The sequence below is a fragment of the Lithobates pipiens genome, unplaced genomic scaffold, assembly GCF_037356315.1.
Source record: "Lithobates pipiens isolate NorthernLeopardFrog02 unplaced genomic scaffold, aLitPip1_a1.2 Scaffold_19, whole genome shotgun sequence".
Classification (NCBI taxonomy): Eukaryota; Metazoa; Chordata; class Amphibia; order Anura; family Ranidae; genus Lithobates; species Lithobates pipiens.
In genome coordinates this window covers 2,361,536-2,505,714 of record NW_027507764.1, presented here as the reverse complement: position 1 = coordinate 2,505,714, position 144,179 = coordinate 2,361,536, and the positions used below count along the sequence as shown (strand labels likewise).

The window sequence follows — 144,179 nt, the reverse complement described above, 5'->3', positions numbered from 1 at the left end:
GCTAATGGAAAATTAAAAAAAAAAAAAAAATGCTGAAATACAAATGATGCAACAGTTTTCAGCAAATAAAAGAAAACACGGCAAAGCCCAAAAACGCAGCATTCAAACGCGCAAAGTTGCGCAAAAAAAGTGCCAAAATCGCGCATACAAATGCCGGAAAAGCGATCAAAGACACGAATAGAGCCGCGATCGTCAGCCGTCCTCTGCGTTTTGCTGAATCTCTCTAATGGAAGTTATTCCAGTATTCTGCAGGCTATTACAGTATATGGTTCTCTTACAGCTTGCGGAGAAATTATCTCAGCGCTGGCAGTTTTTAGGCTTTGCTGCCACCATCAGGGTCTCTGTGGTATTGCGCTGAACTTTTCTTGTAGTTTCCAATCACAGCAGACAATGAATCTCACATCCGCACAGACTGTGATTGCAGGAAGATAATGACGCTGTACAGAACATTCGCGCGCCGTTTTCTGTCTGTGCGCACGTTTACACACGTACTGGCGATGACCCGCATACAGCCGCCTCCTGGAATTGCTTCCTATGGGCGGCTGTACAGAGAAGGCGGGGCTCCCGGGGATAGGGTTGCCACTTTTTCTTCAAGCCAAATCCGAACACTTTAGCGGCACACTGCAAAATTATTATTTTTAATTTTTTTTAACATACACTGTAGGATTGTAGCAGACCTGAGACACCTTTGGGGGTTCCAAAGAGAATGGTAATGTGGCGTGCATAGTGCCCCCCTCACCCTTCTATCAGGCCCTGTTCTGAGCCACATTCCTGTCCGAATATTGTGTCTGGGTTTCAGGCAGACTGAAACCCGGACAAATGATTCAAAACCCGGACTGTCCGGGTGAATGCCAGACAGGTGGCAACCCTATCCGGGGAGGATTTTACTCAGATTTAATTAGTCTTTGCATGCCGTCCCAGTCCTGTTTTATGCGGATTTATAAAGAAACCTACACTCACCGGCCACTTTATTAGGTACACTTGTTCTGTGGCTCGGTAACACAAATTACTAATCAGCCAATCACAGGGCAGCAACTCAGTGCATTTCGGCCTCTAGACGTGGTGAAGATGACTTGCAAGCCAAGCATCAGAATGGGGAAGAAAGGGAATCTCAGTGGCTTTGAACATGGCATGGGTTGTTGGTGGCAGACGGGCCGGTCTGAGTATTTTTGGGATTTTCACACACAACCATCTCTCGGGATTACAGAGAATGGTGGGGAAAAGAGAAAATATCCAGTGAGCGGCAGTTGTGTGGAGGAAAATGCCTTGTTGAGGTCAGAGGAGAATGGGCAGACTGGTTCCAGATGATAGAAAGACAACAGTAACTCCAATAACCTCTCGTTACATCCAAGGTATGCAGAATACCATCTCTGAACGCACAACACATCCAATCTTGAAACAGATGGGCTACAGCAGCAGAAGAATACACCGGGTGCCCCTCCTGTCAGCTTAGAACAGGAAACTGAGGCTACAATTGGCACAGAATCACCGACATCGGACAATAGAAGATTGGAAAAACGTTGCCTGGCCTGATGAGTCTGGCTTTCACTTCCGACATTCAGATGGTGGGGTCAGAATTTGGCGCATGGATCCATCCTGCCTTATATCACCGGTTCAGGCTGGTGGTGGGGGTGTAATGGTGTGGGGGATGGGGTATCACCGGTTCAGGCTGGTGGTGGGGGTGTAATGGTGTGGGGGATGGGGTATCACCGGTTCAGGCTGGTGGTGGGGGTGTAATGGTGTGGGGGATGGGATATCACCGGTTCAGGCTGGTGGTGGGGGTGTAATGGTGTGGGGGATGGGGTATCACCGGTTCAGGCTGGTGGTGGGGGTGTAATGGTGTGGGGGATGGGATATCACCGGTTCAGGCTGGAGGTGGGGGTGTAATGGTGTGGGGGATGGGGTATCACCGGTTCAGGCTGGGGGTGGGGGTGTAATGGTGTGGGGGATGGGATATCCCCGGTTCAGGCTGGTGGTGGGGGAGTAATGGTGTGGGGGATGGGATATCACCGGTTCAGGCTGGTGGTGGGGGTGTAATGGTGTGGGGGATGGGGTATCACCGGTTCAGGCTGGTGGTGGGGGTGTAATGGTGTGGGGGATGGGGTATCACCGGTTCAGGCTGGTGGTGGGGGTGTAATGGTGTGGGGGATGGGGTATCACCGGTTCAGGCTGGTGGTGGGGGTGTAATGGTGTGGGGGATGGGATATCCCCGGTTAAGGCTGGTGGTGGGGGAGTAATGGTGTGGGGGATGGGATATCACCGGTTCAGGCTGGTGGTGGGGGTGTAATGGTGTGGGGGACGGGGTATCACCGGTTCAGGCTGGTGGTGGGGGTGTAATGGTGTGGGGGATGGGGTATCACCGGTTCAGGCTGGTGGTGGGGGTGTAATGGTGTGGGGGATGGGGTATCACCGGTTCAGGCTGGTGGTGGGGGGTGTAATGGTGTGGGGGATGGGGTATCACCGGTTCAGGCTGGTGGTGGGGGTGTAATGGTGTGGGGGATGGGGTATCACCGGTTCAGGCTGGTGGTGGGGGTGTAATGGTGTGGGGGATGGGGTATCACCGGTTCAGGCTGGTGGTGGGGGGTGTAATGGTGCGGGGGATGGGGTATCACCGGTTCAGGCTGGTGGTGGGGGTGTAATGGTGTGGGGGAGGGGGTATCACCGGTTCAGGCTGGTGGTGGGAGTGTAATGGTGCGGGGGATGGGGTATCACCGGTTCAGGCTGGTGGTGGGGGTGTAATGGTGCGGGGGATGGGGTATCACCGGTTCAGGCTGGTGGTGGGGGTGTAATGGTGCGGGGGATGGGGTATCACCGGTTCAGGCTGGTGGTGGGGGTGTAATGGTGTGAGGGATGGGGTATCACCGGTTCAGGCTGGTGGTGGGGGTGTAATGGTGTGAGGGATGGGATATCACCGGTTCAGGCTGGTGGTGGGGGTGTAATGGTGTGGGGGATGGGGTATCACCGGTTCAGGCTGGTGGTGGGGGTGTAATGGTGTGGGGGATGGGGTATCACCGGTTCAGGCTGGTGGTGGGGGAGTAATGGTGTGGGGGATGGGATATCACCGGTTCAGGCTGGTGGTGGGGGTGTAATGGTGTGGGGGACGGGGTATCACCGGTTCAGGCTGGTGGTGGGGGTGTAATGGTGTGGGGGATGGGGTATCACCGGTTCAGGCTGGTGGTGGGGGTGTAATGGTGTGGGGGATGGGGTATCACCGGTTCAGGCTGGTGGTGGGGGGTGTAATGGTGTGGGGGATGGGGTATCACCGGTTCAGGCTGGTGGTGGGGGTGTAATGGTGTGGGGGATGGGGTATCACCGGTTCAGGCTGGTGGTGGGGGTGTAATGGTGTGGGGGATGGGGTATCACCGGTTCAGGCTGGTGGTGGGGGGTGTAATGGTGCGGGGGATGGGGTATCACCGGTTCAGGCTGGTGGTGGGGGTGTAATGGTGTGGGGGAGGGGGTATCACCGGTTCAGGCTGGTGGTGGGAGTGTAATGGTGCGGGGGATGGGGTATCACCGGTTCAGGCTGGTGGTGGGGGTGTAATGGTGCGGGGGATGGGGTATCACCGGTTCAGGCTGGTGGTGGGGGTGTAATGGTGCGGGGGATGGGGTATCACCGGTTCAGGCTGGTGGTGGGGGTGTAATGGTGTGAGGGATGGGGTATCACCGGTTCAGGCTGGTGGTGGGGGTGTAATGGTGTGAGGGATGGGGTATCACCGGTTCAGGCTGGTGGTGGGGGTGTAATGGTGCGGGTGTATATATATATATATATGTATGTGTGTATATATATATATATATATATATATATATATATATATATATTGTGTGTGTGTATATATTTATCTATATATCTATATATATATATATATACATATATATATATATATATATATATATATATATATATATATATATATATATATATATATATGTATATATATATATATATACATATATATATATATATATTGTGTGTGTGTGTATATGTATATATATATATATATATATATATATATATTTATATATTTATGTATTTATTTATTTTTTCTGCTGTAAAACATTCAATAAAAAAATCATATATATATATTTTTTAGTAGAGACCCTTGAGAATAAAATGGTGGTTGTTGTAATATTTTATGTCACAATGTATTTGCGCAGCAGTCGCTCAAATGCAATTTTTTGGGAAAAAATTACACTTTAATGAATAAAAAAAAAAAACTAAATTTAGCCCAATTTTTTTTTTTTGTATAATGTGAAAGATTTTACGCCGTGAGAATTGCGATCTTTTTATTCTAAGCAAAAAAAAAAAAAAAAAAATCGTGATTCTCCTTTTGGCCAGAATCGTGCAGCTCTTCCTGACATGTATATAATTTTGCGGTCTGTGCTGGGTCTGATTTATTGCTGTTTTTCAATAAAAATTCTTATTGATTTAATTGTCCTTTTAGCGCGCCCGGTCGCCGCACATCGCGGAGGCGATGTTCCTGGAGATATATATATATAGCTTATGAATCTCATCAAAGATTTGCAGACACTGATCAGGTCGTGAGGCCGCTGCGTGTAATTAGAATTCTTGTGCGCTGCCAGCTCTCCGTGCGTCCATTAAAATGATCCGCGGTTTTTATATCACGCGGCATTTGGCGACTTCTGGAACGATTCCGCCCTGTGATATCATGGAGTGTATTGGCTATGAATGATCACACTGCAGGATTGTCATGGAGGTGTTAAAAAAAAAAATAGCAGGTAAAGCGCGCCAGAATAGTATACAAGAACCGCTTTAGCGCGCCGCTCTCACACTTTATCATTCTTTAACCCCTTCAATAACAGACACTCCCCCTCCCCCTTCCTTGCCCAGGCCAGTTTTCAGCTCTCAGCGCTGTCACCTGTGACAATGACAATTGCGCGGTCATGTGACATTTGTATCAAATAGAACTTTCTTTTGTGGTCTTTAATCACTGCTGGGCTTTTTATTCTTTGCAAAATAAGACCGAAAATTAAAAAAAAATATATTTTTGTAACCAAGTCATTTTTCTCCTTCACTAATGGGCACTGATAGGTGGCACTGATGGGCACTGATGAGGAGGCACTAATATGCCACACTGATGAGCACTGATAGGCATTACTGATAGTCGTCACTGATAGGCATCACTAATGGGCACTGATAGGTGGCACTGATGGGCACTGATAGGCGTCACTGATAGGTGACACTGATGGGCACTGATAGGCGCCACTGATAGGTGACACTGATGGGCACTGATAGGCGTCACTGATGGGTACTGAAAGGTGTAATTGATGGACACTGATAGGCAGCACTGATAGGCGTCGTTGATGAGCACTGATAAGTGGCACAGATAGGTGACACTGATGGGCACTGATAGGTGTCACTGATGGGCACTGATAGGTGTCATTGATGGACACTGATAGGTGGCACTGATAGGCATCTTTGAGCATTGATAGGCGTCACTGATAGGTGTCACTGGTTGGGCACTGATAGACGCCACTGATGGGCACAGATAGGTGTCACTGATGGGCACTAATAGGTGTCATTGATGGGCACTGATAGGTGGCACTGATGGGCACTGATAGACGGTACTGATGGGCACTAATATGTGGCACTGATGGGCACTGATATACGTCACTGGTGAGCACTGATAGGCGTCACTGATGGTCACTGATAGGTGGCACTGATGGGCACTGATAGGCCTCACCGATGGGCACTGATAGGCGTCATTGATGGGCACTGATCAGCGTCACTGATAGGTGGCACTGATAGGCGTCACTGATGGGCACTGATAGGCACTGATAGGTGTCACTAATGAGCACTGATAGATGTCACTGATGGGCACTGATAGGTGTCATTGATGGACACTGATAGGTGGCACTGATGGCATCACCGATGGACACTGATAGGCGTCATTGATGGGCACTGATAGGTGGCACTGATAGGCGTCACTGATGGGTACTGATAGGCGGCACTGATGGGCACTTATAGGTGGCACTGATAGGCAGCCCTTATAAGCAATGATAGGCTGCACTGATGAGCGGGCACTGAAAGGCAGCACTGACTTGCATCAATAATGGGCACAGATTGTCATCACTAATTGGCAGTGATTGGCAGCACTGATGGGCACAGATAGGCAGCACTGATGGGCACTGATAGGCGACACTGATGGGCACAAATAGGTGGCACTGATGGGCGGCACTGATGGGCACTGAAAGGCAGCACTGATGATCAGTGCCCTGATTACCTGTATAGGTATCCCCTGCGAGGAGATTCCGCAGATCGGCTCTCCTCTCCTCTCCTCACTCTCTGTCAGTGTGAGGCGAGGAGAGCTGATTACCGGACCTTCCTTATTTACATGTGATCAGCTGTGATTGGACAATGGACACAGCTGTCCACATGGGTAAAGAGCCAGGTCATCGGCTCTTTACTGAGATCGGGGTCCTGCTGTGTCCCAGGGACATGGCGCACCCCCCCTCCCCCCCCCCTGAGTTGATACTGGGGTGACGTCATATGATGTCTTCCCTGAACAATGGAGCGTCCCTCCCGATGTCACTTATCTATATGGCGGGAGGGAGGTAGTTAAGGTAAATCCAAAGCAGAAACCTTTTTTTTTTTCATTTTGGATGTAGTAGATGGGGGGGTCTCCAAACTTATCAGTATGAGGGTCACACGGTATAGTTTACAAATATCCACTGGCTGAAAAGAAATTAAAAAAAACATTTTTTTTTTTAAAAATGAATACATGAAATTCATGTAGCGCCCTGATGGTTAGGTGGGGTTGGTAGCAAATTTACCTGCCAAGTGATAGTCGCCTCGGCCAATTATTAGGAAGGTCAATTGATTCCACCCTAATTCTGGACATGCTGCACTTCTCTCTTCTGTCACTAGGTGGCCGGGTATCTGGTTGCATTAGATAAGACAAAGGGCATTGCAAGGACAGATCAGGAATAGATGGGGTGTCCCAGCCAATGGGCAGGGTTTTTCTTGGGTCCCTTGGCCTGCTGGAAGAGTCTATTAATTCGGGATGGGTCAGGTGATCGGGGGGGTTCTGTGCCACCTGGACGGCTGTTGTGCTGCCCCGGGCTGCTAGGCCAGAGCTTGAGGCCTATCCCGGGGACATCTGACTGCTAGGCTGCCTGAGGGCCTATCCAGAAGCAGGAGAGCAGCGCAGGGTTGGGATTTCGGCTTGCAGTCCAACCAGAAGTGCCGGCTGGAGAACCTGACGTGGTCGGAGGTAGAGGGGAAGCTGTCGCCACTAAGGGACCCTCCACCTTATTACCAGGGACCACCGTGAGTAGCTGAAGCAAGTACCGGAGCCGTGTTCTCACCAACCGGCCATGGTGGAGAATCGGGAAACTTCAGCAGGTGTCAAGCCAGGGACCCAACCAGCGGAGGTGAGGCTTGCAGAGAAATATTGTGTGCCAAGCCAGGGACCGAGCAGGCCAGTGGGGTGAAGCTTGAGAAGCATCTGGAGTGCCAAGCTAGGGAGCCAGCGGAGAGGTGGGGGTGACGCTTGAGAAAGATACCACCATGAAGATTGGAGGAGCTCAGGAGATCCATTGGCAGTGGATAAGCGGGTCTAAGTGATAGACTTGGAGCTCAGACAGTGAAGATCTAAAAAGGAGATTGTGGGGGAAGTGAAAAGAGTTTGTTACCACCTTTGTTAGAAACTGCTCAAGATCGTTGCCCTAGGAGAAAGCGTGTCTACTCATGAAGATGTGGTGTCCGGGCCGGGTGCCTTTCCCTGCATGGATGTCTACCTATAGAAGTCTCGGAGTCTGCCAATTAACATTGCAGCTACTACAGGGTGTCCTGACCCTAACCCTCTCTCCCATAGTTCTGTTTAAGAGAAAATAAATCTCTTTGCATTCAAGAAGTGTCTGGCACCCATGAATCTACCTTGCATTGCACCCACCATGCCCCGTAACTCACTCTATGTCAGCTGTCCCCAACTCTGGAGGTCATCATTGGGCCTGGAGAGGCCCAGAACTTGGCTACATTCATATGAAGGAGAAAACCCCAACTTACACCCAGAAGTACCCCCTTACATCCAGGAGTACCCCCCCCCCCCGCACCCACTCCAAATCCACCTCCTAGCACAAATCCGCCCCCTAAATTTCCTCCGCAAACAAAAAATGTCTCATCCAGCACAATTTACCCTTCACTATATCACCTCATCTAGCACAAATCCTCTTCCCCCACCCCCCTCCCAACACATATCCCCCTATATCACCACGCCTAGCAATTCTTACCCCCCGTCACCCTCCCAAATTGCCCCTCCCAACACCAACCCCCTCCCCCTCAATCTCCTTGCAGCGCCCTCCACCTCACATGAAACCACAGTGCCCAGGGCAGCCGCCTCTTTTACCCACGCCTTGTCCCGGCCCTAAAGGGGCGTGCTTGGTCAGCAACAATATCTAGGTAGGTGGTGCCAGGGTCAATTTTTGTCAACCAAAATAATTTCCTAGACAAATTGGAACGAATTTAGTCGAAAAAAAAATGTGACAAAACAATTCAGATGACTTAAACGGCATTCTAGTCAAAAAGACTATGACTAAAACTAAATCGAAATTTGACATCAAAATTAACAATGGATGGTAGGTGTCCAGTCACATCCAGATGACTGGCAGGAGCCAAGGTTTCCCAGTAGACATGTGCAATTTGTTTAGTTCTGAATTCCTTTTTTAACTAATTTTGACAAATTAGTTCATTGCGAAATTTCCAAATTTCAGAATTTTTCAATTTCCGAAATTTGGAATTTCCAAATTTTCAAATTTCTAAATTTTCAAATTTCCGAAAAATGTGGAAATTCGTAATTTTGGAAGGCAGCACCCAGGGCCGGTGTCCCATCATATAAGGTCCCCCATCAGATAGTGTCCGCTGTGTACTGCGCATGCGCAGTACACAACAACACAGATTCCGAAAATAGGATGAACGGCGCCTGCGCCGTGAGTCCAGGTTCTATCCCCACCATCCAAGCCCTCTAATTTTCCGAACCCTATGTCCATTTGGATGGGGGGGGGCTACCACCTCCACTTACGGCGCAGGCGCCGCTCAGCTTCAGAGATTTTCCGAAGCTTCTTCTGCCCCGTACTGCGCATGCGGACACTATATGATGACAGGACACTATCTGCCAGAACACCGGCCACAGACCGAGCAGGGGCCGGCCAGCATGGTCCCCGGCTTCAGTTGGCACCCTCCAGCCTCCCCATCACTCGCCAAGCTGACCCACGACCCTTAAGCTCGCGCCGGTGTCCAACACCCGCTCCTCACCGGCCTACGGTGCCGGCCGGCCCCTGCTCGGTCTGTGGTGCCGCCTTCTGAAATTTTGAATTTCGAATTTCAGAAATTTCAAAATTTCAGAAATTGAAAGTTTCGGAAATTCAAAATATCGGAAATTCGAAATATTGGGAATTCAGAAATTTGAAAATTCATAAATCCGAAAAAAATTTAAAAATTTGGAAGTTTGAAAATCCAAAAATAACAATGAAAATCTGAAAATTCTAAAGAATAAAAATTTAAAAACCCAAAAATCTGAAATAAAAACTAATAATAAATATTAAATTATAGGTATTGGAATTTCCTTTCAAATTTGTCTGTTAGTTAACATAACGAGTATGAATTTATTCATTATTTATTTATTCAAAGTTACGAATGATCTGAAATAACAAATGCGTAGCTAAACTAATGGAACAGAATGATCTAATAATATTAAATAATAAAAATAATAATAATAAAAAACCTTTTTATTATTATTATTTATTATTAATTTGTTCCATTCCATTTGCTTAGATGGGGCATTCGTTATTTCGGATAATTTGAATATTCGGAAATTTGGAAATTTGAAAATTCAGAATTTGAAAATGTGAAAATTCGGAATTTGAAAATCCGAAAACTCGGAATTTAAAAATTTGAAAATTCAGAAGATCCGAAAATTCGAAAATCTGAATTTTCAGTTTTCCGAATTTTGAATTTCTGAAATTTCGAATGTTCGCAAAAAGCAAAAAAAATAATAAAGTGAAAACGAACAGCAGAACATTGCCTAAAGCATCACACTGTCTCCCCCGGCTTGTCTTTTTCCCGTACTGCATCCGGGTAATATCTCTTCCACACGATGAAACGTTATTCATTAGACCAGGCCACCTTCTTCCATTGCTCCGTGCTCCAGTTCTGAGGCTCAGGTGCCCATTGTAGAGGCCTTAGGCGTTGGACACGGGTCAGCATGGACACCCTGACCGCTCTGCGGCTACACAGCCCCCATACACAACAACCTGCGATGCCCATTTTTTTTAGCTTTCAACACCTCAACTTCGCGGACAACATGTTCACTTGCTGTCTAATATATCCTGCTAACTTGCAGATGTCATTGTAACGAGATTAAAGACAATTTTATTCACTTTACCTATCTGTGATCATAAAGTTGTGGCGGATCGCTGTACATAACAGGTAGTTATTTAGTAGCAGAGGTATCAAGGGAAGACGGCAACACAGCTGTTCTTTTATTGAAGCTTTTATTCCGAAGAACAGAAAATACAGAAACACTTTAAGGCTCTTCAATTCCACTTTGGAAACAGTAGAGTAGAATTAAGAGCAGACACAAGTTCATAGCTAAGCCTCGTACACGCGATCGGATTTTCCACAGACAAAACCTCGGACTTTTGTCTGAAGGCGTGCGCCTGGATTTTGTCTTGGATAGAAAACGGCAAGGAATTGTCGGCCAACAAACACAAATTTAAGGACGTACTATGTGGTTTTTTCAGCTCTTTAGCGCCACCCTTTGGGTTGCTTCTGCTAATTTTCTGTTAGAAGAAGTTTGGCGATTGTTGATTCGTGCTTTTCTTTTCGTGTTTTTCATTTAGCGCGTTTCAGTTTTCCCTTTTCATTTTGCGCTTTTAAGTTCGTTTCTGAACGGCCGTTCGTCAACCAGCCGTGTTGCGGAATCGGAAGAGATAATGTGTTATTTATTATTGGCCTTGGAGTTATTGCTTTGACCCGAGTCCAGTTCAGGAACAGGAGGAGTTCTTGGACCAAAAATTGGTTGCTTTAATGGTGACCAATTATGTCATATGCCTTTGCTGCGGGAGCTCCAGGAGAATAATGCGGAGGATTTTCAGAATTATGTCCGGATGATGGACCCCCTGCTTTCACCAACTCTTAGCATTGCTGACTCTCTATATTAAGAAGCAGGACACATGCATGAGGCTTTTATTTTATTTTTTGGTTGAACAATAATGATTTGATTTGTTATATTTTCTATATTTTTGGATGCATAGAATGCGCTTTTTGGTTAAGTTCTATTGGCGGATAGCGTGCCTAATTTTATTTGTTTTCTATTTTTAATGCACAATAGAAAAATTGTGGAGAATAAAACTTGGCTGTGTGTTTTACTTCAAATGACAGTTTGGGAGTAGGAAGTTACATTTAAAAAAAAATACAATGTAATTGTAATACAATGTAATAAATACAATTGTTAATTAACAAGGGACACCAACATGATTGTATCTTTGATCTTAAAAACTGCGGGATAATGGTGTTGTGGTAACTTGCACCAAAAAAATATATAAAATAAATAATAATAATATTATTTTTGATATCACTAGAAACAAAAAGCCTTTGAAAACGGAAAATTTATGTCAAATACTTACCGTAATTTTCCTTTCCTGATGGACTCCATGGCAGCCTACGTGTGGGTTTAGTCCCGCCTCCATTACCCTATAGGACGACACTCCCATAAATCTTTGCTCCCTGCCACAGGCCGTGTTCGGTAACTATCCTACTCCAGCTATTTGGGAGGGAACTCCTGCTGCCATGGAGTCCATCAGGAAAGGAAAATTACGGTAAGTATTTGACATAAATTTTCCGTTTTCCTGACAGACTCCATGGCAGCCTACGTGTGGGAAATAACTCGCCAAGACACACCCGGGTGGGCAAAAATGCTGCTTAACAAAGATTTATTTGACACCGTCAACTGACAAAACTTTAACTCCAAAATCAACTGAGGATAGAGCCGCCGGCTCAACACAATAATGAGACATAAAGGTGTGAATGGAAGACCACGAGGCCACCCTGCATATCACGTCAGGGGCCACATGGCGAGAAGCTGCCCATGAGGTAGAAAGACTTCTGGTCGAATGTGCCGTCACCGCCTGAGGAGGAGCCAAGCCCTTTTCTCTGTACGCCCACTGGATTGCTTGAACTATCCATGCTGCAATTGCCCTGACTGATGCTCTAGTGCCCTTGTTCTTCCCACAGAACAGAACGAACAGGAAGTCCGACTGCCGGAACGGAGCTGTAGCTTCCAAGTAGAGCTTTAATGAGCGTCCAACGTCAAGAGGATGAATTTCCGAGGAATCCGAGGATCTGAATAAGGGTAGAGAGATTTCCTGATTTTCATGAAGAACCAAAGTGACCTTAGGGTTTGACCCCAACATTGGAACTAGGACCACTCTGTCCGGAAAAAAAGTTAGAAAAGGCTCCTTGACTCCTAGAGCTTGAATCTCTGATACTCGTTTCGCCGAGGTGACCGCCACCAGGAACGCGGTTTTCAAGGTGAGTTCTCTGATGGAAAGAGCCTCACTGAGAAGAGAAAAGAAGTCCAGAACTAGAGGCAGATCCCAATTAGGGAATCTGGGTTTTCTTTGGGGTCTCAATCTTACTGCGCCCTTGAAGAACATGCTTGGCCCACTGAACCCCTGTAAAAGCGGAAATAGCCGAGATTTGAACCCAAAGGGAGCTAACTGATAAGGGTAAGTCCAAGCCTGATTGCAGGAACCCCAACACGTCTTGAACTGTGGGTGAAACATATGAACTGGTTCTGGAGGACACATAAGAAACGAACTTGGCCCAGATTCGTTCATACACCTTATTAGTGCTTCTTCTCCTTGCACTTAGGAGAGTGGGAATGGCTTCTTTAGGACACCCTAGTGCTTCCAGCCTTCCCCTCTCAAGAACCAGACCTTCAACCGAAGGTGAGCCGGACATGGATGGAGAACCGACCCTTGGGAGAGAAGGTCCCGTCTGGATGGAAGAGGAACCGGGTCCCGAAAGCTGAGAAGGGATCGGAGAGGAAACCAGGGCCTGTTGGGCCAGTACGGGATTATTGCCAATACTTCTACTCCTTCCCATCTGAGTCTCTTCAGGAATTGGAAGATGATTGGCGTTGGAGGGAAGGCATATGCCTTGTGGAATCGCCACTGCTCTGTTAGGGCATCTATCCCGTAGGCCTGCGGATCCTTGAACCTTGAATAGAACCTTGTTAGCTTCCTGTTGAAATGAGAGGCGAATAGGTCCACTTCTGGAGACATCCCCAGGGATAGAACCCACTGAAACACCTCTTCGTGAAGGGTCCACTCGTTGTTGTCCAAGTGGACTCGTGATAGAAAGTCCGCTTGGACATTGAGGACTCCGGGTACATAGGCTGCTGTTAGGTTGGCCAGGTTCCTCTGGGCCCAACGCATTATTGGATCCACTTCCTTCAGCAAAGACCAACTTCTGGTGCCCCCTTGCTTCCTCACGTATGCGACCGCAGTTGTATTGTCCAGCCTGAGGACTACGGATGCACCCACTATCAGATGTGGAAACGCCAACAGCGCTAGGAAGGCTGCTCGTAGTTCCAACACATTCGACACTATTCCCCGAGAGGGAAAGTCCCAAATGCCCTGAGCCACTTCCGAAAGACAATGTGCCCCCCAGCCCTTGTTGCTGGCATCTGACGTTACTGAGATCCATTTGATTGGCAGAAGAGAATGACAATTCAGTAGATTCTCCCGATGAAGCCACCAAAGGAGGGAACCTCTCATGGTCTGAGTAACTTCGATGGACTGGGCCTTTTCTCCCGACCATTGACGAAGAAACCCCATCTAAAAGGGGCGCATCCTCCATTGTGCCCACTTCACCATCGGTATAGTAGACACCATGGTGCCTATGATCTTTAGGCAATGAAGAGCACTGAGACGAGATGAGGAGAGAGCCAGGTGGATCCTGTCCCGTACTACTGCAATCTTCTCCTCGGGCAGAGAGATGGTACCTTTTGTCGTATTGAACAGGAACCAACTGGCTTTTCTCTCCTTAATGGCTTTGACCAAGGGAGGGAGCAGGGTAAAGTCAAAACCCGAACCAGACTCTTCTCCTCAGACTCACTCTCTGAAAGGACAGCAGACGGGTGGCTAGGCAACGAGGAATCCCAAGTGTCCTGGGCGTGAGCATCCCTCCCCGGAGACCTTGGAGACTCTATGGGAGACAACTGGGGGGCTTCAAACTTCTTAAGACTGTCTTTGACCAATCTTTCCACCATAGACCTTAGCTGTTGGTCAGAGTCACTCCTTTCACCCGTCGCTTTAATATAACAGGCATCACAAAGGGACTTGTCAGCAGGAACCTGCGTCTTGCACCCCCAGTATACACCTTCAGCTCCGTGACTTGGGCGAGCTGTTGAAGGGCGGGAAGATTCCTGGCTATGGAGACTGGTTCTCGCAGGAGAATCATGTCGTCTGGACCTGGAAGAGGAATGCCGGCGGTGGGACTTAGACGAGTCACTTCCTCGGTGAGAACTACGTCTAGTAGACCTAGAGGGCTGAACAGGTAGAAAAAACCAGCAGTGTTAGTGGAACATTCCCTAATGTTCCACTGCTTCCCCCCCCCCCCCCCCGGCAGGTAACCCCAAAAAAAGTACCTTCTCCGAGAGGGCTGGCCACTAGCAGGCAGTGAGGCATCCAAAGGATCCATCAGGGCTGGAGAAAAAACAGCCTAATTTAAATACAGAAAACAGCTAAGGAGGCAGAGATAAACTGATCCCATAAAAGACACATACCTAACACTGAAGAACCAGGGCTCAGGAATGGCGCTGCAGGCTTCACAAAAATCCCAGAAACACTACAAGCTGTTTTCCGTTTTTAAAATTGCCGCCATAATGACGTCACGATTTTCGTCACTAAAAAGCTAGTGCGCATGCGCGAACCAAGCCTCGTCCTCGCGCCGGTCTCTCGCGCATGCGCAGAATGACCGAGCGGCGAACGAGGAAGTAACTGGGCGGCTGGAACGCACGGAAACCAGCCGCCCAACAAGCCAGATACACCGCACGGCGCTGTATGGGGAAAACGAAAAGGGGCACTGCGCAAGAAGGACAATCAGACAGAAAAGACAAATAAAGGCTGCCATGGAAAAAAGAAACAGCTCACCACTCCTGTAGACGGACACCAGCCGAGGTAGGTCCCCAAACACATGCCGGACTTCTGGGAGGAGGAGGGGGGGGCGAATAGTCACCTGCTAGTAGCAAGGCTCACGACTAACACGCGGTTTCACCTGTCAGTGACCAGGCACACACCTCTTCAGCGTCTCTTCCATATGCCCCTTTTCCATACTCCGCTAGTAGCTAGAGCTTATCGGAAATTTGCGACTTCCAAGTCGCTCGGCCGGTCCGTATCGCAGAAAAAAATGCAAGTCTTCAGGGTAAAAAGACACATGCTAGGTCCTATGGAGGAGGACAAAAAAAGAACACGGCCTGCGGCAGGGAGCAAAGATTTATGGGAGTGTCGTTCCTATAGGGTAATGGAGGCGGGACTAAACCCCACACGTAGGCTGCCATGGAGTCTGTCAGGAAAATGAGTTTGCAATAACTCCACCCGTATCACCTGCAGAGCAGCTTCAGTATTATCCCATTATAGAAGAAGAGAATTGTGCGCTGCGTTTCCAGATAAAATATTGGGTTGCATCGAGTAAATAGATACCAAACATGTCCAGCTAAACATTGTGCACGTGAGTCCCACCACCGTCCACTTGCGTACTGGAATGCTTTCATTTTTTATTATTAATTTTATACAATATTTTTGTTACATTTTTTTTTGCTAATAAGCCCCCATGTGATAGCATGGGCAGGTGACAGGTACTCATTACGGAGACTTTGAGGGTCTAATAGACTCACAGTTTTCTCCCCTGCCCTCCAATGCAGTTATTGAAGCACGGATCATGCTTGAATAGCTGCATCCTCTGCTAGCTGAGGAATGACAGCTATGATCCCTGTAGTGACGTCATTAGTCCCAGGAGGGATCAGGGATTGGATGCTCCCTGAGATCCTTCTTTCCCTGGGCAAGCTGTTTTCCTTTGGTCCTGGGCAGTGCTGGGACAAGAACATCCAGTGTCCAGAGGGCAGAGATGGCAAATTGCGCCCCCTCCATTATGTGCAGGCTTATGAGAAGGAAGGGGAGAGAGAGAGCACAGCCTGCACCTCCTCCCAGCTCTCTCCTTCTCCCATTGCCACTTCCAACCAGGCAGGTACTGGCCATCGGGACTACCGGGAGTTTCCCCGGTGGGCCGATGGCTCAGTGGGCCGGTTTTAGTGACAGCCAGTGGCATCGCTAAGGTGGGACTTTTGGAGCTATAGCCCTGCATCTGGGGCCCAGAGTCAGACCAGGAGTCCCCAACTACAGGGTCCCGGCCCATTACCGGGCCATGGGCTCTCTGCAGCTGTGGGGCGGGCAGCATTGGATAGCCGGAGAGTGGGCCGGCAGCTCTCACTGCCTGCCCTCTCTCTAGTGACCCTGATGTAAGCAGGTGCTTTCTGGGGACCCTGATGTAAGGGGGAGGCTCTCTGGGGACCCTGATGTAAGGGGGAGGCTCTCTGGGGACCCTGATGTAAGAGGGGCTCTCTGGGGACCCTGATGTAAGGTGGGGCTCTCTGGGGACCCTGATGTAAGGCGGAGGCTCTCTGGGGACTCTGATGTAAGAGGGGATCTCTAGGGACTCTGATGTAAGGGGAAGACTATATGGGGACCTTGATGTAAGTGGGGGACTGTCTGGGGACACTGATGTAAGGAGGGGCTCTCTAGGGACTCTGATGTAAGGGTGAGGCTTTTTTTGCACAATTGCGTACAGTTTATATACTGTTTTTGTGAGTTTTTGCAAAATTAAAGTGGGTCGGTCTGGATGAAATCCAGGGTCAAATTTTTGTCCCAGTCCAGCCCTGCTTCCAACGCTGGGCTGACAGATGTGGTGATGCCGCTGCCACTACTCCTGTCAGCCTTATCGTAGAAGGAACTTGCTGCGCCCCATCCCTACAATACATGCTGCGCCCAGGGCAGCCGACCCTTCTGCCCACCCCTTGTCCTGGGCCATGGTCATGGGCTCTCCAGAGGAACAGCAGATCCTGGGAACCACTAAGGGTGCCGCCAAGCAGTGGGGAGGGGGGCAGGGTTTACTTTGGGACCCCCACTTCACCAGAAAACTATTTTCCGCCTCTTAAAGCGGGTGCCAGGCTCACGGATGCAGCACCGGCTGGGAGCTTGATTTAACCCCTTGTCTACCATGCCGTTTATACTCATACCTTGGTAGAAAAGTGGTTAAGCCATCAGCTAGCCCCGGATAAACCTCATCACCCCTCCACCACCCGGGTTCTGGGTGTAGCGGGATCTCCGGGCAGCCAGAACTGAATCCTGAATTCTCATAAACCCAATTCTTCCATTTTTAATGGAAAGCCTCAGAGCGACGTTCCGAGCTGCGATCCGTCTTCCATGATTCACCTTTTCGTTCCATCTGCTAGTCTTCCCTTTGTATTATGGCAGTTAATCAGAAAGGCTCTGGCCTCTCAGATGCTTCGGCGCCTCCCTGCTGGTAGGTGACCCCAATTGTCACCTCAGCATGATGTGACCCCCCCCCCCCTCCCAGCAGGCTTTGAAGATAAGGTAAGAAGCTGGCATGACAAAAGATGGCGGGGGGGGCTGGCAGTTCATAGAACGTATAACCAAGCTCAGCCACGGTAATTGCCGACTGGCGGAGGCTCTGAAGAGGTGCCCGCGCCGCCTTGCGTGACCTGCGGGAGGTGGTACCTCCTTCTCAGAACAACGAGCGGGAGAATGAGAATCAGAAGACGGCAATAAAAGGATCAAAGTCACAGCGGCATGGCGACCAGACTGTCAGAGATCCCTCATCACCACCTCTCAGACAAGCACACAAAAGCAGAGCGAGTGGACAAAAGAACGCGAAAAAACCTTCATATTAAGTGCACCGGAATTCCAAAAAATATATCATCCTATAAGAAACTTCTAGAAGTGTTAACTGTGTTTAAAAAGTACCCATGGGGATGCATTAATAAAAATAAAATAAAAAATTTGTCCTGTAAAACTGCATTTACATTCATTGTGTGTGAATAGGGCAAAATCGAATTCCTATTGTATTCACCGCTCCAAAAGCGCTGCAAAGAAGCTGCTTGCAGGACTTTTTTTGACGCCCTGCCAGCGCAGCGCCTCAGTGTGAAAGCACTCTGGCTTTTACCTTGGGATTGCAGTTGCGGCTTCTTTCAAGCGCTTTACAGGCGCTTTTTTTTAACGCTAAAGAGCCTGAAAAATGCCTGAAAAACGCCCCAGTGTGAAAGAGGTCTTAGCATTAAAAAAAGCGACTGTAAAGCGCTTGAAAGAAGCCGAAACTGCAATCCTAATGTAAAATCCCAAGTGCTTTCACACTGAGGCACTGCACTGGCAGGGTGTCAAAAAAAGTCCTGCAAGCAGCTTCTTTGCAGCGCTTTTGGAGCGGTGAATACACGGTGCCTAAAGCTCCCCCTTCCCATTGAAATCAATGGGAAGTGCCTGCAAAACGCCTGAAAATCGCTTTTGTTAGCAGCGTTTTGCGGGCGCTTTTAACCCTTTATTTGGCCACTAGGCGGAGGTTAAATGCGCCCCAATAGCGCTTGAAAAACGCTGGTAAAGCGCTGCTAGTTTAAGCGACACTTTACGAGCGTTTTTTGGGCGCTGACATTGTGAAAGGGCTCTTAGACCCCTTTCTAACCAAGGGCATTTTGCAGGCGCAATAGCGTTAGAAAGCGGTGATGGCGCGGTGTGTTTACCACTCCTCCACCGCTGCTCCCCATTGAAATCAATGGGGCAGCGCTGTAATACCGCCGGCAAAACACCGCTATTGCGGCGTATTGCCGGTGGTGTTAACCCATTCTCAGCCGTTAGCGGGGCGCTTTTACCCCCCCGCTAGCAGCCGAGAAAGGGTTAAAACCCCCGTCAATATGCGCCCCAAATCCAACGGTAAAACGCTGCTAAAAATAACGCCGTTTTACCGCCAACGCTATGGGCGGCGTGGTGTGAATGGGGTCTTAAAGCACTCGGGGCTTTCACATTGGGACTGCAGATGAGGCTTCTTTCAAGCGCTTCTTTTTTTTTTTAACGCTAAAGCGCCTGAAAAAACGCCTGAAAAACGCCCCAGTGTGAAAGGGGTCTAAGTCATAGTTACATAGTTAGTCAGTTTGAAAAAAGACACAAGTCCATCTAGTTCAACCACAGTTCAGCCAGTCCTACAGCTCTGACAATCATACGGAACAGCGGGGGGGGGGGGGGCATTAAAGGTACCAGTGGGTGTAGGCTCAGCGCTCGAAGAGGACCGGCCACTTTACCCTGATTGGGCGAAATTAGACATTCCTTTGGTAATAAAGTTTGCCGTTTTGAAATGCTTGGAAGGGGTTCCTCTTGGCACAATATCTGACTTCCCGGCACAGCCAGTGCCGTTTCCTGGAAAGCATCGGCGGCCGCTGATTTATTCCTCCAGCCCGGAGTGACTCTTTAATGGAGGCCTTGTCTATATGTAAATATCATTCCGATACAATATGTTTCCCCCCCTCACAGGGCAATGTATATATCTCGGATCGATTCCACAAACTTTCATGAATATTTTACTCTCCGACACCTAATAAATCCGGCAGCTTTATGTCTTTTTTTTTTTTTTACTCGCGATCGGGGAATTGCGTCCGCAGCAGAGCGCTGCGTTATTTATACCGCGGCCGATCAATGCGCATCAGGTGAAAATGTAAGGAAAGCCTTGATCTTCTCTGCCAGGACTGGCGGAACGCTCTGCGATGGGCCGCGCCGGGCAAAATCATTCAGCCTTTGTCAGCCAATCATCGATCTTATCTGAAGGTGACGGAAAAAAAAAAAAGAAGATAAAGGCGAGGAGTATGTTTGGTCTTTTCTATTTGGTGACATTGTATCCAAATAAAGAATGGATTGTGCCTCTCCCAGAATCCGATAGTCCCAGATTGGAATCATTTAAAGCAGGGCTGTCAAACTCAATTTCATTGCAAGCTACAGCGGCATTATGGATTCCCCCCAAGGGCCAGTTGTATCTGTAAGACTAGATGTCTAGTGCACCCCACCCCCCCCTTACATCAGAAGTCAAGAACCCCTCTGTCATCAAGAGTCCTCCCACCTTCTCTTACATCACAGTGAATCCCCCCTCCCCTTACCTTGTGCTGCTGCTGGGAAGAAGCTGGAGGCAGAAAGTTCAGGGTCTGGAGGAGAACCAGAGTCAGGGCCAGTTGTATCTGTAAGACTAGATATCTAGAGCACCCCACCCCCCCTTACATCAGAAGTCAAGAACCCCTCTGTCATCAAGAGTCCTCCCACCTTCTCTTACATCACAGTGAATCCCCCCTCCCCTTACCTTGTGCTGCTGCTGGGAAGAAGCTGGAGGCAGAGCTAGGAAGCAGAAAGTTCAGGGTCTGGAGGAGAACCAGAGTCAGGGCCAGTTGTATCTGTAAGACTAGATATCTAGAGCACCTCACCCCCCATACATCAGAAGTCAAGAAACCCTCCGTCATGAAGAGTCCTCCCGCCTTCTCTTACATCACAGTGAATCCCCTCTCCCCTTACCTTGTGCTGCTGCTGAGGGGCAGAGCTAAGAAGCAGGAAGTTCAGGGTCTGGAGGAGAACCAGAGTCAGGGCCAGTTGAATCTGTAAGACTAGATATCTAGAGCACCCCCTCCCCCCTTACATCAGAAGTCAAGAACCCCTCCGTCATCAGGAGTCCTCCCACCTTCTCTTACATCACAGTGAATCCCCCCTCCCCTTACCTTGTGCTGCTGCTGGGAAGAAGCTGGAGGCAGAGCTAGGAAGCAGAAAGTTCAGGGTCTGGAGGAGAACCAGAGTCAGGGCCAGTTGTATCTGTAAGACTAGATGTCTAGAGCCCCTGTTTCGTCACATATGGCGACCCATCACAGTTGGCTACCCGCTGGACTGCACATGCGTGACGTATGCGTTCCACCCCTGAGTCCAAGTTCAAGCCCCACCATCCAAGTGGACATAGAGCTTGCTTATATTTATATCGAGCGAACCGAGGCTGTGTCCGAAACGTGGCGAACGAAGCGAGCCCGCGAGGGGCCCTCTGTTGGAACGCATATGGCGGCATCATGGCGTAGTGCGTGCGCACTGCAGCGGGTAGCAAAATGTGATGGGTAGCTGAATGTGATGTGACACCCTCCCCCAACAACGTAGTACAGGAAGCCACCCCTTGACCTCTGATGTCATAACATCAGAAAACTGCCGAAAATAATGTAGACAACAGATAGATAAATGACTCTGCCTTGTAAAGCATCACACATATCAAAGACTTAAAAGTGGATGTGTCCATTACTTGAAACATACAGCGCCTTGAAAAAGTATTCATACCCCTTGACATTCCCCACATGTTGTCATGTTACAACCAAAAAACGTAAATGTATTTTATTGGGATTTTATGTGATGGACCAACACAAAGTGATACATAATTGTGAAGTGGAAGGAAAATGATAAATGATACAAATAAATATGTGAAAAGTGTGGGGGGGGGGGGGCATTTGTATGGCGCCCCCCGGAGTCAATACTTTGTAGAACCCCCTTTCTCTACAAGTCTTTTTGGGGGTGTCTCTACCAGCTTTGCCCATCTAGAGAGGACATTTCTGCCCATTCTTCTTCTTTGTAGAATATCTCAAGCTCTGTCAGATTGGATGGAGAGCGTCTGTGATCAGCAATTTTCAAGTCTTGCCACAGATTCTCAATGGGATTTAAGGGGGGGGGGGTATCTGTACTGCCCTGGCATTTTTGGGCCTCAAGAAATGGGATGGTCCGTCAGTACATCAGGATCGATCGATTTTCAGATATCTATCCCATAGTTTAGTAAATTTACAAAGAAAGTTTATTTATTTGCAAAATTTTATAACAGAAACAAAAAAAAAATGTTTTACATTTTTTTATTTTTTGGTTTATTTAGCAAAACCCCCCCCCCCCCCCCCCCAGTGGTGATTAACCACTTAAGGACCGCATCCTGCACATATACGTCGGCAGAATGGCACGGCTGGGCACAATCACATACCTGTACGTTGCTTTTTAAGTGCTCAGCCGTGGGTCGGGCGCTCCCGACTCGGTCCTGAGCTCCGTGACCGCGGCCGCGGGACCAGTGGACCCGATCGCCGCTGGTGTCCCACGATCGGTTCACAGAGCTGAAGAACGAGGAGAGGTCTGTGTAAAAAAAAACCCTCTCCCCCGTGCTTCCCTGTGTGGCTGTCACCGATCGTCAGTTCCCTTTTATAGGGAAAGACGATCGGTGACGTCACATGCAAGGCCACGCCCCCCACAATAAAAAAAAAAAAAACATAACGTCATACATAACCCCTACACTGCCCCCTAGGGGTTAACTCCTTCACTGCCAGTGTCATTTACACAGGAATCAGTGCATTTAAATAGCACTGATTGCTGTATAAATGACAATGGTCCCAAAAATGTGTCAAAAATGTCCGATGTGTCCGCCATAATGTCGCAGTCACAATAAAAATCGCTGTTCGTCGCCATTACTAGTAAAAAAAATATATATATTAATAAAAATACTATAAAACTATCCCCTATTTTGTAAACGCTATAACTTTTGCACAAACCAATCAATAATCGCTAGTTGCGATTTTTTTTTACCAAAAATATGTAGAAGAATACGTATCGGCCTAAACTGAGGAAAAAAAAAATGTTTTTTATATATTTTTTGGGGGGATATTTATTATAACAAAAAGTAAAAAATATTGAATTATTTTTTTTCAAAATTGTCGCTCTATTTTTGTTAATAGCGCAAAAAAATAAAAACCGCAGAGGTGATCAAATACCACCAAAAGAAAGCTCTATTTGTGGGGAAAAAAAGGACGCCAATTTTGTTTGGGAGCCACGTCGCCACGACCCGCGCAATTGTCAGTCAAAGCAAGCGGCGCAGTGCCGAATCGCAAAAAGGGGCCTGGTCCTCTGGCTGCAAATTGGTGCGGGGGGCGTAAGAGCCGGTTCACACAGGGGCGACTCAGATCCGACTTCAGGTCGCCTTAAGACGCGCTTCATGTAAAAATCAATGTAAGTGAATGAGAGCCGTCTTAATGCACACTACAGCAGTCGCTCCGACTTCAGAAAAGGTTCCTGTACTACTTCAATCCGACTTGTAGACGACCGGCACCCATTGATTTCAAAGGAGGTCGCCTCCAAGTTGGATCTCTGTCTATACGGAGGCGACTCTGACAGAATTATCAGCTCTCAAGAGGGAACTCCATGCCAAATTTATTTTAAAAATTTGGCGTGGGTTCCCCCTCCGAGAGCATACCAGGCCCTTAGGTCTGGTATGGATTTTAAGGGGAACCCCCTACGGCGAAAAAATGGCATGGGGGTCCCCCCCAGATCTATACCAGACCCTTATCCGAGCACGCTACCCGGCCGGCCAGGGAGGGGGGTGGGGAAGAGCGAGCGCCCCCCCCCCCCCGAGCCGTACCAGGCCGCGCGTGCCCTCAACATGGGGGTGCCTTGGGGAAGGGGGGGCCCCGTGGCCCCCCCACCCCAAAGCACCCTGTCCCCATATTGATGAGGACAAGGGCCTCTTCCCAACAACCCTGGCCATTTTTTTTTTTATTTGCCGTGGAGTTCCCCCTTTAGAGCTCATTCTCTGATTGGCCACGGCAAAAGTCGCCTGGTATGGGGCGACTTAAAGTCATGTTGTAAGTCGCCCCAAGTCGTGTTCAAGTCGTGTCCAAGTCGTGTTCAAGTCGTGTACAAGTTGCCTCCAAAAGTCGTGTTGAAAGTCGTGTTGCCCCTGTGTGAACGGACCCTAACTGGTTAACCACTTGAGATCCGCGCTATAGCCAAATGACGGCTACAGCGCGGATCTCCTTTTCCGGGACTACGTCTATTGACGTCGTCCCGTGTACGAGCGGCCTGCGCGCCCCCTGTGACCGGCGAGTCCATGAGACTCGCCTGATCACCGATCCGTGCAAGGGGTCGATCCCGACCCCTTATCACGTGATCAGCTGTCAGCCAATGACAGCTGATAATGTGATATAACGGAGCCGGTAATCGGCTAGTATTCCTCCTCGCGCTGACAGCGCGAGGAGAAAAAAAAAAAGCCGATCACCGGCGGCCGTGATCGGGACATCAGTCCCGATCACGGCCAGCAATGCAAGCGCCCACCTGCCCCCTGCCAGTGCCCACCTGCCCCCTGCAGTGCCACCCTAATAAAAAGTAAGTGCCCCCATCAGTGCCACCCAGCAGTGCCCACAGTGCCACCCAGCAGTGCCACCCACAGTGCCACCCACAGTGCCCACAATCTGCCTCAAAGGTGCTGCACCCCAGTGCCACCCATCAGTGCCCAGCAGTGCCGCCCATCAGTGCCCAGCAGTGCCGCCCATCAGTGCCCAGCAGTGCCATCTATCAGTGCCCATCAGTCCCATCTATCAGTGGTACCTATCAGTGCCCATCCGTGCCACCCATCCGTGCCATCTTATCTGTGCCCATCTTTGCCCATCAGTGCCGCCTTATCTGTGCCCATCGGTGCCGCCTTATCTGTGCCTATTAGTGCCGCCTTAACTATGCCTATCAGTGCCCACCAGTGCAGCCTATCAGTGCCCACCAATGCAGCCTATCAGTGCCCACCAATGCAGCCTATCAGTGCCCACCAGTGCAGCCTATCAGTGCCCACCAGTGCAGCCTATCAGTGCCGCCTCATCAGCGCACTTCAATGAAGGAGAAAAATGACCCGTTTGCAAAATTTTATAACAAACTATTAAAACATGATTTATTTATTTTTTGCATCTTTTTTTGTTTGTTTAGCAAAAAATAAAACTCCGAGCTGTAACTAAATACCACCAAAAGAAAGCTCTATGTGTGGGAAAAAAATGATAAAAATTTCATTTGGGTACAGTGTTGTATGACGGCGTAATTGTCATTCAAAGTGCATCAGCGCTGAAAGCTGAAAATTGGTCTGGGACTGAGGGGGGTTTAAGTGCCCAGTAAGCAAGTGGTTAAATACCACCAAAAGAAAGATCTATTTGTGTTAAAAAAATGATAAAAAGGTCATTTGGGTACAGTGTAGCACGACCGCGCAATTGTCATTCAAAGTGTGACGGCGCTGAAAGCTGAAAAATGGCCTGGGCAGGATGGGGGTGTGCCTGGTATGGAAGGGGTTAACAAACTCTTTTAATGGTAGATGTAGCAATCCAAAAGGGATGAGACAAGTTCATTGGGGGGGGGGGAGGGGAGTTACATCCCCTTTAATTCCGAGAACGCACTCGCCGTCCCGTGAACTGTTCAACACATACAAACTACAAATAACGGCTTATTGGCGAGTAATTCTATTGCGGTGCGCCGGCACCGGATTATCTGATCACACCGTCGTTATCGGCTTGCCGGTAAAAATTTATGTCAGCGGCAGATAAAAAGAAAGCAGATGCACCGGTCTGCCATAGATCACCAGCTGTCAGCGCCGCGGCAACAATGCGAGGAGTTATAACCGCGGGAAGATGGAGAGCGCAGCGCCGCGCTTTGATATAGCGCCATTCCCTGCAACCCCACCCCCCCCCCCCCCTCCTTGTCCAGGTAGCCTTGCATTATTCATACATGAAATTTAAGGACACCATTATGGTAACCACGGCAACAGGTTCTTTAAAAAAAAAAAAAAAGCCTGATTACGGCGTTGGACACGCAACATGTTTCTAAATAGAACAGTCGTAACTTAAAAAAAAGAACAAAAAATAAATAAAAAATAGATCCCAGCGCTACAAATAACGGGCAGCCAGTCGGATGAGAGAATAATGCGACGGCCAGCGTGCAGTTAGCTAAAACATTTAACCGTTTCAATATCGGACGTTATTACCCCCCCCCATCTTCCTGCCCAGGCCGATTTTCAGCTGAATGGCAATTTGCGCGGTCATGGAACTCTGTAACCAAACAAAATTGTTACCATTATTTTGAGACTATCGAGCTATCTTTTGGTGGAATTTAATCACCACTGGGGTGTTTTATTTTTTTTTACAAGATAAATTAAAAAAGACCCAACATTTATTGGATCGGGCTGCTGTCTTTTCTGTGCGGCCTTGCGGTCATTTCAGCATGGAGACTTGGATAAAAAGAAATGAGCGATCGGTGTCCAGAGAACTGTAACTTCTAAAGTTTGGTTCATAGATGGTTATTAAAAAAGTAGCAACATGTACATCAAGCCAATGCGTTTCGGGGGGGACTCCCCCCTCTTTCAGGTCTTTTTGCTGCGTACTATTGAATGGGAGTTATTCTCATGAATGGTTGTGAGAGATATGAGATTTCAGAAGCAAGAATGCAAGGCAACATTCTGCCATCTCTTATCTAACACAACCATTCATGGGAATCGTTCCCATCCAATAGTATGCAACTACAGCCCTGAAGAAGAGGGGGGTTGTTCTCAGAAATCCCCAGCCTCCTTAAGGGATCCTAGTCCCCAGATATGCTTCCAGCTTCTCCCAGAACCATCTACAAGGCCACCAATTGCCCCCCAACCTCCTGCAGTGCAAAAATTCCCCAGTCTCATGGAGAGACCTACATCCTCCTTCAGAGATCTCAGTCCCCGCAGTTGCCCCCAACTTCCCCCAGAAACCTCATCCCATACAAGGCCACCAAGTGCTCCCCCCAACCTCCTATAAAGCCTCTTCACCAACAAGGCCACCATGTCTGTAACGGAGTCCCCTAAAGGCGGCATCCTGCCTCCTTGTTTCTGAAATCTCATATCTAATACGATTATTCATGGGAATCATTCCCATCCAATAGTATGCAGCTACAGTCCTGAGGAAGGAGGAGGTTTTTCCATCAGCCTCCTTCAGGAATCCTAGCCCCCAGATATACTTCCAGCTTTCCCCAGAAACCTCATCCTCTACAAGGCCACCAATTGCCCCCCCCCCCCCCCCAACATCCTGGAGTGCAAAACTCCCCAGTCTCATGCAGAGACCCACAGCCTCCTTCAGAAATCTCAGTCCCCACAGTTGTCCCCAACTTGCCACAGAATCCTCACCCCATACAAGGCCACCAAGTGCTCCCCCCCCCCCACCTCCTGTAAAGCCTTTTCACCAACAAGTCTGTAACAGAGTCCCCTAAAGTTGGGATCCTGCCTCCTTGTTTCTGAAATCTCATATCTAACACAACCATTCATGGGAATCATTCCCATCCAATAGTATGCAGCAACAGCCCTGATGAAGGTGAAGGTTTTTCCATCAGTCTCCTTCAGGAATCCTAGCCCCCAGATATGCTTCCAGCTTCCCCCAGAAACCTCATCCTCTACAAGGCCACCAATTGCCCCCCCCCCAACCTCCTGGAGTGCAAAAACTCTCCAGTCTCATGGAGAGACCCACAGCCTCCTTCAGAGATATCAGTCCCCACAGTTGTCCACAACTTGCCCCAGAAACCTCACCCCATACAAGGCCACCGTGTCTGTATCAGAGATTCCCCTAAAGGCGGGATCCTGCCTCCTTGTTTCTGAAATCTCATATCTAACAAAACTATCCATGGGAAAAAATTCCCATCCAATGGTATGCAGCAACAGCCCCGATGAAGGTGAAGGTTTTTCCATCAGTCTCCTTCAGGAATCCTAGCCCCCAGATATGCTTCCAGCTTCCCACAGAAACCTCATCCTCTACAAGGCCACCAATCACCCTCCAACCTCCTGCAGTGCAAAAACTCCCCAGTCTCATGGAGAGACCCACAGCCTCCTTCAGAAATCTCAGTCCCCACAGTTGTCCCCAACTTGCCCCAGAAACCTCATCCCATACAAGGCCACCAAGTGCTCCCCCCAACCTCCTGTAAAGCCTCTTCACCAACAAGGCCACCATGTCTGTAACGGAGTCCCCTAAAGGCTGCATCCTGCCTCCTTGTTTCTGAAATATCATATCTAACACAACCATTCATGGGAATCGTTCCCATCCAATAGTATGCAGCTACAGTCCTTAAGAAGGAGGAGGTTTTTCCATCAGTCTCCTTCAGGAATCCTAGCCCCCAGATATGCTTCCAGCTTCCCCCAGAAATCTCATCCTCTACAAGGCCACCAATTGCCCCCCCCCCCCAACATCCTGCAGTGCAAAAACTCCCCAGTCTCATGGAGAGACCTACATCCTCCTTCAGAAATATCAGTCCCCACAGTTGTCCACAACTTGCCCCAGAAACCTCATCCCATACAAGGCCACCATGTCTGTAACGGAGTCCCCTAAAGGCGGCATCCTGCCTCCTTGTTTCTGAAATCTCATATCTAACACAACCATTCATGGGAATCGTTCCCATACAATAGTACGCAGCTACAGTCCTTAAGAAGGAGGAGGTTTTTCCATCAGCCTCCTTCGGGAATCCTAGCCCCCAGATATACTTCCAGCTTCCCCCAGAAACCTCATCCTCTACAAGGCCACCAATTGCCCCCAGCCTCCTGCAGTGCAAAACTCCCCAGTCTCATGGAGAAACCCACAGCCTCCTTCAGAGACAAAGGAAAAGGTCTGGTGTCCCCAGTGACACACTTCCATCCCTGTAATATATAACAAACAACAAAGGATTCGCCCTGGGACTTTAAATGAAGTGGGTACTGTTTCCGCCAGTAAACATAACAGTAGTAAATATAATATATGGTTTATTCAAGTACAATTGTTTACATGGATAAATAACATCAACGGTTGCCAATATAAAATATATAAACAAGGAGTATTGGTACATAAATATAGAAGTAGTACATGGTACACGGGCATCATACTACCCGACTAGTTTCGTGAGATCCAGCTCGCTCTTCAGGGGTGGATGTGTGTAACAATGTACCTAGGATGAACAAAAATATATATGTTTGGCAATATAGCACAGTATTAGTTATAACAGCGCAGGGTAGGAGGGATTGTAGGCCCCCCCATACTTACCACTGAGCTTGGCCATGGCTCCAGGTGTGCAGCCTCGAGACGGCAGCAGCGTATGCCTCCCCTGGGAGCTGAGGGGGCAGGATCAAATGGGACCCCATCCAGGGCCAAACGGGGAGCAGGCATGGCAAAGGTGTAGTGATGTATCCCTAGGGTCCTCATTGGTCGATGAAACGTATAGGCTGTGAACATAAGTATGTTTGTCAGGCATCTGAAGTAGTAGAGTAAAATCAATAGATATTGGTATAAAGATATGTATGCATGTATGCATGAATGAGAGGCCTGAGCCAAAAGTTGTAGGGCCATGAAGATGGTTAGAAACCTAGGACAACAGAGGGGTACTACCAGGTGACAAAGAGAGGGGGGGAAAGAGGTGAACTACAATTGTGTGGGTGGTGATGTATCCCTAAGAACCTCATTAGTCCATAAAGCGTATAAGCTATAAACAAATATGTTTATCAGGCATCTAAAGTAGTAAAGTAAAATCAATGAGTATAGGCATAAAGATATGTATAGCCAAGTAAAGCCTGAATCAAGGATGGTAGGGACATGGAGATGGTGGAAACCATAGGGTAGCAAGGGGGTACTGGCAGGTGACAAGGTAAGAAAAGAAAAAAAGAAAGATGGACTCGTGTGGAAAAATCATCAGTCCATCAGAAATCTCATCAATCAAATCATCAATCAAATCATCAATCATCAGAAATCTCAGTCCCCACAGTTGTCCCCAACTTGCCCCAGAAACCTCACCCCATACAAGGCCCCCCAACCTCCTATAAAGCCTTGTCCCCTACAAGGCCACCATGTCTGTAACGGAGTCCCCTAAAGGCGGCATTCTGCCTCCTTGTTTCTGAAATCTCATATCTAACACAACCATTCATGGGAATCGAATAGTACGCATCAACAGCTCTGGAGAAGGGGGTTTTTCCCCCCGCCGAAAGTCGTTGGCTTTATGTAAATGCTGCTACTTTTTAATGTACATCTATGAACCTGTAGAATCTGCAATTCTCTGGACACTGAGCACTCATTCCTTTTACTTAGACACACAGCACCACTGCTATATCAGGAAGGCAGATGGGGAACTATACCTCACCCCATACAAGGCCACCAAGTTCCCCCTCAACCTCCTGTAAAGCCTCTTCACCAACAAGGCCACTATGTCTGTAGCAGGGTCCCCTAAAGGTTGTTTCTGAAATCTCATCTCTAATGCCGCGTACACACGACCGGACTTTTCAACAACAATTCCGGCAGACCATTCGATCGTGTGTGGGCTGCAGCGGACTTTTGATTTGCAAAAATCCGACAGACTTTAGAAATGTAACATGTTTCACAATTTTCTCTGCCGGACCCAGTTCGTACCGAGAAATCCGCTCGTGTGTATGCTGGTCCGACGGACAAAAACCGACGTGAGGGCAGCTATTGGCTACTGGCTATGAACTTCCTTATTCTAGTCCGGTCGTACGTCATAACATTCAAATCCGTCCGACTTTGGTGTGATTTTGTGTGGCCAAGTCCGTTCATTCGGAAAGTCCGTCAGAACTCTGTCAGAACTCCGTCGAAAGTCTGTCGGACCTAGTCCCTCGAAAAGTCCAGTCGTGTGCACGCGGCATAACACAACTCCAAAGACATGCTGCTAGGTTAATTGGATCCTGTCTCAATTGGCCCTAGTATGTATATGAATGTGAGTTAGGGACCTTCGAGTGTAAGCTCCTTGAGGGTAGGGACTGATATGAATGTACAATGTATTTATAAATCGCTGCATAAATTGAATGCGCTATATAAGAACCATAAATAATAATAATAAATAAACTATTCATGGGAATCGTTCCCATCCAATAGTACGCAGCAACAGCCCTGAAGAAGGGGGGTTTCCCCACCGAAACACATTGGTTTTATGTAAATGCCGCTACTTTTTAATGTACATCTATGACACATACTGTAGAAGCTGCAATTCTCTGGACACTGAGCACTCCTTCCTTTTACCAATGCCCCGTACACACTATCAGTTTTTCTGCTGAGTTTTTCCATCAGGTTTACCAAAACCATGTAGTACAAGGGCCTGCCTGATTGCATGCAATTGGAAACTCCTAAGGTTTGACCTCATATTATATGGTTTTGGTAAATCTGAAGGAAAAACTCAGCAGAAAAACTGATAGTGTGTGTGGGGCTTTAGACACACGGCACCACTGCTATATCAGGAAGGCAGAGGGGGATCTATAAAGACGGGGACTGGTAGTGCCAATGTCTACCCGACTAAATATTTATTAGAGTTGGGCTTTACCAAACCAAAACAAAAGTTGAATCACCGTGCTACACACTGAACCCATGCAGTTTCTACTGGGTCTGAAGAGGATGCATCTGTAAATAAATCATCAGTGGATCCTGGTATAAATAGTAGCAAAACCAAAAAGAATAAAAAATGGCACAAAACCCTTCATGCTATATAATGGCGGGTGAAAACTATTGTACGGCCATATCCATAAGCTTAAATCTGTAGAGTATACTGGTAACGGACAGGAAATACGAACGGGCTAACGTGATCAGGATCCAAGTTTGTATAAGGCCAACACGGTGGTTTATGTGTAGCTGGATCACCCCAGTTATTTGGGGGGGCCCCTCTGCAGTATCCTGAATCCTCCAATCTGCTTCCTCAGTCAGCGAGTGACTTGAGGAACTTTCGGTAGGTTGGAGTGGCCACTTTCACAGATGTCACCAAGTCCAAGGCATCCATCTGGTGGGATCTTTGTGGGATCTTTGTGTTTCGGACCCTTTAATGAGACACCATGGGGTCTCTGCTCCTAGGGGGTTTATCTGTCTGGAGTCACCTGAGCTCAGTGAGGTTGTTGAACTGTCAGGTGGCCAATCAGACCATTTCAATTGGGCTTTAACGTTGCTGACCAAGAACGTGTGCTTTGTAAAATGAGGAGTCTAAGGCAGTGTTCCTCAACTCCAGTCCTCAAGGCGCCCCAACAGGTCATGTTTTGAGGATTTCCCTTAGGTGAAATGGCTGTGGTAATGACTAAGGCAGTGAAACAGATCAAATCACCTGTGTAAAATAACGGAGAGCCTGAAAACATGACCTTGAGGACGGGAGTTGAGAATCACTGGTCTAAGGAGAGGTTCTAAGGAGGGATTACAAAAGGGAGAGACCTCAAGGTGGCCACCACCAAGGTTGGGATCTTCACTAGAAGTTCAAACACCAGGAAGCAGGTGGGGCAGCGGCTACCACATTTCCAGCTAAAGTTTTCCGAGTTTTCAGAGTGGTCTGAAGTTATGCTTATTACTTTACCAATAATTATATCGGTAAAGGTGTCCCTGTAGGGTGCCGCATCCAAATTGACTAGACAGAAGTGGACTTTTGAGACACTAACATAATTTGTAGAGAAAACGTATTTTATTAACTGGTTCCCAACCGGCGCACGCCGATGTACGTCGGCAGAATGGCACGGGCAGGCAAATGGGCGTACCTGTACATCCCTTTAAATTTGCCGCCCTGCCATCGCGAGCGTGCCGGTCGGGACCCCCGTGAGTCCGGTCGCGGGTCTCATGGACTCGATCGCCACGGGCATACCCGCGATCGTCTCACGGGGCGGCTGAACGGAGAGATGCCTTTGTAAACAGCATCTCCCCGTTCTGCCTAGCAACTAGTGACGCTGATCTCTGCTCCATGTGATTGGAGCAGAGATCAGTGTTCACTAAATGAAAGCCCAGCCCCCCACAGTTAGTAACACGCCCCTAGGAACACTTAACCCCTACACTGTCACCCACTGGTTAACCCCTTCACTGCCAGTGTCATTTACACAGGAATCACTGCATTTATATAGCACCGATCGCTGTATAAATGACAATGGTCCCAAAAATGTGTCAAAAATGTCCGATGTGTCCGCCATAATGTCGCAGTCACAATAAAAATCGCTGATCGCCGCCATTACTAGTAAAAAAAAATTATTAATAAAAATGCCATAAAACTATCCCCTATTTTGTAAACGGTATAACTTTTGCGCAAACCAATCAATAATCGCTTATTGCGATTTTTTCTACCAAAAATATGTAGAAGAATACGTATCGGCCTAAACTGAGGGGAAAAAAAAGTTTTTTTTTTAATATATTTTTGGGTGATATTATTATAACAAAAAGTAAAAAATAATGCGTTTTTTTCAAAATTGTCGCTCTATTTTTGTTTATAGCGCAAAAAATAAAAACCGCAGAGGTGATCAAATACCACCAAAAGAAAGCTCTATTTGTGGGGAAAAAAGGACGTCAATTTTGTTTGGGAGCCATGTCGCACGACCGTGCAATTGTCAGTTAAAGCGACGCAGCGCCGAATCGCAAAAAGTGGTCTTGTCTTTGACCAGCAAAATGGTCCGGGGCTGAAGTGGTTAAACACAATAAGCGCAGCAAAAACAAAATATATTGGAATGGTTACACTTACTATGTGCCAAAATCACCACAATGATTGACTGTAAAGTTCTTGTAATTTATCCGACGCGTTTAAGAGTATCTGTGTCTCCTTCTTCAGGGGTGTTTATGAGAAGGTCATATCATACATCTATAATGTAGTAATAACAGAAAGTCAGATACAGAGTATACAAAGATGTACAAAGAACGATATTATTTATAGTATGTATAGTACGATAACAAAGAATATTGTGTAGACTCACATATTTTGTGGAGATATCGTAGGTGAAATTTTCCAACACAACCATGTAGGATATAATGGGGCAGATTGAAGGTAACATAGATTCACATTAGAGGTGACGTGTAAAATGTATGTAGCGGATGACATTGTGGACAAAATGTCACATGCATGTAAATTTAGTTTTTGCCTCAGAACAATAAAGGTTCTGAGGGTTGATTATGTAGGTTGGCCTTAACACCAGTCTGTCCGGGCTGTGTTTGGAAGCTCTGAAACGCATCGGGTGCATTACGAGAACTTTACAGTGAATCATTGTGATGATTTTCTACTTAGTACACAGTAATTGTAACCATTTCAATACATTTGGTTTTTACTGCGCTTTTTGTGTTTAAAAAAATAAGTTTTCGCTACAAATTATGTTAGCGCTTTAAAAGTCCACTTAGGGGATCCCTCATTCTGTCCATTACTTTATGAATGTGCATAATCTTGGGTGGCCAGGTAAATGAGGGCTGTGAGTGTATCCCCCACAACCCTTCCTGTAGTATATGAAGCCAAACGCCATTAAACATGGGGGTGGAAAAATACCCTTGCTTCAATTTTAATAGACAAGGCTTCATTCTGCCCCAAAAAAAGAAGGTATGGATAATAGTTAAATGATGGGAACTTATGGTGGAATCTGGATGCCCACTTTATAATAAAGGGATGACTGGATACCCACCCCCTTGGTGGCCCTGAAGGGCATGAGGTTTCTGGGGGAAGATGGTGGCAACTGTGGGAACAGGAAATCTCTGAAGGAGTCTTGGGGCTCTCCAAGAGGCTGAGGCTTTGCAACAGCACTGTAAGAGGTTGGGGAAAATTGGTGGCCTTGTAGGGGATGAGATTTCCAGAGGAACGATGGAGGGTATTCTTGGGGCTGGGATTCCTGAAGGAGGTCGGGGGTTGCTCCAGGAAGTTGGGTGCTTTGCAGGGGTACTGCAGAAGGTGGTGGTGGGGGGGGGGGGAAGCAGTTGGTGGCCATGTAGGGGATGAGGTTTTTGGAGGAAGCTGGAGACAACTGTGGGAGCTGTAAACTCTGAAAAAGGCTGGGGACTTTGCAAGTAGATTGCAGGGGTTTGGAGGGTGGTACTTGGTGGCCTTGTAGGGGATGAGGTTTCTGGGAGAATCTGTGGGAAACTGTGTGGGCTGGGATCTCTGAAGGAGGCTGGGGGTTTCTCCAGGAGACTGGGGGCTTTGCAGGAGCATTTTGGGGGGTTGGGGGCACTTGGTGGCATTGTAGGGAATGCGATTTCTGGAGGAAGGTGGGGGCTGGGATCTCTGAGGGAGGCTGGGGTCTTTCCATGGGGCTGGGGGCTTTGCAGAAGCACTGCAGGAGGGTGGGGGGGGGGGGGGTGCACTTAGTTACCTTGTAGGGGATGAGATTGGTGAAGGAAGCTGAGGGGAACTGTGGGAACTTGGATCGCTGAAGGAGGCTGTGTGTGTGTGGGGGGGGGGGGGGGACACGGCCTTGTAAGGGAGGAGGTTTCTGAAGGAAGCTAGGAGCAACTGGTATCTGGGATCTCTGAAGGAGGCTAGGGGTCTCTCTGGGAGCTGGGAGCTTTGTAAGGGAGGAGGTTTCTGAAGGAAGCTAGGGGCACCTTTAGTATCTGGGATCTCTGAAAGAGGCTGGGGGTCTCTCCGGGAGGCTGGGGGCTTTGTGAGGCCACATCCGGAGACTAAAGGGCACTGAAGGAAGTTTGGAGGGAGGGGGCACTGTAGGATGCCGTTGATGGCTGGAGGCACTGTGGGAGGCTGGAGGCTCTGCAAGAGGCTGGGTGGCACTGTGGGTAGTTGGGTGGCACTTTGATACAATGTTAAAGTCTGGAGCACTATGGGGGGAAGCTAGAGGGCACTGCATAAGGTTGGGGCAGGATGTTAGGGACACTATGGGAGGTTGAGGGGCACTGTTGGGGATGAAAGTTCTCAGGGGGCCTGGGGGCATTGCAGGCCACTATGTGGGGGTGAGTGGCTGAGTGGAACTATGGGAGGTTGGAGGGCACTGTTGGGGCTAAAAGCTTTCGGTTGGGGAACATTGGTGGCCTTGTAGGGGATGAGATTTCCGGGGAACGATGGAGGGCAGTCTTGGGGCTGAGTTTCCTGAAGGAGGTGGGGGGTTGCTCCAGGAAGTTGGGTGCTTTGCAGGGGTACTGCAGAAGTTGGTGGCCATGTAGGGGATGAGGTTTTTGGAGGAAGCTGGAGACAACTGTGGGAGCTGTAATCTCTGAAAAAGGCTGGGGACTTTGCAAGAAGATTGCAGGGGTTTGGAGTGTGGTACTTGGTGGCCTTGTAGGGGATGAGGTTTCTGGGAGAATCTGTGGGAAACTGTGGGCTGGGGTCTCTGAAGGAGGCTGGGGGTTTCTCCAGGAGACTGGGGGCTTGCAGGAGCACTTCGGGAGGTTGGGGGTGCTTGGTGGCATTGTAGGGAATGTGATTTCTGGAGGAAGGTGGGGGCTGGGATCTCTGAGGGAGGCTGGGGTCTTTCCATGAGGCTGGGGACTTTGCAGGAGCACTGCAGGAGGTTGGGGGGGGGGGCATTTGGTTACCTTGTAGGGGATGAGATTGGGGAAGGAAGCTGAGGGGAACTGTGGGAACTTGGATCGCTGAAGGAGGCTGGGGGGAGGGGGGGACTCGTCCTTGTAAGGGAGGAGGTTTCTGAAGGAAGCTAGGAGCAACTGTAGTATCTAGGATCTCTGAAGGAGGCTGGGGGTCTCTACAGGAGGCTGGGGGCTTTGTGGGGCCACAGCAGGAGACTAAAGGACACTGAAGGAAGTTTGGATGGAGGGGGCACTGAAGGATGCCGTTGATGGCTGGAGGCACTGTGGGAGGCAGGAGGCTCTGCAAGAGGCTGGGTGGCACTGTGGGAGGTTGGGTGGCACTGTGGGCAGTTGGGTGGCACTGTTATACAATGTTAAAGTCTGGGGCTCTATGGGGGGAAGCTAGAGGGCACTGCATAAGGTTGGGGCGGGATGTTAGGGACACTATGGGAGGTTGAGGAGCACTGTTGGGGCTGAAAGTTCTCTGGAGGCCTGGGGGCATTGCAGGCCACTATGTGAGGTTGGGTGGCACGGTAGAAGGTAACAAGCTAGGGGATATTGCAGAAGGCTGGGTGGCACTGTGGGAGGTTGGAGGGCACTTTTGGGGCTAAAGGCTTTCAGGGGGCCTGGGGACATTGCAGGCCACTATGTGGGGGTGAGGGGTATGGTGGAAGGTTAGGGAATCTGCAGGCCTAGGAGGAGGAAGGCCGCGGACTGGCAGCAAGCTAGAGCCCAGTGGTTGAGAACCCCTGGATTAGGCAACCAACACGTTTTGATGGTTCTAAAGGCCCTGCCCCCACTTCATCAGGGGTACAGGAGAACAAATACTAATCTAATTAGAAATAAAATAAAAACATCAATTTTGAATAAAATATAAAGTATCTCCCTTTGACCCTGAGAAACGTTTAGCTTATTTTTATTTCTCGCCGTATTCTCTATTCGTAATTTTCCATTCGGCGTCGGTCAGAAACTCGCTAAATTCTCCTCTAAAGAAACTTTTTTTTTTTTTTTTGTTTCCCCTCCAAACTCCACTGAATAAATTCCCACCCCGATCTGTGAAGTTGATGCCGGCCGCGGCGCTCTGAATCTGCAGATACAAATCTTTATTAATCAGGAAATAATTACAAGGGAGCACGAATTCCATTAGATGTAAAATTGATTGCACTCGCTAATTTGTCAGGGTAAGCTGTACGCGAAAAAAAAAAAAGAAGAAGACATCGGTATTAACACCGCGCCGCGCGTCTCGTAGCCGCATAGATTTCCAGTGATTCCATGCAGAACAATATTCATTTTCACGCATTGTATGCAAATCCAAATCCGTCTGGCGCGCCGCATTCCTAATACACTTCAGAGAGAACTCCTAATAAACTTTCATAGAGTTTAGGGGGGCGATCGTTGGGCGTGAGCCGTTGCTTCCCATCCTCCTTCAATATCATTGTGGAAGCAGAATGCAAAGTTTCCATCAATCTCAGGTCTACAAGCACTGCTTCCTCCTCCTCTATCTGACCAGACACACCATCACCTTGTATACAGATTACTGCTTCCTCCTTCACCACCCTATTACAGGAAGTGCCTGAACAAGGACCTCCATGGACAAGGACCAGATTACTGATCCATCACTGCTTCCTCCTTCACCACCCTATTACAGGAAGTGCCTGAACAAGGACCTCCATGGACAAGGACCAGATTATTGATCCATCACTGCTTCCTCCTTCACCACCCTATTACAGGAAGTGCCTGAACAAGGACCTCCATGGACAAGGACCTCCATGGACAAGGACCTCCATGGACAAGGACCAGATTACTGATCCATCACTGCTTCCTCCTTCACCACCCTATTACAGGAAGTGCCTGAACAAGGACCTCCATGGACAAGGACCTCCATGGACAAGGACCTCCATGGACAAGGACCAGATTACTGATCCATCACTGCTTCCTCCTTCATCACCCTATTACAGGAAGTGCCTGAACAAGGACCTCCATGGACAAGGACCTCCATGGACAAGGACCAGATTACTGATCCATCACTGCTTCCTCCTTCACCACCCTATTACAGGAAGTGCCTGAACAAGGACCTCCATGGACAAGGACCAGATTACTGATCCATCACTGCTTCCTCCTTCACCACCCTATTACAGGAAGTGCCTGAACAAGGACCTCCATGGACAAGGACCTCCATGGACAAGGACCAGATTACTGATCCATCACTGCTTCCTCCTTCACCACCCTATTACAGGAAGTGCCTGAACAAGGACCTCCATGGACAAGGACCTCCATGGACAAGGACCAGATTACTGATCCATCACTGCTTCCTCCTTCACCACCCTATTACAGGAAGTGCCTGAACAAGGACCTCCATGGACAAGGACCAGATTACTGATCCATCACTGCTTCCTCCTTCACCACCCTATTACAGGAAGTGCCTGAACAAGGACCTCCATGGACAAGGACCTCCATGGACAAGGACCTCCATGGCCTCCATGGCGGGACCACCAGGGATTGTTTTATTGCAAGCTCCAGATTTTAAAATATTGGAAGTGACATGAACATAGTAAAGATGATCGGAGATATAGGGGGCTAGGTTCACATCTGTAGTAGTAGTAGTGAGCGGTCCTCTGGTCATACAGCATCTCTTAGACATGGGAATCCTGCGACCCTCCACCAGCAACCACCTACAAAAGGGGCCCGGAGAGACTCGTCTGTTGCAATTAAAGCCATACAGGCCCTGTATCTGACTTTCTGTTATTACTACATTATAGATGTATGATTGACCTTCTTATAAACACCCCCCGAAGAAGGAGACATAGATACTCTGAAATGCGTCGGGTGAATTACGAGAACTTTACAGTCAATCATTGTGGTGATTTTGTACTTAGTATACAGTAATTGTAACCATTCCAATATATTTGTTTTTTTTACTGCGCTTATTGTGTTTAATAAAATACGTTTTCGCTACAAATTATGTTAGCGCTTTAAAAGTCCACTTAGGGGATCCCTCATTCTGTCCATTACTTTACGAATGCGCATAATCTTGGGTGGCCAGGTAAATGAGGGGCTGTGAGTGTATCCCCCACAACCCTTCCTGTAGTATATGAAGCCAAACGCCATTAAACATGGGGGTGGAAAAATACCCTTGCTTCAATTTTAATAGACAAGGCTTCATTCTGCCCCAAAAAAAGAAGGTATGGATAATAGTAAAATGATGAGAACTTATGGTGGAATCTGGATGCCCACTTTATAATAAAGGGATGACTGGATACCCACCCCCTTGGTGGCCCTGAAGGGCATGAGGTTTCTGAGGAAAGATGGTGGCAACTGTGGGAACAGAAATCTCTGAAGGAGTCTTGGGGCTCTCCAAGAGGCTGAGGCTTTGCAACAGCACTGTAAGAGGTTGGGAAAAATTGGTGGCCTTGTAGGGGTACTGCTTCCTCCTCCTCTATCTGACTGGACACACCATCACCTTATATACAGATTACTGATCCATCACTGCTTCCTCCTTCACCACCCTATTACAGGAAGTGCCTGAACAAGGACCTCCATAGACAAGGACCTCTATGGACAAGGACCTCCATAGACAAGGACCTCCATAGACAAGGACCTCCATGGACAAGGACCTCCATGGACAAGGACCTCCATGGACAAGGACCTCCATGGACAAGGACCTCCATGGACAAGGACCTCCATGGACAAGGACCTCCATGGACAAGGACCTTTATGGACAAGGACCTCCATGGACAAGGACCTCCATGGACAAGGACCTCCATGGCGGGACCACCAGGGATTGTTTTATTGCAAGCTCCAGTTTTTAAAATATTGGAAGTGACATGAACATAGTAAAGATGATCGGAGATATAGGGGGCTAGGTTCACATCTGTAGTAGTAGTAGTGAGCGGTCCTCTGGTCATAGAGCATCTCTTAGATATGGAAAACCTGCGACCCTCCACCAGCAACCACCTACAAAAGGGGGCCTGGAGAGACTCATCCGTTGCAATTAAAGCCATGCAGGCCCTGCCAGGGGCATTGTGGGTAAACAGCGTCAAGAGTGCAAAACATCAGCTGGCGGTGACAGGACGCGAAGGCGCGGCGCGCCGGGATGGATGGCGACCATTGTAATTCAGCGGCAAGCTGTAGGAAGCCGGTAATAGGTGAAGTGAGATAAGGCCACGGGCAGAATTGATAATCTCTATTACCCGTTGCAGTGATGGTGTCCACTTTATAAATGATGCAATACTAAAAACGTCTGCGGGCTTAATGCAGCCCATTGCTCAGGGAGGGGAGACCGTAATGGCGCTCTCAGCGCTCTCATCATCAGCTGCCTTTGTTTAAACAACCGTCATCATTTCAGCCTGACACCCTCCTAAAGTTATATCGGCGTCTCTCCCTTCCGTGTCCTTACCAGTTTGTTTTATTCCTGGCAGGGGGGCAGCGTTGTTAAGACGGCGGGCCGCCGTGAATGGGCAGCAAGCTGTGACGCGCTACAATGAAACACCAACTGTCTGTGACACCGAATAAGCAAATGCGGTCTAAATACAAGAAGTGTGGGTGATCGTACTGGGATCTTTGGATTGTATTTATAAAAACAATTGCATGGACATGCATCCCGTACAAAGTTGGGAAAGATCGAATGTCATGAGGCGATTGTCTCTTTAGGTCAAATGCCATTCATTCATACAGGATAGAGTCAGGAAAATACCACATCATGGCCACTAGATAGAGCTGATAATCACATCAAAGGCTCCCCATTACACCAGAGGTCCCTCGTCACATCAGAGATCCACCATCACATAAGAATACCCCCTACACTTCAGAGGGCCTCCTATCACATCAGAGGTCCCCTATCACATGAAAATACCCCCGAACACTTCAGAGGTCCATTTCCGTCACATCAGAGATCCCAAATTTTATCTCATCCATCAATCACATCAGAGGTCCCCCCATCACATCAGAGGTCTCCCATCATATGGGAATACTACCTACATATCAGAGGTCCTCACATCACATCAGAGGTCCTCCCATCACATGGGAATACTACCTACATATCAGAGGTCCTCCCATCACATCAGAGGTCCTCCCATCACATCAGAGGTCTCCCATCATATGGGAATACTACCTACATATCAGAGGTCCTCACATCACATCAGAGGTCCTCCCATCACATGGGAATACTACCTACATATCAGAGGTCCTCCCATCACATCAGAGGTCCTCCCATCACATCAGAGGTCCTCCCATCACATGGGAATACTACCTACATATCAGAGGTTCGACCATCACATCAGAGGTCTCCCATCATATGGGAATACTACCTACATATCAGAGGTCCTCCCATCACATGGGAATACTACCTACATATCAGAGGTCCTCCCATCACATAAGAGGTCCTCCCATCACATCAGAGGTACCCAATCACATCAGAGGTCCTCCCATCACATCAGAGGTCCTCCCATCACATCAGAGATCCTCCCATCACATCAGAGGTACACAATCACATCAGAGGTCTTCCCTTCACATCATAGATTTCCATCACATTAAAGATCCTCCATCACATCAGAGGTCCTCCCATCACATCAGAGGTCCCCCATCACATCAGAGATCCTCCCATCACATCAGAGGTCCTCCCATCACATCAAAGGTCATCCATCACATCAGAGGTCCTCCCATCACATCAGAGGTCCCCCATCACATCAGAAGTCCTCCCATCACATCAGAGGTCCCCCCATCACATCAGAGGTCATCCATCACATCAGAGGTCATCCATCACATCAGAAGTCCTCCCATTACATCAGAGACCCCATCACATCAGAAGTCCTCCCATCACATCAGAGGTCCTCCCATCACATCAAAGGTCATCCATCACATCAGAGGTCTCTCCATTACATCAGAAGTCCTCCCATCACATCAGAGGTCCTCCCATCACATCAAAGGTCATCCATCACATCAGAGGTCCCCCCATCACATCAGAGGTCATCCATCACATCAGAGGTCATCCATCACATCAGAAGTCCTCCCATTACATCAGAGACCCCATCACATCAGAAGTCCTCCCATCACATCAGAGGTCCTCCCATCACATCAAAGGTCATCCATCACATCAGAGGTCCCCCATCACATCAGAGGTCATCCATCACATCAGAGGTCATCCATCACATCAGAGGTCATCCATCACATCAGAGGTCCCCCCATCACATCAGAGGTCCCCCCATCACATCAGAGGTCCTCCCATCACATCAGAGGTACCCAATCACATCAGAGATCCTCCCTTCACATCAGAGATCCTCCCTTCACATCATAGATCCCCATCACATCAAAGGTCCTACGTCACATCAGAGGTCCTCTAATCACATTAGAGGTACCCAATCACATCAGAGGTCCTTCCATCACATCAAAGATCCTCCCATCACATCAAAGGTCCCCCATCACATCAGAGGTCCCCCATCACATCATAGATCCCCATCACATCAAAGATCCTTCCATCACATCAAAGATCCTCCCATCACATCAAAGGTCTCCCATCACATGGGAATACTACCTACATATCAGAGGTCCTCCCATCACATAAGAGGTCCTCTTATCACATCAGAGGTACCCAATCACATCAGAGGTCCTCCCATCACATCAGAGACCATCCCCTCACATCAGAGGTCCTCCCATCACATCAGAGGTCTCCCATCATATGGGAATACTACCTACATATCAGAGGTCCTCACATCAGAGGTCCTCCCATCACATCAGAGGTCCTCCCATCACATGGGAATACTACCTACATATCAGAGGTCCTCCCATCACATCAGAGGTCCTCCCATCACATCAGAGGTCCTCCCATCACATGGGAATACTACCTACATATCAGAGGTCCTCCCATCACATCAGAGGTCCTCCCATCACATCAGAGGTCCTCCCATCACATGGGAATACTACCTACATATCAGAGGTTCGACCATCACATCAGAGGTCTCCCATCATATAGGAATACTACCTACATATCAGAGGTCCTCCCATCACATAAGAGGTCCTCCTATCACATCAGAGGTACCCAATCACATCAGAGGTCCTCCCATCACATCAGAGGTCTCCCATCATATGGGAATACTACCTACATATCAGAGGTCCTCCCATCACATAAGAGGTCCTCCTATCACATCAGAGGTACCCAATCACATCAGAGGTCCTCCCATCACATCAGAGGTCTCCCATCATATGGGAATACTACCTACATATCAGAGGTCCTCCCATCACATCAGAGGTCCTCCCATCACATCAGAGGTCCTCCCTTCACATGGGAATACTACCTACATATCAGAGGTCCTCCCATCACATCAGAGGTCCTCCCATCACATGGGAATACTACCTACATATCAGAGGTCCTCCCATCACATGGAAATACTACCTACATATCAGAGGTTCTCCCATCACATCAGAGGTCTCCCATCATATGGGAATACTACCTACATATCAGAGGTCCTCCCATCACATCAGAGGTACCCAATCACATCAGAGGTCCTCCCATCACATCAGAGGTCCTCCCATCACATCAGAGATCCTCCCATCACATCAGAGGTCCTCCCATCACATCAGAGGTCCTCCCATCACATCAGAGATCCTCCCATCACATCAGAGGTCTTCCCTTCACATCATAGATTTCCATCACATTAAAGATCCTCCATCACATCAGAGGTCCTCCCATCACATCAGAGGTCCCCCATCACATCAGAAGTCCTCCCATCACATCAGAGGTCCTCCCATCACATCAAAGGTCATCCATCACATCAGAGGTCCTCCCATCACATCAGAGGTCCCCCATCACATCAGAAGTCCTCCCATCACATCAGAGGTCCCCCCATCACATCAGAGGTCATCCATCACATCAGAGGTCATCCATCACATCAGAAGTCCTCCCATTACATCAGAGACCCCATCACATCAGAAGTCCTCCCATCACATCAGAGGTCCTCCCATCACATCAAAGGTCATCCATCACATCAGAGGTCTCTCCATTACATCAGAAGTCCTCCCATCACATCAGAGGTCCTCCCATCACATCAAAGGTCATCCATCACATCAGAGGTCCCCCCATCACATCAGAGGTCATCCATCACATCAGAGGTCATCCATCACATCAGAAGTCCTCCCATTACATCAGAGACCCCATCACATCAGAAGTCCTCCCATCACATCAGAGGTCCTCCCATCACATCAAAGGTCATCCATCACATCAGAGGTCCCCCCATCACATCAGAGGTCATCCATCACATCAGAGGTCATCCATCACATCAGAGGTCATCCATCACATCAGAGGTCCCCCCATCACATCAGAGGTCCCCCCATCACATCAGAGGTCCTCCCATCACATCAGAGGTACCCAATCACATCAGAGATCCTCCCTTCACATCAGAGATCCTCCCTTCACATCATAGATCCCCATCACATCAAAGGTCCTACGTCACATCAGAGGTCCTCTAATCACATTAGAGGTACCCAATCACATCAAAGATCCTTCCATCACATCAAAGATCCTCCCATCACATCAAAGGTCCCCCATCACATCAGAGGTCCTCTAATCACATTAGAGGTACCCAATCACATCAAAGATCCTTCCATCACATCAAAGATCCTCCCATCACATCAAAGATCCTCCCATCACATCAAAGGTCTCCCATCACATCAAAGGTCCCCTATCACATGGGAATACTACCTACATATCAGAGGTCCTCCCATCACATAAGAGGTCCTCTTATCACATCAGAGGTACCCAATCACATCAGAGGTCCTCCCATCACATCAGAGACCATCCCCTCACATCAGAGGTCCTCCCATCACATCAGAGGTCTCCCATCATATGGGAATACTACCTACATATCAGAGGTCCTCACATCAGAGGTCCTCCCATCACATCAGAGGTCCTCCCATCACATGGGAATACTACCTACATATCAGAGGTCCTCCCATCCCATCAGAGGTCCTCCCATCACATCAGAGGTCCTCCCATCACATGGGAATACTACCTACATATCAGAGGTCCTCCCATCACATCAGAGGTCCTCCCATCACATGGGAATACTACCTACATATCAGAGGTCCTCCCATCACATCAGAGGTCCTCTTATCACATCAGAGGTACCCAATCACATCAGAGGTCCTCCCATCACATCAGAGACCATCCCCTCACATCAGAGGTCCTCCCATCACATCAGAGGTCTCCCATCATATGGGAATACTACCTACATATCAGAGGTCCTCACATCAGAGGTCCTCCCATCACATCAGAGGTCCTCCCATCACATGGGAATACTACCTACATATCAGAGGTCCTCCCATCACATCAGAGGTCCTCCCATCACATCAGAGGTCCTCCCATCACATGGGAATACTACCTACATATCAGAGGTCCTCCCATCACATCAGAGGTCCTCCCATCACATCAGAGGTCCTCCCATCACATGGGAATACTACCTACATATCAGAGGTTCGACCATCACATCAGAGGTCTCCCATCATATAGGAATACTACCTACATATCAGAGGTCCTCCCATCACATAAGAGGTCCTCCTATCACATCAGAGGTACCCAATCACATCAGAGGTCCTCCCATCACATCAGAGGTCTCCCATCATATGGGAATACTACCTACATATCAGAGGTCCTCCCATCACATAAGAGGTCCTCCTATCACATCAGAGGTACCCAATCACATCAGAGGTCCTCCCATCACATCAGAGGTCTCCCATCATATGGGAATACTACCTACATATCAGAGGTCCTCCCATCACATCAGAGGTCCTCCCATCACATCAGAGGTCCTCCCTTCACATGGGAATACTACCTACATATCAGAGGTCCTCCCATCACATCAGAGGTCCTCCCATCACATGGGAATACTACCTACATATCAGAGGTCCTCCCATCACATGGAAATACTACCTACATATCAGAGGTTCTCCCATCACATCAGAGGTCTCCCATCATATGGGAATACTACCTACATATCAGAGGTCCTCCCATCACATCAGAGGTACCCAATCACATCAGAGGTCCTCCCATCACATCAGAGGTCCTCCCATCACATCAGAGATCCTCCCATCACATCAGAGGTCCTCCCATCACATCAGAGGTCCTCCCATCACATCAGAGATCCTCCCATCACATCAGAGGTCTTCCCTTCACATCATAGATTTCCATCACATTAAAGATCCTCCATCACATCAGAGGTCCTCCCATCACATCAGAGGTCCCCCATCACATCAGAAGTCCTCCCATCACATCAGAGGTCCTCCCATCACATCAAAGGTCATCCATCACATCAGAGGTCCTCCCATCACATCAGAGGTCCCCCATCACATCAGAAGTCCTCCCATCACATCAGAGGTCCCCCCATCACATCAGAGGTCATCCATCACATCAGAGGTCATCCATCACATCAGAAGTCCTCCCATTACATCAGAGACCCCATCACATCAGAAGTCCTCCCATCACATCAGAGGTCCTCCCATCACATCAAAGGTCATCCATCACATCAGAGGTCTCTCCATTACATCAGAAGTCCTCCCATCACATCAGAGGTCCTCCCATCACATCAAAGGTCATCCATCACATCAGAGGTCCCCCCATCACATCAGAGGTCATCCATCACATCAGAGGTCATCCATCACATCAGAAGTCCTCCCATTACATCAGAGACCCCATCACATCAGAAGTCCTCCCATCACATCAGAGGTCCTCCCATCACATCAAAGGTCATCCATCACATCAGAGGTCCCCCCATCACATCAGAGGTCATCCATCACATCAGAGGTCATCCATCACATCAGAGGTCATCCATCACATCAGAGGTCCCCCCATCACATCAGAGGTCCCCCCATCACATCAGAGGTCCTCCCATCACATCAGAGGTACCCAATCACATCAGAGATCCTCCCTTCACATCAGAGATCCTCCCTTCACATCATAGATCCCCATCACATCAAAGGTCCTACGTCACATCAGAGGTCCTCTAATCACATTAGAGGTACCCAATCACATCAAAGATCCTTCCATCACATCAAAGATCCTCCCATCACATCAAAGGTCCCCCATCACATCAGAGGTCCTCTAATCACATTAGAGGTACCCAATCACATCAAAGATCCTTCCATCACATCAAAGATCCTCCCATCACATCAAAGATCCTCCCATCACATCAAAGGTCTCCCATCACATCAAAGGTCCCCTATCACATGGGAATACTACCTACATATCAGAGGTCCTCCCATCACATAAGAGGTCCTCTTATCACATCAGAGGTACCCAATCACATCAGAGGTCCTCCCATCACATCAGAGACCATCCCCTCACATCAGAGGTCCTCCCATCACATCAGAGGTCTCCCATCATATGGGAATACTACCTACATATCAGAGGTCCTCACATCAGAGGTCCTCCCATCACATCAGAGGTCCTCCCATCACATGGGAATACTACCTACATATCAGAGGTCCTCCCATCCCATCAGAGGTCCTCCCATCACATCAGAGGTCCTCCCATCACATGGGAATACTACCTACATATCAGAGGTCCTCCCATCACATCAGAGGTCCTCCCATCACATCAGAGGTCCTCCCATCACATGGGAATACTACCTACATATCAGAGGTTCGACCATCACATCAGAGGTCTCCCATCATATAGGAATACTACCTACATATCAGAGGTCCTCCCATCACATAAGAGGTCCTCCTATCACATCAGAGGTACCCAATCACATCAGAGGTCCTCCCATCACATCAGAGGTCTCCCATCATATGGGAATACTACCTACATATCAGAGGTCCTCCCATCACATCAGAGGTCCTCCCATCACATCAGAGGTCCTCCCTTCACATGGGAATACTACCTACATATCAGAGGTCCTCCCATCACATCAGAGGTCCTCCCATCACATGGGAATACTACCTACATATCAGAGGTCCTCCCATCACATGGGAATACTACCTACATATCAGAGGTCCTCCCATCACATAAGAGGTCCTCCCATCACATCAGAGGTACCCAATCACATCAGAGGTCCTCCCATCACATAAGAGGTCCTCCCATCACATCAGAGGTACCCAATCACATCAGAGGTCCTCCCATCACATCAGAGGTCCTCCCATCACATCAGAGATCCTCCCATCACATCAGAGGTACACAATCACATCAGAGGTCTTCCCTTCACATCATAGATTTCCATCACATTAAAGATCCTCCATCACATCAGAGGTCCTCCCATCACATCAGAGGTCCCCCATCACATCAGAAGTCCTCCCATCACATCAGAGGTCCTCCCATCACATCAAAGGTCATCCATCACATCAGAGGTCCTCCCATCACATCAGAGGTCCCCCATCACATCAGAAGTCCTCCCATCACATCAGAGGTCCCCCCATCACATCAGAGGTCATCCATCACATCAGAGGTCATCCATCACATCAGAAGTCCTCCCATTACATCAGAGACCCCATCACATCAGAAGTCCTCCCATCACATCAGAGGTCCTCCCATCACATCAAAGGTCATCCATCACATCAGAGGTCTCTCCATTACATCAGAAGTCCTCCCATCACATCAGAGGTCCTCCCATCACATCAAAGGTCATCCATCACATCAGAGGTCCCCCCATCACATCAGAGGTCATCCATCACATCAGAGGTCATCCATCACATCAGAAGTCCTCCCATTACATCAGAGACCCCATCACATCAGAAGTCCTCCCATCACATCAGAGGTCCTCCCATCACATCAAAGGTCATCCATCACATCAGAGGTCTCTCCATTACATCAGAAGTCCTCCCATCACATCAGAGGTCCTCCCATCACATCAAAGGTCATCCATCACATCAGAGGTCCCCCCATCACATCAGAGGTCATCCATCACATCAGAGGTCATCCATCACATCAGAAGTCCTCCCATTACATCAGAGACCCCATCACATCAGAAGTCCTCCCATCACATCAGAGGTCCTCCCATCACATCAAAGGTCATCCATCACATCAGAGGTCCCCCCATCACATCAGAGGTCATCCATCACATCAGAGGTCATCCATCACATCAGAGGTCCCCCCATCACATCAGAGGTCCCCCCATCACATCAGAGGTCCCCCATCACATCAGAGGTCCTCCCATCACATCAGAGGTACCCAATCACATCAGAGATCCTCCCTTCACATCAGAGATCCTCCCTTCACATCATAGATCCCCATCACATCAAAGGTCCTCCCATCACATCATAGATCCCCATCACATCAAAGGTCCTACGTCACATCAGAGGTCCTCTAATCACATTAGAGGTACCCAATCACATCAGAGGTCCTTCCATCACATCAAAGATCCTCCCATCACATCAAAGGTCTCCCATCACATCAGAGGTCCCCCATCACATCATAGATCCCCATCACATCAAAGGTCCTACGTCACATCAGAGGTCCTCTAATCACATTAGAGGTACCCAATCACATCAAAGATCCTTCCATCACATCAAAGATCCTTCCATCACATCAAAGATCCTCCCATCACATCAAAGGTCCCCTATCACATGGGAATACTACCTACATATCAGAGGTCCTCCCATCACATAAGAGGTCCTCTTATCACATCAGAGGTCCTCCCATCACATCAGAGGTCTCCCATCATATGGGAATACTACCTACATATCAGAGGTCCTCCCATCACATCAGAGGTCCTCCCATCACATCAGAGGTCCTCCCATCACATGGGAATACTACCTACATATCAGAGGTCCTCCCATCACATCAGAGGTCTCCCATCATATGGGAATACTACCTACATATCAGAGGTCCTCCCATCACATAAGAGGTCCTCCCATCACATCAGAGGTACCCAATCACATCAGAGGTCCTCCCATCACATCAGAGGTCTCCCATCATATGGGAATACTACCTACATATCAGAGGTCCTCCCATCACATCAGAGGTCCTCCCATCACATCAGAGGTCCTCCCATCACATGGGAATACTACCTACATATCAGAGGTCCTCCCATCACATAAGAGGTCCTCCTATCACATCAGAGGTACCCAATCACATCAGAGGTCCTCCCATCACATCAGAGGTCTCCCATCATATGGGAATACTACCTACATATCAGAGGTCCTCCCATCACATCAGAGGTCCTCCCATCACATCAGAGGTCCTCCCATCACATCAGAGGTCCTCCCATCACATCAGAGGTCCTCCCTTCACATGGGAATACTACCTACATATCAGAGGTCCTCCCATCACATCAGAGGTCCTCCCATCACATGGGAATACTACCTACATATCAGAGGTCCTCCCATCACATCAGAGGTCCTCCCATCACATCAGAGGTCCTCCCATCACATGGGAATACTACCTACATATCAGAGGTCCTCCCATCACATCAGAGGTCCTCCCATCACATCAGAGGTCCTCCCATCACATGGGAATACTACCTACATATCAGAGGTCCTCCCATCACATAAGAGGTCCTCCTATCACATCAGAGGTACCCAATCACATCAGAGGTCCTCCCATCACATCAGAGGTCTCCCATCATATGGGAATACTACCTACATATCAGAGGTCCTCCCATCACATCAGAGGTCCTCCCATCACATCAGAGGTCCTCCCTTCACATGGGAATACTACCTACATATCAGAGGTCCTCCCATCACATCAGAGGTCCTCCCATCACATGGGAATACTACCTACATATCAGAGGTCCTCCCATCACATAGGAATACTACCTACATATCAGAGGTTCTCCCATCACATAAGAGGTCCTCCCATCACATCAGAGGTCATCCATCACATCAGAGGTCTCCCATCATATGGGAATACTACCTACATATCAGAGGTCCTCCCATCACATAAGAGGTCCTCCCATCACATCAGAGGTACCCAATCACATCAGAGGTCCTCCCATCACATCAGAGGTCCTCCCATCACATCAGAGATCCTCCCATCACATCAGAGGTCCTCCCATCACATCAGAGGTACACAATCACATCAGAGGTCTTCCCTTCACATCATAGATTTCCATCACATTAAAGATCCTCCATCACATCAGAGGTCCTCCCATCACATCAGAGGTCCCCCATCACATCAGAAGTCCTCCCATCACATCAGAGGTCCTCCCATCACATCAAAGGTCATCCATCACATCAGAGGTCCCCCCATCACATCAGAGGTCATCCATCACATCAGAGGTCATCCATCACATCAGAAGTCCTCCCATTACATCAGAGACCCCATCACATCAGAAGTCCTCCCATCACATCAGAGGTCCTCCCATCACATCAAAGGTCATCCATCACATCAGAGGTCTCTCCATTACATCAGAAGTCCTCCCATCACATCAGAGGTCCTCCCATCACATCAAAGGTCATCCATCACATCAGAGGTCCCCCCATCACATCAGAGGTCATCCATCACATCAGAGGTCATCCATCACATCAGAAGTCCTCCCATTACATCAGAGACCCCATCACATCAGAAGTCCTCCCATCACATCAGAGGTCCTCCCATCACATCAAAGGTCATCCATCACATCAGAGGTCCCCCCATCACATCAGAGGTCATCCATCACATCAGAGGTCATCCATCACATCAGAGGTCCCCCCATCACATCAGAGGTCCCCCCATCACATCAGAGGTCCCCCCATCACATCAGAGGTCCTCCCATCACATCAGAGGTACCCAATCACATCAGAGATCCTCCCTTCACATCAGAGATCCTCCCTTCACATCATAGATCCCCATCACATCAAAGGTCCTACGTCACATCAGAGGTCCTCTAATCACATTAGAGGTACCCAATCACATCAGAGGTCCTTCCATCACATCAAAGATCCTCCCATCACATCAGAGGTCCCCCATCACATCATAGATCCCCATCACATCAAAGGTCCTACGTCACATCAGAGGTCCTCTAATCACATTAGAGGTACCCAATCACATCAAAGATCCTTCCATCACATCAAAGATCCTCCCATCACATCAAAGGTCTCCCATCACATCAAAGGTCCCCTATCACATGGGAATACTACCTACATATCAGAGGTCCTCCCATCACATAAGAGGTCCTCTTATCACATCAGAGGTACCCAATCACATCAGAGGTCCTCCCATCACATCAGAGACCATCCCCTCACATCAGAGGTCCTCCCATCACATCAGAGGTCTCCCATCATATGGGAATACTACCTACATATCAGAGGTCCTCACATCAGAGGTCCTCCCATCACATCAGAGGTCCTCCCATCACATGGGAATACTACCTACATATCAGAGGTCCTCCCATCACATCAGAGGTCCTCCCATCACATCAGAGGTCCTCCCATCACATGGGAATACTACCTACATATCAGAGGTCCTCCCATCACATCAGAGGTCCTCCCATCACATCAGAGGTCCTCCCATCACATGGGAATACTACCTACATATCAGAGGTCCTCCCATCACATAAGAGGTCCTCTTATCACATCAGAGGTACCCAATCACATCAGAGGTCCTCCCATCACATCAGAGACCATCCCCTCACATCAGAGGTCCTCCCATCACATCAGAGGTCTCCCATCATATGGGAATACTACCTACATATCAGAGGTCCTCCCATCACATCAGAGGTCCTCCCATCACATCAGAGGTCCTCCCATCACATGGGAATACTACCTACATATCAGAGGTCCTCCCATCACATCAGAGGTCTCCCATCATATGGGAATACTACCTACATATCAGAGGTCCTCCCATCACATAAGAGGTCCTCCCATCACATCAGAGGTACCCAATCACATCAGAGGTCCTCCCATCACATCAGAGGTCTCCCATCATATGGGAATACTACCTACATATCAGAGGTCCTCCCATCACATCAGAGGTCCTCCCATCACATCAGAGGTCCTCCCATCACATGGGAATACTACCTACATATCAGAGGTCCTCCCATCACATAAGAGGTCCTCCTATCACATCAGAGGTACCCAATCACATCAGAGGTCCTCCCATCACATCAGAGGTCTCCCATCATATGGGAATACTACCTACATATCAGAGGTCCTCCCATCACATCAGAGGTCCTCCCATCACATCAGAGGTCCTCCCTTCACATGGGAATACTACCTACATATCAGAGGTCCTCCCATCACATCAGAGGTCCTCCCATCACATGGGAATACTACCTACATATCAGAGGTCCTCCCATCACATGGGAATACTACCTACATATCAGAGGTTCTCCCATCACATAAGAGGTCCTCCCATCACATCAGAGGTCATCCATCACATCAGAGGTCTCCCATCATATGGGAATACTACCTACATATCAGAGGTCCTCCCATCACATAAGAGGTCCTCCCATCACATCAGAGGTACCCAATCACATCAGAGGTCCTCCCATCACATCAGAGGTCCTCCCATCACATCAGAGATCCTCCCATCACATCAGAGGTCCTCCCATCACATCAGAGGTACACAATCACATCAGAGGTCTTCCCTTCACATCATAGATTTCCATCACATTAAAGATCCTCCATCACATCAGAGGTCCTCCCATCACATCAGAGGTCCCCCATCACATCAGAAGTCCTCCCATCACATCAGAGGTCCTCCCATCACATCAAAGGTCATCCATCACATCAGAGGTCCCCCCATCACATCAGAGGTCATCCATCACATCAGAGGTCATCCATCACATCAGAAGTCCTCCCATTACATCAGAGACCCCATCACATCAGAAGTCCTCCCATCACATCAGAGGTCCTCCCATCACATCAAAGGTCATCCATCACATCAGAGGTCTCTCCATTACATCAGAAGTCCTCCCATCACATCAGAGGTCCTCCCATCACATCAAAGGTCATCCATCACATCAGAGGTCCCCCCATCACATCAGAGGTCATCCATCACATCAGAGGTCATCCATCACATCAGAAGTCCTCCCATTACATCAGAGACCCCATCACATCAGAAGTCCTCCCATCACATCAGAGGTCCTCCCATCACATCAAAGGTCATCCATCACATCAGAGGTCCCCCCATCACATCAGAGGTCATCCATCACATCAGAGGTCATCCATCACATCAGAGGTCCCCCCATCACATCAGAGGTCCTCCCATCACATCAGAGGTACCCAATCACATCAGAGATCCTCCCTTCACATCAGAGATCCTCCCTTCACATCATAGATCCCCATCACATCAAAGGTCCTACGTCACATCAGAGGTCCTTCCATCACATCAAAGATCCTCCCATCACATCAAAGGTCCCCCATCACATCAGAGGTCCCCCATCACATCATAGATCCCCATCACATCAAAGGTCCTACGTCACATCAGAGGTCCTCTAATCACATTAGAGGTACCCAATCACATCAAAGATCCTTCCATCACATCAAAGATCCTCCCATCACATCAAAGGTCTCCCATCACATCAAAGGTCCCCTATCACATGGGAATACTACCTACATATCAGAGGTCCTCCCATCACATAAGAGGTCCTCTTATCACATCAGAGGTACCCAATCACATCAGAGGTCCTCCCATCACATCAGAGACCATCCCCTCACATCAGAGGTCCTCCCATCACATCAGAGGTCTCCCATCATATGGGAATACTACCTACATATCAGAGGTCCTCACATCAGAGGTCCTCCCATCACATCAGAGGTCCTCCCATCACATGGGAATACTACCTACATATCAGAGGTCCTCCCATCACATCAGAGGTCCTCCCATCACATCAGAGGTCCTCCCATCACATGGGAATACTACCTACATATCAGAGGTCCTCCCATCACATCAGAGGTCCTCCCATCACATCAGAGGTCCTCCCATCACATGGGAATACTACCTACATATCAGAGGTTCGACCATCACATCAGAGGTCTCCCATCATATAGGAATACTACCTACATATCAGAGGTCCTCCCATCACATCAGAGGTCCTCCCTTCACATGGGAATACTACCTACATATCAGAGGTCCTCCCATCACATCAGAGGTCCTCCCATCACATGGGAATACTACCTACATATCAGAGGTCCTCCCATCACATGGGAATACTACCTACATATCAGAGGTTCTCCCATCACATAAGAGGTCCTCCCATCACATCAGAGGTCATCCATCACATCAGAGGTCTCCCATCATATGGGAATACTACCTACATATCAGAGGTCCTCCCATCACATAAGAGGTCCTCCCATCACATCAGAGGTACCCAATCACATCAGAGGTCCTCCCATCACATCAGAGGTCCTCCCATCACATCAGAGATCCTCCCATCACATCAGAGGTCCTCCCATCACATCAGAGGTACACAATCACATCAGAGGTCTTCCCTTCACATCATAGATTTCCATCACATTAAAGATCCTCCATCACATCAGAGGTCCTCCCATCACATCAGAGGTCCCCCATCACATCAGAAGTCCTCCCATCACATCAGAGGTCCTCCCATCACATCAAAGGTCATCCATCACATCAGAGGTCCCCCCATCACATCAGAGGTCATCCATCACATCAGAGGTCATCCATCACATCAGAAGTCCTCCCATTACATCAGAGACCCCATCACATCAGAAGTCCTCCCATCACATCAGAGGTCCTCCCATCACATCAAAGGTCATCCATCACATCAGAGGTCTCTCCATTACATCAGAAGTCCTCCCATCACATCAGAGGTCCTCCCATCACATCAAAGGTCATCCATCACATCAGAGGTCCCCCCATCACATCAGAGGTCATCCATCACATCAGAGGTCATCCATCACATCAGAAGTCCTCCCATTACATCAGAGACCCCATCACATCAGAAGTCCTCCCATCACATCAGAGGTCCTCCCATCACATCAAAGGTCATCCATCACATCAGAGGTCCCCCCATCACATCAGAGGTCATCCATCACATCAGAGGTCATCCATCACATCAGAGATCCCCCCATCACATCAGAGGTCCCCCCATCACATCAGAGGTCCCCCCATCACATCAGAGGTCCTCCCATCACATCAGAGGTACCCAATCACATCAGAGATCCTCCCTTCACATCAGAGATCCTCCCTTCACATCATAGATCCCCATCACATCAAAGGTCCTACGTCACATCAGAGGTCCTCTAATCACATTAGAGGTACCCAATCACATCAGAGGTCCTTCCATCACATCAAAGATCCTCCCATCACATCAAAGGTCCCCCATCACATCAGAGGTCCCCCTTCACATCATAGATCCCCATCACATCAAAGGTCCTACGTCACATCAGAGGTCCTCTAATCACATTAGAGGTACCCAATCACATCAAAGATCCTTCCATCACATCAAAGATCCTCCCATCACATCAAAGGTCTCCCATCACATCAAAGGTCCCCCATCACATGGGAATACAGCCCCCTTCACAGGTGCCCCTATCCATCAGAAGGCCCGATACATGAATCCTCCCATTACATTCAGATTTCCCTATCACATCAGAGTCCCCCTTATCAAATCAGAGATTCCCCATCATGTCAGTCACCCCTTTACATCAGAGTCTCCCCTTCACATCAGAGGTCCTCCCATCACATCAAAGCTCCCCCCCCCCCATATATTAGAGCCCCCCATCCCATCAGAGCCTGCCAATTACATTACAGCTCCCCTATCACAGAGCCCCATCTTCACTTCAGAAGCCCCACTTTTTTGTTACAGCAGCACAGCAGAGGGTGGGAGGTGAAGAAGGTCTGGAGTTGGTGGAGCTCCATCCTCCTTGATCTTGGGGATGGCCCTGCATGCCGCCTTCCCTGGATCAGACTCACGTGAGCAAGAAAACCTCCAGCACCATAGCAATGACTGATGCTGTGTATCCTGGCCCTGGCACATCATTGGTTGTTATGGTGCTGGCAGCCAGCTCCCCCTCCACCATGGCAATTCATGAACCCTGGTTCAGGGCAAGCTGGGTCCTATGCTCCCCACACCCCCAAATAAAGAAACACTGCTACATGCAGGTAAGTATTTTACATTTTGCATGCATATAAAACAGAACAATGTGTCTAATGTCAGAGCCATACCACCGGTTATTTTATATGAGACCATCAACGCCCAGAGGGTGGATTCGGTGGCTTAATTCGGGTTTCTTTCCCACCAGAAGGGCCCTCAGAACCCCCATCTTACCAGCAAGGATACTATACAGCCTGCCATCCCAGCTGAAAGACCAGAACGATGGCAGAGTGCCCCCTACTGGACAATGATAAGAACAGGTATCGTTAGTAGAGTGCCCCCTACTGGACAATGATAAGAACAGGTATCGTTAGTAGAGTGCCCCCTACTGGACAATGATAAGAACAGGTATCGTTAGTAGAGTGCCCCCTACTGGACAATGATAAGAACAGGTATCGTTAGTAGAGTGCCCCCTACTGGACAATGATAAGAACAAGATACACTTGATCTTAACCAAAAGGTCAAGAGAGAATTCACAAATTCCTTTACCACGGACCACCAACGCCCAGAGGGTGGAGTTGAACCACTCTGCCGCTAGGCAGCTACAGGTTTGAAGCCTGCACCCCAGACCACTGAGGATCATCTGGGCAATGAAACCTTCCATCCCATGTTGTATATAAAGCCAGAGCTAATAAGAAGATTCAACTTAGGGAGATTTTTAACCACTTTTTTTATATTTTTTATTTTTTTTTATTTTTTTTTATTTTTTTTTTTATTTTTTTTTAAAGTTCTAATATTAGGATTGTGATTGGCATGGAGCTCAATGAATAATCCAACTACAAGGCAATATATGCAGGATAAGAGGCAGCAGTGAGCACAGACAGTGCCGGCCCAGCTGCATGCTGTGTTGGTTAAAAGCATTCTGGGTATTGGCAGATTCAAATATTTTTTGAATATTTAAAGTGAAAGTAAAGGAGGAAACAAAGTTTTAATTGTTTTATTAAGAAAACATGTAACTCACCTCTGAGGATTAATATATAATATGTTGGGAACCTTCAGAGATGAAGATTTTGTGCAGTCATGGAAAACAGAAATGAATAAAGTCTCAGAGAGCCGACATTTATCCGTCACTCAGAGGAGAACACTGATTGGTGGGAAATGCCTCAAAACCTGAAAGACAGATCCGGAGCGTGTACAGATGAAGTGCCCACAGCCTAGAGATCCAATCAGGATGGCAACGGGAAGACTGTGTGGCCAGAGGATGAGCCCCACTTCTTGCTACGGGGGCCCATATACCATAATCAGAAAAAAAGAACCCTTGTTGCGTCGTTGCCTAGATTCATTCTGGAGAGCATGTCCTCCATGTGGTGGGGGAGAACCTGTTCTCTTTAACCTGTTGCTGCTTGGTATTGGCTGGTCCCCTTAGGGGAGACGCTATGAGTACGGGATCTTCCTTTGAGCGCCATTACAGCAGTAACCAACCAGCAACACCCAGTAGCCCATTCCGTGCATTACTCAGGCCTCATGACAATGGATCCCAACATCAGCCTTACTCATCATCAGCTTCACCCAACATCAGACTCACCCATCATCATCTTCACCCAACATCAGCCTCACCCAACATCAGTCTCACCCATCATCAGCTTCACCCAACATCAGACTCACCCATCATCATCTTCACCCAACATCAGTCTCACCCATCATCAGCTTCACCCAACATCAGACTCACCCATCATCATCTTCACCCAACATCAGCCTCACCCAACATCAGTCTCACCCATCATCAGCTTCACCCAACATCAGTTTCAACCAACATCAGCCTCACCCAATATCTGCTTTAACCTAAATCAGCCTCACCCAACAGCAGCTTCACCCAACATCAGCCTCACCCAATATCCGCTCAACCAAAATCAGCCTCACCCAACATCAGCCTCACCCAACATCAGCCTCACCCAATATCCGCTCAACCAAAATCAGCCTCACCCAACATCAGTCTCACCCAACATCAGCCTCACCCAACATCAGTCTCACCCAACATCAGTCTCACCCAACATCAGTCTCACCCAACATCAGTCTCACCCAACATCAGTCTCACCCAACATCAGCTTCACACAACATCAGCCTCACCCAATATCCGCTCACCCAACATCAGTCTCACCCAACATCAGCCTCACCCAACATCAGTCTCACCCAACTTCAGCCTCACCCAATATCTGCTTTAACCTAAATCAGCCTCACTCAACAGCAGCTTCACCCAACATCAGCCTCACCCAATATCCGCTCACCCAACATCAGTCTGACCCAATATCTATCTGCTTCAATCAAAATCATCCTCACCCAACATCAGTCTCACCCAATATCCGCTCACCCAACATCAGTCTCACCCAATATCCGCTCACCCAAAATCAGCCTCACCCAACATCAGTCTCACCCAACATCAGCCTCACCCAACATCAGCTTCACACAACATCAGCCTCACCCAATATCCACTCACCCAAAATCAGCCTCACCCAACATCAGCCTCACCCAACATCAGCTTCACACAACATCAGCCTCACCCAATATCCGCTCACCCAACATCAGTCTCACCCAACATCAGTCTCACCCAACTTCAGCCTCACCCAATATCTGCTTTAACCTAAATCAGCCTCACCCAACAGCAGCTTCACCCAACATCAGCCTCACCCAATATCCGCTCACCCAACATCAGTCTAAAACAATATCTATCTGCTTCAATCAAAATCATCCTCACCCAACATCAGTCTCACCCAATATCCGCTCACCCAACATCAGTCTCACCCAATATCCGCTCACCCAACATCAGTCTCACCCAATATCCGCTCACCCAAAATCAGCCTCACCCAACATCAGTCTCACCCAACATCAGCCTCACCCAACATCAGCTTCACACAACATCAGCCTCACCCAATATCCGCTCACCCAACATCAGTCTCACCCAACATCAGTCTCACCCAAAATCAGCCTCACCCAACATTAGTCTCACCCAACATCAGCCTCACCCAACATCAGCTTCACACAACATCAGCCTCACCCAATATCCGCTCACCCAAAATCAGCCTCACCCAACATCAGTCTCACCCAACATCAGCCTCACCCAATATCTGCTTTAACCTAAATCAGCCTCACCCAACAGCAGCTTCACCCAACATCAGCCTCACCCAATATCCGCTCACCCAACATCAGTCTCACCCAACATCAGCCTCACCCAATATCTGCTTCAATCAAAATCATCCTCACCCAACATCAGCTTCACACAACATCAGCCTCACACAACATCAGCCTCACCCAACACTAGCTTCACCGACATGAGTCTCACCCAATACCAGCTTCACCCAACATCAGCCTCACCCAAAATTACTCTCACCTATCATCAGCCTCACCCAACATCAGCCTCACCCAACATCAGCTTCACACAACATCAGCCTCACCCAACACTAGCTTCACCGACATGAGTCTCACCCAATACCGGCTTCACCCAACATCAGCCTCACCCAAAATTACTCTCACCTATCATCAGCCTCACCCAACATCAGTCTCACCCAACACAAGCTTTTTTTCCATTCTTGAGGTTAGGAGAAGGAAGAGTAGACACAATGTCAGCCTCTAACACTGTACTGAAACACATTGGATTTGCATATTTACATCTTTTCAGTAATCCCAGTGGTGTTGGCACATTCCTTAAGTTGCAAAGAGATAACAATAGCGATGAGAGTCGAGGAGCAGCCCAAACCCTTCAGGCTTTGCCAGAGTCATGCACCCCATGTTACAGAGGTGTGAATAGTCCCATCAGTATTACACCACTCCTTCCCTGTTTCCCCTATAAGGAAACCCCAACAAAAACTAGGTCCTCAAAGACTACATCTTCAAATGGCCTGGGCTTTTCACAGCTTCCCATGACCAATTCCCACCAGACTATTTATACCAGCCTTTCTCAACCTTTTTGGCCCAGAAGAACCCAAAAAATAATTTGCCAAAAAGTAATTCATTGTGGTCCAATTGTAAAAATGCCCCTCATATTGGTGGTTAGTAGACATGTGCATTACGTTTCGTTCCGATTCGAAATTCGGACGAATTTTCATTATTCGGACATTTGGATGCATCCCAATTACCGAATTACAATGCTAACGAATTCAACCGAATTAGGCCGAAATTCGACTCAATACCGGATTCGAAATGATTTCAACATGATTCGACATTATTTCAACCGCATTCGAAAATATTTTGTGACCCGACTTTAGGGCCATGTATCTCGGGGTCACTTGGTGCTAGAAACTCCAAATTTGGAAATGTTGTAGTGCTAGTACTATTGTGTTTGCATACCAAATTTGGGGTTTCTAGCTATAAGTGACCCCGAGATATGTGGCCCCAAAATCGGATCGCAAAATGTCATTCTCTGCTCCAGAAAAGTGCTTGACATTTTGTGACCCGAATTTGGAGTTTCTAGCACCAAGTGACCCCGAGATACCCCGAGATACATGGCCCTAAATTTCCCAGTTTCAGGTCTTTTGCAGACTCCAACAGGTTTTCATCCAGAATGGTCCTGTATTTGGCTGCATCCATCTTCCCCTCAATTTTAACCATCTTCCCTGTCCCTGCTGAAGAAAAGCAGGCCCAAACCATGATGCTGCCACCACCATGTGTGACAGTGGGGATGGTGTGTTGAGGGTGATGAGCTGTGTTGCTTTTACGCCAAACATATCGTTTTGCATTGTGGGCAAAAAGTTGGATTTTGGTTTCATCTGACCAGAGCACCTTCTTCCACATGTTTGGTGTGTCTCCCAGGTGGCTTGTGGCAAACTTTAGACGAGACTTTTTATGGATATCTTTGAGAAATGGCTTTCTTCTTGCCACTCTTCCATAAAGGGCAGATTTGTGCAGTGTACGACTGATTGTTGTCCTATGGACAGACTCTCCCACCTCAGCTGTAGTTCTTTGCAGTTCATCCAGAGTGATCATGGGCCTCTTGGCTGCATCTCTGATCAGTCATCTCCTTGTCTGAGCTGAAAGTTTAGAGGGACGGCCAGGTCTTGGTAGATTTGCAGTGGTCTGATACTCCTTCCATTTCAAAATGATCGCTTGCACAGTGCTCCTTGGGATGTTTAAAGCTTGGGAAATCTTTTTGTATCCAAATCCGGCTTTAAACTTCTCCACAACAGTATTACGGACCTGCCTGGTGTGTTCCTTGGTCTTCATGATGCTCTCTGCGCTTTCAACAGAACCCTGAGACTATCACAGAGCAGGTGCATTTATACAGAGACTTGATTACACACAGGTGGATTCTATTTATCACCATCAGTCATTTAGGACAACATTGGATCATTCCGAGATCCTCGCTGAACTTCTGGAGTGAGTTTGCTGCACTGAAAGTAAAAGGGGCCGAATAATTTTGCACGCCCCACTTTTCAGTTTTTTATTTGCTAAAAAAGTTTAAAATATCCAATAGATTTCATTCCACTTCACAATTGTGTCCCACTTGTTGGTGATTCTTCACAAAAAATTAAAATTTTATATCTTTATGTTTAAAGCCTGAAATGTGGCAAAAGGTTGAAAAGTTCAAGGGGGCCGAATACTTTCGCAAGACACTGTGTATATATATATATATAAAAGTGAACCAGCGTAAAAAAAATAAAAAAATAAAGAAAAAGTCAAGTTGAGAGGTGCGCCTGTTCAACCTATGCAAATGCATTTATGTTGCTTGACATTTACTAAGATTTTGCTGCCGCTTGTGCATGCGCAGTGCATAAATTCACCTCGCTCAGTTCTAAGTGTACTTGCAGGCTTGCTCAGAGAAAGTTACATTCTCATTCTATTTTGGGCATATTTGTTACTTGGGCAGTTATTACTATACTTCCTCACATCACCCCCATAATATTGGCACTTCCAGCTTCTTTAGATTTAGAGATAAAGATGGCACGCCCCACGTCTACTGTGGCGCACCGATCGCCGCCTCCCGTGCGCCGCGAATACTTAAATGAAAGGGGAATTGCGCCGTGCTACACGCACAAATGTTGTGAATACAAAAATTGCTGTTGCACATGGGCGTGCGGCACAACCTGTTCGTAAATCAGCCCCAATGTATCTAAGATCAGATCCATATCACAGCAGACCACCAACGCCCAGAGGGTGGAATTTGGCCACTCTGCCACTGGGCAGCTATGGGTTTGTAGCCTGCACCCCAGACCACTGAGGATCATCCGGGGCAGTGATACCTTCCAGTCCATGTTGTATATAAAGCCTAAGCTGATTGGACAATTCAGCTTAGGTTTTTTTTTTTCCCCTAAACATAAAAAGAAAATTCTAATATTAGGATTGTGATTGGCAGGGAGCTCAACGAATAATCCAATCACAACGCAGGATGAGATGCCGCAGTAAGCAGAGACCGTGCTGGCCCAGCTGCGTGCTGTGCTGTGAAAAGCATTGTGGGTATTGACAAATGAGAACATATTTAAATATTTAAAGGGCAACTAAGAAAAAAAAACAAAAAACGGTTCAATTGTTTTATGTAAAAAAAAAGTTGATCTCGCATTTGAGGATTAATATATAAACACTTCCGGAATTTATCAGAGATGAAGATTTTGTACAACCGTGAAAAACAGAAATAAATAAAAACTCTCGGACACTTTGTACAGATTTACTGTATTATATCTAATATAACATATTATACATATTGAAAAAGTATTCATACCCCTTGAAATTCCCCCACATGTTGTCATGTTACACCCAAAAACGCAAATGTATTTTATTGGGATTTTATGTGATGGACCAACACAAAGTAATAATAATTGTGAAGTGGAAGAAAAATTATAAATTATACAATAAATATGTGAAAAGTGTGGGGGGGGGGGGAGGGGGGGCATTTGTATGGCGCCCCCTTTTCTCTGATACCCCTAACTAAAATCTAGTGGAACCAACTGCCTTCAGAAGTCCCCTAATTAGTAAATAGAGTCCACAAGTGTCGGCCCGTTTATAAGGGCCCACGGGCGTCGCCCCCTCTCTCCAGCAGCCACCCCCTCTATGACCAATGGATAGATTCATGCATAGTAAGTGCCGGTCCAGACGGCGAGCGGGCGGGGGTCACAGTGGCGGCATTTGATGGGCACAGGGGCTGCATTTGATGGCACAGTGGCAGCATGTGATGGGCACAGTGGCTGCATTTGATGGCACAGTGGCAACATGTGATGGGCACAGTGGCTGCAATTTTTGGACACAGTGGCTGCATGTGATGGGCACAGTGGCAGCGTTTGATGGGCACAGTGGCAGCATGTGATGGGCACAGTGGCTGCAATTTTTGGGCACAGTGGCTGCATGTGATGGGCACAGTGGCAGCGTTTGATGGGCACAGTGGCAGCATGTGATGGGCACAGTGGCTGCATGTGATGGCACAGTGGCTGCAATTTTTGGGCACAGTGGCAGCGTTTGATGGGCACAGTGGCTGCAATTTTTGGGCACAGTGGCTGTGTTTGATGGGCACAGTGAAGCTGCAATTGATGTTTTCTTTTTTCAGAGTTTTTCAGTTTGTTTGCACCACCCAAACATTTTGAGCAGCAGCCGCCACTGGAGTCCACCCATGTGTAATTTAATCTCAGTATAAATACAGCTGTTCTGTGAAGCCCTCAGAGGTTTGTTGGAGAACCTTAGTGAACAAACAGCATCATGAATGCCAAGGAACACACCAGACAGGTCAGGGATGAAGTTGTGGAGAAGTATAAAGCAGGGTTAGGGTATAAAAAAAAAAACTCCCAAGCTTTGAACATCTCACGGAGCTCTGTTCAATCCATCATCGGAAAATGGAAAGAGTATGGGCACAACTGCAAACCTACCAAGACATGGCCGTCCACCTAAACTGACCGGGCCGGGCAAGGAGAGCTTTCATCAGAGAAGAGCCAAGAGGTCCATGGTGACTCTGGAGGAGCTGCAGAGATCCACAGCTCAGGGGGGAGAATCTGTCCACAGGACAATTATTAGTCGTCTCTCCACAAATCTGCCCTTTATGGAAGAGTGACAAGAAGAAAGACATTGGAGGAAGAAAGTCATAAGAAGTCCTGTTTGTAGTTTGTGAGAAGCCATGTGGGGGAGGGGGCAGCAAACATGTGGAAGAAGGTGATCTGGTCAGAGGAGACCAAAATTCTACTTTATGGCCTAAAACTAAAACGCTATGTGTGGGGGAAACTAACACTGCCCATCCCCCTGAACACACCATCCCCACCGTGAGACATGGTGGAGGCAGCATCATGTGGTGGGGATGGTTTTCTTCAGCAGGGACAGGGAAGCTGGTCAGAGTTGATGGGAAGATGGATGGAGACAAATACAGGACAATCTTAGAAGAAAACCTGTTAGTCTGCAAAAGACTTGGGACCGGGGCGGAGGTTCCCCTTCCAGCAGGACAACGACCCGAAACATCCAGCCAGAGCTACAATGGAATGGTTTACATCAAAGCATATTCATGTGTTAGAATGGCCCAGTCACAGTCCAGACCTAAATCCCATTGAGAATCTGTGGCAAGACTTGAAAATCGCTGATCACAGACGCTCTCCATCCAATCTGACAGAGCTTGAGATATTTTACAAAGAAGAAGAATGGGCAGAAATGTTCTCTCTAGATGTGCAAAGCTGGTAGAGACACCCCCAAAAAGACTTGTAGAGAAAGGGGGTTCTACAAAGTATTGACTCCGGGGGGCGCCATACAAATGCCCCTCCCCCACACTTTACACATATTTATTTGTAAAACATTTTGAAAACCATTTATGAAAGGTCACGCAGATGCTGTCAATATGGGAGAAGAGAAGATATGCCCATACAATATAAAAATATAATGATACGAAGCCGTGCTTTTTTATAAATAAAGTTTTTTCATATTCTTACTTCTGCTATATGTCCTTTCCCAGCCCGTGCCGATATAGTCCCATTTTAAGAGGGTCTCTACATTTCATTCCTATAGGGATGATGCCGCTATCTAACACCTTACCATACCACACTAAACAATATCCTTCTTCTCCAAAAATCCTCCAAACACATCCACTACTTCATGGCCCTCTAATCTATTTTCATGAAATTGTTTCTTATTGTGTTCTTCTGCCTCCTTCTAACATCATCCTTCATCTCCTGAACTTCTCATTTCCCCCTCACTTCTGCTTCATAAGACCAGTGCACATTAATGGTGGTCATGTACATTGCTGTGTCCACTACAAATCCCAGAGTTCATTATCCACAGCTCCTAGTCCTTAGACCATAGTCCATCATCCCTAGTATTTAGACCATAGATCATAGTCCCTAGTCCTTAGACCATCATCCCTAGTATTTAGACCATAGATCATAGTCCCTAGTCCTTAGACCATCATCCCTAGTATTTAGACCATAGATCATAGTCCCTAGTCCTTAGACCATCATCCCTAGTATTTAGACCATAGATCATAGTCCCTAGTCCTTAGACCATCATCCCTAGTATTTAGACCATAGATCATAGTCCCTAGTCCTTAGACCATCATCCCTAGTATTTAGACCATAGATCATAGTCCCTAGTCCTTAGACCATCATCCCTAGTATTTAGACCATAGATCATAGTCCCTAGTCCTTAGACCATCATCCCTAGTATTTAGACCATAGATCATAGTCCCTAGTCCTTAGACCATCATCCCTAGTATTTAGACCATAGATCATAGTCCCTAGTCCTTAGACCATCATCCCTAGTATTTAGACCATAGATCATAGTCCTTAGTCCTTAGAACAGCCTTTCTCAACCTTTTCAACACAGAGGAACCCTTGAAATAGTTCTCCAGTCTCGAGGAACCCCTCCTAAAAATTAGACATCTACAACTCATGATACATTAGTGTGATGGTCGGTGGGAAGAACGGTCCTTATACTTATGGTCATTGGGAAGAATTACCTCCTTACAGATAGCTAAAAAGATCAATGGTTTTGGTGGGAACTTATCTGAGAGGCAGAAATTGCCCAATGCCGAAGGAACCCCTAGCAACCTCTGGAGGAACCCTAGGGTTTCACAGAACCCTGGTTGAGAATCACTGCCTTAGACCATAGTCCCTAGTTCTTAAATCATAGTTCTGAGAGCATAGTCCTTGGTTCTTCGTCCCTAGTGCTGGCACCCAGCTCCACCCCACCAGGGCTGGACTGGGACAGAAATTTGGCCCTGGACTTCATCCAGACCGGCCCACTTACATTTTGAGTGTCCCATCAGCACTCCCTTACATCAGAGTGTCCCATCACCAGCCCCCTTACATCAGAGTGTCCCATTACCAGCCCCCTTACATCAGAGTGTCCCATCACCAGCCCCCTTACATCAGAGTGTCCCATTACCAGCCCCCTTACATCGGAGTGTCCCATCACCAGCCCCCTTACATCAGAGTGTCCCATCACCAGCCCCCTTACATCAGAGTATCCCATCAGCACCCCCTTACATCAGAGTGTCCCATCACCAGCCCCCTTACATCAGAGTGTCCCATCACCACCTCCTTACATCAGAGTGTCCCATCACCAGCCCCCTTACATCAGAGTGTCTCATCAGCAGCCCCCTTACATCAGAGTGTCCCATCAGCAGCCCCCTTACATCAGAGTGTCCCATCAGCAGCTCCCTTACATCAGAGTGTCCCATCAGCAGCCCCCTTACATCAGAGTGTCCCATCAGCAGCCCCCTTACATCAGAGTGTCCCATCAGCAGCCACCTTACAACAGAGTGTCCCATTACCAGCCCCCTTACATCAGAGTGTCCCATTACCAGCCCCCTTACATCAGAGTGTCCCATCACCAGCCCCCTTACATCAGAGTGTCCCATCACCAGCCCCCTTACATCAGAGTGTCCCATCACCAGCCCCCTTACATCAGAGTGTCCCATCAGCAGCCCCCTTACATCAGAGAGTCCCATCAGCAGCCCCCTTACATCAGAGTGTCCCATCAGCAGCCCCCTTACATCAGAGTGTCCCATCAGCAGCCCCCTTACATCAGAGTGTCCCATCAGCAGCCCCCTTACATCAGAGTGTCCCATCAGCAGTGCCCGTACATCAGAGTGGCCCACTGAGCCATCGGCCCACCGGGAAGCTCCCGGTAGTCCCGATGGCCAGTACATGCCTGCACCCCACCATGGCAATCCATGACGCTGATCCAGAGTAATCTGGGTCCTGTGCTCCCGACACCTCGGGGGAAACCAGACAGTATCCTGGACAAGAGGCACTGCTATTGGTAAAGTAGGTATTTGGCATTTTGGATGCATATAAAAGAACACAACGTATCTAAGACCAATATCACACCAGACCACCAACGCCCAGAGGGTGGAATTGGGTCACTCTGCCGCTAGGCAGCTACAGGTTTGAAGCCTGCACCCTAGAACCACTGAGGATCATCTGGGCAATGCCTTCATCCATCCCACGTTTTATATAAAGCCTGAGCTGATTGGACGATTCAGGTTAGGGAGGTTTTTTTATCCTAAATATAAAAAGAAAATTCTAATATTGGGACTGTGATTGACACGGAGCTCAATGAATAATCCAATCACAACACAGTATATGTAGGATAAGATGAAGCAGTAAGCACAGTGCTGGCCCAGCTGCATGCTATGCTGTTAAAAGCATTGTGGGTATTGGCAAAGGGGAACATATTTACATATTTAAAGGGCAACTAAGAAAAAAACGGTTCAATTGTTTTATGGAAAAAAGTTGAACTCACATTTGAGGATTAATATATAAACACTTCCGGAATTTATCAGAGATGAAGATTTTGTACAACCATGAAAAACAAAAATGCCTAGTTCTTAGATCATAGTCCTTAGAGCACAGTCCCTAGTTCTTAGACCATAGTCCTTCGAGCACAGTCCCTAGTCCTTAGACCATAGTCCCTAGTTCTTATACCATAGTTCTTAGAGCACAGTCACTAGTCCTTTGATCATAGTCCCTAGTCCTTAGACCATAGTCCCTAGTTCTTATACCATAGTCCTTAGAGTACAGTCACTAGTCCTTAGACCAGTGGTGGCCAACCAGTGGCCCGGGGGCCACATGTGGCCCGCAGAGCCCTTTGATGTGGCCCGCGGCGTCCTGCTCTGGAATGGCGGGTTAACAAGCCCAGATCACAGGTTGCCGACCCGTCATACCACAGCACATGTGTTGTGAATGAAGCGGGTGGTAGAGGAAGAAAACGGCTGCAGAGCAGAGCCCATAAGCCAATGCTTCCTGTACAGCGCCGGCTTTTGCCATAGGCAGAGTCTATGGCAAAGTTCAGTTAACCCACAGCACTACCCTGCACCCGCGGTGTGGGTAATCATCAGTGTGAAAGCAGTTTAGGCCCTTTTCACAAGATCGGCCTACCCAATCGGTCCCTCTACTCACCTCTACAGAGTGGCAGATGTAAACAGACTTTTGTCCATTTACTCCCGCCTGCCTCCAATTCCGGTCCTAAAAATCTGATAGAAAATAGAAAAGAGTTCGCCCCCTTCCATCTGGGTGGATCGGATCGGAGGGCCTATAGAGTAGCTGTGACCTGTCATCCGCCCGCTCCGCTCGTTGTAGCCCGCGACTGGTTACCAAGTTGCTTAAGTGGCCCTCGCTCTTAAAAAGGTTGGGCACCCCTGTTCTAAGGACTAGGTACCATGGCCTTTGGTATAAGGACTAGGGACTATAGTCTAAAGACTAGGGGCTATGGTCTAAGAACTAGCGACTGTGGTCTAAGGACTGTGGTCTAAGAACTTGGGACTGTGGTCTAAGGACTATGGTCTAAGAACTAGGGACTGCGGTCTAAGGACTATGGTCTAAGAACTAGGGACCAGGGACTGTGGTCTAAGGACTATGGTCTAAGAACTAGGGACCAGGGACTGTGGTCTAAGGACTATGGTCTAAGAATTAGGGAGTAGGGACTTTGGTCTAAGGACTTTGGTCTAAGAACTAGGGACTATGGTCTAAGGACTAGTGACTGTGCTCTAAGGACTATGATCTAAGAACTAGGCATTTCTGTTTTTCATGATTGTACAAAATCTTCATCTCTCATAAATTCCAGAAGTGTTTATATATTAATCCTCAAATGCGAGTTCAACTTTTTTACATAAAACAATTGAACCGTTTTTCTTCTTAGTTGCCCTTTAAATATTTAAATATGTTCCCATTTGCCAATACCCACAATGCTTTTAACAGCATAGCATGCAGCTGGGCCAGCACTGTGCTTACTGCTTCATCTTATCCTACATATACTGTGTTGTGATTGAATTATTCATTGAGCTCCGTGTCAATCACAGTCCCAATATTAGAATTTTCTTTTTATATTTAGGATAAAAAAACCTCCCTAAGCTGAATCGTCCAATCAGCTCAGGCTTTATATAAAACGTGGGATGGATGGAGACATTGCCCAGATGATCCTCAGTGGTCTGGGGTGCAGGCTTCAAACCTGTAGCTGCCTAGCGGCAGAGTGGTTCAATTCCACCCTCTGGGCGTTGGTAGTCTGGTGTGATATTGGTCTTAGATACGTTGTGTTCTTTTATATGCATCCAAAATGCCAAATACCTACTTTACCAATAGCAGTGCCTCTTGTCCAGGATGCTGTCTGGTTTCCTCCGAGGTGTTGGGAGCACAAGACCCAGATTGCTCTGGATCAGCGTCATGGATTGCCATCGTGGGGTGCAGGCATGTATTGGCCATCGGGACTACCGGGAGTGTCCCGGTGGGCCGATGGCTCAGTGGGCCACTCTGATGTACGGGTGCTGTAAGGGGGCTGCTGATGGGACACTCTGATGTAAGGGGGCTGGTAATGGGACACTCTGATGTAAGGGGGCTGGTGATGGGACACTCTGATGTAAGGGGGCTGGTGATGGGACACTCTGATGTAAGGGGGCTGGTAATGGGACACTCTGATGTAAGGGGGCTGGTGATGGGACACTCTGATGTAAGGGGGCTGGTGATGGGACACTCTGATGTAAGGGGGCTGGTGATGGGACACTCTGATGTAAGGGGGCTGGTGATGGGACACTCTGATGTAAGGGGGCTGGTGATGGGACACTCTGATGTAAGGGGGCTGGTGATGGGACACTCTGATGTAAGGGGGCTGGTGATGGGACACTCTGATGTAAGGGGGCTGGTGATGGGACACTCTGATGTAAGGGGGCTGGTGATGGGACACTCTGATGTAAGGGGGCTGGTGATGGGACACTCTGATGTAAGGGGGCTGGTGATGGGACACTCTGATGTAAGGGGGGTGGTGATGGGACACTCTGATGTGAGGGGGTGCTGATGGGACACTCTGATGTAAGGGGGCTGCTGATGGGACACTCTGATGTAAGGGGGCTGGTAATGGGACACTCTGATGTAAGGGGGCTGCTGATGGGACACTCTGATGTAAGGGGGCTGCTGATGGCACACTCTGATGTAAGGGGGCTGGTGATGGGACACTCTGATGTAAGGGGGCTGGTGATGGGACACTCTGATGTAAGGGGGCTGGTGATGGGACACTGTGATGTAAGGGGGCTGGTGATGGGACACTGTGATGTAAGGGGGCTGTTGATGGGACACTCTGATGTAAGGGGGCTGGTGATGGGACACTCTGATGTAAGGGGGCTGGTGATGGGACACTCTGATGTAAGGAGGCTGCTGATGGGACACTCTGATGTAAGGGGGCTGGTGATGGGACACTCTGATGTAAGGGGGCTGGTAATGGGACACTCTGATGTAAGGGGGCTGCTGATGGGACACTCTGATGTAAGGGGGCTGGTGATGGGACACTCTGATGTAAGGGGGCTGGTGATGGGACACTCTGATGTAAGGAGGCTGCTGATGGGACACTCTGTTGTAAGGGGGCTGCTGATGGGACACTCTGATGTAAGGGGGCTGGTGATGGGACACTCTGTTGTAAGGGGGCTGGTGATGGGACACTCTGATGTAAGGGGGCTGGTGATGGGACACTCTGATGTAAGGGGGCTGGTGATGGGACACTCTGATGTAAGGAGGCTGCTGATGGGACACTCTGTTGTAAGGGGGCTGCTGATGGGGACTATGGTCTAAGAACTAGGCATTTCTGTTTTTCATGATTTTACAAAATCTTCATCTCTGATAAATTCCAGAAGTGTTTATATATTAATCCTCAAATGCGAGTTCAACTTTTTTACATAAAACAATTGAACCGTTTTCCTTCTTAGTTGCCCTTTAAATATTTAAATATGTTCCCATTTGCCAATACCCACAATGCTTTTCACAACACAGCATGCAGCTGGGCCAGCACTGTGCTTACTGCTTCATCTTATCCTGCATATACTGCATTGTGATTGGATTATTCATTGAGCTCCGTGTCAATCACAATCCTAATATTAGAATTTTCTTTTTATATTTAGGATTAAAAAAAAAACCTGAATCGTCCAATCAGCTCAGGCTTTATATAAAACGTGGGATGGATGAAGACATTGCCCAGATGATCCTCAGTGGTCTGGAGTGCAGGCTTCAAACCTGTAGCTGCCTAGCGGCAGAGTGGTTCAATTCCACCCTCTGGGCGTTGGTGGTCTGGTGTGATATTGGTCTTAGGTACATTGCATTCTTTTATATGCATCCAAAATGCCAAATACCTACTTTACCAATAGCAGTGCCTCTTGTCCAGGATACTGTCTGGTTTCCCCCGAGGTGTCGGGAGCACAGGACCCAGATTGCTCTGGATCAGCGTCATGGTGGGGTTGCCATGGTGGGGTGGAGCTGGGTGCCAGCACTAGGGACTAAGAACCAAGGACTATGCTCTCAGAACTATGATTTTAGAACTAGGGACTATGGTCTAAGGACTAGGGACTATGATCTATGGCAGGGGTGCCCAACCAGCGGCCCAGGGGCCACATGTGGCCCGCAACCTCCTGCTCTGGGATAAAATAGAAAGAATACTGTTATTAAAGGTCAGTTTATTACTGAAATCGCAGTGTATATATGGGCATATCTGTTCTGCAGTGGTTACTGGGCTGCTTTCAAACTGATCCGCAGGTGCAGCGCAGTTTACCTGCACTGAGCCATAGACTTCTATTATTACCTGCGGGTTCGGTGAGCTTTCTGAAAGTGCACCAAACCTGCAGAATATAATAGAAGTCTATTGCAAACTGCAGGAAAGCCAAAAGGTACACGGCGTTGCACACGTGGTGCCGGTAAACCGCAGTGCATAAGTGTGAAAGCAGCCTTGGACCCCTTTCACACGGTCAGTCCGACCAATTGGACCCTCCATTCACCTCTAAGTAGTGGCAGACATAAACCGACTTGTGTTCTACCTCCAATACAATCCGTCAAAAAGTATCGTGGGCTGCATCTGTGTCCGCTCTGCGGATGCAGAGTGGACACGGATATGCCATCCACCCGCTCCGCTCATTGTGGCCCACGACTGGTTACCAAGTCGCTTAAGTGGCCCTTGCTCTTCAAAAGGTAGGGCAACCCTGCCTTAGACCATAGTCCCTAGTTCTTAGACCACAGTCTGTAGTTCTTAGACCACAGTCCCAAGTTCTTAGACCATAGTCCTTAGACCACAGTCCCAAGTTCTTAGACCATAGTCCTTAGACCACAGTCCCAAGTTCTTAGACCATAGTCCCTAGTCCTTAGACCACAGTCCCTAGTTCTTAGACCATAGTTCTTAGACCACAGTCCCTAGTTCTTAGACCATAGTCCCTAGTTCTTAGAGCACAATCCCAAGTTCTTAGACCATAGTCCTTAGACCACAGTCCCAAGTTCTTAGACCATAGTCCCTAGTCCTTAGACCACAGTCCCTAGTTCTTAGACCATAGTCCTTAGACCACAGTCCCTAGTTCTTAGACCATAGCCCCTAGTCTTTAGACTATAGTCCCTAGTCCTTATACCATAGTCCATGGTACCTAGTCCTTGTACCAGGGGTGCCCAACCTTTTTAAGAGCGAGGGCCACTTAAGCAACTTGGTAACCAGTCGCGGGCTACAACGAGCAGAGCGGGCGGATGACAGGTCACAGCTACTCTATAGGCCCTCCGATCCGATCCACCCAGATGGAAGGGGGCGAACTCCCTTCTATTTTTTATCAGATTTTTTAGGACCGGAATTGGAGGCAGGCGGGAGTAAACGGACAAAAGTCTGTTTACATCTGCCGCTCTGTAGAGGTGAATTGAGGGTCCGATTGGGTAGGGCCGATCGGGTGGAAGGGGCCTAAACTGCTTTCACACTGATGATTACCCACACCGCGGGTGCAAGGTAGTGCTGCGGGTTAACTGAACTTTGCCATAGACTCTGCCTGTGGCGAAAGCTGGTGCTGTACAGGAAGCATTGGCTTATGGGCTTTGCTCTGCAGCCATTTTCTTCCTCTACCACCCGCTTCATTCACAACACCTGTGCTGCTGTATGACGAGTCGGCAACCTGTGATCTGGGCTATTTAACCCGCCATTCCAGAGCAGGAGGTCGCGGGGCACATCAAAGGGCTCCGTGGGCCACATGTGGCCCCCGGGCCACCCCTGCCTTAGACCATAGTCTCTAGTCCTTAGACCATAGTCCATAGTTCTTAGACAATATCCCCTAGTTCCTTAGACCATAGTCCTTAGACCATAATCCACAATCCCTAATTTCTGGCCATAGTACCTAGACCTTTCACCATGGTCCCTAGTCACAGTTACATAGTTACATAGTTAGTCAGGTTGAATAAAGACACAAGTCCATCCAGGTCAACCACAAAAAAATAAAATAATAATAATATCATACAATCCCATATACCCAATTCTATACCCATAGTGGATCCAGAGGAAGGCGAAAAACCCCAGCAGAGCCATCATCCAATTTGCTAAAGCAGGGGAAAAAATTCCTTCTTGATCCCCCGAGAGGCAATCGGATTTTCCCCGGATCAACTTTACCTATAAATGTCAGTACCCAGTTATATTCTGTACACTTGGGGAAATAATCCAGGCCTTTCTTAAAGCAATCCACTGAGCTGGCCAGAACCACCTCTGCAGGGAGTCTATTCCACATTTTCACAGCTCTTACTGTGAAGAAACCTTTCCATATTTGGAGTCCTTAGACCATACTTCTTAGACTATAGTCCATAGTCCCTATTTTTTCAACCGTAGTCCATAGTCCCTAGTCCTTAGACAATAGTGTTAAGTTCTTAGACCATAGACCCTAGTCCTTAGACCAAAGTCTATAGTCCACATCCCATAGTCAATCCCAATAGTGATCAAGAGAGGTTGTCTACGTTCCTACATACAGTGGGGTCATAGGGAATGAACGCAGCCACCCTCCAACAGGAAGTCCAATCACAAAAAGAATTTGGAGATTTTGAAGGAGGCTGATAGCAATAGAAGGTGAGAATACAGTTTGGAATAGAATTTTATTTGGAACTTTATTCACATTGACATAAACAGGAGTCAGAGAACAGGAATAGTTTCTTGTTGGGGGGCTGGGACCACTTCATCGCTTTGTGATTCCAAGTCGTTAGTAAATGGAGGTGTCTGCACCGTGCGTGCTCCTCGGTGAATGTCCTCTCTCCGTCACATTAATTTATTCACGCCGCACAAAGACGGGCAAATATTTTTCTGCCGCCCAATAATTGCATTGGCTGTTTACTCTTCCTGCGTTCACAGAATGTCCTGAAAGTTATTAATTATCTCCGGCTCCGGCTTATTAGCACGTGTCAGTAAAGCAGCCTGCCGTTTATGTAAATCAGATCTGGAAACAGATGAAGCTGAATTTTTACTTCTGAACCTTCGTGAACCCCGAACACCTCCGCCGAATGGAACGTCCCTGACGTCTGGCTGGAGGGCAGGAAACGCTCATTGCCTAGAAATTGAGTCTGGTGAAAGTGGGACGCTGCGATTACCGTGCTGAGCCCATCACCGGGCCTATGATTACACTTCGCCGCAATTACGTTTTTATTTAACAGAATATGGCCGCTAGTCTCATAATCAAAGCAGGAGGACCGGGGACACCAGACTTCTATTCCTCTCTATATATCCCTCTACCCCTCACCCTCCTTCTCTCTACCCCTCACCCTCCTTCTCTCTACCCCTCACCCTCCTTCTCTCTACCCCTCACCCTCCTTCTCTCTACCCCCTCACCCTCCTTCCTTCTCTCTATACCTCACCCTCCTTCCCTCTATCCCTCACCCTCCTTCCTTCTCTCTATACCTCACCCTCCTTTTCTCTATCTCTCGCCCTCCCTCCCTCTATACCTCACCCTCTATCAGTCACCCTCCTCTCTATCCCTCGCCTTCCCTCCCTCCCTCTGTCCCTCACCCTCCCTCCTTCTATCCCTCGCCCTCCTTTCCTTGCCCTTCCTCCTTCTATCCCTCCTTCCCTCTATATTTCCCCCTCCCTCCCTCTATCCCTCACCCTTCCTCCCTCTATCCTTCGCCCTCCTTCCCTCCCTCTATCCTTCGCCCTCCCAATATCCTTCAACCTCTCTCCCTCTATCCCTCGCCCTCCCTCCCTTTTTCCTTCCCCCTCCCTCCTTCTATCCCTCGCCCTCCCTCCCCTCACCCTCCCTCCCTCTCTCTATCCTCTGCCCTCCCTCCCTCTATCCTTCGCCCTCCCTCCCTCTATCCCTCACCCTTCCTCCATCTATCCTTCGCCCTCCCTCTATCCTTCGCCCTCCCACCCTCCCCTCACCCTCCCTCCCTCTATCCTTCGCCCTCCCTGCATCTATTCTTCGCCCTCCCTCCCCCTATCCTTCGCCCTCCCTCCCCCTATCCTTCACCCTCCCTCCCTCTATCCTTAGCCCTCCTTCCCTCTATCCCTCGCCCTCCATCCCTCTATTCTTCACCCTCCCTCCCTCTATTCTTCACCCTCCCTCCCTCTATCCTTAGCCCTCCCTCCCTCTATCCCTCGCCCTCCATCCCTCTATTCTTCACCCTCCCTCCCTCTATTCTTCACCCTCCCTCCCTCTATCCCCCGCCCTCCCTCCCTCTATCCTTCACCCTCCTTCCCTCTATCCCTCGCCCTCCCTCCCTCTATCCTTCACCCTCCATCCCTCACCCTCCCTCCCTCTATCCCTCACCCTCCCTCCCTCTATCCTTCCCCCTCCCTCCCTCTATCCTTCACCCTCCCTCCCTCTATCCTTCGCCCTCCTTCCCTCTATCCCTCGCCCTCCCTCCCTCTATCCTTCACCCTCCTTCCCTCTATCCCTCGCCCTCCCTCCCTCTATCCTTCGCCCTCCTTCCCTCTATCCTTCACCCTCCCTCCCTCTATCCCTCACCCTCCCTCCCTCTATCCCTCACCCTCCCTCCCTCTATCCTTCGCCCTCCCTCCCTCTATCCTTCGCCCTCCCTCCCTCTATCCTTCGCCCTCCCTCCCTCTATCCTTCACCCTCCCTCCCTCTATCCTTCGCCCTCCCTCCCTCTATCCTTCACCCTCCCTCCCTCTATCTCTCACCCTTCCTCCATCTATCCTTCGCCCTCTCTCCCTCTATCCTTCACCCTCCCTCCCTCTAACCCTCGCCCTCCCTCCCTCTATCCTTTGCACTCCCTCCCTCTATCCCTCGCCCTCCCTCCCTCTATCCTTCGCCCTCCCTCCCTCTATCCTTCACCCTCCCTCTATCCCTTGCCCTTCCTCTATCCTTCACTCTCCCTCCCTCTATCCCTCGCCCTCTCTCCCTCTATCCTTCGCCCTCCCTCCCTCTATCCTTCCCCCTCCCTCCCTCTATCCTTTCCCCTCCCTCCATCCCTCGCCCTCTCTCCCTCTATCCCTCACCCTCCCTCCCTCTATCCTTCACCCTCCCTCCCTCTATCCATCGCCCTCCCTCCCTCTATTCTTTGCCCTCCCTCCCTCTATCCTTTGCCCTCCCTCCCTCTATCCTTCACCCTCCCTCCCTCTATCCCTCACCCTTCCTCCATCTATCCTTCGCCCTCCCTCCCTCTAACCCTCGCCCTCCCTCCCTCTATCCTTTGCCCTCCCTCCCTCTATCCTTCGCACTCCCTCCCTGTATTCTTCACCCTACCTCTATCCCTCGCCCTCCCTCTATCCTTCACCCTCCCTCCCTCTATCCCTTGCCCTCCCTCCCTCTATCCTTCACCCTTCCTCCATCCCTTGCCCTCCCTCCCTCTATCCTTCACCCTTCCTCCATCCCTTGCCCTCCCTTCCTCTATCCTTCACCCTCCCTCCCTCTATCCTTCACCCTCCCTCCCTCTATCCTTCACCCTCCTTCCCTCTATCCTTCTCCCTCCCTCCCTCTATCCCTCGCCCTCCCTCCCTCCCTCTATCCTTCCCCCTCCCTCCCTCTATCCTTCCCCCTCCCTCTCTCTATCCTTCCCCCTCCCTCTATCCTTCACCCTCCCTCTATCCTTCACCCTCCCTCCCTCCATCCCTCGCCATCCCTCCCTCTATCCTTCCCCCTCCCTCTATCCTTCACCCTCCCTCCCTCTATCCCTCGCCCTCCCTCCCTCTATCCTTCCCCCTCCCTCCCTCTATCCTTCACCCTCCCTCCCTCTATCCTTCCCCCTCCCTCTATCCTTCACCCTCCCTCCCTCTATCCTTCACCCTCCCTCTATCCTTCACCCTCCCTCCCTCTATCCTTCACCCTCCCTCCATCCTTCACCCTCCCTCCCTCTATCCTTCCCCCTCCCTCTATCCTTCACCCTCCCTCCCTCTATCCCTCGCCCTCCCTCCCTCTATCCTTCGCCCTCCCTCCCTCTATCCTTCACCCTCCCTCTATCCTTCGCCCTCCCTCCCTCTATCCTTCACCCTCCCTCTATCCTTCACCCTCCCTCCATCCTTCACCCTCCCTCCCTGTCTCCCTCGCCCTCCCTCCCTCTATCCTTTGCCCTCCCTCACTCTATCCCTCGCCCTCTCTCACTCTATCCTTTACCCTCCCTCTATCTCTCGCCCTCCCTCTATCCTTCACCCTCCCTCCCTCTTTTCCCTCACCCTCCCTCCCTCTATCCCTCGCCCTCCCTCCCTCTTTCCCTCACCTTCCCTCCCTCTATCCCTCCCTCTTTTTGTTCACCCTCCCTTCCTCTATCCTTCACCTCCTTAAAGTGACATTAGACCTTTAATTTTTATTAAAATAATTACCATGTTATACTTACCTTCTCTGTAGTAGTCTTGCACTGAGCACCCCCAATCCTCCTCTTCTGGGGTCCCCTGCCAGCACTCCAGGCTCCTTCTTACTGCAGCTTCTGCACCCCTGCGCTGTGGCAGTCTATAGAATCCTGACATCATCAAGACCAGCCCAGTGAGGACGCAGAGGAACAGTCCAGTTGGGTTGCACTGATTCCCACCTGACTGAAGGTGTCACTGTCACCGTCAGTGGGTGTGGAACAGCAGCAGGCTGGATGCATTGAATATTGCCTCTTGCTCAGAAATGGTTCAGTGGGTGTGGTTTCCCTGCTGTGCATTCTGGGAGAGGGTATTTAAGGTACCGATGCCATTTTTCTGGGTTTGTTGTTTCTGGGGTCCGTGATCCCAACCCCAGGGCCCTCCTGGCCTGGGGTGTGTGACGCATGGCCTTGCGCCTCGGGGCCTGCTGGCCCGAGGCTCTGCAACTGAGAGTGTAGACCCAGGAATGTCTCCCAGAATGCCAGGTGACCTACCCATGGACACCCTCTCTTGCATTGCATGCTGGGTAGGACATAAAAGAACCCTGAGCGGCCATCTTAGGTCTCTTCTGGACGCATGGTCTGCATGTGAGGACCTGTGAGGAGGTTTCCAGAAAGAGCAGTCTACAGCCATTGCAGAGCACAACTCAAACAGCGATCTGACAGCGTGAGATACACAGTGACTGGATTGGGAAAGATCCAGAGACACTCGTCTGAGCATCAAAGGACCTGGTTCACCCAGCGGAGCAGAGCGGTGTGACAGAGCCGGCCGATGTTGAAGCAAGCCACAGAGCACCGGACCAGAGCTACCATACAGAGCTTCAGATACAGTTGGTGAGCGGGTTGCAGCCCACAGTTTCATTACTCACTTGCATCAAGTCAGTCTCATATACAGTGTTTGCTGGGACCTGTAGTTCTACAGAAGAAGTTCACAGAAACTGACTTTAGGCAGGCATAAGGCCTAACTTTCATTGCATCTTAAGCATTGTACTATACTTAAGGAAACACTCACTGGAACATTTACAGAAACAGTAACAGGACCACTCACTCCTTAATCCTAATTTATTTACTCTTTGGATTACAATTTATAAGAGACCATCATAGCTAGCAGAAGACAAGAAGATTAAAGACTGTGTACTTTTAATGAGATCTCGTAACTAGCTATTAAAGTAGGGGGAGCTCCCTTATATTTAGACTGTGTATAATCGTTGTTCAGTTTCATTGTCCTGTCATTTTATGATAAAGTGACAGTACAATTATTGTAATCACCTGTCTATCACAATTTACAGTAAAGTATACTTCTGGTTAAGTACCTCAATTGTGTGGAGTATTGCTTTCTCCCAGCAGGTGGAGCCATTGGATACCCTGGTGGTAATATAGGTATATTATATTGTATTGTGTATTGTGGGGTTATCTCTCCTCATTTCATTACACACTCCACATCGCACCACAGCTGTGTCAAGGGGACTGAGTCAAGTCAATGGGGGTTCATTAGCAGAGTGCAGGTCCAAATCAATTTCAGCAGCTCCTTTGGGGGTCAGTGCTACACTTATACACTCTATTTTTTCTTTTACTTACTTTTTTTTCTCTCTTGTCTTCTCTTATCTTTCATCTTTTTTCCTTTTCACACCCTATTTCACTGCTCACTGGCCACTTTGGCTGTCAGTTTCTTATCCACCTTAGCTCTCCCTTGCGCAATTATTTTCCCACCATTCTACATCACCTTCTCTTAATTGGTTTACTCACTATTTGTATCTCACACATAGAAACGCCCTCGGTCTCTGTCCTGCCCTGTTGGTTGCACGTGGGGCGTCTCCGCCTAGTTGTCCGCCGCGGCTTCCTACTGGGAGCACCTTTCGGTTGGCATTTCACGCCGGTCACTTTCCCTATATAAACTACAGCGAGTCAATTTGCGTCGGTTGGGGGGACTGCACCCCTACCTCTGTTTATTATTGCTTTTTATTATTCTATCTAAGTACATTATTATTATAATGTTATAATTATTATTATTAGATTTTTAATTTTTAATTATAGATCCATCATGTTGCTTTCTCCTGATGAGTGGCCTCCTACCCACGAAACGCGTAGAGCTGCCTGTTCGTTATAACTCCACATATATCTATCCTTACAAATGAATTTATCGCCAATACCTATCTCAGGATCAATGAGGCCCTAGGTTTTATAAGTCTTTGGTAAACTATTTATTATTTTTTGTCCGCCATATTCATGATATCGAAGTATTATTTGTGTATTGTACTACTTTTGTATTAATTTATGTGTTTTTCATTTTATATTGCTATCTGTATTACATGGCATGCAATTAATTAAACCTGATTATGTTCACCTATTTACCTATCTGGCTAACCACGAGCTTCATTTAAAGTCCCACCTTTTGGCTCTGCCCTCCTTTTTCTGACCATTTAACAAGTCTGTGGCAGAGACTTTGGCATATCATCGGCTGCTTGGTCAAGTGAGAGGGGCCTATCCGGTGACTGCTGGATCCAGTCTGTGGAGCTGTTTGTCCTCTGGATCTGACTGATACCTCTAACCCGCAAATACCAGGTGCCTCAACTCCCCTTATCCTCTAACCCTCTGTTGAAGGACTGTGTCTTGTGTCTTTCTTTGATGTTATCCCTAAATAAATCTTCAAAAAAAGGACCACGTGTCTGATATATCTTCATTTGGGCTACTTTCCACGGGACCCCCCTATAATGGAGGGGGGAACTGCAATTTACAGCCAATGACATCTGATCACGAAAGTAAACAGAAGCCGGTTATAGGCTTCTGAAAAGAAGAAACCCGTTAATTGGCTTCTGTTGGAGGGACATTGGTCCCCTTAGTGCCCAGCAGTGCCACCAAGCAGTGCCCTCTCAGATAGGAAGGATAACCTGCCACATATTTGTGGCAGTATTGAATTGTAAGTCTTGTCAACTTGCTGCACATCTTCCCTGGCAGGTTGTAGACTTGCAGAGCACTTGACGCACAAGTTCTAGTTGACACGTTTCCAGTTTCGTGGCAAGTCTCTAGCAAGAGCGAAGTTGCAGTGGTGAGTCTACAGCAAGAGCCATACAATCATAATATCTTTCAATAAGCACATACCACATACACTGCATATATCATTTGAGGAAAATATGCTTATAAAATAGTTTACCATTTGCCAATTAAAAAAAAGATGTCCCTGGATTTCATTTTAAAAATCTGGCCACCTTAGATTATAGATTTGCGCTGCTTGCTTATATTTTCTTGCCAAAAACAGACACTTGAGGGGCTCTTGCTATAGACTTGCGGGGCTCTTACTGAAGACTTGTGGGGCTCTTGCTGCAGACTTGCGGGGCTCTTGTTGCAGACTTGCGGGGCTCTTGCTACAGACTTGAGGGGCTCTTGTTATAGACTTGCGGGGCTCTTGCTACAGACTTGCGAGGCTCTTGTTGCAGACTTGCGGGGCTCTTATTACAGACTTGTGGGGCTCTTGCTATACTCTTGTGGGGCTCTTGCTATAGACTTGCGGGGCTCTTGTTGCAGACTTGCGGGGCTCTTCCTATAGGCTTGCGGGGCTCTTGTTGCAGACTTGTGGGGCTCTTGCTACAGACTTGAGAGGCTCTTGCTATAGACTTGCGGGGCTCTTGCTACAGACTTGTGGGGCTCTTGCTATAGACTTGCGGGGCTCTTGCTATAGACTTGCGGGGCTCTTGCTACAGACTTGAGGGGCTCTTGCTATAGACTTGCGGGGCTCTTGCTATAGCCTTGCGGGGCTCATGCTGCAGATATGCGGGCCTCTTGCTATAGACTTGCGGGGCTCTTGCTATAGCCTTGCGGGGCTCATGCTGCAGATATGCGGGCCTCTTGCTATAGACTTGCGGGGCTCTTGCTATAGACTTGCGGAGTTCTTGCTATAGACTTGCGGGGCTCTTGCTATAGACTTGCGGGGCTCTTGCTATAGACTTGCGGGGCTCTTGCTATAGACTTGCGGGGCTCTTGCTATAGACTTGCGGGGCTCATGCTGCAGATATGCGGGCCTCTTGCTATAGACTTGTGGGGCTCTTGCTATAGACTTGAGGGGCTCTTGTTACAGACTTGCGGGGCTCTTGTTGCAGACTTGCGGGGCTCTTGCTATAGACTTGCGGGGCTCATGCTGCAGATATGCGGGCCTCTTGCTATAGACTTGCGGGGCTCTTGCTATAGACTTGTGGGGCTCTTGTTGCAGACTTGTGGGGCTCTTGCTACAGACTTGCGAGGCTCTTGTTGCAGACTTGCGGGGCTCTTGTTACAGACTTGAGGGGCTCTTGCTATACTCTTGCGGGGCTCTTGCTATAGACTTGCCGGGCTCTTGTTGCAGACTTGCGGGGCTCTTCCTATAGGCTTGTGGGGCTCTTGTTGCAGACTTGCGGGGCTCTTGCTATAGACTTGAGGGGCTCTTGCTACAGACTTGCGGGGCTCTTGCTATAGACTTGTGGGGCTCTTGCTGCAGACTTGCAGGGCTCTTGCTGCAGACTTGCGGGGCTCTTGCTACAGACTTGTGGGGCTCTTGCTATAGACTTGCGGGGCTCTTGCTATAGACTTGCGGGGCTCTTGCTACAGACTTGAGGGGCTCTTGCTATAGACTTGCGGGGCTCTTGCTATAGCCTTGCGGGGCTCATGCTGCAGATATGCGGGCCTCTTGCTATAGACTTGTGGGGCTCTTGCTATAGACTTGCGGAGTTCTTGCTATAGACTTGCGGGGCTCATGCTATAGACTTGCGGGGCTCTTGCTATAGACTTGCGGGGCTCTTGCTATAGACTTGCGGGGCTCATGCTGCAGATATGCGGGCCTCTTGCTATAGACTTGTGGGGCTCTTGCTATAGACTTGAGGGGCTCTTGTTACAGACTTGCGGGGCTCTTGTTGCAGACTTGCGGGGCTCTTGCTATAGACTTGCGGGGCTCATGCTGCAGATATGCGGGCCTCTTGCTATAGACTTGTGGGGCTCTTGCTATAGACTTGTGGGGCTCTTGTTGCAGACTTGTGGGGCTCTTGCTACAGACTTGCGAGGCTCTTGTTGCAGACTTGCGGGGCTCTTGTTACAGACTTGAGGGGCTCTTGCTATACTCTTGCGGGGCTCTTGCTATAGACTTGCCGGGCTCTTGTTGCAGACTTGCGGGGCTCTTCCTATAGGCTTGTGGGGCTCTTGTTGCAGACTTGCGGGGCTCTTCCTATAGGCTTGCGGGGCTCTTGTTGCAGACTTGCGGGGCTCTTGCTATAGACTTGAGGGGCTCTTGCTACAGACTTGCGGGGCTCTTGCTATAGACTTGTGGGGCTCTTGCTGCAGACTTGCAGGGCTCTTGCTGCAGACTTGCGGGGCTCTTGCTACAGACTTGCGGGGCCCTTTCTACAGACTTGTGGGGTTCTTGCTGCAGACCTGTGGGGCTCTTGTTGCAGACTTGCGGGGCTCTTGCTCTGGACTTGCGGGGCTCTTGCTGCAGACTTGATCTGAAAACACAATTATTCCCATCATGGGATGCCCTGTGTATTTGTGTATATGTAATAATAATAATAAGAAAAAATGGTGCCCTAATTCAAGAAGCTATGCAGCAAAAGTAGATAAATATGTAGGAATGTATATCCATAATTAAAAAAAAAAAAGCAGTAATATGCGATAATGTTGTGAAACAAAGATAAAGTGCACTAATTCCAGAAGCTATGCAGCAAAAAAAAAAAAATATGCATGAATGACTGTCCCTCATTAAAAAAAAAAATGTGATAATAAGGGAAACTGTGATGAAGAGAGCTAATTCAAGAAGCTAAGCAGCAAAAAAAGACAAATATGCAGGAATGCCTATCCCTAATATAAAAAAAAACACTAAACAAATTACAGTAACATGCAATGGTATGTGAAACTCTGATAAAGTGCACTAATTCAATGAGCGAAACAGCAAAAATAGACAAATATGCATAAATGACTATCCCGAATAAAAAAAAAAGATACAATAATATGTGATAAGATGTGAAACGGTGATACAAGTGCTCAAATCCAAAGCAGATATTCATCTGCACTTTTATCACTGTTTCACATATTATCAGATATTATATTATTGTATTTTTTTTATTTGGGATAGTCATTTATGCATATTTGTCTATTTTTGTGGTTTTGCTTCTTGAATTAGTGCACTTTATCACAGTTTTGCATATTATCATATATTACTGCAATTTTTTTGTGCTCTTTTCTAAAATAGGGATAGACATTTATACATATTTTTGCAGTTTAGCTTCTTGAATTAGCGCTCTTTATCACTGTTTCACATATTATCACATATTATCGCTTTTTTTCCCCCTTTTTTCCTAAATGAGGGACAGTCATTCATGCATGTTTGTTTATTTTTGCTGCATAGCTTGTTTGAATTAGCGCACCATTTTGTTATTATTATTATTACATATAAACAAATACACAGGACATCCCATGATGGGAATCATTGTGTTTTCAGATCGAGAGGCAGCAGATGCATAAATACAGAGATTGGAGAGAATAGCCAGCACAATTCATGGATCTCTGTATACAGCACAATTCATGGATCTCTCTGTATACAGCACAATTCATGGATCTCTCTGTATACAGCACAATTCATGGATCTCTGTATACAGCACAATTCATGGATCTCTCTGTATACAGCACAATTCATGGATCTCTCTGTATACAGCACAATTCATGGATCTCTCTGTATACAGCACAATTCATGGATCTCTCTGTATACAGCACAATTCATGGATCTCTCTGTATACAGCACAATTCATGGATCTCTGTATACAGCACAATTCATGGATCTCTGTATACAGCACAATTCATGGATCTCTGTATACAGCACAATTCATGGATCTCTCTGTATACAGCACAATTCATGGATCTCTCTGTATACAGCACAATTCATGGATCTCTCTGTATACAGCACAATTCATGGATCTCTCTGTATACAGCACAATTCATGGATCTCTGTATACAGCACAATTCATGGATCTCTCTGTATACAGCACAATTCATGGATCTCTCTGTATACAGCACAATTCATGGATCTCTCTGTATACAGCACAATTCATGGATCTCTCTGTATACAGCACAATTCATGGATCTCTGTATACAGCACAATTCATGGATCTCTGTATACAGCACAATTCATGGATCTCTCTGTATACAGCACAATTCATGGATCTCTCTGTATACAGCACAATTCATGGATCTCTCTGTATACAGCACAATTCATGGATCTCTCTGTATACAGCACAATTCATGGATCTCTCTGTATACAGCACAATTCATGGATCTCTCTGTATACAGCACAATTCATGGATCTCTGTATACAGCACAATTCATGGGTCTCTCTGTATACAGCACAATTCAAATCTCTCTGTATACAGCACAATTCATGGATCTCTCTGTATACAGCACAATTCATGGATCTCTCTGTATACAGCACAATTCATGGATCTCTCTGTATACAGCACAATTCATGGATCTCTCTGTATACAGCACAATTCATGGATCTCTGTATACAGCACAATTCATGGATCTCTCTGTATACAGCACAATTCATGGATCTCTGTATACAGCACAATTCATGGATCTCTGTATACAGCACAATTCATGGATCTCTCTGTATACAGCACAATTCATGGATCTCTCTGTATACAGCACAATTCATGGATCTCTCTGTATACAGCACAATTCATGGATCTCTCTGTATACAGCACAATTCATGGATCTCTGTATACAGCACAATTCATGGGTCTCTCTGTATACAGCACAATTCATGGATCTCTCTGTATACAGCACAATTCATGGATCTCTCTGTATACAGCACAATTCATGGATCTCTCTGTATACAGCACAATTCATGGATCTCTCTGTATACAGCACAATTCATGGGTCTCTCTGTATACAGCACAATTCATGGATCTCTCTGTATACAGCACAATTCATGGATCTCTCTGTATACAGCACAATTCATGGATCTCTCTGTATACAGCACAATTCATGGATCTCTCTGTATACAGCACAATTCATGGATCTCTCTGTATACAGCACAATTCATGGATCTCTGTATACAGCACAATTCATGGATCTCTGTATACAGCACAATTCATGGATCTCTGTATACAGCACAATTCATGGATCTCTGTATACAGCACAATTCATGGATCTCTCTGTATACAGCACAATTCATGGATCTCTGTATACAGCACAATTCATGGGTCTCTCTGTATACAGCACAATTCATGGATCTCTGTATACAGCACAATTCATGGATCTCTGTATACAGCACAATTCATGGATCTCTCTGTATACAGCACAATTCATGGATCTCTCTGTATACAGCACAATTCATGGGTCTCTCTGTATACAGCACAATTCATGGATCTCTGTATACAGCACAATTCATGGATCTCTGTATACAGCACGATTCATGGATCTCTGTATACAGCACGATTCATGGATCTCTGTATACAGCACAATTCATGGATCTCTCTGTATACAGCACGATTCATGGATCTCTGTATACAGCACGATTCATGGATCTCTGTATACAGCACAATTCATGGATCTCTGTATACAGCACAATTCAAATCTCTCTGTATACAGCACAATTCATGGATCTCTCTGTATACAGCACAATTCATGGATCTCTCTGTATACAGCACAATTCATGGATCTCTCTGTATACAGCACAATGAATTAAGCTCCCTGTATACAGCACATGGATCTCTTTACAACACAGTACAATGCAATCATCTCTCTATATACAATGCATGGCTCTCTATATAACCCCCTATAGCTGGTGGTATTCTGCATCATTACTGTATTGCTGGGATTTGTAGCCCTCTTTAAAGTGTCTATTCCCACCTCTCGTTACATACACACATTGTCTGCTATATCTCAGCATATAAACATGGCAAAAAAAAAACATTCCAAATTGTTCTTCACCAATGGGATATCAGGGTTACGCACTAATTGATTTATACCTCCCTGAATTCCATATCCGATCTCTTGGTTACCACTCACCTCTCTGCGCACCACTCCCAAAAGGATTCTATGGCTGCCCCAGCACCAATTAAAGTGGATGTAAACCCTTACAACACACTTTGACCTACAGGTAAGCCTAGATTAAGGCTTACCTGTAGGTCCAAGAAATATCTCCTAAACCTACACGGTTTAGGAGATATTTGCCCGAAGACAGGCACTGCGCCGTAGACAGCGGCGCGCAGGCGCAATGAGCGCGGCATTTCCAACGACGGAGCTGCCGCGCGTGTCGGCTCCCGTGCGCATGCGTGGGAGTGACGTCATTGTGGCTTCGCCGAATGACAGTGGCGGAGCTGCGAGACCCCACCAAGAAGATGGATGCGCCGGACTACAGGGGACAGCAGTGACTTCGCTGGCTCCTGTGTCAGGTAAGTGACACATAATGGACTACGATGCGATGCGATGCATAGTAGTCCATTATGCTTTGCCTTTGCAGGGAATGAAAGAGGAAGTAAACCCATCAGGGTTTACTTCCTCTTTAAAGAAAAACCTTATACACAGCAGGGAGCAGTGATGAAAATTCAGCCACAGCGACCCCTTGTGGAGGGATAACTATTACAAAACATAACTGAGCCAGAAGTTGCAGCAGACTTTCAGAATGTTTGCAAAGAAATTTGATAAGGAGTCAAGCAATACAGACCTGCTGTGATTGTGCAACAAACTTGTGAAGTCTAGCAAGAGCTTAGCAAGTCATTTTCAAACTCGAAGCACAATTATTTGCTATCTGGGCACCAGTGCTGCTAATCAGTGCCCACAAGTGCCACTTATCAGTGCTATCTATCAGTACCCATCACTGCCTCATCATCAGTGTCACTTATCAGTGCTGCCTATCAGTGCCCATCAATGCCACCTATTAGCGCCACCTATCAGTGCCCATCAATACCACCTATCAGTGCCCACCAGTGCCACCTATCAGTGATGCCTATCAGTGCCACCTATCAGTGCCCATTAATGACGCCTATCAGTAATGCCTATCAGTGCCCATCAATACCACCTATCAGTGCCCATCAGTGCTGCCTAGCAGTGCCACCTCTCAGTGAAGCCTCATCAGTGCCCACCAGTGCCACCTATCAATGAAGGAGAAAAACAGAAAAACGACCTGTTTCCCAAATTGTATGACAAAATATGAAAAACGCTTAGTTTTTTTTTTTTTTTTTTTTCAAAAGTCTTTATTTGTTTGTTTAGCAAAAATGTAAAAAGAAAAACCACAGTGGTGATTAAATACGACCAAAAGAAAGCTCTATGTGTGTAAAAAAAAAAAAAAATGATAAAAAAATAAATTTGGGTACCGTGTTACACAATCGCGCAATTATCATTCATCTGACAATTGGCCTGGGCAGGAAGGGGATATAAGTGCCCAGCAAGCAAGTGGTTAAGTACTGTAGTTTGGTGGCATTCCACGAGTGTGCGCAATTTTAAAGCGTGACATGTTAGGCGTAACTTCATCTTACATATTTTACAAAAAAAAGGGTTATATATTATGTTTTTTTTTCAGTATTCATTAAAATGCATCGCAGCGATCGTTGTTGCGGGGGGGGTCAGTCTGACACCCGGCAACTACGATCTCGGTAAAGAGTCTCCGACGGAGACTCTTTACCACGTGATCAGCCGTGTCCAATCACGGCTGATCACAGTGTAAATGGGAAGAGCCGGTGATCGGCTTTTCCTCACTCGCGTCTGTCAGACATAAGTAGAGGAGAGCCGATCGGCTGCTCCTCTGACAGGGGGGGTCTGTGCTGATCGATTATCAGTGCAGCCCCCCCGAGGATGCCTACACTGGACCACCAGGGACGCCACCAGACCACCAGGGATGCCCAGCAGAGGTAATCCTCCAGGGATGCCAGTCAGGCACAATGGATGCCAATCAGTGCCCATAATGGATGGCAATCAGTGCCCACAATGGGCATCACTGATTGGCATGCATTATTGTTTGGCACTGATTGGCATCCATTAGTACAGTATAACACCTGTGTTGCTAATGAGTGCCCACCTGTGCCGCTAATGAGTGCCCACCTGTGCCGCCTATCAGTGCCCACCTGTGCCGCCTATCAGTGCCCACCCATGCCCATCTGTGCCACCTACCCATGCCCATCTGTGCCGCCTACCCATGCCCATCTGTGCCGCCTACCAGGGGTCAAGTCCTGGAAAAAAAAGTGTGGGAACTCCCACCCAAGATCCATTCCCCCACCAAAAAAAAAAAGAAAAAAAAAAAAAGGTACGCTCATATGCATATATACTTCACAGAAAATACAGTACAACATTTATTGTAAAGTGCCAGTTTACAAAAACAAAATAACGTGTCAAACAAAACAATCAACACAATGGGTGATGATCTTTCCCTCGCAGGGAATTTCTACCACAAATACACCCTGTTCCAAATTCTGTTACACAGCCCATTAGAAAATATCCCACAAAAGGAATAAGTATTGGCAGAGTATTGAAGAGTATTGGCAGGGTATTGCAGAGTATTGATAGGGTATTGCAGAGTATTGGCAGGGTATGTATTGAAGAGTATTGGCAGAGTATTGCAGAGCATCGGCAGGGTATGTATTGGCAGGGTATTGCAGAGTATTGATAGGGTATTGCAGAGTATTGGCAGGGCATTGCAGAGTATTGATAGGGTATGTATTGTAGAGTATTGATAGGGTATTGCAGAGTATTGGTAGGGTATGTATTGCAGAGTATTGGCAGGGTATTGCAGAGTATTGATAGGGTATGTATTGTAGAGTATCGATAGGGTATTGCAGAGTATTGGCAGGGTATTGCAGACTATTGGCAGGGTATGTATTGGCAGGGTATTGCAGAGTATTGATAGGGTATTGCAGAGTATTGGCAGGGTATTGCAGAGTATTGGCACAGGTTGCAGAGTATTGATAGGTTATTGCAGAGTATTGGCAGGTTATTGCAGAGTATTGGCAGGGTATGTATTGTAGAGTATTGGCAGAGTATTGGCAGGGTATGTATTGGCAGGGTATTGCAGAGTATTGATAGGGTATTGCAGAGTATTGGCAGGGTATGTATTGCAGAGTATTGATAGGGTATGTATTGTAGAGTATTGATAGGGTATTGCAGAGTATTGATAGGGTATTGCAGAGTATTGGCAGGGTATTGCAGACTATTGGCAGGGTATTGCAGAGTATTGATAGGGTATTGCAGAGTATTGGCAGGGTATTGCAGAGTATTGATAGGGTATTGCAGAGTATTGATAGGGTATTGCAGAGTATTGGCAGGGTATTGCAGAGTATTGATACTGATAGGGTATTGCAGAGTATTGGCAGGGTATCACAGAGTATTGATAGGGTATTGCAGAGTATTGATAGGGTATTGCAGAGTATTGGCAGGGTATTGCAGAGTATTGATAGGGTATTTCAGAGTATTGATAGGGTATTGCAGAGTATTCGCAGAGTATTGCAGAGTATTGATACTGATAGGGTATTGCAGAGTATTGATGAGTATTGGCAGGGTATTGCAGAGTATTGATAAGTATTGGCAGGGTATTGCAGAGTATTGATAGGGTATTGCAGAGTATTGGCAGGGTATTGCAGAGTATTGATAGGGTATTGCAGAGTATTGATAGGGTATCGCAGAGTATTGATAGGGTATCGCAGAGTATTGATAGGGTATTGCAGAGTATTGGCAGGGTATTTATTGGCAGAGTATTGGCAGGGTATTGCAGAGTATTGGCAGAGTATTGCAGAGTATTGATAGGGTATTGCAGAGTATTGGCAGGGTGTTGCAGAGTATTGGCAGGGTATGTATTGCAGAGTATTGGCAGGATATTGAAGAGTATTGGCAGGATATTGAAGAGTATTGGCAGAGTATTGGCAGAGTATTGAAGAGTATTGACAGGGTATTGCAGAGTATTGGCAGGGTATTTATTGGCAGAGTATTGGCAGGGTATTGCAGAGTATTGGCACAGTATTGCAGAGTATTGATAGGGTATTGCAGAGTATTGGCAGGGTGTTGCAGAGTATTGGCAGGGTATGTATTGCAGAGTATTGGCAGGATATTGAAGAGTATTGGCAGAGTATTGAAGAGTATTGGCAGGGTATTGCAGAGTATTGGCAGGGTATGTATTGGCAGGGTATTGCAGAGTATTGGCAGGGTATTGCAGAGTATTGACAGAGTATTGCAGAGTATTGATAGGGTACTGCAGAGTATTGGCAGGGTATTGCAGAGTATTGGCAGGGTATGTATTGCAGAGTATTGGCGGGGTATTGCAGAGTATTGGCGGGGTATTGCAGAGTATTGGCAGGGTATGTATTGGCAGGGTATTGCAGAGTATTGGCAGGGTATTGCAGAGTATTGGCGGGGTATTGAAGAGTATTGGCAGGGTATTGCAGAGTATTGGCAGGGTATGTATTGCAGATTATTGGCAGGGTATTGCAGAGTATTGGTGGGGTATTGCAGAGTATTGGCGGGGTAGTGCAGAGTATTGATAGGGTAGTGTAGAGTATTGATAGGGTATTGCAGAGTATTGGCAGGGTATTGCAGATTATTGATACTGATAGGGTATTGCAGAGTATTGATAGGGTATTGCAGAGTATTGGCAGGGTATTGCAGAGTATTGATAGGGTATTGCAGAGTATTGGCAGGGTATTGCAGAGTATTGATAGGGTATTGCAGAGTATTGATAGGGTACTGCAGAGTATTGGCAGGGTATGTATTGCAGAGTATTGGCGGGTATTGCAGAGTATTGGCGGGGTATTGCAGAGTATTGGCGGGGTATTGCAGAGTATTGATGAGTATTGGCGGGGTATTGCAGAGTATTGGCGGGGTATTGCAGAGTATTGATGAGTATTGGCGGGGTATTGCAGAGTATTGATGAGTATTGGCAGGGTATTGCAGAGTATTGATGAGTATTGGCAGTATGGATGAGTATTGGCAATTTGGCAGGGTATTGCAGAATGCAACTTACTTACACACTACTAGTGACTGACCTCCTGGTATTCTCTTCCCTTCTGTTCTGGGGGGAGAAGAACTAAGTAAACTCAAAGTGCAGCGGCTGTTTCCACAGGAGGCACTGGGTAGAGGGGAGCGGGAGGACAGTCCGGCGCGCGTGTGTCACACTGACGGTCTCGTGCCTGTGCGTGCCCACGCCGAAGTCATGTGACCGGTTGCTAGGCAGGGGCCGCTCCGCATCTAGCAACCGGTCACATGACTTCGGCGTGGGCACGCACAGTCACTCGGCGGCTGAGGAGCGGCGCGGACTACGCGCTGCATAGCCTCAGCCGGCCCGGCTCAGATAGCTAATGGGAACGGCGTTCCCGCTGTGGAAATAGTACGGGAACGCCGTTCCCATGCGTTCCCGCAGCACTCGAGCCCTGCCGCCTACCCATGCCCATCTGTGCCGCCTACCCATGCCCATCTGTGCCGCCCATCCATGCCAATCCGTGCCAGCTATCAGTGCCAATTTGTGCCACCTATCAGTGTCCATCCGTGTAGCCCATCCGTGTCGCCCATCCGTGTCGCCTATCAGTGTCGCCTATCAGTGCCGCCTATCAGTGTCCATCAATGCCACCTCATCAGTGCCACTTCATTGGTGCCCATCAGTGCCGCCTTATCAGTGCCCATCAGTGTAGCCCCATCAGTGCCCATCCGTGAAGGAGAAAACGTACTTATTTACAAAGTTTTGAAACTGAAACAAAAAAAAAAACATTTTTTTTTCAAAATTTTCAGTATTTTTTTATTTGTAGCACAAAAAATAAAAACCGCAGAGGTGATCAAATACCACCAAAAGAAAGCTCTGTTTGTGGGAAAAAAATGATAAAAATTTCATTTGGTACAGTGTAGCACGACCGCGCAATTGTCATTCAAAGTGCGACATCGCTGAAAGCTCAAAATTAGTCTGGGCAGGAAGGTGTTTAAGTGCCCTGTATTGAAGTGGTTAAAAACCGCTGTGCACATACCATGTGACATAAAAAATTGCAACAATCGCAGCAAAAAAAATTGCTGCTACAAAATGTAATTTTCTACCAAAAAAAAATACAGATCTAAACTTGTAAACAAGAAGTGCATATATGTGCGGTGGGGAATCTCTCAGCCACCTGTGATTAGCTGTCATCTTTTACCGCTTCCCGGTGGGATAGGCCAGTCAGGATCAGAGTTGTGTCCCCTTTCCCTGATCCTCAGTGACGGGGTAACACTTCCCGGGTTGGATTCTTCAAAAGTTCGGCAAACATTCGCACTTCTCCCCAAAAACTGTCCGTTTTCCAACCATCTCATCTAAGAATGGAAAAGCTGCAATATGATAAATATTTGCTTTTGGGTTTAATACCGATTTCATCTCTTGATCTCCGGAAAGGTTTTCCCCCCTTCATGACCAGACCATTTTTTGCTGTTTGGCGCTGCGCTACTTTAACTGGTAATTGCACGGTCATGCAACGCTGCACACAAATTACATTTATATAATTTTTTTTCGCCCAAATAAAGCTTTCTTTTGGTGGTATTTGATCACCACTGGGGCGGTTTATATTTTATTATATAAACGAAGAATAATAAAAAAAAAAAGATACAAAATCTCCATCCCCAATAAAATATACAAATGTTTATGTATGGATCCGCAGATGTGAGTTCAAACTTTGATTTGAACCCTTTTTTCCCCTCTTAGTTCCCCTTTAACCACTTCCTGCCAGAAGGACGTTCCTCTGGTTTCAGTGCTTATACTGGGAATGATGCCGCACCTCAGTGACAGCTATTGGTGTTTTTTTAATGGGGTGGGGCAGCAAACAACCCACCTGGCCGCCGGTGGAGCGACACTAGCATAGCTGCCCCTACCCCTCCCCCCCACGGCATGGCACCAACACCCCCAGCAAACTCCCTCCCCCCACCACTCGCCATCCTTACCTTTGTTGTGGGCGATGAGAGCAGAGGTCAGAGGTGTTGTAACACAACTGGGTGGGCTCCAGTCGCATCCTCTGCAACCCGAGCCCCCCCCCTATTTTGAAGCCTATTAGAGCCTCTGGCCTCTGACTCTAATCAGGTGCTTCAAACAAAAACTCCCCCGCCGCTGTAATTCATGCCCTGAAAGGGGCTGAACGCATGAATAGGGGGCGGCTGCGACAGCCATGGATAGATTCATGCATAAATCTATCCATTGCATGTAGGGGGTGGCGAGGAGAGAGGGGGTAGCGCCCGGGTGTCCCTAATGGACGGGCCGCCACTGGTGCACCTACAGGTATGATTCTGGTATGTAAATTTGCAGCCAGTAATTCTCTTTCTTGCAGAAGTGATCCGAGTGGCTAATTAGCCACTCGATCATTCCTGTAGGTGGCGGAAGGGGGTCCCATCCCCCCACCGCCTCCGCCTCTCCCGGGCTCTACCGTACGGTCGTGGTGCACCGGGAGTGATACGGCCGGCAGCGATGTACAGAGAGAGAGAGAGAGAAGAACTGACGTCATTCCCTCCTCTCTGTAACCCCCATAAATCGGGAGCGACGAGTTATGTGGTCACTTCCAGTTCTACCTCTTCATTTATCTGGGCACCAGTGGCCAGTAAAGCAGCCGATCGGACCGATCTGTGTGTGATCGGCTGCATTGGAGGCCAGAGGAGAGATGTGGGGTCTAATAGAGCCCACATCTCTCCATAAAGAGGACCTGTCACGACCCATGCTGTCACAGGGAATGTTGTTCACCCCTTGTGATAGCAATAAAGTTCATCCAAAATAAATCCCCAAAATAAACAAAGTGTAAAAAAAAATGTTTTTGTATAAAATAAATAATACATTTATTTTTAAAGCGCCCCCGTCCCGCTGTGCTTACCCGCTAATGTGGTGCATACATTACTCCGGCACGCTTATGTAAACGGTGATCGCACCACACATGTGAGGTATTGTAGCGAATGTCAGAGCGAGAGCAATAATTCTACCACCAGACCTCCTGTGTATCTCTAAACTGCTAACCTGTAAAGGCATTTAAAGCGTAGCCTTTTAAAGCATGACATGTTAGGTACCTATTTACTCGGCGTAACATCATCTTTCACATTATCCAAAAAAATTGGGCTAATTGTAGCTTTTTTTTTTTTTATTTATGAAAGAGTTTTTATTTCATAAAAAAAATTGCATTTGAAAAACTGCTGCGCAAATACCATGTGATAAAATTGCAACACCCAACATTTTATTCTATAGGGTCTCTGCTAAAAAAAAAAAAGTATATATATGATGTTTGGGGGTTCTGAGTAATTTTCTAGCAAAAGTTAGCGAAGTGTCAGAATTGGCCGGGATGGCAAGTTGTTAAATATGTAAATATGTTTCCATTTGCCAATACCCAGAATGCTTTTCACAGCACAGCAAGCAGCTGGGCCAGCACTGTCTCTGCTCATTGCTGCATCTCATCTTGCATATACTGTGTTGTAATTGGATAATTCATTGAGCTCCGTGCCAATCCCAATCCCAATATTAGAACCTTTTTTTTAAAAAAAGTAGGAAAAAAAAAAACCCTCCGTAAGTTATATCGTCCCGTCAGCTCCGGCTTTATATATAACATGGGACGGAGGGTGTCATTGCCTAGATGATCCTCAGTGGTCTGGGGTGCAGGCTTCAAACCTGTAGCTGCCTAGCGGCAGAGTGGTTCAATTCCACCCTCTGGGCGTTGGTGGTCATTTGGTTAAAGGGGTTGTAAAAGTTCGTTTTTTATTTTCTAAATAGGTTTCTATAAGCTAGTGCATTGTTGGTTCACTTACTTTTTCCTTTGATTTTCCTTATAAATGTTTTTTTTCTTTTTTTTCTTTGTTTTCTTTGTCTGAATTTCTCACTTCCTGTTCCTCCTCAGTAAGCTGTTCAGTAAGCTGTTCTGGCTGACTAACCACCAGCTCAGATGATGGTGAGAAGTTTACTGAGGAGAAACAGGAAGTGAGATATTCAGACAAAGAAAAAAAACATTTATAAGGGAAATCGAAGGAAAAGGTAAGTGAACCAACAATGCACTAGCTTAGAGGAACCTATGTAGAAAATAAAAAACGAACCTTTACGACCCCTTTAAGATCAAGTGTATCTTGTTCTTCTCATTGTCCAGTAGGGGGCACTCTACTAACAATACCTGTTCTTATCATTGTCCAGTAGGAGGCACTCTACTAACGATACCTGTTCTTATCATGGTCCAGTAGGGGGCACTCTGCCATCATTCTGGTCTTTAGGCTGGGATGGCTGGCTGTATAGTATCCTTGCTGGTTACATGGGGGTTCTGAGGGCCCTTCTGGTGGGAAAGAAACCTCGAATTAAGACCCCACTGGTAAGGTGAAGTTTGGGAGTATTTCCCTGTTGTGGTTCTGAGGGGCAACGGGAGTGGTGACCCAGCGTTGGAGTAACACAAAGGGTTTGGGACCCCATTTTATGAAACAGCACTAGGCCATCAACACCTCATACTTCATGGGCTAGGCCTTTTGGCAGAGACTGGGGCAATTTTTGTTACCAGGCTGCAGGGTCAAGCCATTGGCACCCTGGAGCCCTAACTGCCACCCGGGGGGGCGCATGCGGCCCTTTGGTATATGATGTGCGGCACTCAGCAGTCCGTAGTGGGAACATTGATTAAGATCATAGCATTGATCTCTACCAGTCTCATGTAACATCTTCCCAGTTTTATATTGTCTTCTGCAGCATCTCCCCACCCAACAATATATCCTGCCCCCAGCCCCCTCCCCCTATGTCCTCACTTTTTGACCCTCATATCCTCTATTAGGTCTGCAGTCTATGACAGTCCTGTACAGCATTATATTTTACCCTTTACCCTTTAGCCCTGTGCTGATGTCAGGGGCCACATTTGAGGTCCCCTTTAGCTCATAAGTTGACAACCACTGCATTGGCACCTTTTTTATTTATTGTCTCTCTATATTTGTGCCTATCCTGAGGTCTAGAGGGGATGAGGATGTGTGGCCCCTAGGTTCTTTACTCTCCTGCCTTGGGAAAGGTGGAGGGGAGGTTGATGTCTCTCTTTGGGCGAGCCCCTCGCCCAATGCTCCTTGGTTGCCTTTGGGTGATCATGAGGAGTGGAGTCTTCTGGGCCTTTTGGGTGGGGGTGGGGTTGGTGTCTCAATTTGGGTGAGCCCCTCACCCAACGCTCCTTGGCTGCCTTCGGCTGATCATAAGGAGTGGAGTCTTCTGAGCCTTGGGGGTGGGGTTGGTGTCTCTCTTTGGGAAAGTGCCTCAACCCAATGCTCCTTGGCTGCCTTCGGCTGATCATGAGGAGTGGAGTCTTCTGAGCCTTTTGGGTGGGGTTGGTGTCTCTCTATGGGAGAGCCCCTCACCCAACGCTCCTTGGTTGCCTTCGGCTGATCATGAGGAGTGGAGTCTTCTGAGCCTTTTGGGTGGGGTTGGTGTCTCTCTATGGGAGAGCCCCTCACCCAACGCTCCTTGGTTGCATTCGGCTGATCATGAGGAGTTTGAAATTGCAACAATCGCCATTTTATTCCCTAGGGTCTCTGTAAAAAAAAGATATATATAATGTTTGGGGGTTCTAAGTAATCTTCTACCAAGAAAAAAAAGATTTAAACTAGTAAACAAGAAGTGGCAGAAAAGGCCAGGTCTTCAATTGGCCCCTTGCATATTATTATTATTATACAGGATTTATATAGCGCTGACAGTTTACGCAGCACTTTACAACATTGGGGTAGACATTACAATACAATTCAAGACAAGGGGAATCAGAGGGCCCTGCTCGTTAGAGCTTACAATCTAGGAGGGAGGGTCAAGATATACAAAAGTGTAATAGCTGTGGGGGGTGAGCTAATGGAGAAAATAGTGCAGTTGTTAGATGGAGGCAGGATAGGTTTCTCTGAAGAGGAACATTTTCAGGGATCGCCTAAAAGTGGATCAATTTGAAGACAGTGACAGATTAGGGTAGGGAATTCCAGGGGATGGGCGAGTCTCGGGAGAAGTCCTGGAGGCGGATATGGGAGGAGGTGATGAGGGAGATAGAGAGCAGGAGGTCTTGGGAGGAACAAAGTGGGCGATTAGGTTGGTATTTTGAGACTAGGTTGGTGATGTAGCTGGGGGCAGAGTTGTGGACGGCTTTGTAACTTATTGTTAGTATTTTGAATTTAATTCGCTGGGCAAGTGGCAGCCAATGGAGGGATTGGCAGAGAGGGGTAGCAGACACTGTGTGGTTTGTAAGGTGGATGAGTCTGGCAGCAGCATTCATGATGGACTGAAGGGGGGAGGAGTCTATGTAAAGGTGAGCCAATGAGGAAGGAGTTGCAGTAGTCAAGGCGAGAGATAACCAGGGAGTGAATCAGGAGCTTTGTGGTTTCATTGGTTAGAAAGGGACGTAATTTAGAGATGTTGCGGAGGTTGAGGCGGCAAACTTTGGAAAGTGATTGGATGTGGGGCTGAAAGGAGAGTTCAGAGTCCAGGATAACACCTAGACCCTGACATGGGGGGATGGGTTGATGGTTGTGCCATTACTCTTGAACGAGAAGTCAGGGGAAGAGGAAGGTGGGGGAGGAAATATTATAAGTTCGGTTTTGGACAAGTTGAGTTTAAGGAAGTGTTGTGACATCCATACAGATACGTCTGTTAGTAAGTTTGCGCTGTGTGAGGAGAACGATGGAGCGAGTTGAGGGGTGGAGAGATAGATTTGTGTGTCGTCAGAGTAGAAATGATAATAAAAACCATGAGAGGCTATCGGCTGACCCAGGGAAGAGGTGTAGATTGAAAATAAAAGAGGTCCAAGAACAGAACCTTGGGGGACCTGGACAGAGAAGGGAAGAGGAGTGGAGGATGTAGAAGTAGTTGTGACACTGAAGGTGCGTTGGGACAGGTAGGATGAGAGCCACTGAAGAGCGCAGTCACGGAGACCAAGGGAGTAAAGTTTTTTTGAGGAGGAGGGGTGGTCAACCATGTCAAAGGCAGCTGAAAGGTCCAGAAGTCGGAGTACAGATTAGTGTCCGTTGGTTTTTGCAGTAATTAGGTCACTTGTGAGTTTTAAAAGAGTTGAGTGTTGAGGGCGAAATCCAGATTGAAGAGGATCAAGAAGGTTGTTTTTAATGAGGTGGTCATTCAGTTGGTTGTAGACCAGGCGCTCAAGGAGTTTAGAGGAAAATGGGAGCAAGGAGATAGGGCGTAGGTTGTTAGGATTGGTAGGGTCCAAGGATGGCTTTTTAAGTATGGGGGTGACCAGTGCATGTTTTAGAGCATTGGGGGAAGATGCCAGAGGTGAGGGAGAGATTAAAGATGTGGGTTAGAGAGTGTAGTATAGAGTCAGAGGGTGACCGTCGTATTTGAGAGGGAATAGGATCCAGGGGGCAGGTGGTTAGGTGGGCGTTAGAAAGGAGCTTAGCAATTTTGTCTGTAGTAGCAGTTTTGAATAAAGGGAGCATTGAGAGTACCTGTTGTAGTGGGGTCTTAACTGGGGGAGATACCTATAGAGTGGAGATTTCATCACGGATTGTATCAATCTTGTTTTTGAAGTGATTAGCAATCTCCTGGGCAGTGAGTGAGTCAGTGGGTGGAGGCGGTGGAGGACGGAGTAGAGAGTTTGAAGGTAGAGAAGAGTTTACGGGGACTGGACGAGAAGGTGTTAATAAGAGTTGTAAAGTAGGTCTATTTGGCAGTGTGGAGGATAGAGTAGTATTTTTGGAGGGCAGATTTGTGATGGTTGAAGTCTTTGCGAGACTTGTTCTTGTGCCACAGACGCTCAAGAGCAAGACTACGTTTTTTGAGAATTCTAGTGTTATCTGTTTGCCAGGGTTGTTGTTGTTGCCAGGGTTGTTGTTGCCAGGGTTGTTGTTGCCAGGGTTGTAGGGTCGAGGCCTGATTCTGCGTGTAGTGATTGGAGCGAACTTGTCCAGGGTGGAGGACAGGGTTTTATTGTAGATGGAAGTGGCTTGGTTGGGGCAGGACAGAGGAGAGATTTTGTCATAGAGGTGGTCAGCAGCAGAATAGAGGAGAGAAGAGTTGAAGTTGCGAAAGTTTCTATGGGTGATGGTTAGGCAATTGGAGGGAAAGGTTTTGGAAGACAGGGAGAGAGAGAAATTACTTAGGTGATGGTCGGAAAGAGGAGAAGGATTATTTGAGAAGTTGCATGGAGTGCATAGGTAGGAGAATACAAGGTCAAGGGTGTTGCCGTCAGAATAAGTGGAAGCCTGTACCCATTGCTTCAGGTCAAATGAAGAGGTTAGACTAAGAAGTTTAGAAGTCGCAGGAGTGTTTGTATTAGCAGGGATGTTGAAATCACCGAGAAGGATTGTGGGAATTTCTGAAGACAGAAAGAAGGGTAGCAAGGCAGAGAACTCATGAAGGAAAGTTGATACTGGTCCAGGGGGCCGGTAGATGACAGCAATTCTTAGGGAAGTTGGAGAGAATAGACGAATACAGTGAACTTCAAATGATGAGAGGGAAAGAGAGGGAGGGGAGTGAATAACCTGGAAGGTGCTCTGGGGGTATAGGAGGAGTCCCACTCCACCTCCCTTGCGTCCATTAGGCCTAGGGGAGTGAGTCCAGTGAAGGCCACCCTGGGAGAGGGAAGCAGGAGAAGGGGTGTCAGATTCGTGGAGCCAGGTTTCTGTGAGAGCGAGTAGATTAAACGAATTAGTGATAAAGAGGTCATGAACAGCGGTGAGTTTGTTGCAGACAGAGCGAGCGTTCCAGAGGGCACAGGAGAGGGGGAAGCTGGTTTTGGGTAGAAGAGGAATCGAGACTAAATTACGTAGATTGTGACTGCCAGAGGGTGTAGGGTGATGGGTGTGTTGGGTACAGTTAAATAAGGGAGGCCCAGGGTTAGGGGAAATATCTCCAGTGGTTAGGAGAAGTAGAAAAGTAAGAGAGTAGGATTTGTATGAGGGGACATGCTTTAGTACCCTGGGGTGTTTGTTAGCAAGTGGGCTTAGAGTTAGAAAGAGGTGATGAGTGCAGTAGTAAGGAGAGGGGAGAAGTGATGGCGATATGTACAGATTGTGGGGTGGAGCAGGGGGGGGCGAAGAAAAGGGAGTTTGAGGAGAGAGGCTGCAAGTGTGAAAAGGAGGAGAGGTAAAGAGTGCATGTTTCAGAGAGGAAGGAGAGATAATTTGGCAATGAGGTCACCTGCAGTCTGCTTTGTGCAAGTCGCTGAAGTGCAAGAGCAGAAGTGCCACTTATTTAAAGAACCCCACTTCTTTGGAAGAACCCCCTGTATGTGTAGCCCCCTATATGTGTTCCCTCGTAAAGAAGGCCTTGTTTTTATACTGTGTTGGGGCGTGGGTTGAATCTGGCAATTAATCAATCAGGAGGTAATATTGGGCACACAGCTAGCAGAGCAAATCTTTTCACATCACATTCAAATTGAAAGAGGACCAAAAGGCCAAAATTGTAAAGATAAGAGAACCCGTAATTTACCGTATTTTTCGGACTATAAGGCGCACCGGATTATAAGGCGCACTAGCAACGACCGGCTGATAAAATTGATATTTCCATATATAAGGCGCATCGGACTATAAGGCGCACGGTCGATTTTGTGAGAAAATTTAGGCTTTTACGTGCGCCTTATAGTCCGAAGGTTTACGTCAAGAGACCGGGTGGCTTTTTCCACGAATCTCCATCCCTATTGATCTGTGACTCCATGCGCGCCCATCTGACAGATACTGTTAAAGCCCAAGTGAGTGCTTGCCATCATTCCGGGTGCATTAACCAAAGAACTCCAGCGATGTCAACAGGTCATATATAAGGCGCACCGGATTATAAGGCGCACGGTCGTTTTTGTGAGAAAATTTAGGCTTTTACGTGCGCCTTATAGTCCGAAAAATACGGTAGGTAAGACTTAATAGCTAAATAAACATTGAAATAATGTGAGCATGCCTACAGATTGAGATTGAAATAGCAGTGACAAACAGATTTACCAAAGAAGCAGGTGAGCAGTAGAGTCAGTGCTCAGTTTGAAGTAGATGGGGGGGGGGTATAAACACAGATTTACCTGTGAAGAGAGAAGAAAATGTTCAGATGGATCTTGCAAGAGCAGAAGTGCCACTTATTTAAAGAACCCCACTTCTTTGGAAGAACCCCCTGTATGTGCGGTGGGGAATCTATCAGCCACCTGTGATTGGCTGTCAGCTTTGACCACTTCCCAGTGGGATAGGCCAGTCAGGTTCAGAGTTGTGTCCCCTTTCCCTGATCCTCAGTGACGGGGTAACGTTTCCCGGGTTGGATTCTTCAAAGGTTCATCAAAACAGCACATTCTTCTCCCCAAAAACTGTCCGGTTTCCAACCATCACATCTAAGCCCTTGTACACACGGTCGGAGAATCCGTCGGAATGTGTCCTATCGGACCGTGTTGTCGGATAATCCGACTGTGTGTGGTATGCATCGGACTGATTCCGTCGGAATATTTTCCAACCCAATTTTGCAACATGTTGGAAATATTTTCCGAACAACTGGTCCGATCGGACATACTCCGATCATGTGTAGAGAATTCAGATCGGACCAAGTGCCACGCATGCTCAGATCAAATTCCTACACCAAAGCTATTGGCTACTAACCTGAACGTAGTCCCGTCGTAACTAAATAACGTCATCACGTTCTGAATGATCGGATTTTCCGACAACTTGGTCCGACTGTGTGTATGCAACAGTTTCGGACACAATCCGTCGGACAAAATCCGACGGATTTGGTTGGCAGAATGTCCGACCCGTGTGTACAGGGGCTAAGAATGGGAAAGCTGCAATATGATAAATATTTTCTTTTGGATTTAACCACCTCGCGCCCGCCCTATAGCCGAATGATGACCGTAGAGCAGGCGCTTTCGTCCGGGTGGCCGTCCCTGGACGTCCTGTTTACTTCCGCAATGCGCGCCGCCGCGGGCGCGCATCGTGGAAGTTCTGTGTTTGCCGTGTCCCCCGGGGACACACAAACACAGATCGCTGTAAACGGCCAATCACAGCGGCCGTTTACGGCGTGATTGGCATGTCCAATGGCATGTCCAGTCCAACCTATACAGAGGTTATTTATCAAATGTCATAGATCACGTTAGTATTATAACCCCATATTATACACTAAAAAATATCTAAAACCGTTCTTTAAAATTAGTATATATAAATTAATGTTAATATATACTCAGCGCCGCTCTCCCTCCTCACACAGACAGCGTGTGAGAGGGGAGAGATGAACGGCTGCAGCGGCCGTCAGTGTGTAAAAAAAAAAAGTGTAAAAAAAAGTGCCATCCTCCCCCAGTGCCATCCTCCCCCAGTGCCATCCTCCCCCAGTGCCATCCTCCCCCAGTGCCATCCGCCCCAGTGCCATCCACCCCAGTGCTACCTGCCCCCAGTGCCACCTGTTAGTGCTATCTGTCCCCAGTGCCACCTGTTGTCAGTGCCATTTGTCCCCAGTGCCATCTGTCATCAGTGCCACGTATAAGTGCCATCTGTCATCAGTGCCAAGTGTCATCAGTGCCACATAGTGCCATCTGTTATCAGTGCCACGTATTAGTGCCATCTGTCATCAGTGCCACGTATCAGTGCCATTTGTCATCAGTGCCACCATCATCAGTGCAACAGTGTCACGTGCCATCTGTTGTCAGTGTTACGTGTCATCAATGCCACTTATCAGTGCCACGCGTCATCGGTGCCACGTATTAGTGCCATCTGTCATCGGTGGCACGTATTAGTGCCACGTATTAGTGCTATCTGTCATCAGTGCCACGTATTAGTGCCACGTGTCATCAGTGCCACGTGTCATCAGTGCCACATATTAGTGCCATCTGTCATCAGTGCCACGTGTCATCAGTGCCACGTATAAGTGTCATCATTGCCACGTATCAGTGCCATCTGTCATCAGTGTCACGTGTCATTGTCCTGGTATTTCAAAAGTGTAATAAGTAGTCAACAAGTTAGATGTGTAATTTATGTTCCTAGAACACATGATGGCGCTCCCTACATGTTGGGCCTCTCTATGTGGCCAGGCTGTGAAAAAGTCCCACACATGTGGTATTGCAATACTCAGGAGGAGTAGCAGAATTTTTTGGGGGGTGTCATTTGTGGTACACACATGCCACGTGAGAGAAATAACCTATTACAATGACAATTTTGTTGAGAAAAATAAAAAAAATGAAAAATCTTAATTTTGCAAAGAATTGTGGGAAAAAAATGACAACATCAAAAACCTCACCATGCCTCTTACTAAATACCTTGGAATGTCTACTTTCCAAAAAGGGGTCATTTGGGGGGTATTTGTACTTTCCTGACTTTTTCGGGTCACAAGAAATGAGATCGGCCACCAGTACATCAGATGTGATCAATTTTGTGCGATTCGCACCACAGCTTGTAGATTCTCTAACTTTCACAAAGACCAAATAATATCCACTAATTTGGGTTATTTTTACCAAAGATATGTAGCAGTATAAATTGTGGCCAAAATTTATGAAGAAAAATTCATAATTTGCATAATTCTGTCACAGAAACAAAGAAATATGCGTTTTTTTTTCAAAAATTTCGGTCTTTTTTCATTTATAGCGCAAAAAATAAAAACCCCAGAGGTGATCAAATACCACCAAAAGAAAGCTCTATTTGTGGGAAAAAAAAGGACAAAAAATTCACTTGCGTACAGTGTTGCATGACTGAGTAATTGTCATTCAAAATGTCAGAGCACCGAAAGCTGAAAATTGGTCTGGGCAGGAGGGGGGTTTAAGTGCCCAGTAGGCAAAGGGTTAATACCGATTTCATGTCTTGACCTCCGGAAAGGTTTTCCCCCCTTCATGACCGGACCATTTTTGGTGTTCCGTACTGCGCTACATTAACTGGTAATTGCACGGTCATGCAACACTGCACACAAATGACATTTATATCATTTTTTTCACACAAATAGAGCTTTCTTTTGGTGGTATTTGATCAGCACTGGGGGGGGGTTTATATTTTATTATATAAACGAAAAAAAAATAAAAGATACAAAATCTCCATCCCCGATAAAATGTACAAATGTTTATGTATCGATCCACAGATGTGAGTTCAAACATTGAATTGAACCTTTTATTCCCCTCTTAGTTCCCCTTTAACCACTTCCTGCCAGGAGGACGTTCCTCTGGTTTCAGTGCTTATACTGGGAATGATGCCGCACCTCAGTGGCAGCTAGTGGTGTTTTTTTGGGGATGGGGCAGAAAACAACCCCCCCCCCCCCAGGCCTCCAGTGGAGCTGCACTAGCACAACTGCCCATACCCACCCATGTGACAAGGCACCAACACCCCCAGCAAACTCCCTCCCCCCCACCACCTGCTGTCCTTACCCTGGATGCGGGCGATGAGAGCAGCGGTCAGAGGTGTTGTAATACACCTGGGTGGGCTCCGGTCGCATCCTCTGCAACCCGAGTCCCCCTCCTATTTTGAAGCCTATTAGAGCCTCTGGCCTCTGACTCTAATCAGGTGCTTAAAAAAAACTCCCCCGCCGCTGTAATTCATGCACCCGGTGCCCTGAAAGGGGCCGGACACCCGAATAGGGGGCGGCTGCGGCGGCCATGGATAGATTCATGCATGAATCTATCCATTGCATCCATTGCATGTAGGGGGTGGCGAGGAGAGAGGGGGTAGCGCCCGGGCGCCCCTAATGGAAGGGCCGCCACTGGTGCACCTACAGGTATGATTCTGGTATGTAAATTTCCAGCCAGTAATTCTCTTTCTTGCAGAAGTGATGCAAGTGGCTAATTAGCCACTCGATCATTCCTGCAGGTGGCGGAAGGGGGTCCCACCCCCCCTCCCACCACCGCCTCTCCTGGGCTCTACCGTACGATCGTGGTGCCCCGGGAGCGATGCGGCCGGCAGCGATGGCTGCCATGTACAGAGAGAGAGAGAGAGGAACTGACGTCATTCCCTCCTCTCTGTAACCCCCAGAAATCGGGAGCGACGAGTTATGTGGTCACTTCCAGTTCTACCTCTTCATTTATCTGGGCACCAGTGGCCAGTAAAGCAGCCGATCGGACCGATCTGTGTGTGATCGGCTGCAATGGAGGCCAGAGGAGAGATGTGGGGTCTAATAGAACCCACATCTCTCCATAAAGACGACCCATGCTGTCACAAGGAATGTTGTTCATCCCCAAAAAATCCCCCCAAAAAAACAGGGGTGTAAACAAAATTTACATTTATATAAATACATTTATTTTTAAAGTGCCCCGTCCCACTGTGCTTGGGGGTTCTGAGTCATTTTCTAGCATAAGTTAGCGAAGTGTCAGAATTGGCCCGGATGGCAAGTTGTTAAATATGTAAATATGTTCCCATTTGCCAATACCCAGAATGCTTTTCACAGTACAGCATGCAGCTGGGCCAGCACTGTCTCTGCTCATTGCTGCATCTCATCTTGCATATACTGTGTTGTAATTGGATAATTTATTGAGCTCCGTGTCAATCACAATCCTAGTATTAGAACCTTTTATAAAAAAAAAAAAAAAAAAAAAAAAAAAAAAAAAACCTCCCTAACTTGATTTGTCCCGTCAGCTTTGGCTTTATATACAACATGGGATGGAGGGTGTCATTGCCCAGATGATCCTCAGTGGTCTGGGGTGCAGGCTTCAAACCTGTAGCTGCCTAGCGGCAGAGTGGTTCAATTCCACCCTCTGGGCGTTGGTGGTCCGTGGTAAAGGAATTCATGAAACCTCTATTGACCTTTTGGTTAAAGAGGAGGGCCAGTTTATAAAAAAAAAAAAAAAAAAAGTCAGCAGCTGCAAACACTGCAGCTGCTGACTTAATAAAATCACTTACCTGTCCAGGGCGCCCGCGATGTCGGCCGCCCGAGGCCGAGCCGTCCCTCGGCTCTCGGGTCCCGGCGCCGCCATTCCCTGTAAGGGAAACAGGCAGCGGAGCCTTACGGCTTCACTGCCCGTTTCCTACTGCGCATGCGCGAGTCCCGGAACTACTGCGCATGCGCGAGTCCCGCAGCGCTTTCTGAATGGGACGCGCTGTGTTCTGGAACAGTTCCCAGAACACAGCGCGACCCATTACCCAGAAGACGCCGCGACGAAGACAGAAGACGGAAGATCTCCGCGGAGGAGGAAGAGGAAGATTAGGATAAAGTGCCTAGCAACAGGCATTTCTGGTAAGTAAAAAAAAATAATTTTTCTCATTTTATTTTTTATTTTTTTTAGATTTTTTTGTCATTTTTAACATTTTTTGGTTTTCAGGGTGGCCCTCCACTTTAAGATCAAGTGTATCTTGTTCTTCTCATTGTCCAGTAGGGGGCACTCTACTAACGATATATGTTCTTATCATGGTCCAGGAGGGGGCACTCTGCCATCATTCTGGTCTTTAGGCTGGGATGGCTGGCTGTATAGTATCCATGCTGGTTACATGGGGGTTCTGAGGGCCCCTCTGGTGGGAAAGAAACCCGAATTAAGACCCCACTGGGTAAGGTGAAGTTTGGGAGTATTTCTGTATTTTGTGGTTCTGAGGGGCAACGGGAGTGGTGACCCAGCGTTGGAGTAACATGATGGGTTTGGGACCCCATTTTATGAAACAGCACTAGGCCATCAACACCTCATACTTCATGGGCTAGGCCTTTTTGCAGAGACTGGGGCAATTTTTGTTACCAGGCTGCAGGGTCAACCCTGGAGCCCAACCTGCCACCCGGGGGGACGCATGCGGCCCTTTGGTATATGATGTGCGGCACTCAGCAGTCTGTAGTGGGAACATTGATTAAGATCATAGCATTGATCTCTACCAGTCTCATGTAACATCTTCCCAGTTTTATATTGTCTTCTGCAGAATCTCCCCACCCAACAATATATCCTGCCCCCAGCCCCCTCCCCCTATGTCCTCACTCTTTGACCCTCATGTCCTCTATTAGGTCTGCAGTCTCTGACAGTCCTGTACAGCATTATATATACTGAACATTATGTGTGGCCCTTTGGTGATGTCAGGGGCCCCATTTGGGGTCCCTTTTAGCTCATAACTTGACAACCACTGCATTGGCACCTTTTTTTCTTTATTGTCTCTCTATATTTGTCACCTGCACTTTATATATGGGTTATTTTCACTCACCTGATTGTAGCATATGGGTCTTTGTGCCTATCCTGAGGTCTAGAGGGGATGAGGATGTGTGGCCCCTAGGTTCTTTACTCTCCTGCCTTGGGAAAGGTGGAGGGGAGGGGAGAGCCCCTCGCCCAATGCTCCTTGGTTGCCTTTGGGTGATCATGAGGAGTGGAGTCTTCTGGGCCTTTTGGGTGGGGTGGGGTTGGTGTCTCTCTTTGGGAAAGTGCCTCAACCCAATGCTCCTTGGTTGCCTTTAGCTGATCATGAGGAGTGGAGTCTTCTGAGCCTTTTGGGTGGGGGTGGGTTTGGTGTCTCTCTTTGGGAGAGCCCTTCACCCAATGCTCCTTGGTTGCCTTTGGCTGATCATGAGGAGTGGAGTCTTCTGAGCCTTTTGGGTGTCTTCTCTCTTTGGGAGAGCCCCTTACCCAATGCTCCTTGGCTGCTTTCGGCTGATAATGAGGAGTGGATTCTTCTGGGCCTTTTGGGCGGGGGTGGGGTTGGTGTCTCTCTTTGGGAGAATCCCTCAACCCAATGCTCCTTGGTTGCCTTTGGCTGATCATAAGGAGTGGATTCTTCTGAGCCTTTTGGCTGGGGTGGGGCCGGTTTCTCTCTTTGGGAAAGTGCCTCAACCCAATGCTCCTTGGTTGCCTTTGGCTGATCATGAGGAGTGGAGTCTTCTGAGCCTTTTAGGTGGCTTCTCTCTTTGGGAGAGCCCCTCACCCAATGCTCCTTGGCTGCATTTGGCTGATCACAAGGAGTGGAGTCTTCTGAGCCTTTTGGGTAGCTTTTCTCTTTGGGAGAGCCCCTCACCCAATGCTCCTTTTGGCTGATCATGAGGTGTGGATTCTTCTAGGCCTTTTGGGTTGGGGTGGGGGTGGGGGTGGGGGTGGGTTTGGTGTCTCTCTTTGGGAGAATCCCTCAACCCAATGCTCCTTGGTTGCCTTTGGCTGATCATAAGGAGTGGGGTCTTCTGATCCTTTTGGGTGGCTTCTCTCTTTGGGAGAGCCCCTCACCCAACGCTCCTTGGTTTCATTTGGCTGATCATGAGGAGTGGAGGTTGCAACAATCGCCATTTTATTCCCTAGGGTCTCTGCTAAAAATAAAAAATAAAAGATATATAATGTTTGGGGGTTCTGAGTAATTTTCTAGCAAAAGTTAGCAAAGTGTCAGAATTGGCCGGGATGGCAAGTTGTTAAATATGTAAATATGTTTCCATTTGCCAATACCCAGAATGCATTTCACAGCACAGCATGCAGCTGGGACAGCACTGTCTCTGCTCATTTCCGCATCTCATCTTTCATATACTGCGTTGTAATTGGATAATTCAGTGAGTTTGCGTCAATCACAATCCTAATATTAGAACCTTTTTTTAAAAAAAATTAGGAAAAAAAAACCTCTGTAAGTTGTATCGTCCCGTCAGCTACGGCTTTATATATAACATGGGACGGAGGGTGTCATTGCCCAGATGATCCTCAGTGGTCTGGGGTGCAGGCTTCAAACCTGTAGCTGCCTAGCGGCAGAGTGGCTCAATTCCACCCTCTGGGCGTTGGTGGTCCGTGGTAAAGGAATTCATGAAACCTCTATTGACCTTTTGGTTAAGATCAAGTGTATTGTTGTGCTTTTAAGGACATTTTCCCGCACAATATTTATTAAGTAATTTTTAACGAAGATATTTTTAAGATACAGAATCAGTCTATATGACACAGTCTATATATGTGAAACTTATTCACGGAGACGAGTGATCATACAAAATAGCTACATTTATTGGTTGACAGAAAACAAATATTTACATGAAATATTAAAATACAGATTACATTACTTGATCATTTTGACAATTACTGGGAACACCCTCAAACTGGGCGTAGTAGTACCTTGGACACAATTATCACCATTATCATTTCTCGGTAGAATCAATAACCTTTTGATAATTGACAAATAAACAGAATGTCTGTATTTCACACATCCAACCGTTACTATACTGCAGGTAAGTAAGTGGTTAACAATGTGAAATAAATTAGACATTTGTTTGTCAATAAAATTGGCATCTATGCAAAAAGAAATGTATTAAAAATTGAATTTAGAGAAAAATCTAAAAGGCGGTTATTGATTCGGGAGAAGTATTTCAATAATAGAATATTCAAAAACATCAATATTTAAGAGAACATAAAATAGATGATAAACATATATTTACCCATTTCCAATATGGCTATTAGTGTGGAGTATTAGTTACCAGGAATTTTAAGATGGCTGCCGTGGCTTCAACATTCCAAGGAGCAGGGATCTTCATGAATGTAAAATGTGTATTCATGCATGTCTTCCAGTGTCCCTTCTCAGGGGGGGTCCCTAAGCTTCCCCCTGACTCTCTCCCCCCAGCTCTCCTCCGAGCTTCCTCCTTTCTCTTTTCACCCTCTTTCTAGTTTCTTAAATATCCTTTTAAACAAAAGGATCATAAAATTATACTAAGTTCTTCCCAGAGGGTATGTGTTCCCCCCTCATTGGCCGGCAGACTTAATGGTTAGCTTTCCCGGGAGTCTCGTGATTTTAAGGTAATAGCACCTTCCACCACCAGGTGTCTCACCTATGTTTGGTGTTTTATTTCTTTAAGTGAATATTTTTCTAATTCTGTAATATGTGTTTGTTAATTATATGTTCTAACGAATATATTCGAGTGTTCAAGAATTATGTCATAATGTAGAATACGCTTTAACATAAATTTCCACTAATCACTTGCATAAATTGGTGATATATATGTATATCAATGTATATCTGTTAATCTTTAGTCCGTTTAGAAAGGACACAGGTTCGATATATCACAAACAATATCACATACAATTATTATCTATATGGATCCATGTATAATTTGGGTATCCAATCAATATTTGTTTATCTAAACATAGGTTACATTCTTATACAATTCTAATCATGATTATATGTTTTTTATAATACTAATTTGTTGCTAAAACACTTCTACTTATGATCACACTTTCATATATAATCTCTCCATGACAAAGTTCCCCAGATCATTAGATACCAAACCACAATATCTCCTTTTTGTGACCTATATAAATAATTTGAATGGCTTAGAAAAATATTTATGTTACTGGGATATGAATCTGTCTATACATTGTGACACAACACCCCAGATATATGCACCTGTCATTCCACTCTCGGTTTTTATAGCTGTTATAATCCTAGCGTGTGAATCTCTCCTGCCATTGTTTCATGAGAAGCTAGGACAATACTGACTACTTGGCTTATTGATCTTTCACTTTCTGAGACAATGGGATATTTGTTCTGGTCATTCAGGTTTAATGGCTGTTGGTCACAGGTACTCCAAAGTATAACCCAAACCTTGTCCTATCTATTTGCGTGGTTGTGTACTACCCAAACAGTCTTTTACTTACGTACCATGGGGTTCTCTAGTTAAGGGTTATTTCCATGTGATAAATACTTATGCAAGTTTGGCCTTCTCACTCTAACCAACAAAATAAGTAAACAGCTTTTTGTTTGGTGACGGAAGATACCATTGTTTCAGCGAGTTTCTGTCCCAATGCATGCTTGTAAAAGTTTTCAATAGTTAATGTAGTGATCATGTATTTTGTGTTCTTCAAGAGGGTAATAGTTCAATGATAGCAACATTGTAGATCATCTGTTCCTAAGGCCTAAACAATCTCACCTCTTTGACAGTAAATATGAATGTATTATTATTATTTTTTTCTTAATGAATTCACAACAGTATATTGTTCTTCTCATTGTCCAGTAGGGGGCACTCTACTAACGATACCTGTTCTTATCATTGTCCAGTAGGGGGCACTCTACTAACGATACCTGTTCTTATCATTGTCCAGTAGGGGGCACTCTGCCATCATTCTGGTCTTTAAGCTGGGATGGCTGGCTGTATAGTATCCTTGCTGGTTACATGGGGGTTCTGAGGGACCTTCTGGTGGGAAAGAAACCCGAATTAAGCCCCAGCTGGGTAAGGTGAAGTTCGGGATTATTTTCCTGTTGTGGTTCTGAGGGGCAACGGGAGTGGTGACCCAGCGCTGGAGTAACATGATGGGTTTGTGACCCCATTTTATGACACAGCACTAGGCCATCAACACCTCATACTTCATGGGCTAGGCCTTTTAGCAGAGACTGGGGCAATTTTTGTTACCAGGCTGCAGGGTCAAACCATTGGCACCCTGGAGCCCAACCTGCCACCCGAGGGGGGGGCGGCTGCAGCCCTTTGGTATATGATGTGCGGCACTCAGCAGTCTGTAGTGGGAACATTGATTAAGATCATAGCATTGATCTCTACCAGTCTCATGTAACATCTTCCCAGTTTTGTATTGTCTTCTGCAGCATCTCCCCACCCAACAATATATCCTGCCCCCAGCCCCCTCCCCCTATGTCCTCACTTTTTGACCCTCATGTCCTCTATTAGGTCTGCAGTCTCTGACAGTCCTATACAGCATTATATATACTGAATGTTATGTGTGGCCCTGTGGTGATGTCAGGGGCCACATTTGAGGTTCCCTTTAGCTCATAAGTTGACAACCACTGCATTGGCACCGTTTTTATTTATTGTCTCTCCACATGTGTCACCTGCACTTTATATTTGGGTTATTTTCACTCACCAGATTGTTGCATATGGGTCTTTGTGTCTATCCTAAGGGCTAGAGGGGATGAGAATGTGTGGCCCCTAGGTTCTTTACTCTCCTGCCTTGGGAAAGGTGGAGGGGAGGTTGATGTCTCTCTTTGGGAAAGCCCCTCGCCAATGCTCCTTGGTTGCCTTTGGCTGATCATGAGGAGTGGAGTCTTCTGGGCCTTTTGGGTGGGGGTGGGGTTGGTGTCTCACTTTGGGAGAGCCCCTCACCCAACGCACCTTGGTTGCCTTTGGCTGATCATGAGGAGTGGAGTCTTCTGAGCCTTTTGGGTGGCTTCTCTTTTTTGGGAGAGCCCCTCACCCAATGCTCCTTGGCTGATCACAAGGAGTGGAGTCTTCTGAGTCTTTTGGGTGGGGGTGGGGTTGGTGTCTCTCTTTGGGAGAGTCCCTCACCCAATGCTCCTTGGCTGCCTTTGGCTGATCACAAGGAATGGAGTCTTCTGAGCCTTTTGGATGGGGGTGGGGTTGGTGTCCCTCTTTGGGGGGAAAAAAAACCTCCCTAAGTTGAATCGTCCCGTCAGCTTCGGCTTTATATATAACATGGGATGGAAGGTTTCATTGCCCAGATGATCCTCAGTGGTCTGGGGTGCAGGCTTCAAACCTGTAGCTGCCTAGCGGCAGAGTGGTTCAATTCCACCCTCTTGGTGTTGGTGGTCTGTGGTAAAGGAATTCATGAAACATCTATTGACCTTTTGGTTAAGATCAAGTGTATCTTGTTCTTGTCATTGTCCAGTAGGGGGCACTCTACTAACGATACCTGTTCTTATCATTGTCCAGTAGGGGGCACTTTGCCATCATTCTGGTCTTTAGGCTGGGATGGCTGGCTGTATAGTATCCTTGCTGGTATGATGGGGGGTTCTGAGGGCCCTTCTGGTGGTAAAGAAACCCAAATTAAGCCCCCGCTGGGTAAGGTGAAGTTTGGGAGTATTTCCCTGTTGTGGTTTTGAGGGGCAACGGGAGTGGTGACCCAGCGTTGGAGTAACATGATGGGCTTGGTACCCCATTTTATGAAACAGCACTAGGCCATCAACACCTCATACTTCATGGGCTAGGCCTTTTGGCAGAGACTGGGGCAATTTTTCTTACCAGGCTGCAGGGTCAACCCTGGAGCCCAACCTGCCACCCGGGTGGGGGGGGGGGGGGGGGTTCTTTGGTATATGATGTGCGGCACTCAGCAGTCTGTAGTGGGAACCCTGATTAAGATCATAGCATTGATCTCTACCAGTCTCATGTAACATCTTCCCAGTTTTATATTGTCTTCTGCAACATCTCCCCACCCAACAATATATCCAGCCCCTCCCCCTATGTCCTCACTCTTTGACCCTCATTTCCTCTATTAGGTCTGCAGTCTCTGACAGTCCTGTACAGCATTATATATACTGAACATTATGTGTGGCCCTTTGGTGATGTCAGGGTCCACATTTGAGGTCCCCTTTAGCTCATAACTTGACAACCACTGCATTGGCACCTTTTTTATTTTTTGTCTCGCCACATGTGCCACCTGCACTTTATATTTGGGTTATTTTCACTCACCAGATTGTAGCATATGGATCTTTGTGCCTATCCTGAGGTCTGGGGTTGAGAATGTGTGGCCCCTAGGGTCTTTATTCTCCTGCCTTGGGAAAGGTGGAGGGGGGGCTGGTGTCTCTCTTTGGGATAACGAGAAGTGGAGTCTTCTGAACCTTTTTGGTGGTTGGGGGCATGGCACCTCTCTTTGGGAGATCCCCTCACCCAATGCTCTTTGGTTGAGGTCAGCTGATCATGAGGAATGGTCTTCTGGGCCTTTTTGGTGGGTGGGGGGGGGGGGGGTGGCGTCTCTCTTTGGGAGAGCCCCTCACCCAATGCTCCTTGGGTGCCTTCGCCTGATCACAAGGAGTGGAGTCTTCTGAGCCTTTTTGGGGGGAAGTGGGATGGCATCTCTCTTTGGGAGAGCCCCTCGCCCAATGCTCCTTGGTTGCCTTTGGCTGATCATGAGGAGTGGAGTCTTCTGGGCCTTTTGGGTGGGGGTGGGGTTGGTGTCTCTCTTTGGGAGAGCCCCTCACCCAATGCTTCTTGGGTGCCTTCGCCTGATCACAAGGAGTGGAGTCTTCTGAGCCTTTTTGGTGGGAAGTGGGATGGCATCTCTCTTTGGGAGAGCCCCTTGCCCAATGCTCTTGGGTTGCCTTTGGCTGATCATGAGGAGTGGAGTCTTCTGGGCCTTTTGGGTGGGGGTGGGGTTGGTGTCTCTCTTTGCGAGAGCCCCTCACCCAATGCTCCTTGGCTGCCTTTGGACTTTGGTTTTTTGCTGCCTAGACATGTGCAGTTCATTTCATTCCCGAAAATTTACAAATTACAAAAGTACTTTATTTAAATCAATCTGAAATAACAAAAAAATAAATAAAATTCGGACAAAATTCAAATTCGAAATTGATTTGAATAGTTTTCAAATCAATTTCAAATAGTTTTTTGAATTCGAAAAGTTTTCTAATTCGATTCGTTTTCTAATTGGAACAGTTTTCAAATTCAAATAGCTTTTAAATTCGCATAGTTTTTCAATTTCCAAAGAAAATAAAATTGAATAGAAAATAAAGGAATAGAATAGAAAAAAAAATAGAATATAACAGAAAATTAAAGAATATAATAAAACAGAACAAAATAGAAAATTAAAGAATATAATAAAACCGAACAAAATAGAAAATAAAAGAATAGAAATTAATAGAATAGAATACAAAAAGAATAGAATAAAATAGAAAGAATATAACCATCTTCTGAAATCCGAATTTCAAACAAAATAAATTTGAATAAATAAGAAAAGAAAAGAATAGAATAGAACAAAAAGAATACACTCTAATAAAAGAGAAAAGAAAATAATTTAAAAAACAATAGAGTAGAAAGTATATAACCATTTCCCAAAATGCAAATAGAATCAATTTGAATTTGAATAGAATAGAAAAGAATAGACTAGAATAGAAAAAAAAAACAGAATAGTGTCGAAAAAAACAACAGAATAGAATAGAAAGAGTATAACCAGCTTCCGAATTTCGAATAGACTAAATTTGAATTAGAGAAGAAAAAAAAAGAATAGAATAAACAAACAGAAAAGAATAGAAAGAATATAACTATTTCCCAAAATTCAAATAGAATCAATTTGAATAGATTTGAAAAGAATAGATTAGAATAGGAAGATGGTTTTATTCTTTCTATTCTATTCTATGTTTTTTTTCTATATTGTTCTGTTATTTTCTATTCTATTCTCTTCCATTTTATTCAAATTCAAATTTATTCTATTTGAAATTTGGGAAATGGTTATATTATTTCTGTTTTTATGCTATTTTTCTTTTAATTAGATTATTTTCTATTCTATTCTTTTCTATTCACATTTCAGAAGATGGTTATCTTCTTTCTATTTTTATTATATATTTTTTTCTATTCTATTCCTTTAATTTCCATCCTATTTTCTTTACTTTGGAAAACGATTCGAATTTGAAAACTATTTGAAATTGATTTGAAAACGATTCGAACTCGAAAACAATTTTTTTTGCTAGAAAATTACTTTAGAACCCCCGAACATTATATAAAATGTTTTTTTTTTTTTTTTTTTGGAAGAGACCCTAGAGAATAAAATGGCGATCATTGCAAATTTCTTATGTCGCACGGTATTTGCGCAGCGGTCTTTCAAGCGCTATTTTTGAGAAAAAAAAAAAAAAGAAATTTTCATGAATAAAAAAACAAACAAAAAAAAAAAACTGTAAAGTTAGCGCAATTGTTTTGTATAATGTGGAAGATGATGTTACGCCGAGTAAATAGATACCTGACACGTCACGCTTTGAAATCGCGTATGTTCCTGGAATGGCGACAAACTGCAGTACCTAAAAATGTAGTGCTACAGAGGAGGTCTAGCGCTAGAATTATTGCTCTCGCTCTGACGATCGCGGCGATGCCTCATGTGTGTGGTTTGAACACCGTTTACATTTGCGGGCGCGACTTACGTATGCGTTTTGCTTCTGCGCGCGAGCTTCGAGGGACGGATCGATTTAAATTTCTTTTTTTTTTTTTATTTTATTATTTCTTTTTTTTTCTTTTTCTTTTTTTTTTTTACACCGTCTCTTTAAAAAAAATTCATTCTGATAATTTTATTGCTGTCACAAGGAATATAAACATCCCATGTGACAGTAATAGGTGGTGACAGGTACTCTTTGCCCTTAAAAGTATTCAAAACGGCAAAAGTTTTGGAACACTCATTGTTTTTTTGTTTTTTTTTCTCAAATCGGTGCCATTGGCTGCCCGAGTAAACTGGAAGTGATGTCATGACATCGTCTCGGGTTACTACATCGGAGAGCCGATCGTAGCCGATTCCGGCTTCATTCGGGTATTTGGCCAGCCGGTGGACGCACCAGGCAGACCGAGCCCGGGATAAGAGAGCCGCCCGCGGCCCGCCCATTGACGCAGAGCGAGCGCGGGTGTCATCCCTGCCTCCTGGACACTCGGCGGCAACCTATGATGGACGTCACACGTCCCGCGGTCCCGGCATTGGACCAGTGCGACGTCTATCACAGGCGCTCCCGGTTCCAGGAGGCGGGACTTGCTATGTCACTTGACCACGCTCGGAGTCGGATCGATTCCCCCCCCCCCCCCCCCCCTGGCTGCGCTGATGTCAAGAAGGTCAGCCCAGTCATCTGTCTGCTTCTGAAGGTTCGGGCCGCAAAGCCCCTGTTGTGAGTGTCTGTCGGCGCACGCGGGTGCGCGCTAACGCAGGTGGGCGCACGCAGGTGCGCGCTAACGCAGGTGGGCGCACGCGGGTGCGCGCTAACATAGGTGGGCGCACGCGGGTGCGCAGATGTCCTGATGGGCGCACGCGGGTGCGCGTTAATGCTGTTGGGCGCACGCGGGTGTGCGTTGACGCAGATGGGCGCACGCGGGTGCGCGCTGGTGTTGCTGGGCGTGCGCGTGTGCACGCGGGAGCGCGCGCAGGAGCACGCCGTGACAGCTCTTGGCGCCAAAGGGGTTACTTAAAGGGACCTGTTGCCTTGCCTCCTTGCTGTCCGGTCTACAGCGTTCCTGTCGTGACCCCTCTGCTCCTGCTTACTACTTGTTCGTTCCTGTGACCCGGCTTACCCTGACTACCACTTGTTTGCTGCCTGCCCCCGACCCCGGCTTGTCTGACGATTCTTCTGCCTGCTGATTTGGTACCTACCTGCCTGCCTGTTCCTGACCCGGCTTGTCCACAACTTTGTCCAGTCTGCTGTCCCTCTACTGTGCCAGTCTTCCAGTATCCTGCCTTACCTGCTTACGGGTCTGTTGTGAGAAGCCGTACTACAGAACACCTTCCCCGCTGCTCCAGCGTGTGTGCGTCTTCTGCTGCTCTCACCTCCTGCTGGTCGCTGTTCCTGCTGCATCTGCTCCTCTCCAGTACCCGGAGCTTGACACCTGTGTCCTGCTTGGCACTTGTGCCCCTTCCGCGCTCTAGAACCTCTGTCTCCTCTACCAGGAGTTCCTGAGCCGGAGGAATATGAGTAGCCGCTCCCAGCATCCGTGGGCTCAACCACCAGGTACGTGACAGCTGAGTGAGACTAATAATGCAATTATGAATGCCCGAGACACAGGGCTTTTTTGAGGGCCCACTAGGGGCTCCAGCCCTCCCCTCAGCCCCCCCCCCCCCCCTCCAGACGCCACTGCTTCCTCCCTAATCTGTGTTCCCGCTGCAAAGTCGGCGTCATTCCTGTTTGCTTTCTTCCCCCTTCAGCAACAGTAAATCTTAAAGCTGTCAGCTGATTAGCCTCTAGGGGGCTCTGATTTTAGGCACAGTGCCTTGATTATTAAGCAACTGAGCATGTGCAGAGCAAGGTGAGACCGTACAGTACTGATTTTAAACAGTATAGATACTTTTTTTTAATGTTTTACATATTCGTACCTGCAAAAGACCTGAAGTCATCCAGCAGGACTAAACTTTCTGTTTTCAAGTTTTACTTCAAAGTCATTTTTATGTCACTTTTACAATGTTACTTTATTATTATATTAATAAAAGTTATATTCTATATCCAGTTGCCAACTGCCCTATAGCAGTTTTACTGCTTGAGGGCGGCCGCTCCATGCAGAATCACGTATATATACATGTGATTCTGCACTTCGGAGTAGAGGGGGGAGGGGGGGCATGCACGTGCATCCGGTGCGCCACCTCTGCTGTGATTACTCACAGGAGAAGCCAATCGGCTGGTGCCGGCCAATGGATGACCACCGGCACCCGCTGATCGGCGAGGAGAGCCACAGAACTGAGCGCTAAACAATACAGATCTCCATCCCGATGGCGCAAGTGATGGATTTTGTTTCCACCGCAAAGCACGTGCCTTAGTAATAGCAGCACATAAACACTGGCTAGGCACACATTTATCCCTTTGATCGCCCCTAGATGTTTAACCCCTTTCCCTGCCAGTGTCATTAGTACAGTGACAGTGCATGTTTTTAGCACTGATCTTTGAATTAGTGTCACTGGTTTCCCACAAAGTGTCAGGTGTCAGATATGTCCGCCGCAATGTCGCAGCCCCGCTAAAAATCACTGATCACTGCCATTACTAGTAAAAAAAAAAAAAAAAAGAATAAAAAGTCCATAAATCTATTATTATTATTATTATTATTTTTTTTAACACATATCTTGAATACTTTAACACATAATAGAAAAAAAAAATAGAGGAAGAAAAAAAAAAAAAATATATATATATATATAAAAGAAAAAAAAAATAATAATAAAAAAAAAATAAAAAATAAACACACAACCCCCCCCCCCCCCCTCCCCCCTTTTTCTCTTCCTCTCTTTCCTCTCTCCCCCTAGCAAAGTCTTTCCTTCCATTTCTTCCCTCCTTCTTCTTCCTCAACTTTTTATCAATTTCCTATGCTGTCTCCAGGGAGTCCAAACCAGGAGGCACCTTTCGTACGTATCTAATTCTTGTGCTAAAAGTATCACCATTCTCTCTATATTATCCATTTCTAAGGTCCATTCGTTTAAAAAAAAAAATAATAATAATAATAATGTGATAACTATGTATGTAAGTAATGTATATGTTTGAAATTGTTTAATCATGTGTAATACTTTATAATAATTTAAAAATAAAATTAGAATTGAAAAAAAAAAAGTCCATAAATCTATCCTGTAGATTGTAGACGATATAACTTTTGCACAGATTGATTATATATTTTAATTGGGATTTTTTTGTGCCACAAATATGTAGCAGAATATATATTGGCCTAAATTGATGAAGAAATATTTTTTTTTTTACATTTTTTTTATTGGATGTTTTATAGCGAAAAAAAAAATGTATATATATATTATTTTTATAAAAATTTGCCGCTCTATTTTATAGCAGAAAATAATCATAAAAAAAAAAACATATATATATATATATATATATATATATATATATATATATATATATATATTGTTTTTATAAAATTTGCTTTCCTTCCAAAAAAATATATATATATATAAAAGAAAAAAAAAAAAAAAGAAAAAAAATATATATATATAAAAGAAAAAAAAAAAATTATAAAAAAAATTAAAAATAAACACACAACCCCCCCTCCCCCCCCTTTTTCTCTCCTCTCTTCCTCTCTCCCCCTAGCAAAGTCTTTCCTTCCATTTCTTCCCTCCTTCTTCTTCCTCAACTTTTTATCAATTTCCTATGCTGTCTCCAGGGAGTCCAAACCAGGAGGCACCTTTCGTACGTATCTAATTCTTGTGCTAAAAGTATCACCATTCTCTCTATATTATCCATTTCTAAGGTCCATTCGTTTAAAAAAAAATAATAATAATAATAAAAGGTCCATTCGTTTAAAAAAAAATAATAATAATAATAAATGTGATCACTATGTATGTAAGTAATGTATATGTTTGAAATTGTTTAATCATGTGTAATACTTTATAATAATTTTAAATAAAATTAGAATTGAAAAAAAAAAAAAGTCCATAAATCTATCCTGTAGATTGTAGACGATATAACTTTTGCACAGATTGATTATATATTTTAATTGGGATTTTTTTTGTGCCACAAATATGTAGCAGAATATATATTGGCCTAAATTGATGAAGAAATATATTTTTTTTACATTTTTTTATTGGATGTTTTATAGCGAAAAAAAAAAAAAAATATATATATATATATATATATAGATATGTATATATATATTAATTGGGATTTTTTTGTGCCACAAATATGTAGCAGAATATATATTGGCCTAAATTGATGAAGAAATATTTTTTTTTTTACGTTTTTTTATTGGATGTTTTATAGCGAAAAAAAAAAAAATATATATATATAAATTTTTTAATAAAATTTGTTGCTCTTTTTTATAGCAGAAAATAATCATAAAATATATATATATTATTTTTATAAAATTTGCCGCTCTATTTTATAGCAGAAAATAATCATAAAAAAAAAAAAAACATATATATATATATATATATATATATATATATATTGTTTTTATAAAATTTGCCGCTCTTTTTTATAGCAGAAAATAATCATAACAAAAAATCAATATACACACACACACACATATATATATATATATATATATATATATATATATATATATATATATATATATATATATATATATATATATTGATTGATTTTTTGTTATGATTATTTATATTATTTTGTTATGATATATATTATATATATATATATTATTATAATTTTTTTTGCTCTTTTTTTGTTTATAATGCAAAAAATAAGAACCTCACAGGTGATCAAATACCCCCAAAAGAAAGCTCTATTTGTGGGAAAAAAATATGACATCATTTTTAATTTGTGTACAATGTCGCACGGCCGCGCAATTGTCATTTAAAATAACACAGCGCCATAGGGCAAAAAAAATGGCCTGGTCATGAAGTGGGGGGGGGGGGGTAAATCTTCTGGAGGGCAAGTGGATATGGAAAGGGGTGTAAGATAACCACTAGAGGGAGCTTCACGAAAATCACTGTTGTGCTATCAGCCACACAGGGTGTGCGTTGATTTTAATGAGATGGTTGGCTCATCGGCTTGCATTGTGAGTTCTACAAGCAAGAAAGCAGAGTGTGAGGATGGAAAAATCGATGGCGGCCCCCCCCCCCCCCCCATACAGATATCATCAATAATCATCAATAATCGCATTCCATACAGAGGCACGGCTTTAAAAAATAAAAATAAAATAAAAGCAATAAAGATTATATTTCTTCCAACAAACGGTTTATCTAAAAACTGATAAAACGGTACAAAGTCTTCATCTGATAAGCGGATGGGAGTTCAACCTTTTTTTTTTCTTTCTCTTTTAATATATGTAAATATGTTCACATCTGCCAATACCCAGAATGCTTTTCACAGCACAGCATGCAGCTGGGCCAGCACGGTCTCTGCTCACTGCTGCATCTTCTCCTGCATATACTGCGTTGTGATTGGATTATTCATTGAGCTCCCTGCCAATCACAATCCTAATATTAGAATTTTTATATTTAGGGGGAAATAAATAAATAAATAAATAAATAAATAAATAAATAAATAAATAAATAAATAAACCCTCCCTAAGCTGACTCGTCCAATCAGCTCAGGCTTTATATACAATATTGGATGACCAGAAATATTGCCCAGATGATCCTCAGTGGTCTGGGGTGCAGGCTTCAAACCTGTAGTTGCCTAGCGGCAGAGTGGTTCAATTCCACCCTCTGGGCGTTGGTGGTCCGTGGTAAAGGAATTTGTGAATTCTCTCTTGACCTTTTGGTTAAGATCAAGTGTATCTTGTTCTTATCATTGTCCAGTAGGGGGCACTCTACTAACGATACCTGTTCTTATCATTGTCCAGTAGGGGGCACTCTACTAACGATACCTGTTCTTATCATTGTCCAGTAGGGGGCACTCTGCCATCATTCTGGTCTTTCAGCTGGGATGGCAGGCTGTATAGTATCCTTGCTGGTAAGATGGGGGTTCTGAGGGCCCTTCTGGTGGGAAAGAAACCCGAATTAAGCCCCCGCCAGAGTGGTTCAACTCCACCCTCTGGGCGTTGGCGTTCAGCCGCAAAATAATCCATGTAATGAGTCCAACATTTCTTTTAATAAGTTATTTCAGCTTAAATGTATACTGATTAATGTGTCAGTGCCCCTGGCAGGTATTTATCACCTTATCACCTCCCACAGGACTCCCCCTGACCATGGCCTCATCTGCTTTTCCTTCCAAAAGGGCGGCACCATCTCTTTTCACCCAAACTTGGGGGGCACGTTAAGGGGACCCAGGGCTATGACATGGTGGATTACCAAGGCAAGCTGGCCGATCCCAAAATCAGATATGTTGTAGTCTTGTGGCTCCCCTCTCGGTGCTCCCCAGGTTTGGTGACCCTGTCACGTATGATTCGGGAGCAGTGCCATGTCAAGCTGACCAAGGTTTCCCATAGACGCCAATGTGTCTGTACTCGCGGGTGTACGCACTATATGTAGCACCCCTGGTGTTTAGGCTGGGTTGCTCCTAAATCTACTTGCCAGGTATAGCAACCTTGGCCAATTGTTGAGGATCAAATGATCTCACCCCTAAGTCTGTGATTGCTGCACTTTTCTCTTTTGTCACTAGGTGGCGCGGGCGCTTGGTGGCATTAGATAAGACAGGGGCAATGTAATGGTGGATTAGGAGTATATGGGGCGTCTCAGCCAATGGGCAGGGGTTTTCTTGAATCCCTTGGCCTGCTGGGAGAACCTATATATTCGGGTGAGGTCAGGTGATTGGGGTTCTGTCTGGGTGGAGGTGTGTTGTGGTGCCCGGGGCTGCTAGGCCGAAGATTGGGCCTATCCTGGGCAGATCTGGCTGCTAGGCTGTCTGAGGGCCTATCCAGAAGTAAGAGAGCAGCGCAGAGTTGTGACTGCGGCTTGCAGTCCAACCAGAAGTGACGGTTCTGCCGGCCGGAGAACCTGACGTGGTCGGAGGTAGAGGAGAAGCTGTCACCACTAAGGGTCCCTCCACCGTATTACCGGGGACCACAGTGAGTAACTGCAGCAAGTACCGGAGCCGTATTCTCACCAACCCGGGGACGGTGAAGAATCGGGAAACTTCAGTGGGTATCAAGCCAGGGACTCAACCAGTGGAGGTGAGGCTTGCAGAGCAGCCTTGTGAGCCAAGCCAGGGACTGAGAAGGCCGGTGGGGTGAAGCTTGAGAGGCATCTGGAGTGCCAAGCTAGGGACCCAGCGGAGAGGCGGGGGTGACACTTGAGGAAGATACCACCATGGAGATTGGAGGAGCTCAAGGGATTCAGTGGCAGGGGATCAGAAGGTCTAGTGAGAGAGACTGAGAGCTCAGTTTGTTTTGAGTTGGAAACTGTTCTAAGACTGTTGCCATAGGAGACAGCGTGTCTACACATGCAGATGTGGTGCCCGGCTGGAGGCCTTTCCCTGCATGGCTGTCCTCCTGTAGAAGTCTCAGAGTCTGCCAATTAGCATTACAACTATCTAAGGGTGTCCTGGCCCTAACCCTCTCTCGTACCGTTCTATTCAAGAGAAATAATAAACTCTCTTTGCATTCAAGAAGTGTCTGGCGCCCAATGAATCTATCTTGCCTCTACACCCACCATGCCTCACAACCCACTCTATACAGAAGGATGTCAGCAGTTCTCGGCTCTGAAGGTTCTCATTAGACTAGAGGAGGCCTGGGACCTTGATACACACATATATATATATATATATATATATATATATATATATATATATATATATATATACACACAATACTGTATAACCACTTCCTCTAGCCGGCCTCTCAGTGAGTGCCGTCACGCCGGGCCAGGAATACAAAGCGCCTCTAAAGCCTCACACATACAAACTTTCCCGTGGATTTTTGAACAAAGGGCGTCGGCCGTGAACTTGTATTGCATACACACGGCAGGACTTTTTCAGCCAACTTTCACCAAATCACGTGTTTTTTTCTGCTCTTTACCGCCACCTTTGGACAACTTTTGTATTGTTGTCTGATCTTTTGCATTTGTTCTGAGAATGGCGTGTTTGTACTTTGTACAAAAGTCCGATGGGTTTTCTGTACACATAATCTGATTTTGCTCCATCGGACTTTTGTTTGCCGGAAAGTTTGTCCGTTCGTACCGCCAACAAAAGTCAGATGAAAACCGAAAAAGTTTGTCCGATGGAGCGTGCACGCGGGGTCGGATGTTGCCTTAAAACAGCTAATTTGCATGTTTGTTGCCAAAAAGTCAGATCGTGTGTACGGGCCTTAAGGGGAGGGAAGAAGTGAAGGCAAGGGCTGGTCTATTCTAGGCTTGTGCCGGGGGCAGCTATTAGCGGCTGGTGTGTGTGTACAGCCAGATTTTAGAAGCACACTGTCGGAACCTGCGCGGCTGTACCTCCCCACTCCCTCCAGTAAATAGTACTGCCCAGGGCATCCACCCCCCCCCCCCCCCTGTACCGGCTCTGGGTGTAGGGGAAACCCTCTGCCAGGTTGGGTGACCAGACATCCCCGATTTCTGGGGACAGTCCTTGGATTGAGCCCACTTTCCCCAGAGACCGCCTGTCCCCGGATTTGTCCCCGGATTGGAGAGATGGGGGGTGGAGCCCAAGACCCAACATCTCCCCCTGCATCTCTGCCTGTCAGTGCAATATGCAGTGGGGCGAGGTGGGAGGCGGTGATCGGCAGCTCTGTGGTGTCCGTGGGCGGCGGGATCTCCCTGGGGCTTGTAGAGTCCAATGGAGAGGGGAGGGGCCTCTGACCCGGGGCATCTATCAGTTTCACTCTTCAGTTTACACGTGGGCCGCTCTGCTTGTACACACATGCTGATAGATGCCCCGGGTCAGAGGCCCCTCCCCTCTCCACAATATACACTCGGGAAGAGAACTACAAGCCCCAGGGAGATCCCGCCGCCCACAGACACCACAGAGCTGCCGATCGCCACCTTGCCCCACTGCATAGTGATCTGAGGTGCAGGGGGAGATGCTGACCACAGACTGTCATCGACATTGATTAGTGAGTGACCATGGGGTAAAAGCGGGGTGGAGGGGGGGTCACAGAGATGTGCTGGGGGTTGGGGGTGGAGGGGCACACTTTTATCACCCCTAGATGTTTAACCCCTTCCCTGCCAGTGTCATTAGTACAGTGACAGTGCATGTTTTTAGCACTGATCTTTGTATTAGTGTCACTGGTTCCCACAAAGTGTCAGTTAGGTGTCAGATATGTCCGCCGCAATGTCGCAGCCCTGCTAAAAATCACTGATCGCCGCCATTACTAGTAAAAACAAAAAAAAAAAGAATAAAAAGTCCATAAATCTATCCCGTAGTTTGTACACGCTATAAATTTTTGTGCAGACCAATCAATATATTCTAATTGGGATTTTTTGTACCAAAAATATGTAACAGAATACATATTGGCCTAAATTGATGACGAAATTTGATTTTTTACATTTTTTTATTGGATGTTTTATAGCAGAAAGTAATCATAAAAAATAAAAATAAAATATATATATATATATATATATATATATATATATATATATATATATATATATATATATATATATATATATATATATATATATATATATTATTAATATATATATATATATATATATATATATATATATATATATATATATATATATTTTTTTTAATTTGTCACTCTTTTTTATAGCAGAAAACAATCATAAAAAACTATCTATGTATATCTATCTATATCTATCTATCTATCTATCTAGATAAAATAAATAAATTATATATATATATATATATATATATATTTTTTTTTTTTTTAATGATTATTTTCTGCTATAAAAAAGCGACAAAATTAAAAAAAAAAATTATATATATATATATATATATATATATATATATATATATATATATAAACTATCTATGTCTATCTATCTATCTATCTATCTATCTAAATAAAATAAATAAATTATATATATATATATATATATATATATATATATATATATTTTTTATGATTATTTTCTGCTATAAAAAAGCGACAAATTAAAAAAAAAAATTATATATATATATATATATATATATATATATATATATATATATATATACATATATATATATATATAAACTATCTATATCTATCTATCTATCTATCTATCTATCTAAATAAAATAAATAAATTATATATATATATATATATATTTATGATTATTTTCTGCTATAAAAAAGCGACAAAAAAAAAAAATTATATATATATATATATATAGGTATATAGGTAGATAGATAGATAGATAGATAGATAGATAGATATAGATAGATCGTTTTATGAATATTTTCTGCTATAAAAAAGAGTGACAAATTTAAAAAAAAATTATATATATATATACATTTTTTTTTTTTATTTGTCGCTCTTTTTTTGTTTATAACGCAAAAAAATAAGAACCTCACAAATACCACCAAATAAAAGCTCTATTTGTGTGAAAAAAAGGACATCATTTTTAATTTGTGTACAATGGCGCAATTGTAAATTAAAATAATGCAGTGCCATTTGGCAAAAAAAAATTCCTGGTCAAGACCGAAGGGGGGGGGGGGGGGGGCTGCTAAATCTTCTGGAGGGCAAGTGGCTATGGAAAGGGATGTAGGACCACTAGAGGGAGCTCTAAGAAAATCACTGTTGAGCTATCAGCCACACAGGGTGTGCGTTGATTTTAGAGATGGTTGGCTCATTGGCTTGCATTGTGAGAACTACAAGCAAGAAAGCAGAGTGTGCAGATGGAAAAAATTATGGCCACCCCCTGTACAGATATCCTCAATAATCATCAATAATCACATTCCATACAGAGGTACGGCTTTAAAAAAAAAAAAAAAGCAATAAAGATTATATTTCTTCCAACAAACTGTTTATCTAAAAACTGATAAAACGGTACAAAGTCTTCATCTGATAAGCGGATGGGAGTTCAACCTTTTTTTTTTTTTTTTTCTTTAAATATGTAAATATGTTCACATTTGCCAATACCCAGAATGCTTTTAACAGCACAGCATGCAGCTGGGCCAGCACGGGCTCTGCTCCCTGCTGCATCTTCTCCTGCATATACTGCGTTGTGATTGGATTATTCATTGAGCTCCCTGCCAATCACAATCCTAACATTAGAATTTTCTTTTTATATTTCATTTAACATTTTTATTTAAAAAAATAAAAATAAAATCCTCCCTAAGCTGAATTATCCAATCAGCTGTGGCTTTATATACAATATGGGATGACCAATAACATTGCCCAGATGATCCTCAGTGGTCTGGGGTGCTGGCTTCAAACCTGTAGCTGCCTAGCGGCAGAGTGGTTCAATTCCACCCTCTGGGCGTTGGCGGTCAGCAGCAAAATTACCATGAAATAAGTCTGACTTTTATTTTAATAAGTTATTTCAGTTTAACTGTATACTGATTAATGTGTCAGTGCCCCCCTGGCAGGTATTTATCACCTCCCTGCAGAGATCACAGGACTCCCCCCGACCATGGCGTCACCTGCTTTTCCTGCCAGAAGGGTGGCACCATCTCTTTTCAGCCAAACTTGGGGGGGGGGGGCACGTTAAGGGGTTCCCAGGGCTATGACCTGTATATGTATTGAAAATGTATACTTTATTTTGCATAAAAATATACAGAAAACAAATGCTTTGACAGGGTACATTCCACTCTGTACTGCGCCGCAGAGCATAAATACGCTACATAACAATACAGTTCCCAGCAGGGGCGTTGCTAGGGGGGGGCTTTTGGGAGCTATAGCCCAGAATCTGGTGTCCATAGCCCCAAGTCTCTCTGAGCCGGCCGTGGTCATGGCCTCTCTGCAGCCGGGAGCCACGAGTGCAGCGGGCAGCACCGGAGAGCGGGCAGGAAGCACGGGGTAACTGGGCGGGCGGTATGAGGCCTAGTGTGTTGCGCAGAGTAATAATACCCTGAAACATCACAACATGCATGACGTCGCATTCCCCCAAAACCATTAACTAAAACATGTAACTAGCAAGTCAGACAAATAGAATTTCAACAGACAACGGGTGTGATGGGCCGGGGGATGGGGTGGGGGGGGAGTTCACGGGCCTGAAGCGTTATTGAACTGCCGAAGAATTCATAGGGGGAGGGGAAATCTTCAGACTTCCTCTTCTTCCTTAAAGCGGAGTTCCAGTCAGAAAACAAATTTAACATTATTTAACTGCATTCAGTACAAAGAACAACCTTTGGAAAAAAAATGTTTTCTTTACTCACCTCTTCAGGTCTGTTGCTAGGGGGTCCCTCGTAATCTGCCTCTTCCATTCCATGGCGCCTGACGTCATTTCCCTTGGCGCCCGCGCCCGCGCTAGTGCTCCCGGGAGGTGTCTGCCATCATTTCCCAGGAGTCAACCGGGCAGCGCCGAGGGCTGTAATCGCGCTACGTCGTCATAACAACGGGGGGGGGGCCTAATTTTAAAGGCGATGGTGTCACACGGTGGGAGCCTCCCATGAAGGCGGATCGGTGGCGTTTTTTTTTCTCCTCTTTTTGGGTCCGTCGGAGAAGCGATATAAGAAGATGAATGGACATCGTAGGACATTTTTATTTTTTAACCACTTGAGATCCGCGCTATAGCCAAATGACGGCTACAGCGCGGATCTCCTTTTCCGGGACTACGTCTATTGACGTCGTCCCGTGTACGAGCGGCGCGCTCTGTGATCGGCGAGTCCATGAGGCTCGCCTGATCACCGATCCGTGCAAGGGGTCAATCCCGACCCCTTATCACGTGATCAGCTGTCAGCCAATGACAGCTGATCAGGTTATATAACGGAGCCAGTAATCGGCTAGTATTCCAGCGTGAGGAGAAAAAAAAAAGCCGATCACGGCCAGCAATGCAAGCGCCCACCTGCCCTCTGCCAGTGCCCACCTGCCCCCTGCAGTGCCACCCTAATAAAAAGTAAGTGCCCCCCGTCAGTGCCACCCAGCAGTGCCACCCACAGTGCCACCCACAGTGCCCACAATCTGCCTCAAAGGTGCTGCACCCCAGTGCCACCCATCAGTGCCCAGCAGTGCCGCCCATCAGTGCCCAGCAGTGCCGCCCATCAGTGCCCAGCAGTGCCACCTATCAGTGCCCATCAGTCCCATCTATCAGTGGTACCTATCAGTGCCCATCCGTGCCACCCATCTGTGCCACCCATCCGTGCCATCTTATCTGTGCCCATCTTTGCCCATCAGTGCCGCCTTATCTGTGCCCATCGGTGCCGCCTTATCTGTGCCTATTAGTGCCGCCTTAACTATGCCTATCAGTGCCCACCAGTGCAGCCTATCAGTGCCCACCAATGCAGCCTATCAGTGCCCACCAATGCAGCCCATCAGTGCCCACCAATGCAGCCTATCAGTGCCGCCTAATCAGCGCACTTCAATGAAGGAGAAAAATGACCTGTTTGCAAAATTTTATAACAAACTATTAAAACATGATTTATTTATTTATTTTTTTTTGCATCTTTTTTTGTTTGTTTAGCAAAAAATAAAACTCCGAGCTGTAACTAAATACCACCAAAAGAAAGCTCTATTTGTGGGAAAAAAATGATAAAAATGTCATTTGGGTACAGTGTTGTATGACCGCGTAATTGTCATTCAAAGTGCATCAGCGCTGAAAGCTGAAAATTGGTCTGGGACTGAGGGGGGTTTAAGTGCCCGGTAAGCAAGTGGTTAATAAAGCACTTGTCCCAATCTGCCTCTTGTTTTTTTTTTTACATTTTGACACTTTTTTTGTGAAATAGTAGGGGTACATTTGTATTACCACATCTCCTGCCACCAGATGCAGTGTGTTACATGCTACATCGTGTGTCAACAATATCTCACCCACACAAAATCGTAACCCTCAGAACGTCACTTCCGGTATTGCGTCACTAATGGTCACTAATGGTTGCCGTACAGCCACGTCCCGGCGCGTTTCGTCATCATGACTTCCTAGTAATAGGATCTCATATATACAACAAGCATAACATATATAGTCTATTCATTATGTAGGCACCAAAATTTCCCCATACTCCTCCCTATGACAAGGAATTAGTGTTAGCGGGTTTCGCCGCCCGCGCTCCTCTTGTCTTATTAATTCTGCGCTTTGTACGGAGTAATTTGAGGTTTGACAAGTCTTTGGAATCCGTTCCTTCCGCCTTATGCTTTTATTCTTTATTTCCGGGGTGTGATTGTATTCTCATTGCTCCGCCATGAGCGGGGAACATTACTGATATATAAAGTCTGAGGTTCCTTTGGAGATCCTTCTTCAATAAGGAGCGTGCCGATGGTTCACATTAAGAGCAGCGCGGAGCGAATTTGTGTTGTTAATGATCCGGGTCAGGACCGCGACATCCGCCCGGGGATTGCTGGAAGAGAGAAATGTAGCCGAATATAATTATTATATTACAGCGCCAAACCTGTTATTGTGACCGGCGAGGGCGGCCATCTTTAGATGTATTCTGCCAGAGCACAGAATAGTTGTTAAAACTAAAACTCCAAACTGCAAAACTATACCAGCAACACGGCCGCTGCATTTCTATTTTATTATTATTACAATATTCCCCCGGTCCTGGCCCACATACACCTCTGTGGCAACCGATCATTTCCTGGTTATCAATCACTTGTGACCTCAGCAGGCAAAAGGATTATTATTTTTTGTGATCCATTGCTGCTGGGGGGGGGGGGTGGTCAGGTGGAAGGACAAAGCTAATCCAAAATGGCCACTGGAGCTTACAGGAAATCATCCTGGAAATGAGGCGGGGCTCTATCTGACTTCTAATGCACATTGTGAGAAGCTCACAGTGTGCGGTGAAATCAGAGAAAGCCATTTCAGTCCAGGAGAGGAGCCTGGACAACTGTGCAAGACTGAAGGGGACTCTGGAGGGGTGATTTAACTCTTCCTTCATCTAGAGTTCGGAGCTCTGAGTCTGCAGGTGTAGCTTAGGACGGGATTTTTTTCAACTTTTTTTCAGTGGTGGCGTCCTTTGAAAGTATGCAAAATACATTGCATTCAAGGCTTCCATCCTATCAGAGCACCCCATACATGAAATGCCCACTTTTACATTAGTGTTCCCCCTTTACATCAGGGGTCCTTCTATCACATCAAAGATCCCCCAATCCCATCATAGGCCCCCCATCACATCAGACATCCCCATTACATCAACGATCCCCCCATCACATCAGAGGTCCTTCATCATGTCAGAGGTCCCCCCCATCACATCAGAGGTGCCCCATCACATAAGAGGTCCTCCCATCACATCAGAGATCCCCCAACGCGTCAGAGATCCCCCAACGCGTCCTGGGTCCCCCATCACATCAGAGTTCCCTTAACACTTCCGAAGTCCCTGATCATGTCAGAGGACCCTCATTACATCAGAGATCCTCCCATCACATTTGAGATCCTCCCATCACATCAGAAATCCTCCCATCACATCAGAAATCCTCCCATCACATCAGAAATCCTCCCATCACATCAGAAATCCTCCCATCACATCAGAGATCCTCCATTACATCAGAGGTCCCCCCATCACATCAGAGATCCCATCACATCAGAGATCCTCCCATCACATCAGAGATCCTCCCATCACATCAGAGGTCCCCCCATCACATCAGAGATCCTCCCATCACATCAGAGGTCCCCCATCACATCAGAGATCCTCCCATCACATCAGAGATCCCCCAACACGTCAGAGATCCCCCAACACGTCCTGGGTCCCCCATCACATCAGAGTTCCCTTAACACTTCCGTTAACAAGTCCCTGATCATGTCAGAGGACCCTCATCACATCGGACATCCCCCCATCACATCAGAGGTGCCCCATCACATCAGAGATCCTCCCATCACATCAGAAATCCTCCCATCACATCAGAAATCCTCCCATCACATCAGAAATCCTCCCATCACATCAGAGATCCTCCATTACATCAGAGGTCCCCCCATCACATCAGAGATCCCATCACATCAGAGATCCTCCCATCACATCAGAGATCCTCCCATCACATCAGAGATCCTCCCATCACATCAGAGATCCTCCCATCACATCAGAGATCCTCCCATCACATTTGAGATCCTCCCATCACATCAGAAATCCTCCCATCACATCAGAAATCCTCCCATCACATCAGAAATCCTCCCATCACATCAGAAATCCTCCATCACATCAGAGATCCTCCATTACATCAGAGGTCCCCCCATCACATCAGAGATCCCATCACATCAGAGATCCTCCCATCACATCAGAGATCCTCCCATCACATCAGAGGTCCCCCCATCACATCAGAGATCCTCCATCACATCAGAGATCCTCCCATCACATCAGAGATCCTCCCATCACATCAGAGGTCTCCCCATCACATCAGAGATCCTCCCATCACATCAGAGATCCCCCAACACGTCAGAGATCCCCCAACACGTCCTGGGTCCCCCATCACATCAGAGTTCCCTTAACACTTCCGAAGTCCCTGATCATGTCAGAGGACCCTCATTACATCAGAGATCCTCCCATCACATTTGAGATCCTCCCATCACATCAGAAATCCTCCCATCACATCAGAAATCCTCCCATCACATCAGAAATCCTCCCATCACATCAGAGATCCTCCATTACATCAGAGGTCCCCCCATCACATCAGAGATCCCATCACATCAGAGATCCCTCCCATCACATCAGAGGTCCCCCATCACATCAGAGATCCTCCCATCACATCAGAGGTCCCCCCATCACATCAGAGATCCTCCCATCACATCAGAGATCCCCCAACACGTCAGAGATCCCCCAACACGTCCTGGGTCCCCCATCACATCAGAGTTCCCTTAACACTTCCGTTAACAAGTCCCTGATCATGTCAGAGGACCCTCATCACATCGGACATCCCCCCATCACATCAGAGGTGCCCCATCACATCAGAGATCCTCCCATCACATCAGAGGTCTCCCCATCACATCAGAGGTCCTCCCATCACATCAGAGATCCCCCAACATGTCCTGGGTCCCCCATCACATCGGAGTTCCCTTAACACTTCCGAAGTCCCTGATCATGTCAGAGGACCCTCATTACATCAGAGATCCTCCCATCACATTTGAGATCCTCCCATCACATCAGAGATCCTCCGATCACATCAGAAATCCTCCCATCACATCAGAGATCCTCCATTACATCAGAGGTCCCCCCATCACATCAGAGATCCCATCACATCAGAGATCCTCCCATCACATCAGAGATCCTCCCATCACATCAGAGATCACCCAACACGTCAGAGATCCTCCCATCACATCAGAGATCCTCCCATCACATCAGAGATCCTCCCATCACATCAGAGGTCCCCCCATCACATCAGAGATCCTCCCATCACATCAGAGGTCTCCCCATCACATCAGAGATCCTCCCATCACATCAGAGATCTCCCCATCACATCAGAGATCCCCCCATCACATCAGAGATCCTCCCATCACATCAGAGATCCCTACATCACATCAGAGATCCTCCCATCACATCAGAGGTCTCCCCATCACATCAGAGGTCCTCCCATCACATCAGAGGTCCCCTCATCAAAACAGAGGTCCCCCCATCACATCAGAGATCCTCCCATCACATCAGAGATCCCCCCATCACATCAGAGATCCCCCCATCACAGCAGAAGTCCCCCATCACATCAAAGGCCCTTGGTAAATATAAGAACCCCCTATAACATCAGAGATTCCTCTTCACTTCAGAGGCTCCCATCATATTAGAGTCCTTCATTACATTAGAATCATCCCTTTACATTTAAAAATAAACAGGCTCCGGGATGTCTTTTTAAAATGTATTGCTTGGAAGAACAGGAGAGGGTTTGGGGTGGATGGGATACTCCGAGAACACTGTGCAGTAACCGGAGGACACATTTCACTATGCTAGACTTCTCTGGACAGTCGTTTTCTCGGGGTAAAGGGGAATGGCCAGACCTGAGACCGTGTAAGAGCTTTCCCTTATCACCCCGAAAATAAGTGCTAACAATGTCACAGGACAGCTCCACACTCTCCGGCGTCCACCTGACACTCTTCAGACTAGATTCTTAGAGGAAGTCCTTTAGTTATCTTCAAAGATACGTAGGGTATATAGGATATATATACAGGAATAAGCCCCTCAGATCTGCCACAGCTAAGACCTTGATGAACACCAGCAAACTCCAGTGGAACTTCCTCGAAGGATCAGCAGCCCCTGAAGCATTGGACCTTCTCCAGCAGGACAAGAACCTGGTTACTCCAGATGTTCTCCCCAGCCACCTACTGGCCACACCTCCCCAGGGATTGGCTGTACTCAATAAATATTCAAGCTGACTCTCCCAGCCCCATATGTTCTAGAAGCCTTGGGGAAATAGTGAAGCCTGCAACCCGTAAGATCTAGAACAGCCCAAAGAAACCAATAGCAGCTCCAATGATTACCGAGGAGCCAAAAAGAACGAAATTGACCTATCCTCCTAGCAACCTAACTAGGCGGTGCTACAATAAGCCAGCCAGGAAAGGAGGCGGGGGCTCTATCTGACTGGATGAAACTTCTAATGCCCATTGCGAGAAGCTCACAGTGTGCAGCAAAATCAGAGGAAGCCGTTTCAGTCCGTGAGAGGAGCCGACGCAACTAACTGTGCAAGACTGAAGGGAAGGAAGGCTGGAGGTCAGATTTAAACAAAAACTCTTTTTATTTTTTCCCTCTTTGCACTTTAGCAGATGCTAAACACCCATTAAAATGCAGAACGTTCCACTTAAGGACGCATTTGAGGCTGAAAAAGGCATCAAGCTGACTGAGAGCTGCAGATAAAATCTCCACCTAATTCCTATTGACATTGAAGACGCGGCGATCCCAAAATCTCGATTTCATGCAGTCTGTTGGCGGTGCGCCGCCGTCTGCAGGCCCGCATGTCCAAGTTAGATGAATAGAGCTTAACACCCTTGTCACTCCAAGACAGATGTCCCCAACTGCGTGCAAGTCGCCGAGCGGCCGGGGATGAGGGCTTTACGGGACTTTCCTCCTCCCTGTCTGTGGAAATCAAATAAAGGCCAAACGGCAAAGAAATCCATTATTAGACAATAGGCATACGGGACCCGGCAGTACCACTCCCGCTACTCGCCGCATTCCCGCTACTCGCCGCATTCACCGATACTCCCCGCATTCACCGCTACTCACCGCATTCATCGCTACTCGCCGCATTCACCGCTACTCGCCGCATTCACCGCTACTCGCCGCATTCATCGCTACTCCCCGCATTCACCGCTACTCACCGCATTCATCGCTACTCGCCGCATTCACCGCTACTCGCCGCATTCACCGCTACTCGCCGCATTCATCGCTACTCCCCGCATTCATCGCTACTCGCCGCATTCATCGCTACTTCGCCGCATTCACCGCTACTCGCCGCATTCATCGCTACTCGCCGCATTCACTGCTACTCCCCGCATTCATCGCTACTCGCCGCATTCACCGCTACTCGCCACATTCACCGCTACTCACCGCATTCACCGCTACTCGCCGCATTCATCGCTACTCGCCGCATTCACTGCTACTCCCCGCATTCACCGCTACTCCCCGCATTCATCGCTACTCGCCGCATTCACTGCTACTCACCGCATTCACCGCTACTCACCGCATTCACCGCTACTCGCCGCATTCATCGCTACTTGCCGCATTCACTGCTACTCACCGTATTCACCGCTACTCACCGCATTCACCGCTACTCGCTGCATTCATCACTACTCACCGCATTCACCGCTACTCGCAGCATTCACCGCTACTCGCCGCATTCACCACTACTCACCGCATTCATCGCTACTCTCCACATTCACCGCTACTCGCCGCATTTATCGCTACTCACCACATTCATCGCTACTCGCCGCAATTTACCGCTACTCGCCGCATTCATCGCTACTCGCCGCATTCATCGCTACTCGCCACATTCACCGCTACTCGCCACATTCATTGCTACTCGCCACATTCACCGCTACTCACCGCATTCATTGCTACTCGCCACATTCACCGCTACTCGCCACATTCATTGCTACTCGCCACATTCACCTCTACTCGCCACATTCATCGCTACTCGCCGCATTCACCGCTACTCGCCACATTCACCGCTACTCGCCACATTCATTGCTACTCGCCGCATTCACCGCTACTCACCGCATTCACCGCTACTCACCGCATTCATTGCTACTCGCCACATTCATTGCTACTCGCCACATTCATCGCTACTCGCCGCATTCACCGCTACTCGCCGCATTCACCGCTACTCGCCGCATTCATCGCTACTCGCCGCATTCACGGCTACTCGCCGCATTCACTGCTACTCCCCGCATTCATCGCTACTCCCCGCATTCATCGCTGCTCGCCGCATTCACCGCTACTCGCCGCATTCACTGCTACTCCCCGCATTCATCGCTGCTCGCCGCATTCACCGCTACTCGCCGCATTCACTGCTACTCCCCGCATTCATCGCTACTCCCCGCATTCATCGCTACTCGCCACATTCACCGCTACTCGCCACATTCATTGCTACTCGCAGCATTCATCGCTACTCGCCGCATTCATCGCTACTCACCGCATTCACCGCTACTCGCCGCATTCACCGCTACTCGCCGCATTCACTGCTACTCCCCGCATTCATCGCTACTCGCCGCATTCACTGCTACTCCCCGCATTCATCGCTACTCCCCGCATTCATCGCTACTCGCCGCATTCACTGCTACTCACCGCATTCATCGCTACTCGCCGCATTCATCGCTACTCCCGCATTCACCGCTACTCCCCGCATTCATCGCTACTCCCGCATTCATCGCTACTCACCGCATTCACCGCTACTCGCCGCATTCATCGCTACTCGCCGCATTCATCGCTACTCACCGCATTCACCGCTACTCGCCGCATTCATCGCTACTCACCGCATTCACCGCTACTCGCCGCATTCATCGCTATTTGCCGCATTCACCGCTACTCGCCGCATTCATCGCTACTCGCCGCATTTCACCGCTACTCGCCGCATTCATCGCTACTCAACGCATTCACCGATACTCGCCGCATTCATCGCTACTCGCCACATTCACCGATTACTCGCTGCATTCATCGCTACTCACCGCATTCATCGCTACTCGCAGCATTCATCGCTACTCGCCACATTCACCGCTACTCGCCACATTCATTGCTACTCGCAGCATTCATCGCTACTCGCCGCATTCATCGCTACTCACCGCATTCACCGCTACTCGCCGCATTCACCGCTACTCGCCGCATTCACTGCTACTCCCCGCATTCATCGCTACTCGCCGCATTCACTGCTACTCCCCGCATTCATCGCTACTCCCCGCATTCATCGCTACTCGCCGCATTCACTGCTACTCACCGCATTCATCGCTACTCGCCGCATTCATCGCTACTCCCCGCATTCACCGCTACTCCCCGCATTCATCGCTACTCCCCGCATTCATCGCTACTCACCGCATTCACCGCTACTCGCCGCATTCATCGCTACTCGCCGCATTCATCGCTACTCACCGCATTCACCGCTACTCGCCGCATTCATCGCTACTCACCGCATTCACCGCTACTCGCCGCATTCATCGCTACTCGCCGCATTCACCGCTACTCGCCGCATTCATCGCTACTCGCCGCATTCACCGCTACTCGCCGCATTCATCGCTACTCAACGCATTCACCGATACTCGCCGCATTCATCGCTACTCGCCACATTCATCGCTACTCAACGCATTCACCGCTACTCGCCGCATTCATCGCTACTCGCCACATTCACCGATACTCGCTGCATTCATCGCTACTCACCGCATTCATCGCTACTCGCAGCATTCATCGCTACTCGCCACATTCACCGCTACTCGCCACATTCATTGCTACTCGCAGCATTCATCGCTACTCGCCGCATTCATCGCTACTCACCGCATTCACCGCTACTCGCCGCATTCACCGCTACTCGCCGCATTCACTGCTACTCCCCGCATTCATCGCTACTCGCCGCATTCACTGCTACTCCCCGCATTCATCGCTACTCCCCGCATTCATCGCTACTCGCCGCATTCACTGCTACTCACCGCATTCATCGCTACTCGCCGCATTCATCGCTACTCCCCGCATTCACCGCTACTCCCCGCATTCATCGCTACTCCCCGCATTCATCGCTACTCACCGCATTCACCGCTACTCGCCGCATTCATCGCTACTCGCCGCATTCATCGCTACTCACCGCATTCACCGCTACTCGCCGCATTCATCGCTACTCACCGCATTCACCGCTACTCGCCGCATTCATCGCTACTCGCCGCATTCACCGCTACTCGCCGCATTCATCGCTACTCGCCGCATTCACCGCTACTCGCCGCATTCATCGCTACTCAACGCATTCACCGATACTCGCCGCATTCATCGCTACTCGCCGCATTCATCGCTACTCAACGCATTCACCGATACTCGCCGCATTCACCGCTACTCGCCGCATTCATCGCTACTCAACGCATTCACCGATACTCGCTGCATTCATCGCTACTCACCGCATTCATCGCTACTCGCAGCATTCATCGCTACTCGACGCATTCACCACTACTCACCGCATTCATAGCTACTCTCCACATTCACCGCTACTCGCCGCATTTATCGCTACTCACCACATTCATCGCTACTCGCCGCATTCATCGCTACTCGCCACATTCACCGCTACTCGCCACATTCATTGCTACTCGCCGCATTCACCGCTACTCGTCACATTCACCGCTACTCGCCACATTCATCGCTACTCGCCGCATTCACCGCTACTCGCCGCATTCAGCGCTACTCGCCGCATTCATCGCTACTCACCGCATTCACCGCTACTCGCAGCATTCACCGCTACTCGCCGCATTCACCACTACTCACCGCATTCATCGCTACTCTCCACATTCACCGCTACTCGCCGCATTTATCGCTACTCACCACATTCATCGCTACTCGCCGCATTTACCGCTACTCGCCGCATTCATCGCTACTCGCCGCATTCATCGCTACTCACCGCATTCACCGCTACTCGCCGCATTCACCGCTACTCGCCGCATTCACTGCTACTCACCGCATTCATCGCTACTCGCCGCATTCACCGCTACACCCCGCATTCATCGCTACTCCCCGCATTCATCGCTACTCCCCGCATTCATCGCTACTCGCCGCATTCACCGATACTCGCTGCATTTATCGCTACTCGCCGCATTCACCGCTACTCGCCGCATTCACCGCTACTCGCCGCATTCACTGCTACTCACCGCATTCATCGCTACTCGCCGCATTCACCGCTACACCCCGCATTCATCGCTACTCCCCGCATTCATCGCTACTCCCCGCATTCATCGCTACTCGCCGCATTCACCGATACTCGCTGCATTTATCGCTACTCGCCGCATTCACTGCTACTCACCGCATTCACCGCTACTCCCCGCATTCATCGCTACTCGCCACATTTACCGATACTCGCTGCATTTATCGCTACTTGCCGCATTCATCGCTACTTGCCGCATTCACCGCTACTCGCCACATTCACCGCTGCTCCTTGCATTCATCGCTACTCGTCGCATTCATCGCTACTCACCACATTCACTGCTACTTGCCGCATTCATCGCTACTCGCCGCATTCACCTTTGCTCGCAGCATTCATCGCTATTGGCCGCATTCATCGCTACTCGCCGCATTCACTGATACTCGCTGCATTCATCGCTACTTGCCGCATTCACCGCTACTCGCCACATTCACCGCTACTCCTTGCATTCATCGCTACTCGTCGCATTCATCGCTACTCACCACATTCACTGCTACTTGCCGCATTCATCGCTACTCGCCGCATTCACCTTTGCTCGCCGCATTCACCGCTACTCGCCACATTTATCGCTACTTGCCGCATTCACCGCTACTCGCCGCATTCACCGCTACTCGCTGCATTCATCACTACTCGCCGCATTCACCGCTACTCGCCGCATTCATCGCTACTCGCCGCATTCACCGCTACTCGCCGCATTCATCGCTACTCGCCACATTTATCGCTACTTGCCGCATTCACCGCTACTCGCCGCATTCAGCGCTACTCGCCGCAGCATTCACGGGTACAAAGGCTAAGACTTAAAGGGGGTCCATGCAGTGCCGGGACAAGGTCATCTAGAGCCCGGGGTGAACATGTCAAACTGCACTTCCCCCAACGTGTATGAGCATTACGTGTCAGCAAAAATTACCCCCCTCCCCAAAAAAATTGAGCATAAATTTCCCCTCCTCCCAGTACAATCCCCCCCCCAATACTCCATAATTCTCCCTCCCAGAACAAATCTCCCCCCATCCCCAAAATCCCTCCCAAGACAATTGTCCCCCCACCAACAAAAAAATTCCCCCTTCCCAGAACAGATCTTTCCCCTCAAATTCCCCAGCACACATGCCCTCTACATAAAAAAAATTCACCCCTCCTAGCACACATCCTCTACCCCTCAGTTTTTCCCTCCAAGTACACATCCTTCCCCTTCCCACTCCAATTCCACCCCCAGCACAAATCCCTCCCCCCTGAAATCCTCCCTCCCAGAACAAATATCCCCTCCATCCATGAAATCCCCCCAAGACAAATGCCCCCCCCCCCCCACCAACAAAAAAAAATACCACCTCTCAGAACAAATCTTTCCCCCCAAATTCCCCCAGCATAAATACCCCCCACCAAAAAAATAGAAATAAAAAAACACCCCTCCTAGCACAAATCCTCTCCCTCAAATTTCCCCTCCAGGTACACATCCTTCCCCTCCCCTTCAAAATCCCCCTTCCAGCACAAATTCCCCCCATCCACAAAATCCCCCCAAGACAAATATCCCCACCATAAAAAATAAAATAAGAAAATCCAACTCCCCCAACACAAATATCCCTCATCCACTTCAAGCACCCCCTCTCCAAATTTCCCTTCCTAGCACTAATACCCCTAAAAAACACAAAAAAATGTCCCCTCCTCCCTCTACTATATCACCTCTTCTAGCACAAATCCCCTTCCCCATCCCCCCTCCCAACACATCCCCCTCCCCCCCAAATTTCCCCTCCTAGAACAAGTCTTACCCCCCAAATTTCCCCTCCCAACACAAATTCCCTCTTCCCCATTCTCCTTGCAGCGCCCCCCACCTCACATGATAACACAGTGCCTTGGGCAGCCGTCCCTCCTGCCCCCCCCCCCCCTTGTCCCAGCCCTGGTTCTATCTATAAAACACGAAAAATGTCTCCGCCATTCACCAGACTGCATGACTTTTCCCCAATACGATTATTTCCTATGATTATCGGCTCCATCTAGTGATCACAATGTGATATTTATTTAATCACCATCTTAAAGTGGAACTTTACCCTCAGTCAACATTGACTATACTTTTTGTAGCACTACTCCCCCCCCCCCCCCCCCGCACGGGCTGCTGGCTCCTCCATCCCTGCACAGCCAGGCCCTGGGCTCGGTTTTGTCGTTTTATTTGGGGGGTAATAACTTGGATGGGGTAAAGGGGTTATGGGATGCCCAACTTGACTGAAACAACGAATGGGGGGGGGGGGGGGGGGGTGGAAACCACTTCCCTCCTATCTACAAAATCCTGGACTGTTCTCCTTCCTGGACTCCATCAAAAGCAAACGTCCTGTGCAGGGGCGGAATGACCGTTGGGACACTCAGGCACTGCCCGAGGGCCACTAGGGGGCCCCATCAGGGTTGCCAGCCTCAGTAAAACCAGGGACAGTATGTAAAAATCTGTGTTTTTTTTTACATCTGTCTCTGAAATGTCCCTTCCCGACATCCTTTTGGTCTAAAAATCCCGAGATTATAGTTGCCCCGCCCCTCCAGTACCTTCTCAGCCAATAGAAACATGTCTGTGTATACTGTGTGATTGCATACTGTGTGTGTGTGTGTGTATACTGTGTGGTCCCATAATCTCTTATTGCCCAGGGGCCCCATAATCTCTTATTGCCCGGGGGCCCCCATGAGTTGTCAGTCCGCCTAGGGTTGCCACCTTTTCTTCAAGTCAAACCCGAACACTTTAGCGGCGCACAGCAATTCTTTTAATAGTATAAACTATACATATATTCTGCAATTAAAGGGTCCACAGAGCTCCCCTTTTATATCTGAATACACAGAGTTCCCCTTTACATCAGAGTCCTCAGAGTTCCCTTTTTACATCTGAATCCGCAGAGTTCCCCTTTTACTTCAGAGTCCACAGAGTTCCCTTTTTACATCTGAATCCGCAGAGTTTCCCTTTACATCAGAGTCCTCAGAGTTCCCTTTTTACATTTGAATCCTCAGAGTTTCCCTTTACATCAGAGTTCCCTTTTTACATCTGAATCCGCAGAGTTTCCCTTTACATCAGAGTACTCAGAGTTCCCTTTTTACATCTGAATCCGCAGAGTTCTTCTTTACATCAGAGTCCACAGAGTTCCCTTTTTACATTTGAATCCTCAGAGTTTCCCTTTACATCAGAGTTCCCTTTTTACATCTGAATCCGCAGAGTTCCCCTTTACATCAGAGTCCACAGCGTTCCCTTTTTACATCTGAATCCGCAGAGTTCCCCTTTACATCAGAGTCCACAGCGTTCCCTTTTTACATCTGAATCCGCAGAGTTCCCCTTTACATCAGA

General features: G+C 47.2%; 10 non-coding genes across 10 annotated transcripts; 8 read left to right on the top strand and 2 right to left on the bottom strand.

Annotated features, from left to right (window-relative positions):
- Window positions 1-57,608: 57,608 nt before the first annotated feature.
- On the bottom strand, window positions 57,609-57,695 carry TRNASTOP-UCA (transfer RNA opal suppressor (anticodon UCA)). Its single transcript has one exon. It is a non-coding gene; the product is annotated as a tRNA-Sec (tRNA).
- A 10,641-nt stretch (window positions 57,696-68,336) lies between these two features.
- Window positions 68,337-68,424, bottom strand: TRNASTOP-UCA (transfer RNA opal suppressor (anticodon UCA)). Its single transcript has one exon. It is a non-coding gene; the product is annotated as a tRNA-Sec (tRNA).
- Window positions 68,425-70,403: 1,979 nt separating this feature from the next.
- Window positions 70,404-70,490, top strand: TRNASTOP-UCA (transfer RNA opal suppressor (anticodon UCA)). The gene has a single exon. It is a non-coding gene; the product is annotated as a tRNA-Sec (tRNA).
- A 1,958-nt stretch (window positions 70,491-72,448) lies between these two features.
- On the top strand, window positions 72,449-72,535 carry TRNASTOP-UCA (transfer RNA opal suppressor (anticodon UCA)). The gene has a single exon. It is a non-coding gene; the product is annotated as a tRNA-Sec (tRNA).
- Window positions 72,536-96,590: 24,055 nt separating this feature from the next.
- TRNASTOP-UCA (transfer RNA opal suppressor (anticodon UCA)) lies at window positions 96,591-96,677 on the top strand. Its single transcript has one exon. It is a non-coding gene; the product is annotated as a tRNA-Sec (tRNA).
- A 10,825-nt stretch (window positions 96,678-107,502) lies between these two features.
- On the top strand, window positions 107,503-107,589 carry TRNASTOP-UCA (transfer RNA opal suppressor (anticodon UCA)). The gene has a single exon. It is a non-coding gene; the product is annotated as a tRNA-Sec (tRNA).
- A 2,863-nt stretch (window positions 107,590-110,452) lies between these two features.
- Window positions 110,453-110,539, top strand: TRNASTOP-UCA (transfer RNA opal suppressor (anticodon UCA)). Its single transcript has one exon. It is a non-coding gene; the product is annotated as a tRNA-Sec (tRNA).
- A 3,662-nt stretch (window positions 110,540-114,201) lies between these two features.
- On the top strand, window positions 114,202-114,288 carry TRNASTOP-UCA (transfer RNA opal suppressor (anticodon UCA)). The gene has a single exon. It is a non-coding gene; the product is annotated as a tRNA-Sec (tRNA).
- Window positions 114,289-123,234: 8,946 nt separating this feature from the next.
- TRNASTOP-UCA (transfer RNA opal suppressor (anticodon UCA)) lies at window positions 123,235-123,321 on the top strand. Its single transcript has one exon. It is a non-coding gene; the product is annotated as a tRNA-Sec (tRNA).
- A 5,507-nt stretch (window positions 123,322-128,828) lies between these two features.
- Window positions 128,829-128,915, top strand: TRNASTOP-UCA (transfer RNA opal suppressor (anticodon UCA)). Its single transcript has one exon. It is a non-coding gene; the product is annotated as a tRNA-Sec (tRNA).
- The last annotated feature ends 15,264 nt before the right edge of the window (window positions 128,916-144,179 follow it).